Below are 144179 nucleotides of genomic sequence, written 5' to 3' on the forward strand. Positions count from 1 at the left end.
ATACATGAATGGATAAACGAATCTGGTATATCCATACAGTGGAATACTACTATCAATAAAAAGGAATGAACAGTTGATAGCCATAAGAACAAGAATGATTCCCAAAATAATTATGCTGAAAGAAGGCAGACCAAAAATGTACATACTATATAATTCTATTTATATAAATTCAAAAATGCAAACTATTCCATAGTTAAATAAACTATATTTGTGGTTGTCTGGGGATTGGTGGGGGATAGGGTAAGCAAAGAGGAATGGGTGGGAAGGATTCCAAAAGGGCACATGGACGCTTTGTGGGGCAAGGTTTAATTATCTCGCTTGTGGTGATGATTTCATGAGTGTATACATATGTCAAAATCTATCAAATTATACACTTTAAATATGTGCAGATTATTGTAGGTCAAGTGCATCTCATAAAGTTTTAAAAAGAAAATTGAAGGGAATTTCCTGGCGGTCCAGTGGTTAGGCCTCGGCACTTTCACTGCCGTGGTCGAGGTTCAATCCCTCTTTTGGGGATCTGCAAGCCACAGAAGAAAGAAAAAAAGAGAGAGGGAAGGAAGGAAGGAAGGAAAGGAAGGAAGGAAGGAAGGAAGGAAGGAAGGAAGGAAGGAAGGAAGGAAGGGGGAAAGGAAGAAGGAAAGAAAGAAAATAAAATTGGAAAGTAAGGAAATAAAAAGTGTAATTTATAATCTTACCACCCAAATATGATAACTATTAGCAACCTGGTCACTATCAAACTCTATAGACACATTTTCAGATACCCAAGTGGTATCTGAAAATTTTCACAAACTGTAATATTCCATTGTTAAAAATAGTTTGACATTTCTCCCATTGCTAGCGTCAGTTTATATTTGCCAAGGTAGTAGTTGCTATTATTGTTATAATTATACTGAAATGAATACTTTTATTATACAGTCATCCAGACAACAGATCTTGAAACCTTCCTAGGTATACCTCTCTTACCACCAAAATCAACTGATCACTAAATTCTGTCATTTCTACCTTCTCAATCTCTCTCATATGTCACCTCCTTTCCACTCTCATCTTTAATGTGTTAAGTTAGTATAATTGTGTTAGGCTTGCATCAGTTACAAACAACACAAAAATCATACAACAGAGACTCTACCGTAAGGGGATGTGTTCCCTCTGGCCTCGCAGAGAGTGATGGGGATGAGTAGCCGTATCAAGGCTCTGAGGACCAACGTCCCCAGGAGTGACCCTCATTATTCTTCTGAAAAAGTGAAATAATCTCTCTCATTCTTTTATCATAATGTTAAAGATATTAAACCAATAAATCTAGTAAAATGTGAAAAAATCAATTTTTCTTGGACATTTAAATGTTGATTACAAGCTGATCAATTAATTAAATAACTATATTTTATATATCTGAGTATTAATCACACACATATATATATTTGCATGGGCTCAACAACTCTTTCTCAGCCAAATACACCTCCCTTGAAAGGCTTTACCAAACTCTCCCTGCAATTTTTTACTCTAAGCTCTCTAGTGACTTAAGCTTGCACCACTTAAGACATGTCTATAAGTGTCTAATAGCCTATGAATCTTCAGAGGACAAAGACAGGTACTTAATACTAGCTGTTAAATTTTATGTGAATGAGTGTTTTCTCCTTTGTCCACATACTCACTGATTCCCCTCAAGGCAGCTAACTAGTCAGGGATGATTTTCTTTGTGCAAGTATCTAGTTGTATTGGCTTATATGTTTAGTGATCCTATGGATTTGCCTAGTACAGAACCAATCTTTTCAGAGTACCCTCAGGACTTCTTAAGGAAGGGAATTGTTTTATCAAGTGTATACCACAATGTCCATGTAAAAATGTTACCCAATAGTTCCATGGTTTTTCATTCTTGATTTTTTCCAGAATTTTGGGGAGAGTAAGATCCAGTGCTGGGGATTTATCAACGAAGTTTAATAGCATTTATTATCTATAACCCAAGTGGCTTGTAGCATATGGCAACTTGTACTGTCTTATTTAATTTTAAACTAACATAGTATTCATTAATCATAGCAGGTTGAACCCAGGTGTATACTACTGTTAACTCACAGTATGTCACATTCAAGTAATAAAAAATAATAATAATAAAAATAAACCCACTGAAACAGCACAAACAGGAGAGGAGTACACAGGGGCACAGTTTCTTACATAAACTTAGCACCACTCTTTCTGTCTTCGAGCACTCCCTGCACCTTGGCTGATGAGTGTATGGTACCATCAAGTTTGGAGCCTTTGCAAAGTTCTGTGGCATAAATTGGTTTGCTTACCGCTGAATTTCCGTCACTGTAGACCAACAATTTGGCCTTGTTTTGTTGTTTAAGTTGGCATTCAGGATTCTACCAACTTTCCAGCTTCCAAAAGAGTTCCAATTTCTCATGTTTCATCTCCTCTACTTTTCTCTTTGCCTTATGGGTTTATGCTCTTTGTTTCTTTTCCACCATTTTAGTTAGGTATGTTATAAACATGGGTTCAATTTGCTATGTTTCAATGAAAGTCTTCTTTCCATTGCTCTCAATGATTTTGTGTGTGTCTCCCCAACGGATAGTGAACTCCAAGGAAATCACTGTTGAAGTGTTATTTATACATCGTGGTACAGTACCTTCCAAATAGGAGTTATACTGTTTGTGTTTATTACTGATTACCTTGAATAGCATGTACAAGTGTCTTTGGGGGTACACAAAAGACTTTTCAAGGACATTGGCAATTTCCAGGTCCTCAACTTCCATCTGTAACCTCTCCTAAAATTCATCTGAGAATGTCTGCAACCCAGGTATTGTACTGGCTTTCCTTTCTCTCTTCCTCTCTCACACTGTCTTTCTCCCTCTTTCACACACACACACCACCACCACCACCACCACCACCACACGTACATCTTTTTATTTATTTATTTATGGCTGCCTTGGGTTTTCGCTGCTGCGCACAGGCTTTTCCCACTTGCGGAGAGTGGGGGCTACTCTTCGTTGCGGTGCGCGGGCTTCTCATTGAAGTGGCTTCTCTTGTTGCGGAGCACGGGCTCTAGATGCGTGGGCTTCAGTAGTTGTGGCAAGTGGGCTCAGTAGTTGTGGCTCGCGGGCTCTAGAGTGCGGGCTCAGAAGTTGTGGTGCACGGGCTTAGTTGCTCCATGGCATGTGGGAATCTTCCCAGACCAGGGATTAAACCAATGTCCCCTGCACTGGCATGCGGATTCTTAACCACTGCACCACCAGGAAAGTCCCCACACCTAAATCTTTTTATGGCACAATTTTCCCAGGATGTATAAACCCACAGGACAGTATATAAAAATACAATTTGAAATATTACTTTGGGCCAATTTCTTTCAATTAAGGCACCATAACCCAAGGTCTGAATATGGATATATATTTGGCCTATGTCTCAATTTAGATATACTGTAGAGTGGGGGATGGGAGGAAGTAATGACAAATTTTTTTTTTTTGACTGCACGGTGCAGAATGTGGGGTTTTAGTTCCCCGACCAGGGATCGAAACCTCGTCCTCCGTCCTCTGCATTGGAACCACAGAGTCCTAACCACTGGACCACCAGGGAAGTCTCTAATGGCAATTTTTAATTAAAGACTTTGTCTCTTCCACCTGTTGTCAAAGACCTTTGCTGCTGAGGAAGAGTCCTGTGAAAGTAAAAAAAGCTAAGCTGAGAAATGTTGAATTAACTAATTTCTTCCTGCTAATGGCAGGTCTCCATGTCTTAACTACCTACCTTAGAACACTATTATACAAAATGTATAAGAAACCTACAAAGACAGCACCCAGATCATGGATTCTAAACACCATTCTCCAATTAAAAACCAGGGCAGGCCCCTTGGAGAAGTGGTTGCTTCCAAAGATGGGGCAAGGAATCCACAAGATGAACCCGGAACATCTTGTGGTCCCACAAAGTAAGGAAGTCCTAACAAAAAGATGAGGATTTGTTGAAAGAATGAAGGAGCCTACATGAAGGAACTCTTCTAATAGCCAAAGGTGTAAGAATTTGAGCAACAAAGCAACACTATTATTGAATTTTAACCCACAGAACAAAATAAACATCCAGGAGTCCACAGTACCATTGATTAAATGAATGGGGGAGAAGAGGCAGCTCTTCCTTAAGAGTATAATTCCAATTAGTGTAGAAGTAAAGAGGGAAATGGAAAATCACCATTTGCAAAACATCACAGTAATAATTGTTCTAGACAAGATCCACTAAAAGTAGTGGCTGACCGTAAGGACAATTTGCAAAGTCTCAAAGTATCTCCTCCAAGATATCTATCAACTAAAAGGGGAAAGACAGTAACTTTGCAATGGAGAAACCTGATGAAACCACCTTCACCAAGTAATCAAGGTCAACATCACCAATAATAAATGACTTATTGACATTGGGAATTCTTCATTTCTGTGATATTCTTCCAAAAAGCATAACATCAGTTCAGTCATGAGAAAACACTAGGCAAACCCAAATTGAGGGACATTAGACAAAATAACTGATCAATACTCTTCAAAAGTGACAAGGGCATGAAAGACAAGGAAAGACTAAGGAACTCAGCCTCAGACTTATAAGTAACTAAATGTACTTTCTGGGTAATATACTGGAACAGAAATAGAACATTACTGGGAAAGCTGATGAAATATGAGTAAGGCTTTTGACTTAATTAACAGTAGTTTATCAAATATTAATTTCTTGGTTCTGATCATTGTACTATGGTTATATAAGATGCTAACAGTAGGGGAAGCTAGGTGAGGTATACACGGAAATTGTAATATTTTTACAAATTTTCTGTAAATCTACAGTCAGTTCAAAATAGCAAGTTAGAAAAGTAAATAGCGGGGCTTCCCTGGTGGCGCAGTGGTTGAGAATCTGCCTGCCGATACAGGGGACACGGGTTCGTGCTCCGATCTGGGAAGATCCCACATGCCGCGGAGCGGCTGGGCCCGTGAGCCATGGCCGCTGAGCCTGCGTGTCCGGATCCGTAACGGGAGAGGCCCCAACAGTGAGAGGCCTGCGTACCGCAAAAAAAAAAAAAAAAAAAAAGTAAATAAAACCATGACTATAAAGTACACCTTCTCTGTATTTTTTTCCATTTCCAGTGCTAACTTGGCCTAATGTCATCTTTTGATCCCAAGACAAATTTCCTATATTATATACTCATACTAACAAATGTTTGTGGAGTGAAACCTATGATCTAATTATGTCTCCTTTTGATATGTTTGTGGTTGTGGTTGAGAAATAATACATTTATTACATTTGCCAGGGATTCAACATCCAGAGTTCTGCTTTTAGGCAGGATGGGGAGAAACTCTTTGGAAGTTACTCTCCACTTTGCCATTGATTCTGCTTTTTTGAGTAAACTGTGTGACTAGAATAAAGTTCCTGTCCTCTGTACTTTCCCAGGTATACCTTTTGACATCTGTAATAGTAAAAATAATTAGAATTTAAATGCTCTTACCATGTAAATGGATAAGAGGTGGCATTAAGTAAAACAGCAAAGAGATAAAAGCAGCTTATTAAGCTCATCAGCACAAACTGAGCTTTATTTAACTGCAAGTGATGTAACCTATGTACACATTTGTTTCCCTTCCAAGTTTAACTGCTAAAATTGCCCTTACAGAGATTACATTGTAAATTGTATTTCGTTAGTAATTTATTAAATTTGCCTGTCAATACATGTATGCCTATCATACACTGTATGCCTGTCATACATTCTGTATGGAGCCTTAAAATGATGTTTTGAGAGTTTATTTACAATCATTGAAAGCAACGGTTCTGTAAAACAGGTAATTACAGCTCTTTAAGCTCACAACATACATATATTTAAACATTTAAATAGAAGTCCATTTTCTTCAAAAGTAATTTTCTACTGCTTTTTCATAAAAATATAAAAAGACAACATCTGTAGTTTTAAAAAACCTATATTTAACCCAAATCAAGATTTTTCTACAAATGATACCTCTTTCCAAAAAGTTTAAAAGACATCACAAAATAATGTGATGTTAAACCAAATAATTTCACCATGGCCTGGTACTTTACTTTTAAGAAATACTGTGCAGTATTTCTTTTTAAATTTTCATGCTAGATTTCAACTGTGTATATGCTATGTCAACACACCAGATTAATCCAAGTCATTCATATTTATGCAGTAGACTGTCATATACGACCAGTTACCATATGAACTGTCATACCACAATTGCAAAATGGTAAAAGGCAATCTTTATGAAAACTTAATATTTTAGTAAAAGGCAACCAACATCACTCTAATTTTCTGTAAAAATTACCTCTCTTCCTCCTACCATTTTTTTCCCCTTTGAATGGTACCTTTTATAGCATATCAACACACAAAGGTATTTATATCACTTTTACTTAAGTTAGCTTTTTTTTTTTTTTTTTCCCCAGTACGCGGGCCTCTCACTGTTGTGGCCTCTCCCATTGCGGAGCACAGGCTCCGGACGCGCAGGCTCAGCGGCCATGGCTCACGGGCCCAGCCGCTCCGCGGCATGTGGGATCTTCCCAGACCGGGGCACAAACCGCGTCCCCTGCATCCGCAGGTGGACTCTCAACCACTGTGCCACCAGGGAAGCCCTAAGTTAGTCATTTTAAATGACTGTTTTCTTTTCTGATACAATGAATTTATCAAAAGGCACCAAGATTAGAGTCCTATGTAGTTTCAGAATTTTGTTCCTTTTTAAGTTCCTCTAGAATAATTTTTGTCATAAAAGGGTAACTTTAAGAACCAGAAGAAAATGAATGATACAACACAGTAACTTAAAACTTGTACCATCCAAAAGGTATAAATTTATTAATAGATTCCTTGAACTCTTCACTTAGGAGAAGAAGTCAAAACAACTTTCTGAACATAAACATAAAAATAGAGCACATTTATTAACAGTAGGAAAACTCTAAGCTTATAGAGTTATTAAATCTTACATAGTAACATACAGCCAAAAGCATTAGAAATTCACTGTCAGATAGATATTCTGATGCATTATCCTGAAAACATGTCTGATACATAGCACTAACATGTAACAAAGTATGGCATTTATTTCACAGGGAGAAAAGATAGGTTTCATCACAAAAAGATTTACTAGATTTCAGCTTTGATTAATTTTAGAGATATATTTTAAAGATAAAAAAAAACAAGATTCACCCCTAAAATAAAAAAGTCTTTATATATATAATCCCTTATTAATACTCTTTATGCTCTTACAATGTAAAACATTTAGAAACTTTTGAACTCTAAAAATTTTGATCAGTTAACCTATTTGGTCTTAACACATTCTAAATTCCCTTCTGAGAATCACATTAATGTTTTTAGTCCATCAGTCCAACATGGATGGAACAATTCTATTTCTTTTTCTTCTTCTTTGGTGGTTCATCCTCAGAGCTACTATTTGTGCTGCTGCTGCTGCTACTGGAAGAGCTGGAATCTGAGTCTGAATCTGAGGACGAGGAAGAGCTTGTGGAGGAGGCTGAAGATGATGAACTGGAGGAGCTTTCATCAGAGTCACTGTCCTCTGAGGAGGATGAGGTAGAGGTCTCTTCACTCTCTGACGAAGAATCACTGGCTGAACTGTCACTGCTATTGCTACTGGAACTAGTTACACTCTTAGACCTATTAGACAATTATATGCATGAGAAGCTGACATTTAATAGAATGTTTAAAAGCAATTTCACTTGAGTATTATGTATATATATATACTGAAGCTTCGCTAGCATGTTATCTCTAGATTTGATGTTTTGAGGATTGCCTAACTGTAATACCCCTACCGTGCTCACCCTGTCCCCCCAACCACAAGGTCTTTTACTACAGCAATTTAACTCTCTTGGATGGAGTCTGAGATAAGTGTACCTACTATACTATGCTCCAGAGTGAATGATGTTAGAATAAAGTTGCGGTTTAACAACTGCATGAGGTTTACTTAAACCTCATGTAGAGTGGCAAATGCTTCATAACCTTAACTACTTTATACCAGATACAGCTGGTCAGTAATTTCTTACCACTCTAATAACATTTCCTAATCTAAGACAAGAGAAATTACTTACTATTTCCAGGTATAAGGACTCTAGAAAGTTGGAGAAAAAGGATAAATGAAGGAAGAAACTCCAGATAGGTAAACAGAGGAACATATCAGAAAACAGGATGATATTTAATCATGAATTGCAAACAAGAGACTTCAGATCCAAATCTTTTAACTATTATTTTAAAATCACACACCCCATCCCTCCAACTAGTATTATATATTATCTATATAATACTAAAGCCACACATACCTTTTTTTCTTGGTCTTTCTTTCTACATTAGTTTCTCCAATGCTGATAAATGTGAAGGGGGGAAAAAGCTCCTGTTAATACAGTGATTATAAACAGCTCAAACGCTTCTGCTATCCCCAAAACTTTTTTCATTGGAGAAACACTTTGTCTTTTATAACATGTACTGAGAGTCCAGTATTTATTGCTATAATCAAGAGGAAAGTTTCCTGTTGCAGGTATATATGGTACATACAGTCAACTTAACCAGCACTTAAGCAAGACAAATGTTATCAACTGTACTTTAGAAGCGAGGTTAAGTTAGTAGTTAAGATGACCAAACGCACCAATTTGATTGTTTTTTAGTTTTTTCCCAACTCATCTATTTTATTTATTCATTCTTGGCTGCACTGGGTCTCCGTTGCTGTGCACAGGCCCTCTCCAGTTGCAGCAAACAGGGGCCACTCTTCTTTGCAATGTGTGGGCCCCTCACCATGGTGGCCTCTCCTGCTGCGGAGCACGGGCTCTAGGTGCGTGGGCCCCAGCAGCCATAGCACACAGGCCCAGTAGTTGTGGCTCACAGGCTCCAGAGCGCAGGCTCAGCAGCTGTGGCGCACAGGCACAGCTGCTCCGCGGCATGTGGGATCCTCCCAGACCAGGGCTCGAACCCGTGCCCCCTGCATTGGCAGGCGGACTTCCAACCACTGTGGCACCAGGGAAGCCCCTCTTTTTTAGTTTTGAACTTAGATTGACATGGCTAAATCGACTATTTAGTGAACAACAGAACAAAGCAAGTAATAGCACAACAGCTGTAATTTATAATTTGGGTTTCTAGAATGGTATTATAAATGGTCATTTCATATAAAAAAAAAGCAACCTTTACTTTAAAAAAACATTTCTTAATTGATTCACTTTGCTGTACACCTGAAACGAACACAACATTGTAAATCAACTATACTCCAATAAAAATAAAAAGTAAAAATAATTAAAAAAAAATTAAAAACTGTTTCTTGTGACTTCCTTGGCAGTCTAGTAGTTAAGACTCTGTGCTCCACTGCAGGGAGCCCGGGTTTGATGCCTGGTCTGGGAACTAAGATCCTGCACGCCGCGAGGAATGGCCAAAAAACAAAAACAAACAAACAATTTCTTTTTCTGCATGTCCCCCAAACGTTCAGTTATTTACTGCTTAAGAACCAGAGACTTAATACTTCAAGACTGTGTTCCCTCACATTATTTATAAAGAACAAAGTCTGGAGATTTCTGAGTGAAATACACAAATGGCGTGCTGCTATATAGCTGCCAAACAACATGCATACTAAATTAGGCTTTCAAATTACAGATTTACTTCTATTACTATATACTGTCCTGTAAATTTAACATTTTTATATTCTGAACTTCTCTATGTTTCCTAGATAACATTATATCCTTATTTCCTGGGTCCCCAAATATAAATATGTATTTATGTAAAGCTGTTTTACATGATGGAATTACTTACTGGAGAATTGTAATTTTTGCAGTAAAATAAGTGGTAGAAGTACATTTGTTAAGTCACACCACAAGAATGCAAGATCACTGAAATTCACACACTTCCATAATTTTATCATTGAACCAAAAAATCAGCAGTCTTTACGTAACAGAGCCAAAACCAAAATTCATGTAGTTCTATGTATTTTTAAGACCAAGATAGTTGTGTAATACAACTAGAAAAACAAAAGTAAATGTTGATATGAAATTATTCATAACTCTTATATTTTATTCTTTAGGACAGAGGTCTTCAAACATTTTTTGCTTACATTCCTAATAAAAGAAGTTTGAAAAATTATGTTTTTCCCCTCAAAGGGTATAAAGTCTGGCATATTATATATTAAATATTGGTATTTTAAAAAGAAAATCGTTACATCATTTTGGTAACTGTAAATACCATAAAATTGGATATGTATCATAATTAATTTTAAAAAAATAAATGAACAAGCTTATCTTTAACAACTGGTACTTTTACACTGTCCCTTTTCCTCTTTGAACTTGAATTTTTATTCTCCTTTCCCCACAGAATGTATCTTAATATATTTTCATGCCTGAAAATTTTAGTGATCACTTACATTTCTCTGCAGTAAAAATATACACATAACTTAATATTGTATCTTTTAATTACTTGTGATCATAAGGTTTTAAAAGTGTTTAAAAATTCTGAGTTGAATTACCATTATCATTACTACTATAAAAATTGATTAAAACAATGTAAAATATATTATAAATTTTAGTAACTATTATACATAAAAAAATTTCACTGGAACTGTACCTCTTAATGAAATGGATTTTTTTTTCTAGCTTATGTATCCATGGATCTTATTGCTTGACTATGACAGGGTTCAGTATCAATTTAATTCCTATATTTAACTTTTACAGATTTAACCCTGAGAAAGCTTGTTAACCTGAACAGGTAGATGGGAACAGAAAGAGTTTTGCTGTAGCAATGTCACTCAGTTCTCTGAATTCCTCCCATGTTATATTCCACAAGTTACGTAACGATGTATCATTAAAATATACTTTTAAATTGACAACTCAATTAGATCCTCCTTCAATATTGCTGGGAAAAAAAATTACAAAAGAACTTGCTCCCAATACTTTAGGCCTTTTACTTTCTTACAAACACCAGTATTTTGAAAAGTCTCTAGGATTTTATACATGAGCACAATATACCAAGGTAAGATTAGAGATAGGCGAGAGGTATGCCTTTCTTTTGTGAAATTAGAGAAGGGTAGGCAAGGTCTCATACAGATTTATCTTTGGAAGAAACATATATGAATATTGATAATCTAGAAACTGATTACCTGTCTTCCTGTATAACCCTTGAAGAGTCTTCCTGTCCACAAACTGGAAGACTGTTGCCTGGAAAATCCAGATGTTTAAGACACTATTATATTGCTAACGGTCCTCATGAAGGTGCTACTTCTAATATGCAGCACTAAGTAGACCTGACACCTCCCTGTTTCAGTTTCTCTGAAACACATAAGCTTACTTACTTCATGGGAATTTGAAAAGCTTTATTCAAAGGGCGTAAAAGGATAAATAACAATTTTTCCCTCCTACCCAGTTCTCCTTCTAGAAAAGAACCACTATTATCAACCATTTATATTCCCCCCCCAAAAAAGCTCCATTATTCCTTTTTTCTTCCTTTTTAACATAAATGATAGTATATTATATATACTGTTCTCTACCTTGTTTATACACTTAGTATAAGTATCTTGGGTACTTACTTTGGATATCTTTCCATATCAGTTCATATAATCTACCTCATAGTATTCTGCTGTCATTTCATTGGCAGTTGAGGCAAGAAAAGCAAACTGATTAAGAGCATGGACTCTGGAGACTGGCTAGTTGGTTTAACACTTAACTTTTCCACTTACTTGCTGTGTGACACTGAGCAAGTTACTGAATCTCTCCACTCTGGAGACTGGTTAGTTGGTTTAACACTTAACTTTTCCACTTACTTGCTGTGTGACACTGAGCAAGTTACTGAATCTCTCCATGCCTCAGCTTCTTCATATGTAAAATGGGATTATAATAGTACTTACCTTAACGGTATAGATGTGATGGTGAAATAAGCTAATAATTGTAAAGACCTTAGTACGGTGCCTGGCACACAGTAACACTCATTAAACATTAGCTAATATTACAATATAATCTAAATCTGGATAACCACCATAAGATATTTAGTCCCTTAATAAATTTTATAAATACAAATAAATATTCCTTTGGATACCATATGTAACCTTACCTTTGCTGTAATAATAATCTGTTTTCTTTTTCTTTTAAAGCTTTCTTTAGTTCTGCTGTTCTTGAAGGCCTATGTAGGTACTTTCTTTTTCCTGTGCATTCATAAGTCCAATGCCCAAATTCCAAGCATTTCTGACATCTTACATGTTGTTTATTTGCTTCACTGCAGAGTAAAAAATAGAATACAGGCCTTAAATTTTTGACCTGACATTATGAGAAACATAAACAATATAAGCATAAAATGATGTTTATGTAAAGGTACAATCCAAAAATAAGCATCATTTTACACTTTAAATTATTTGTTAGATTTAATTACAAAGCAATATAGTAAGTGGTTAAAAGCATGGACCTGGGAGTTAGACAGAACTGAGTACAAATCTTCTTTCCTCGATTCCATTCCAGTAATGGCAGACTAGGTAACTCAGACCAACTCTTCAGCTCAGAACTAGAAAAGACAGTCAAAACATTTTTAACAATGTGCTCGAGGTATCAGAGAACTAACAAGAAATTAAAGAATAACCAAGCCGGGCTTCCCTGGTGGCGCAGTGGTTGAGAGTCCGCCTGCCGATGCAGGGGACACGGGTTCGTGCCCCGGTCCGGGAGGATCCCACGTGCCGCGGAGCGGCTATGCCCGTGAGCCATGGCCGCTGAGCCTGTGCGTCCGGAGCCTGTGCTCCGCAACGGGAGAGTCCACAGCAGTGAGAGACCCACGTACCGCAAAAAAAAAAAAAAAAAAAAAAAAAAAAAAAAGAATAACCAAGCCAAGATATGGCAGAAGCTGGAAATCCAGAGGGGTCAGTCCTACGTTTAAGTCAACACTTGTGCTGGGGTTTTTTCCCAACTCAGGAGGGTAAGCAAGCATCACTTATAAGGAGCAAGGGAGACAAATTATGCATTCAGAGTTGGGACTCTGAAGGGCTTTACTCTAAGAATAAAGCAACTGCTTATCAAGTGCAGCCCAGCTTCTAGTCACCTAGGAGACTAAGAAAAATCTCAGTCCCTGAAATTGAATTAAGGTGTAGCAAGTGAAGAAAAATAGATAAAGGAATTAGAAAGGAAGAAATAAAATTGTCATTCCTTACTGATGATGTATCATGTAAATGGCAAATCCAACAGACTCTACAGATAAAAAAACTTTTTTTTGGCCCTGCCATGCGGCATGTGGGATCTTACTTCCCCAACCAGGGATCAAACCCTTGCCCCCTGCATTAGGAGCGTGGAGTCCTAATCGCTGGATTGCCAGGGGAGTCTCAAAACATTTTTCAATAATTAGAATTCATAAGTGAGTTTAGGAAGGTTTTATATTGGGGTCAGTAAACTTTGTCCATAAAGTGTCAGAGAGTCAATATTTTAGGCTTTGCAGACCAAGAGGCAAAATTTAAGATATTACAAAGGTATTTATATCACAAGAGAGAAAACAAATTTCTACAAATATTTTATTAATGAAAATATTTCAAATAAAAGAGGTTTATTAATGAGAAGAATGGAATTCTTTTCTATAAGATAACATTTCACTCAACTGAGGTTCAAAATTAGTGTTCTCTATCATCAAATTGATCATATATATACAAACATATGTAAAAAGCATTCTTGGTTTGCAAGCCTACAACAGGCAGTAGGCAGGATTCAGTGGACTATAGTTTGCCAAACTTTCTATTAGATATTAGGTCAACACATAAAAATCAATTGAGTTTCTACTTAACAAAAACAGTTAAAAATAAAATTTTAAAAGGTGGTATTTATGGGCTTCCCTGGTGGCGCAGTGGTTGAGAGTCCGCCTGCCGATGCAGGGGACACGGGTTCGTGCCCCGGTCCGGGAAGACCCCACATGCCGCGGAGCGGCTAGGCCCGTGAGCCATGGCCGCTGAGCCTGCGCGTCCGGAGCCTGTGCTCCGCAGCGGGAGAGGCCACAACAGTGAGAGGCCCGCGTACCGCAAAAAAAAAAAAATGGTGGTATTTATAACATCCTGAAAAATAACAAGCACTTATAAATAAGTGAAAGAAAATATGCACAAGAATTCTATGCAGAAAACAAACATTACTGAGAGAAATTAAACATCTAAATAAGTAGCTAAGTAAAAGGATTACCATGTTCATAGACTGAAAGACTCAATATTGTAAAAACTGTCCATTCTCCCCAAACTGATCTATAGATTCAAAACAATGCCAATCAGAATCTCAACAGGTGTTTGTTTGGTATGGAACTTAAACTTATTCCCTAAAGTGTATATGGACATTCAAAAGGCCAAAAATAGCCAAAATACCCTTATAAAGGAACAAGTAGGGAAGACTTAGATTAAAAGAAATTGACTTGTGGTGATCATTTTGTAATGTACGGAAATACTGAATCTCTTTGTTGTATACCTGGAACTAACGTAGTGTTGTAGGTAAATGATATTTCAAAAACAAACAAAAAAATCATAAAAAAAGAGTTCAGATTTGTGGTTAACAGAGGTGGGGGATAGGGGGAGCAGCAACCAGATGAAGGTAGTCAAAGGTACAAACTTCTAGTTATAAGATAATAAGTACTAGGGATGTAATGTACAACATGATTAATGAAATTAACAGCTGCATGTTATACGTGAAAATTTTTAAGAGAGTAAATCTTAAGAGTTCTCATCACAAGAAAAAAACTTTTTTTCTTGTGTTTCTTTAATTTTGTATCTGTATGAGATGATGGATGTTCACTAAACTTATTGTTAACGGTGACTTCATGACGTATGTAAATCAAATCATTATGCTTAAACTTACACAGTGCTGTACGTCAACTATATCTCAATAAGACTGAAAGAAAAAAATAAAAGACAGTGACTTATGATACAGCTATAATAACTAAGAATGTGAGATTGGAGCAAATATATACAAATATGCCAGTGGAACAGAACAGAATGTCCAGAAATAGACTAATGTATACATGAACAATTTATGACAACCATGGCATTAAAGAGCAGTGGGGGGAAAGGTTAGATGATAAATGATGTAGGGACAACTGGTTATGCACATGGTAAGAATGGTAAAAACCATAAGCCAACAATGATTACAAACTTGGTCAAACAATAAGGTTTAAAAGATAGTATAAAAAAAGTGACGTATTTGAGTTAAGAATTCTTAAAAAACAAAAAAAAAGCACTAAGACTTCCCTGGTGGCACAGTGGTTAAGAATCCGCCTGCCAATGCAGGGGACACAGGTTCGAGCTCTGGTCCGGGAAGATCCCACATGCTGCGAAGCAACTAAGCCCGTGCGCCACAACTACTGAGCCTGCACTCTAGAGCCCGCAAGCCACAACTACTGAGCCCATGTGCCACAACTACTGAAGCCCGTGTGCCTAGAGCCCGTGCTCTGCAACAAGAGAAGCCACCGCAATGAGAAGCCTGCGTACCGCAATGGAGAGGAGCCCCCGCTCATCGCAACTAGAGAAAGCCTGAGTGCAGCAACGAAGACCCAACGCAGCCAAAAATAATAAATAAATACATTAATTTTTTAAAAAAGCACTAATCATAAAAGATGGATAAATTAGAATTACTAAAATTAAGAATTTTCAAAAATTAAGAATTTCTGTTCATCAAAATATACTATAAAGAGAGTGAAAAGAGAAGCCAAAGAGTGGGAGAAGATATTTGTAACACATTTTGCCAACAGCTTCATCTTAAGTAAACAAAGAACTCTTATGACCGATTCACTTTGTTATAAAGCAGAAACTAACACACCATTGTAAAGCAATTATACCCCAATAAAGATGTTAAAAAAAAAAAGAACTCTTATGAATCATTAAGGAAATTATGTACAATAGAAAAATAAGATAAAGTGGAAGATGGAAAGGCAGTACAAAAATGGAATTGGGAAACAAATTAATAAAAACATGAAAAGGTACTCATTACTAACCTAAGAAAAAGCAAAAACCACTATAGTTGAAGAAATGCATACTCTACAGTCCAGCAATTCCACTTGCAGGTACTTACACAATAGAAATCTACAAAAAACTATACCAGATAACATGTGTAAGAATATTGGAATATTGCTTCCCTTTATGTAGCTTTTAAAAGTTTTGAAATAGTCACAACCTTATAGAAAAGCTGTTAAGTACAGTTCAAAGAACTATTTTTCCTAAATCATTTGTGAACTGTTTTTGCTGAGCCATTTGTAAGTTGCCAACCTGATGCCTCATCAAACCAGAATACTTTACTGCATGTTTTCTATAAATTAGGACATTCTCATATACACAATGTAACCATCAAAATCAAGAAGTCAATGTTGATACCTTCAAGATCCCATTTAAGTTTAATCTTCAGACCCCATTTAAGTTTCATCAAATATCCCAAAAACATTAGCAAAATCCAGTTCTGCATCAATGTTGCACATGTTGTCATGTCTCTTTAGTCTCCTTCTTCTGGAAGAGTTCCTCAGTCCTGTGTCTTGCTTTACATGACCTTGACACTTTTTGATGATTACAGCCAGTTATTTTGTAGAATGTGCTTCAATTTGAGTTGGAGGATTTGCTTCCAAGTTCACTCATGTGGCTAACGGGAGCCTTCAGTTCCTCGCCTGCTGGCCTCTCCATAGGGCTGCTTACAACATGGATTTACCCAGGGAGAGTGACCAAGATAACTCAAGAAAGAAGTCAGTCTTTTATCACCCAATCTTGGAAATGACATACCATTACTTTTGCTATATTCTACTGGTCATACAGACCAACTCTGGTACTCTCTGCAAGAGAGTACACATGAAGCAGGGATCAACTGGAGATCATCTTGGAGGCTGGCTACAACATCTGATATCTCTATGATTAGATTCAAGCCATGTATTTTTGGCAGGAATATAACAGAAATGTGCCGTGTTCTTCTCACTGTATTCCTGTCAGGTGACACAAGACTTCAGTTTGTCTTGTTACTGATGATGTTCGTTTTGATCCCTTCATTATGGAGGGTCAACCAGATTTTGCAATATAAAGTTATTTTTTGTCCTTTTGTAATTGAGGTGGTTTTAAATTATGTCCACAAATTCTATGATATCCTTACTTCAAGGGTTGGAGCCTAACTACCCTCCCCTTAAGTGTGGCTAAGACTTAGTGACTTGCTTCTAACTAACAGAATAAAGCAGGGTGATGGAGCGTGACTTTAAAGACTAGCTCATGTAGCTGCCATGTCATGAAAACACTCAAGCAGCCTCTAGGGAGGCCCACGTGGTGAGGAACTGAGGCTTCCTGCCAACAGCCTTGTGAATAGCTATCTTGGAAGCAGATCCTCCAGTTGTGGTCGTCTTCAGATGACTGCAGCCCCTGGCAACATCCTGACCACAAACATGTGGGGAGAACCTAAGTCAGAACCACTCAGCTGGGACTTCCCTGGTGGTCCAGCGGTAAAGAATCCGCTTTACAATGCAGGGTACGCGGGTTTGATCCCTGATTGGGGAACTAAGATCCCACATGCTGCAGGGCAACTAAGCCCGCGCGCCACAACTACTGAGCTCCTGCGCCTCAACTAGAGTTCGCGAGCCGCAAACTACATAGCCCATGTGCTCTGGAACCCATGTGCCACACTACAGAGCCCATGTGCCCTGGAGCCTGTGTGCCACAACTAGAAAAGAGAAAACCCACATGCCACTAGAGAGAAGCTCACAGGCCACAACAAAAGATCACGCATGCCTCAATGAAGATCCCGCGTGCCACAACTAACACCTGAGGCAGCGCCCCCCCGCCAAAAAAAAAGAAGAAAGAAAAAAGAACTACGCAGCTAAGTCACTCCTGAATTCCTGACCACAGAACTGAGATGTTTATTGTTAGAGTCACTAAATTCTGGGGTAATTTGTTATACAACTATAATTAATATCTAATAAAGCAATTAATAAGTATTTTGTGGGTTGGTATTTGAAAGTACATAAATATCCTGCTCATTAAATTTTTAGTTCATTTATTCATCTATCAGTATGAAGTCTATTTTTCTATTTTATTGAATGAGTTACTATCCATTACCATGATTTATTTTGATGCTCAGATTGCCCTAGATTTGGTCAGTGGGAATCCCTCCATGTTGGATTCTGTGTTCTTTTGACATTGTTCCTTCATTCTTTGAGCACTTCCTTGCTTTCTGGTACAAAAAAAATTCCAGGCTCATCTTATACTTTCCCTGTCCTAAAATCAGACCTTTCCAGGCCTGAAATCAGCCTGATAGAACCCTGATGACATTCAGAGTCAAGATCAGGGCACACATGTGCTCACTGTAACTGGAATGTTGCTGCTCCCAGTTACCCTCAGTGGACAGAGCTAGGGAACAACACACACATTACTATCCATGTATCAAATACACACATTTACAGCTATATTTAACTATATATTTTGAAAACCATGAATTCATACCGATACCTTTAATTCCAATTCAACTTCACAGAATTTACTCTATTTTCTCCTTCCCCATACCTACTCCTCCTTCAGTGAGAAATCTGGCTCCCATTATCCTTAACAGATTTACTTATTTGGTCAATCTGTCTTATGAAACCAATTGCCCATTGTTGCCCCCTCCCCCTTACAGATGCCCTCTTTATTCCACGTGGGCTCTGGTACTCTGCCCTTTGCTGTCCTCCCACACTCCCCATGTGAACATGCTCCTCACCCTGCTTGGGCTCTGACTTCCACTGCCGGGCCAGTCCACCTCACATGAACTCATTTCTCTTTCTATTTAGACTGTGCCACCCCATATCAAATTATACCTCCCCTCCCCCATGGAGACATTCTCCCCACTAGGGTGACAACTTGTGTTAAATGGCCCTCCCTGTGTGGAAACCCCCCTCACTCTGCTTGGGATCTGGTGCACTGCATGGGACCTTCACTCAACTGGATGTCCTCTGCACCCTGCTGGCACTGCACGCCAGTTCACGTCCCTATGTGGATGCCCTAGTTACTCCCCTTCAGCTCTAATACTCCAGTGCCAAGTCAGTCCTCTGCATGGATCCATACCACCTCACGGCTTTAGGACTGACTTGTTCAAGTAGGGAAGAGGACGAGGAAGAACTATAATAATATTCTTAACAACAAGATTTGTAAAATCCTCAAAATTGGAAATAATATCAAAGAAGAATGGATGATCTGTGGTATAGAATACACTGGAATACTTCATAGTGATAAAAATGAACAAATTCCAGCTTAATATAACTCAGATGGAGCTTAGATATAAGAAGCTAAACTCAAAAGAATCTAAATTGTCTGATTCTGTGTAAAGGTTAAAGACAGGCAAAATTAAACTCTAGTGAATAGTTAGATGGTAAAAGCACAGAACAGAAGCAAGTAAGTAATTACCATAAATGTTGGGATAGTGGTTACTTTAGGAAGGAGGGAGGAGGTTGTGATTGGGAAAGCTTGGTGGCATCTAGTATACTGGCAATTTTTTATTAAATACTTGATCTGGGTAGTGGTTACATGGGTTAAGAATTATAAAAATTGAAAAAAAAAGAAAAAAAAAGATTATAAAAATTACCTATTAAGGACATATTTATGTTGTCTGAACTTTTTTGTAGATGTGTTATAGTTCACAACAACAAATTTTTAAAAAAATCTTGGCTCTTTCACTACACAGCTTTAGGCTCATTAGCAAGCTAGTTTTTGAACTTCAGTTTCTATTCTAAAAAATGGGATAATATCTACTTCACTAGGTTATTGTGAGAATTAGATAAGACCATAACCGTGGTTTATAACTACTGTGTGCCAGGAATTTAGCTAAGTACTATTTATACATAAATACATCTAATCCCCATGACAACCCAATGAGTTTGAGAACAATATCCCCATTCTACAGACTGGGATGTTTGTATAGAAAGCAGTAAGGAATCTGGCATAAAGTAATAGACAAATAAATGGGAGTTGTGAATATCAATGCACACATTAGGCTAATCAATTATCTGGACTAACGATACATGGCAATTTAAATTTTCTCAAAACATGGTTGCATGATGGGATGCTGGATTGTTAATTTCGACCTAGAGCAGTCACCTTTTTATCCCTGGAGAACACATAATTGGTGGTCAGTAAATGTTTCTAAAATGACTGACTGTTTAAATAGGCAAGGGTTTAAGAGGACATATATTGTTTACAGTATGCTTTTCATTAATGAATTCCCACATCATCAGCCAGCTTCTGTAATTTTGACAGTAATTTATTTTTAGCATTTGTTCAAAAATTAAGCCAATCCTAATGTGAAGAACTAATGTTTCAAGCAAGGAAATACTACTCAGTAGTAGTTTTTTTTAAAATAAATTTATTTATTTTTGACTGCATTGGGTCTTCGTTGCTGAGCAGGGACTACTCTTCGTTGTGGTGCGCAGGCTTCTCATTGAGGTGGCTTCTCTTGTTGCGAGCACGGGCTCTAGGTGCACAGGCTTCAATAGTTGTGGCACGTGAGCTCAAGTAGTTGTGGCTCGCTGGCTCTAGAGCGCAGCCTCAGTAGTTGTGGCGCACGGGCTTAGTTGCTCCGCGGCATGTGGGATCTTCCCGGACCAGGGCTCGAACCCACGTTCCCTGCATTGGCAGGCGGATTCTTAACCACTGCGCCACCAGGGAAGTCCTGAGTGGTAGTATTGAAAGATAATAAAGAAGAGTCAGCTTTTTACCTAGTAATAGTTCATAAATTTCAGTAAGCAACTGCCAGAACCATGACTATAACTTCAGAGCTTATCTGAATGTGTAATGTAGCAAATTGTTAAGGCTATCAATAATAAAACACTCTATGGACTTAATATTAAGTTGCCCACTTTTCAGGCAAAAAGAACCACTAACACACTTAATATATACACAATTGTGATACGCATTCCAGAAATAATAAATTCAAAAACATTAAAGGATAATTAGTAAAAGATGTAAAATCATGACTCTCACATAAATATAAAGTGAACACATGTCAAAGGTTTTATTTAATCATTAATTAATAAGGGAACCAGTAAGATGTTGCAATTGATTCAAAACAGAATCCAAACAACACACATATATGAGCAATCAGGAACGCAGGAAACGAATTTACAGATAGTTAAAAACTGGTCAAAAAAAAAAAAAACTGGTCAATAGACACAGGGCAAGAATCAGTTGTACTGTCTTTTCATGGGTAAGAATCTTTTCTACCAGCTTTCTACAATTTACATAGTCATTTTAAAATAGCTCAAAGAGGGCTTCCCTGGTGGCGCAGAGGTTAAGAATCCGCCTGCCAATGCAAGGAACACGGATTCGAGCCCTGGTCTGCGAAGATCCCGCATGCCGCGGAGCAACTAAGCCCGTGGGCCACAATTACTGAGCCTGTGCTCTAGAGCCCGTGAGCCTCAACTACTGAAGCCCACGTGCTTAGAGCCCATGCTCCACAACAAGAGAAGCCACCGCAATGAGAAGTCCGCACACCGCAACAAAGAGTAGCCCCTGCTCGCCGCAACTAGAGAAAGCCTGCGCACAGCAACAAAGACCCAACTCAGCCAAAAATAAATTAAAAAACAAAACAAAAACCAAAACATATATATCTCAAAGACAGTGAGGCACAGGCCCTCACAGAGTCACTAGCCAGGACAGGGAATTAGACAAATCAGCCAGTAATCTTCTTTATTTTTTAATCCATTTCAAAGCCTTTCACAATATTTCCTAACAATGAAAATATGGAGGAGTGTGGAAGCCTCTCAGAATCAAGGAAATAAAGTCTTATCCAACTCATAGTTTGTTTTCCCAATATTAAGAAACTTATAACCTGAGATCCCAGCCATTAAAAATATTATCTACCAGCACTGTGGAGTTTGCTTTGTTGTTATAAACAAAACATTCACCAATATCTAAAGCCCACCTATGATGTTCTAAACATTAACACCCCTAAAAATACTTAAATCTTCCAGATAGAATACTGAATGAGGCACACCTATAATTTCAAAATAAACACAAGATCAGCATTTATTTCTTTTCAAATGAATACCCTATTTTTTTTTGGTGGTACGCGGGCCTCTCACTGTTGTGGCCTCTCCCGTTGCGGAGCACAGGCTCCAGACGCACAGGCTCAGCGGCCATGGCTCACGGGCCCAGCCGCTCCGCGGCATGCGGGATCCTCCCGGACCAGGTCACGAACCCGTGTCCCCTGCATCGGCAGGCGGACTCTCAACCACTGCGCCACCAGGGAAGCCCTGAATACCCTATTTAATAATATTCCATTTCTATATTCTAAGCTAAGGCTTAAGGAAGTGTTTTAATGGTACAGCCTTTTTGGGTGAAACCACCTTCTTTGATACCATTTCTGTCAGATTGGCAAAGCTGTTTTTTAAGCCGATTGTTGGCAAAGATGGAGAATGCGCACCGTAAGATACACATTCTTAATTGCTGGTAAGAATGTAAGTTGCAGATACTTTCTGAAGGGCTATTTGGTAATATGCAACAAAAATCTTAAAAATGTACATACCAAATAAACAAAAAATATAATATAAATGATGATTATCTACCTAGAAAATCCCTAAGAATCCAAAATGGAGCTATTAGGACTACTAAATGAGTTTAATAAGGTCACAGGATACAAGGTCAATATACAAAAGTCAATATACTAGCAACAAACAGTTGGAAATGGAAACTTTAAAAAAATACTATTACAATACTTACTTTTACCCTTGTTAAATTTCTTCTTGTTAGACTCAACATAGAGTTCCAGTCTGTCAAGACCTTTCTGGGTTGGGATTTCGTCATCCATTGTATTAGTTATCCCTCTCAGCTTTGTGTTAACTGCAGGTTTGATAAACACGCACATGTGTCCTCATCCAAGTCATTTATAAAAATGTTGACAAGACCAAACTGAGGACCAAACTCTGCAGGACACCATGGGATACCTCTATATATTTACTTAAACCCATTAAACAATACTCTTTGTCCATGATGTTCAACTGATGTGCCTAATTGTTCTGTTTTCACAAGAATATTGTGAGACTTTTCAAGATGGCTTTTTGAAATCCAAATACCTAAAAGGCAAAAAGGGTATCAATCTGTAATGACTTGATACCTGATGATCTTGGCTTTTCTTTCTGCATGTATTTAATAAATCGAGCCAGAATTTTGGCTGGAATGGATATCAAGTTCACTGGTCTGGTTTGTGGAATCTACCCTTCTCACTTTGAAAATCAAAACAGCATTTGCCTACTTCCAGTCCTTAAGCACCACTCCTGTTTGCCAGGGGTTCTCAGATTACCAGCAGCAGTACTGCCATCTCACCTGGAAAATCTCTGTTATGCTGGGGAGCAATCACGTGGGTCAAGTGCCTTAAACACATTCAGAGTGGAATAGGGCTCTATAACTCACTCCTCAAGTATCTTCTCATGCTGCATATAATTATATGTGAGTGAAATCTAATTCAAAGTTAAGTCCCTGAAAGATCTGCTGAATGAAAAGTTCAAATTTCCCCCCTTTCCTCCTTTAGTCCAAAGACTTTTAAAAACAATGTCAATAGTACTTTCTCACTTCTCATAACTTGTAGTTTAAGACTTGTTCTTATGGAAGTGCTATATGCTCTTTATAAATAAAATTAAATCTTTTTGATGAATATAAAATGAAAAGTAAAGGCTCCTCATCTGCTTTCCCCCCCAAAATATTCCAAATTCTCCTGGACTCCCCTTGCCTCTAAAGGCCCTCCCTCTCCAACTCCCTGGGAATTGTCCCGACAGTCTGCAAACCATGACAGGTTTCATGATACACCATGTTTTCTTTCCAGTAAGACTAGAAGCTCCTAAAGCTAAGATTGTCTTTTACTTCTGTGTAGCTCATGTACCAAATACAAGCATACTGCAGAAATGGAACATTTGTTTAACTGTGTGATACTCCAAAACTTATGTTAAAAGCACCAGAAGTCTTACTTTCACTTCATATTTAAGTGGACATTGGTTGGTTTTGTCAATCTAGCAATCATTACCTCCCCTGACCTACCCACCCATTCGTTTATTTTTATTTTATTTTTTTTCCACCCATTGGTTTATAAGGATCCATTCAATTATCCTGGGAAGAGAATGAGGTCCAAGTCAATCAAAGCTTCATAATCCCATAGACATGGTTCAGGGTAGGGTATGTAACCCAACCTAAACAATGAGATGCTATCAACTTGAAGCTGAAAGGATATAAAGGACCCTAGATACTGCAGCCATCTTAGGACCAAAGGAGTGATCCAACCAAGTATGGAACCAACACCCAAAAGGGCAAACCTGAGAGAGATTAGACCCTGGTGACATCATTTACTGCCCATCTATTAAGTATTACTGTTACTCCATTCTTGATCTCAGAACCATATGACTTCAAAGCCTTCTTCCTCCACCAAGCATACTACTAATTCATTCTGATTCCTTAAGTCTTTATCCTTATGTTCAAGGAACCTCATCAGGCATGAGAGGTAGTCTGATGAAAGGGAGAAGAGAAGGATCAGGGCTCTTAGAATAAAAAATATAAATATAAAAAGAAATACAGGGCTTCCCTGGTGGCGCAGTGGTTGAGAATCTGCCTGCTAATGCAGGGGACACGGGTTCGAGCCCTGGTCTGGGAAGATCCCACATGCCGCGGAGCAACTAGGCCCGTGAGCCACAACTACTGAGCCTGCGCGTCTGGAGCCTGTGCTCCGCAACAAGAGAGGCCGCGATAGTGAGAGGCCCGCGCATCGCGATGAAGAGTGGCCCCCTCTTGCCACAACTAGAGAAAGCGCTCGCACAGAAACGAAGACCCAACACAGCCAAAAATAAATTAATTAATTAAAAAAAAAGAAATACAGGGGCTTCCCTGGTGGAGCAGTGGTTAAGAATCCGCCTGCCAATGCAGGGGAAACGGATTTGAGCCCTGGGTCCGGGAAGATCCCTCATACCATGGAGCAACTAAGCCCGTGTGCCAACAACTACTGAGCCTGCGCTCTAGAACCCGTGAGCCACAACTACTGGGCCCACATGCCACAACTACTGAAGCCCTCGCACCTATAGCCTGTGCTCTCCAACGAGACATGCCACCGCAATGAAAAGCCCGCGCACCAAAAGGAAGAGTAGCCCTCACTCGCCGCAACTAGAGAAAGCCCGCGTGCAGCAATGAAGACCCAATGCAGCCAAAAATAAATAAATTTATTTATTTAAAAAGAAATATAAATACACACATTATAGGAGACTGTGAGCAATATATTATTAACGGGCAAATGGTGATGCCGTGAAAAGCTGACAGAGTGAAAAAGTGTTGGACGTTGTTTGGGTATGCAGACTGGTAGGAGAAAAAAAAGGTTTCACAAGAAAGGGGCATCTGGCACAAACTCCTGCATTATCTGTTCACAGAAAACCTCTTGTGCTATTCTCTCTCGCTCATTATCCACAATGGCCAAATTTCGTTTCTTAAAAACTAAGTTCTTTGCTGTCTCAAAACAATTATGCTAGTCTGGGTGCTCTTTCCCCAAATCCTCTCATGACTGGTTCCTTTCTCACATTTCCGATCTCTGTTCAAATGCCACCTCTTCAGAGATGCCTTTCCAGTCCAACCAACCTAACCTGTACCTTTTTCTCTTTCCATCACCTCTTATTTCCTTCAAAGCTCTTATCATCAACTGTATTTACTTAAAATGCTTAGTTTATCGACTCTTTCCACCAATAGAATGAAAGCTTCCTGAAAGCAGGGATTCTGTCTTGAACACCTCTTTTTACTTACACCCAAATACCGGCATAGAGCGATAGGTAATGCATAAATTAATATTTGTTGGAGAATGAATGGCAGAAAGTGAGACGAGAGCTTGACAGAAAAGTCAGGCTGTTCCTAGGGAAGGCGATAGGAATGGGGCAGGAAAAGCCAGTGGGCTGGAGGTTGCACAGGAGGCTGAAGGTTTACGTCGGCGAGAGTAGGCGGTGTTGGACGAGGGCTACAGGCTTCGCCCGGTCACGCGTAGGGTGGGCGGCCGGGTTGACAAAGGGGCATAGAACTCTTAGCGACCAACTCCTGGGCGTTCCCTTCGCGAGAACCAAACACGAGACTCTCTTCAGGCACCCCTAGGTCCCGCCCAGCGGTCTTACGCAGCCGTCTTCCACGAAATCGCTAATCCACAGACATCAAACTTACCTCCCCGGCCCGAGCCCCTCGCGGGCAGGCGACGTGTGAGAAAAACGTCCAACCTCCGCAGGGCCACGCTGAGGATCCCACACCGACCCCGCATACCGGCGCCCGCTCACTAGCCGGCTGACGCGCTTCTCCCCGCCCCCAGCCCGCCCAGCGGCCCGACTCCGGCCCTAACTTACGCTTGTCTCCGGGCTATGAGGCGATGCATGGGAGTCGCCATCTTAGCGCGGCTGAGGCCTGCCGCGCTGGGTTTTGGGAAACTCCTCAGAGGGGGCGGGGACTTAGAACCCCGGAGGCCGTAGGCGTGGGCGGGACCAGTCGGGCCTGGAGAGTTAATGGGGCAGCTTTTGGGGCAAGTAGTGGTTAGGGCCTGGTCTGTTGTGTTTCCTGTGTGCGTCTGTAGTTTGAGGGAGAGGAATGAGGCAGGTTGATCGGTCAGAATGAGGGATTTTAAGGATGGGTCCACGTATATTGCGTGGAGAGGCAGAAAAGAACATTCTCGAATGAGGGATCCATCTATCCATCTTTATATACAAATGAATTTTTATATATATATAAATATAAATGAATAAAACTGCATTGTTCAGGACACTAGAAGTAGTTTGGATAGCAAAATAAAAAGGAATGAGTTCAACAAGATTGGGACCATCAATTGAAAAAGAATGACTTTAGGACTTACCTGGTGGCGCAGTGGTTGAGAGTCCACCTGCCGATGCAGGGGACACGGGTTCGTTCCCTGGTCCGGGAAGATCCCACATGCCGCCGAGCGGCTGGGCCTGTGAGCCATGGCCGCTGAGCCTGCGCGTCCGGAGCCTGTGCTCCGCAACGGGAGAGGCCCCAACAGTGAGAGGCCCGCGTACCGCAAAAAAAAAAGAAAGAAAAAGAATGACTTTAGCAAATTATAAAATGCAAATATATGTTGCTCATATTTTTCATAATGATGTTATAAGGCTATATAGGTAAAGCTGCTTTTTCAACTGGAAAAAGATTATACAAATATTCTTTAAGGATATTTTAGTATTTAGTGTCAGTTGTAGAAATTTATTCTCTTTGAAATATAGATAACTTTTTTTAAACATCTTTATTGGAGTATAATTGCTTTACAATGATGTGTCAGTTTCTGCTTTATAACAAAGTGAATCAGTTATACATATACATATATCCCCATATCTCTTCCCTCTTGCGTCTCCCTGCCTCCCACCCTCCCTATCCCACCCCTCTACGTGGTCACAAAGCACTGAGCTGATCTCCCTGTGCCATGCGGCTGCTTCCCACTAGCTATGGGTTTTACATTTGGTGGTGTATATATGGCCATGCCACTCTCTCACTTTGTCCCAGCTTTCCCTTCCCCCTCCCCGTGTCCTCAAGTCCATTCTCTAATAGGTCTGTGTATAGATAACTTTTTGAAATATATATATGTATGTATGTTTCTGTGTCTCCATTCATTTTTTTTTATGTTTTTCAGTTAAAATGTTTGAGGAACTGAAGGCAGAGCATTGAACAAATAAAGTCATTGTACACATGGGGCTTTCTACAGACAATAAACAAACGCAATGTCCAGCGTGCGTGAATAGTCTGAAGAAAAATAATTTAGCGTAAGGGGTAAAGAGTGATTCAGCAATGGGAGTTAGAGAAGGTGATGTCATGCAACCTTTGTGTACATCTTGTTCCTTAAAAAGTGGAATCTTACTCTCTGTTCTGTTCCTCAGCTTGCTTTGTTCATTCCTCACTGTGTTTATGGACATCTTTTCCCATATCAGCACATGCAGATCCAATTCATTCTTTTCATGTATTATGTTATATGGATTACATGGATATTCCACAATTTATCCAACCAGTATCCTGTTGTTGAACAATTACATCATTTAACACAAAGATGGAATGAACAGATTTTTAAGCACTCACCCATGTTTCTGTAACATGACTTCCTAGAGGTAAAAGTGCTGGGTCAAAGGATATGTGTATTTTAAATTTTGATAGATTATACATTTTGCTCTTTTAAAAAAATATTTATTTATTTAGGCTGCCCCAGTCTTAGTTGCTGCATGCAGGATATTTTAGATGCAGCATGTGGACGCTTAGTTGCAACACGCGGACTTCCTAGTTGCGGCATGCATGTGGGATCTAGTTCCCTGACCAGGGATCGAACTCAGGCCCCCTGCATTGGGAGCGCAGAGTCTTAGCCACTGGACCACCAGGGAAGTCCCTATGGCCATATATATATATATATATATATATATATATTTTTTTTTTTTTTTTTTTTTTTTGCGGTTCGCGGGCCTCTCACTGTTGTGGCCTCTCCCATTGTGGAGCACAGGCTCTGGACGCGCAGGCTCAGCGGCCATGGCTCACGGGCCCAGCCGCTCCGCGGCATGTGGGATCTTCCCGGACCAGGGCACAAACCTGTGTCCCCTGCATCGGCAGGCAGACTCTCTACCACTGCACCACCAGGGAAGCCCTATCACTTCTTTATTGACTTGAAATGCCACTCCCTCATAACTAAATATGTACAAATTTAATTTGTTTGGACATTCTGTTTTCTTCCAAAGATCTGTTTGTGCCAGGATTTGTACTGCTTTAATTTCCATAATTTTATAGAATATTTTGATATCTGGTAGGGCAAGTCCCTCCTAAAAATTCTTCTTTTCCTCAGTTTTCTTTATTGCTCCTAGGTATTTATTTTTCTAGATGAACTTTATTCACAAACTTTCAAGTTTTCCACAAAACTATATTAAGATGTATTTGTCAGATAACTTTAAAAAAAAAATTTTTTTTTTTTTGGTCACACTGTGCGGCTTGCAGGATCTTAGTTCCCTGACCTGGGATCAAACCCTGGCCCTTGGCATTGAAAGCGCAGAGTTCCTGGACCGCCAGGGAATTCCCATTTGTCAGCTAATTTTAAAAGAAATTGCACTGCAGGGACTTCCCTGGTGGTCCAGTGGTTAAGACTCCCCACTCCCAATGCAGGGGGCCCAGGTTCAACCCCAGGTCGGGGAACTAAGATCCCACATACCGCAACTAAGCACGCATGCCGCAACTACTGAGCTCTTGCACTCTAGAGCTCATGCGCCACAACTAGAGAAGCCTGTGGGCTGCAATGAAGAGCCCTCGTGCCACAGCGAAGACCCAGAGCAGCTAAAATTAATTAATTAATTAATTTTAAAAAAAGGAAACAAATGGCTCAGGAAGAGCTTTAAAAAAAAAAAAGAAAGAAATTGCACTACAGCAAATGTAAAATGGCAAGAGACAGAATAAGATATAACAAATAGAGAGGAGGAAGCAAATGACATTTTTTGTGATGATTTGGTTTGCACACCTGGAAAACCTACAAGAGTTAACTGAAAGCATCTAGATACAGGGGCCAGATACACACACACACACACACACACACACACACACAATACAATAATGTTTTGCTTTTTCAGGACTTCCCTGGTGGTCCAGTGGTTAAGAATCCGCCTTCCAATGCAGGGGACAAGGGTTCAATCCCTGGTCAGGGAACTAAGATCCCACATGCAGGGCAACTAATCCCGTGCGCCGCAACTAAGACCCGACACAGCCAAAAAAAAAAAATCTTTTTTTTCAACGGCAAGACCAAGCCAATGTAGCTCTTTCCCATTGAGGCTCATGGACTTGAGGGACTCACAACTTTGTCCAGAGGGCCCAGGCTAAAATTCAGACACTAAGTACTGTAAACCTTAATGGGTAGAAGCTGAAAAAAATTTAAAAACTCTTGTGAAAGCTGCAAGTAATTTCTAGCTGGCAAAAATGAACACTTTAGGAGGGAAGGGGGGAAGGGCAAGATAGAGGTAGGGGATTAAGAGGCACAAACTATTAGGTTTGCTACAAGGATATATTGTACGGGACTTCCCTAGTGGTCCAGTGGTTAAGAATCCACCTGCCAATGCAGGGGACATGGGTTCGATCCCTGGTCTGGAAAGATCCCACATGCCTCGGAGCAACTAAGCCCGTGCACCACAACTACTGAGGTTGCGTGCTGCAACTACTGAAGCCCGCGCCTACCCGTGCTCCACAACAACAGAAGCCACCACAATGAGAAGCCTGTGCACTGCAACGAAGAGTAGCCCCGACTCGCCACAACTAGAGAAAGCCCGCGTGCAGCAATGAAGACACAACGCAGCCCCCCTCCCCCAAAAAAGGATATATTGTACAACAGGAGGAATATAGAAAATACTTTATAATAAGTATAAATGGAATATAACCTTCAAAATTTGTGAATCACTATACTGTACACCTGTAACATATAATATTGTATATCAACTATACGTCAATTAAAAAAAAGGAAAAAAAATGAACACTACTAAGACTTAAGCAGACTATCCTTTTATCCTAGGAAAGCTTCCACCAAGTGTCTTATAGTTATGTAAGATGTGGGGGAAAGGGGGGTTGGGATGAATTGGGAGATTGCGATTGACACATATACACTAATATGTATAGAATAAATAACTAATAAGAACCTGCTGTATAGCACAGGGAACTCTACTTCACATCACTGAACAGTAGAAACTAACACAACATTGTAAAACAACTATACCCCAATAAAAAAAAATTAAAAAACAAAAAAAAGGAAACTGAAATTGAAAGACTGGTTTTGAGAATTAAACCTTACCTCAGCTAATGATTTTAATTGACACTATGCTGCTGTGAAACAAAGTTGGATTTATTTCATAACTCAATGTTAGAAAACAGTAGGAGACATAGACAAAAGGCACATTTTATTATGTGGTATTTATTTTCCATGATATATTCATTTTGGGACAATACACTTTTTTAAAGCTTTATTGAGGTTTGGTATACAATAACTTGCATATATTTATAGTGTATGAAGATGAGATTTGATATTTATAAAATATTTTATATATTATAAGCTTTTTATAAGGCTGAAATCATCACCACAATCATGATCATGAACATATCTATCACCACCAAAAGTTTCTTAATGCAACACTGTAATTCCTGATTACCACCCCTCTGTCACCATCCTTCAGAAACCACTGATCAGCTTTTTGTCACTGTAGATACTTTGCAATGGGTTAAAATTTATATGAATGGAATAATACGGTGTTCTTTTTAATAATGCTTTTTTCACTCAATCATATTGAGATCCACCCAAGTTATTACAATTATAGATAGTTTAATTCTTAATGCTAACTTGTACTCAACTTTATTGCTATTCGACAACTTGCTTATCCATTAACTTGTTGATGTGCCATAGAGCATGCCCAGTTGTTGGTTGTTATAAATAAAGCTATGAACTTTTGACTAAAAAAAAAAAAAAAGATGTGGGGGAAAGGTGGATGTAAAAGGATGGATGTGCTGGAGGGAGATTTGCATCTCTCTGAACTGGGTTGCTTTTGGTCAGGATGGTTGTTTCCTGCCCTGACCCTGATCGGTTCATGAGCATCTGTGGTTAAGAGAGCTGAGCACAGAACATAGCTTGCCACCTCATGAGCAGGGAAACGATACACTCCACAGGGACCTGTGCTTAGAAAAGTCCCACACTTGGCTTAATGCTTTGCTATTGCTGTCTTGAAATTCTTAATAACTTTTGAACAGGGAGTCTCACATTTTAATTTTGTACTTGGGCCCTATATATTATGTAGCTGATCCTGTTACCAAGTCCAAGCTCACTCTGCTCGCCGCATGGCATGCTAATAAATCGGGAGATGAGGTGTTGAGGCAAGGAACAGTGACTGTATTCGGAAAGCCGGCACACCAAGAAGACTGCAGACTAGGGTCTCCCAAAAACCATCTTATCGGGGTCTGGATGCCAGTTTCTTTTATAGAACAGAGAGGGGGAGGAGGTGAGGAAGTAAAGTAAAAAGGTCGTTAGTTTTATCTGGCTTGGCCATCATCAGGAAGGGGATGTGTTAATTTCTTCTTTTCTGCAGCCATTCACAGGTGGGCAGGGTCAGATTGTCTCCCTGTGACCTGAACAAAGGCACTTTAACATTCAGGCAGAGGAGCAGGGTTCCCTGTGGCAGGTCATTATGTATGATTATAATAACAAAAGCAAAAGAGAGCAAAGGTTACAGTCAAAGAAACAGATCCAACATGGAGTCCGATTTAGTTCTTCCCTGTTACAATCCTGCACCAGAAGTTGGTGAATGTGTTTTCATAAGAATGTGAGACTAACCACAATGGAAACTAGTTCCACCAGCATCAGGAAGAGGGGAGAGAACAGATCCACCAACTTTAAAGGTTTTTGCCCTTTCATTATGTTTTACAACTAGTTATTGCAACTATTCAGGAAAAAGTGCTGTAAAATTGAACCCTGGTGCAAAATCAAATGTGGGTTCTTCCTTCATATGCCTTTGCGTACCACAAAAAGAGCTCTTCTCCTTCCAGTAGGATAAGAGAATTTGACTAACTTGGTTAAGTAAGGGAGAGGTTCAGAGCAGGGAGACCATTTGTTTTGTAAAGGGGAGTGGCCATGCAAGGGGACTGGTGGAAAGCCATTTGGGCCTCTGTGGATATGAGGCTCTGGTTCTCCAAATGAAAAAAAGGATGGCCCTTCCATCTACCTCTGGGCTTGTGGGTGAGAGTGGTGCCTAAAGCTCCCTGGAGTGGGCTAAGAGCTGCCTTCCTCAATTATTTCCACTTTCCAAGGGGGCTTGAAAACTAAATACTCAAAAATTGTTTCGTATTCTCTCATCTTCATACACAGCTGCTTGGGTCCTTGGGCCTTGAAGACATGCTTTGCTGTGATATAAAGCTGTGTGCTTTTGAGTCCAGGATTTGCTGGTTTAGGAGAAACGGAAGTTGACATGCTGAGAGAAGTAGAGAAGAGAGACAGAAAGACCTACCTAGACTTGATTGCCTTTTCCTTTGATTCTTTGGGTTATCACAGCCTTCCTTCAGTAAATCTCTTTTGTGATGAAGATGGTTCAAGTCAAGTTTCTGTGCCTTGCCCCCAGAGGATCCCCATTTTACAAATTAAGGGACTGAGACTCAGACCTCTTTGTTAAGTGATTTATCCAAGGCCCACTGCCCTGAGCTTTTTCCATTATACAACTCTCCTTCCCCTCTAGCCAGTTTTGTTTATAGTCAGCCCTCCTTATCTGCAGGTTGGGTACCTATGGATTCAATCAACCAAAGAACGAAAATATTTGGGAAAAAAATTCCAGAAAGTTCCAAAAAGCAAAACTTGAATTTGCACCGGCAACTGTTTACATAGTATTTACATGTATTTACAATGCTATATTTATATAGCATTTACATTTATATAAATGTATAAATGCATAAATTTATACATTTATAATGTATAAATTTATATAAATGTATATATTTATATAGCATTTACATTGTATTAGGTATTACAAATAATCTAGAAATGATTTAAAGTACACAGGAGGATATGTGTAGGTTTTATGCAAATACTGCACTGGTTTGTATAAGGAACTTGAGCATCCACGGATTTTTCAGGAGCGTTGGGAAGTGTCCTGGAACCAAGCCCCTGAGGATACTGAGGAATGACTGTATTTTGAGATAATATAGAACGAATTCCCTTATATCTTTTAGGATTCAATTGCAAGAAACACAAAACAAAACTTTGGCTAAATAAACAAAGAATTTATTAGTAGTTTATTGGCTGGCTCATAATTTAGAAAGAGGAAGTACAGCCTTGAGAAGGCCTTGAACCAGAAAAGTCCAGATCTTAGTCATAGGAGCTTGTGTGCTACCTTTTTAGGCAATTGTCAGCAGATGACCAGGTCCAACCCCCTGTGGTACCTGTGTGCCTCATCTCAACAGTGAAGTTCCCTTGTAGGAGTCTGCTTGGCTTCTTAGTGAGATGTGCCCATCCCTCTGGTGGGGGGTGGGATCCCACAGTTAGCAAGCCACCAGAATGAAGAAGATCAGAGGAATACTTTAAGGAATGAATGCTGAGCAGAAAAAACAAAAGCTGTACATTATATCCTATAACAGGACCTCTTCATAAGATATTTCCATGTAAAATTTTTCACAAGTAGACAACAATGGGAGAGGTAACGTGTTTTACAAAGGCCTACAGGTGGCCAAACATTTAGAAATGTCATATAGGAACTTCCCTGGTGGTCCAGTGGGTAAGACTCCGTGCTCCCAATGCAGTGGGTAAGACTCCGTGCTCCCAGGCCCGGGTTCGACCCCTGGTTGGGGAACTAGATCCTGCATGCATGCCACAACTAAGAGCTCACATGTCACAATTAAAAGATCCTGTGTGGGGAGATCAGCTCGGTGCTTTGTGACCACCTAGAGGGGTGGGATAGGGAGGGTGGGAGGGAGGGAGATGCAAGAGGGAAGAGATATGGGAACATATGTATATGGATAACTGATTCACTTTGTTATAAAGCAGAGACTAACACACCATTGTAAAGCAATTATACTGTAATAAAGATGTTAAAAAAAAAAAAAGATCCTGTGTGCTACAACTAAGACCCAGCGCAGCAAAAATAAATAAATAAATATTTAAATATTTTTTAAAAATAGAAATGTCATATAGCAAAAACAAAGGAAACTAGCTGAAATGAAAATACCTTCAGCTCTCTTTCTCTCTCCCTTTTCTGGTGAGGATGATGAACTTCTGTGCTCTAAATCCAAACATTTTAATTGCAAGGTCAGATATATGATGGTTGATTTATTAAAGTTCATGTGAAATTCGGAATGATGATCTAATATTTCTTCCAGACATACCCTCATTCATCGAATGTCTCTGGCTGCCCACCCCCTCTAGTGTACCTTTTCTGCGATGTGGGTCCTGAAGCAAAAATGACTTTATCCCGGTTTGAGCTCGAGTCTTGAAACCACACCCCTCCTGCCTTTATTAAAACACAAATGATCCATTTTCATTACGGAAAAACTTAAAATAGAGATTGAGAAAACAATGCATGTTACTTTCCACTATCTACAGATAGAGATGTTTGAGGTTTTCTTTTTAAAAAAAAATAAATTTATTTATTTATTTTTGGCTGTGTTGGGTCTTTGTTGCTGTGCGCAGGCTTTCTCTAGTTGCAGCGAGAGGGGGCTACTCTTTGTTGCGGTGCGTGGGCCCGTGGGCTCCAGTAATTGCGGCTTGTGAGCTCTAGAGCACAGGCTCAGTAGTTGTGGTACACGGGCTTAGCCGCTCTGCGGCATGTGGGATCTTCCTGGACCAGGGCTCGAACCCGTGTCCCCTGCATTGGCAGGCAGATTCTTAACCACTGCACCACCAGGGAAGTCCCACAACTGAAACTTAACTAATTCTAACACATTTTAAAATATCATGGACAATGTTTCTGGAGAATTTTATTTATTTATTTATTTAGCTGTGTCGGGTCTTAGCTGCAGCATGTGGGATTTAGTTGATGTGGCACGCAAACTCTTAGTTGTGGCAGAATTATTTCTAGACACAATTATTTCTTAAGTTTTTGACTTTTAAAGAAAAGTTTTACTTCTGGTAAATGTAAAAAAATATGGAAAAACACAGAATTTACTTTTAGGTCCTTATGTGTATATAGATTAAACATTTGTAAAAATTTAGTATTGTCTATGAATGTATATCTTAAGGTTTAAAAAATACGAAGTGAGTAATATTTTACCATACCAAACACTCCTTTCTGTGATAGATAAAACAACTGATAAAAGCTTTTTAAATTTTTTTCCACGTTACTAGTGCTACTAGTGAAAAAACCCAAACTGGCCAAAATACTTAAAAATAAATACCTCTAAATCATTTTTCATTAGAATGCTAATCAGAAAAATACTAAATCAAGATTCAGTTTATTTGGTGTCTAAAGCAAAAAAGAAAATAGTAATTACACTTTTTTTTAATGAATAAGAGTGGCAAGATAGCCTCTTTCTAAAAAAAGCAGGTACATCCTAAGAGCACTTAAATTTTTTGTGAGAAGCACTTTGTACAGCACCAGTTCAAGTTCAAGACGGCTCTGGAGTTGTCAACAGATCCTTTTCTTGTACTTGCTATGGGTAAATTTGCTATAAAGATTTTTTTTTTGCACCATCTGGTTTTTAGCAATCTTTTGATAATTTGGAAAATTTGAATCAACTCCAGACATTGTTAAGAGTTGCTTCAAATTTCCAAGTATTACCAGCATTTGTAAATCTTCTCCATTTTAGGTATTATACACCTTTCCATTCATTACATGTTGAACCAGGATTATTTTTGTGACAAAACATTTATGCCCTGTCTCTGCATTTTAAAAATTCTAACTGTTGGGAGTTTCCTGTGGTCTAGTGGTTAGGATTCAGCGCATTCACTGCCATGGCCTGGGTTCAATCCCTGGCTGGGGAACTGAGATCCTGCAAGGTACATGTCATGGCCAAACAAACAAACAAACAAACAGAAAAACTAACTATTCTGTTTCTTTTCCATTTTCTTCAGTGAAGTTTCATGAATCCATTTAAAAATAGATGTCGTGAAGGGCTTTTTTGGGGAGGTATAATTGACACATATTACTTTCAGGTGTACAACATAATGATTTGTATTTTTATATAGTGCTAAATGATCACCCCAGTAAGTCTGTTTAGTATCCATATGAAGGGCTTTTTATCATTGATAAATCCTCAAAGTGAATTTTTTTTTCCTTTTTGGCTGTGCTGCGCAGCTTGCAGGATCTCAATTCCCCGACCAGGGATTGAACCCGGGCAACAGCAGTGAAAGCCTGAAATCCTAACCACTAGGCCTCCGGGGAACTCCCTCAAAGTGAATTTTAATCCCAATAATTTTTACATGAAGATATTTATTGCATTTAGAAAGTGGGGTTGTTTTTAACTTAATCTCTGATTTTATTCTTTTTTAAAAAAATTAATTATTTTATTTTTGGCTGCGTTGGGTCTTCATTGCTGCACGAGGGCTTTCTCTAGTCGCAGCGAGTGGGCGCTGCTCTTTGTTGCGGTGCACAGGCTTCTCATTGCGGTGGCTTCTCTTGTTGCGGAGCACGGGCTCTAGGCACACAGGCTTCAGTAGTTGTGGCTCACAGGCTTCAGTAATTGTGGCACTTGGGGTTAGTTGCTCCGTGGCATATGGGATCTTCCTGCACCAGGGATCAAACCCACGTCCCCTGCATTGGCAGGCAGATTCTTAACCACTGCGACACCAGGGAAGTCCCTTCATTCTGTTTTCGACAACTTTTTTCAAAGTACTTGCCACTTCTCCCATTCTCCCTCAAAGCCAAATTTGCCTTAATGTGGGCTAGAGGTCACAGAAATCCCTGCTCCCACCATCTAAGAGCTTTAAGGCTTGAAGGTATATGAATCAGTATGGTAAGAAAATAGCCCATTGTAATAAAGTTCCAGGGAAATTTGATTCCAAAGAAGCAAATATAGACTAGAAGTCTTAGAGTCTAAAGAACATCTAAGAGTTTTGAAATTCCTCACTGCTCCATTTCACCAGGCCAACTGCAGAAAAAGCACAGAAGCCCCATCCTGTGAAGGATCAGGATTCTAACTTGTATTGATAGTTAGCTAGATTTAATTTAATCACAGGTTATTTAATCAGGCTGCTATTGGTGAAATATTTTGTGGTTTCCTTCTTTTTCCCTGCCATTAAAATCGTAACCCAGTTGTCACCTAGAGGCTTCAGTGCACTTAGAGAATTGGGTAAACCTGGCTTTGATATCCAGGGTCTGGGGTAATTCAAAGACTACTCTACTCTTCTAGTGGTTTAATTCCTCTTAGGTTCCTGCCCCAGGTCACACCTGGTTATGAAGTTGCATTCCCCTTTCATGTGCCCACCAGAAATCCCGTCACACCAAGTGGCTCATGATTTTACTGAAGATTTATGGGCTGCTGTAAAGGGTGGTCACATTGTAGATGACATGACCACTCTCTCTCTCTGTGGCAATCAATGACTTCTCTCATTTCCTCTCAGATCCAGTTCTTTCTGCCCTTCCAAACTCCCACAGTCCCTACACATTACCTTGTGAAGCTCTCTGGAAAGTGAAGTATAGTAAATGCCCTCCCCTATATATATAATGTTTATTTCAAAGCCCACCCAGGACTATCTGGATTCCTCAGTGCTCTAGGATTCTGGGACAACATCTTCTTCCACTGCATCAACACTGTGAGACATGTTGTGGGGTGGGGTGCCTTTCCAGCTCATGATGACAGTCTTCTGAGACTGGGATTAGTGACCCTGTATTCTCAGGTACACCTGACTGAACCAGCTTGACTGATCCAAGCTGGACCATTACCTGGGAATTTTATAATAGAACTGAAGGTCTTCAGTTTTCATCTCTGCATAGGGCTGGACTTGAAACATGTACATTCGGAGCTGACAGGCAGCCAGTACATGAAGAGAGAGAAATTGGGTCTACAGAGAAAGAAGTATATTAAGATACCTTTAGCTTCAAATAATAGAAATCTGGAATCAAAAGGTTTTATACTTGCCTGAGTGTGTCTGTAAGGTTCTCTGTTGACTGTCCCTGTTTCTCTAGTCTATGCTGATGGGTCTCTGTGCTAATACCCACTATGTGGCACATGTCCAGGATAGATGTCCTTGGAGGACCCCTCTGGGCCTCCTACTCCATAGTTCCCCGATGAGGGGATCCCAGCTCCAGCTTGACCATTCCTTCTCAACTGCTGCCTCCTGTTGCAAGGGTCTCTCCCAGCCAGCAGCTTCTTGGGTAGGATCTGGTGAAACAGTCCAAGTTCAGCCACCTCTTCTAACGTGCAGTAGATCCAGGGGGAATACTTATTTCCTTGTCACACCATATTACTTTCCTCTCTTGGTCCCTTCATATAGCTTGCTGTCTTCAGTTTTCTTTTCTTTTGTTCATATTTGCCCCTCCTTTGTTCAAAGGGGGAAACTGGCTAGCATGCTGCCTCAGCAAATGGCCAACTAAGGCATGGAATGGAGGTCCCCCCTCCCTATGTACCTCTCTCCAGTCTTTACAAGAGCCTCCCTTCTCATTTGTTTTCCCTGGAGAGAGAGCACCTTCTGCCCCTCTCCTGCTGGGAAGAGAAAATCCCTTCTCATCATGAAGTAATTCTGCACTCCCCGCAAAGCAAATCACCAAGTGCCCTTCACTCCTCCTCACTTCTACAGAGACCTGGAAGGGTAGGGTGGTTGGAGTAGGGAGGAGGCTGGTAATGTCTAGCCTGTTTCTGCTTAGTCTCTTGGGGAGTTGCCTGGCTCCAATTACTGGCAATTTTCTTAAGGGTGTAGGTTAGTTTTCACTTCTTTGTTCTCACCTGTGGGCCCTAATCACTAATTCTGGGACAACTGGGAAAAATCTCACACAATATCCTATTAGAGCAACAACAGTAACGACCACCTCTAATATTTCTTGAGCATATGCTCTGTGTCAGGTAATGTACATTTTATAATAACTGTCTTATTTATGTGTCACATCAATCTTATGAGGTAGGTCCTATTATTTCCCCCATTTGGTAGGTGAGGAAACTGAGGCTTGTAGACTATAAGCCACTTGGAACTGGTATTCAAGCCCAGGCTGTAGGGTTAAGTAGTCTACTATACTCCCTCTCTTGTATACACAGGGGAAGCATGCTTGCCCATCATTTTGTAAGGATATATTCCTTGAAGTAGAACTCTTGTCACAGAGTATGCACACTTTTCCCAAAATGCTCTCTAGAACGACAGAACCAGATCATATTTTCCCTGATACCTTTGCCAGTAAGGTGTATTGCAGTTTGTTTTATATCATATAATATTGTTTTTCCAATATGCTATAAAGAATAGAATTTCACTGTTGTTTTAATTAACATTTTAAAAAATCCCAGGTGAAGTTGAACATTTTATGTTTATTTGTCATTTGTACTTATTCTTTCTTTTAACCATTTTATTTTTTTGGCTGCACCATGTGGCTTGTGGGACCTTACTTCTTATTATTTAGTGAACTTTGTTTTCTAATCTTTGGTCCATTTTTTATGATTGACTTACGACAAGTATGTATATATAAAGAATATTTGATGTCACATACCTTTTTTTTAAAAAAAATATTTATTTTGACTGCACTGAATCTTAGCTGTGGCACGTGGGATCTTTAATGTGGCATGCAGGATCTTTTAGTTGTGGCATGCAGGCTCATAGTTGCAGCATGCGGGATTCTTAGATGCAGCATGCATGTGGGATCTAGTTCCCCGACCAGGAATTGAACCTGGGCCCCCTGCATTGGGAGCGCAGAGTCTTACCCACTGGACCACCAGGGAAGTCCCTGATGTCACATATCTTAAGGATATTTCTTCCCAAGTTGTTGTTAAAGAATAAAATTTTTTATTGTGGGAAAGTATACAAAACATAAAATTCATCATTTTAACCATTTTTAGGTATACAATTGAATGGCATTAAGTATATTCACAATGTCAGGCAATCATTACCACTATCCATTTCCAGAACATTTTTTATCATCCCTAATAGAAACTGTGTACCTAGGAATTCCCTGGCAGTCCAATGGTTAGGACTCGGTGCTTTCACTGCCGAGGGCGCAGGTTCAATCCCTGATCAGGGAATTAAGATCCAGCAAGCCGGGACTTCCCTGGTGGCACAGTGCTTAAGAATCCACCTGCCAATGCAGGGGACACAGGTCCGAACCCTGGTCTGGGAAGATCCCACATGCTGTGGAGCAACTAAGCCTGTGCTCTAGAGTCTGTGCTCTAGAGCCCGTGAGCCACAACTGCTGAGCCCACATGCTACAACTACTGAAGCCCACGTGCCTAGAGCCCGTGCTTGCAACAAGAGAAGCCACCGCAATGAGAAGCCTGTGCACCACAAGGAAGAGTAGCCCCCGCTCACCACAACTAGAGAAAGCCCCCGCGCAGCAATGAAGACCCAACACAGCCAAAAATAAATAAATAATTTCATTAAAAAAAAAAAAAGATCAAGCAAGCCTCACCGGCGCGGCCGAAAACAAGCAAACAAAAACAACAGAGGGCTTCCCTGGTGGCACAGTAGTTGAGAGTCTGCCTGCCGATGTGGGGGACGCGGGTTCGGGCCCCGGTCCGGGAGGATCCCATATGCTGCAGAGCAACTGGGCCCGTGAGCCACAACTGCTGAGCCTGCGCGTCTGGAGCCTGTGCTCCACAACAAGGGAGTCCGTGATAGTGACAGGCCCGTGCACCGTGATGAGGAGTGGCCCCCACTTGCCACAGCTGGGGAGAGCCCTTGCGTAGAAACGAAGACCCAACACAGCGAAAATAAATAAATTAATTAAAAAACTCCTACCCCCAACATCTTCTAAAAAAAAACAACAGAAAAACGCTACCCCCCCAAAAAGAAACCCCAAACTGTGTACCCATTAAAAAATAACTCTGATTCACCCTTTCCCACAGCCTATGGTAACCTCCATTCTATGTTCTATGAATTTGCTTATTCTAGGTACCTCATATATGAGGAAGTCATACATTTGTCCTTTTGTGCCTGGCTTATTTCAATTAGGATAATGCTCTCAAGGTTTATTCATATTGTACCATATATCAGAATTTCATCCCTTTTTTTATAACTGAATAGTATTCCATTGCATGTGTATACCACATTTTGTTTATCCATTCATCTGTTGGTGCACACTTAGCTTGTTTCTACACTTCGGCTATTGTGAATAATGCTGCTGTAAACATTGGTGTATGTGTATCTGTTTGAGTCTTTGTTTACAATTCTTTTAGGTTTATACCTAGGAATGGAATTGCTGGATCATGTGGTAATTCTATGTTTAACTTTTTCAGGACAAAGTATATAACTTTTAAAAAGTTAAAAACATACAAATATATATAGTGAGGCTATGTCAGTGATTTACTTACCTCAGTGAGGAGACCAGCAGGAGAGTAAAGATATTCAATGGAGAACTCAAGATCCTGAAGTGAAAGAAAGAATGCTGAAATTAGATTGCTAAGTTAAATACAAAACCTGTTATTGTTCTACAGGGCAATGAAAGCATAATCTTTGGGAGTATCTTTTCTACCAGATAGAAGTCATTTGCATCTCTCCCAAACAAATACCATTTGTGATATCAATCTTCTACAATCTTTTACAAGTTAACTAAGTTAGCTAATTTTACAGAGTCTGGCGGTAATCTTTTTGAACTTTGTATTTATTGCTTTTCATTTTGTTTACGGTCTTTTCTGCATTCATTTTTCTATCTTTGCTTTTACTGTTTTTGTCTTTTGTTTTGTCCTTACAAAAGATCATTATGTGTGTGTGTGGTTGAATATATATAATGTATATATTCACCTTTATTTTCTGGTAATCATATGTTTTTATTTTTGAAACTTAATTTGTAAACCTTTAAGTATTTGACTTATCAGGAATATGTTCTTGCATACGGTTTGAGGTACGGATCTAAAATTTTTTTCCCAAATGGTTAGCTAATATCCCAATACCACCTCTCCCTCACTAGTGTGAAATGCCAAGTATCATATACTGGATTCTCATACTTGGATATGTTTCTGGAATTTTATTTCTGTTTGTCCTTGTCTTTTCTGGTACCAGTATCACAGCTGTAATTATTACTGCTTCATTACACTGTGTTGCCTCTTATAGAGGGAACAGAATGTCTCTGCTACCAGCAACCATGCCTTTAGTCAAAGGGAGCTACTTCTCACAGAGGCAGGGCAAGTGCCCAGCCTTGCTTCACAAGCACCAGCAACTCTCAAATATTTCAGTGCTTTAGGAAATTCCACTGAAAATTCTAGAGAAAGGCACCCACCTAAGGGATCTGAAAGTAAAGGCTGAGTGCTATGTGTGTGTGATTGAGAGGTGGGGGGCAGGGGGTGGAGTGAGGAGCTCATTCATGAACTTCCTCTCAACCACGTAGTTTTACTTTCTGTTTGTTTACATGGAGATGCCATATTGTCACTGTGTCCTCTCTGCTTTAGAAGGGGATTTTACTTTTAGAGAAGAAGCCCTAAGAAAGAACATAAGAGAGAAGCCCTAATGGAGGCATTTTCGTCACTCTACTGACACTCTAAATGACTGGAAGAGATCTTTTAGTGTGATGGGGCCTTCTTGGGGCCCTGGATCTCATCTCATCTAGGGGTAAGATGACATGCGAAAGACGAATATACTACGCTTTCCTGACTTCTCAAAACAAGTGCTAGTACTATTGGAATAAAAAAAGATATCCCAAGCTCTGTTCACTGGCACAAACTACTGAATCAAGTAAGGATATTCAGCTGGGATCTTTTCATTGCTCTTTTCAAAAATAACTCTTGCCTTCAGTGGAAATGGCACAAAATATGGCCATATTTAATAGACTAAATAGTATTCTTAAAGGGCCAGTCATCCATTTCTGAAGAATGACTTACTAACCTCATTTCTACTCTTTGCTGAGTGCCTTATTCTTTCAAAGCATTTCAAGAATACATAAAGCTCTTATCATGCTTTTTGTTTCACAGTATCTCCCTAGTGGAAGTTTCTTCCCGCTACCTTTTTCAGGCTTGTCTTTGTCTTGTCTGGAAGAGAAACTGATGCTTCCAGTGAGCTCAAGTCATCCCCTCTGTTGTTTCAGCCTGCTGTAGCTGTTGCTGCTGCCTTTGGCCATGGGGATGGATTCCTGTGCCACTGCCAGGAAAACATGTTAGTCACTCTCCTCTGAGTTAGAGCTTCCACTGCTGGCGTTCAAGTGTCAAACTGTAATCGTCTGTGATATATTTAGATTTTGAACTCACTTTGCATTTGAACGTTAACTACATGTCCACAAGAAAATAAATGGTCCTCCTGTGGTTGTGACGCCATGCCTGGGCAGAGTGCCACATGAAATTTTTCATAGTAACACTGTTCATAGTAACACTGATTCTTTATCAAATTACAGATATTCATACCCCAGATTCCTCTTTAATCAGGAAACCTGAAAAGTGAATTATTATCGGAGGCCACAGGGCCTTTTAAAATCATTGTCCTTGAGTCTTAGAGCAAGAAGCAAAGAGCATTCTGTCCTGAGACAAAGAAGCTGTATTTAGCTGAAGGGAAACCAGCACAGGATACACTGAGTCCTGATGAATTTGACACTTTAAACAAAAGATGGTAAAAGAGTTTTGTAATTTGCAGACATGAGATGGCAGGATAGCTCCCTGGGGGGGTCCCTCTGTACTCAGGAACAGGACAAGCCAGAGCAAAACCCAGCTGAGCAGGTGAGAGTCACGTTTCTGGTCTCAGCAGACCAGACCAAGAGGCTGGACTTTGGGGGTGGAGTTGGAATGTCAGCTGCTATAGAGGTGGAAGAAGGCTGAGTCTGGGGCTGGTTGAGGAGAGGGTGGAGCTTATGGGTAAGGAGGCTATGAATCAGGTCAGGAAAATTATCAGTGATCAAGAGACCTAGATGAAGGGGTTAAAATTTCCTGATGGTATCAGTCTGTGTGGCCTGGAGAAATCTTTGCAAAGTCCACCCAGCATTTTAAGATTATAAAGAGGGAAAGGTTTGGGACACTGATGATACTGCAGGACGTATGTATAAGTGTAATCAGCCCGAATAAAGGTAAAAGAGCGAGGCTTTGGGAAAGGACCTCAGAATGAGATCATAGTGCTGCCATGTAAGCGGATGGTATAATAGTGTGAGGAAGGACACTAGGGTTTCAGCGAATTTGGGGTTAGGAGTGAACTGTAATGGTAGTTTCTATATCAGAAGAGTGTTAAGATTAGAAAAATACTTGAGGGAAAAAACCAGGAGACTAAATTGTGCCCTACTACTCCTTATATTTATGCTTGTTATACTTGTGCTTATAATTAAACAACGTTTAAACAGGTTTTCTTTAGACTTCTCAGAGTCTTTAAAATGACATTATTAACCTATTCATATCTCATAGAACACAGTTTGGGAAAGGCTGGTTTAACCTAATAAAAAAGGCACAACCAAATTCAACCATCATATATGCATAACAAAAACACTGAAAGTAAGGAAAGTATTCCAAAAGGTCTACAATGAATGACTAGTTGAATTAATTTCTCTTATTCTTTTGTTTCCCATATTTACTCTATGGAGCCTTTACAAGGAACATGAGCTTAAAGAAAACAGTGGTGTAGTTGTAGGAGGCCACTTTGAAATCGGAGTTTTAAAGGTTATATAACCTTGGACAAGCTCTTTAACCTCATCAGGTCTGTTTTTTCATCTTCAAAATTGGAAAATAACACCCACCTAATGGGTATGCTGTGAGGATTAAATGGATTATGATATCCAAATCACTCAGCACAATGTCTGGCACATACTGTAGGAGCTAAAGATGAAGTAATTACCATTATTATTGAGTTGTTAGAGTTTTAGAGTTTAAGAAAGGAGCGCTGGTTCAGCTAAGGGCATTGGTCCACTCACTGTGATATCAGGGAAGCCAGAAAACACCATTATCTGAGCTTGTAGCTTACTTGTGAAGCAAATGATTCCAGAACCTGTTCCAGAATATAGAACAGGATTCCACTGGACACCTGGCAGGGAAGACTATGAATTCCCAACTGACTGAGAAGCTTTTGTCTCGTGGTAGGCAGGCTATGAACACTGTGTACTGAAAACAAACAGACAAAAACTTTGCTAATTGCTTAGAACTAAATTTGATCATTGTATCAGAGAAAGGCATTTAACAACTTCCTTCTAAAATACTCAAGAAGCTCTGCTAAATGAAAAGAACTTGTGCTACACCCATGGTGCCTTTAACATTAAGTATTCTGGCAACTTTACTGCTTCACAATCGATTCTTGGAAACTTGTTCCTTTAGATTCTTTGGAATTCTTAAATAACCTTTTCTGACTTCATTTATTTAAATATCCCAGAATAGCCTCTTGAGCTATAAGTTTGATGATCAAAGACACTAATTTTAGCAGGAAGAGTGCTCTCTGTAACTGATGTTATGCTTCATTTTGAGGACAAATTGTTCAAAAGATTGATAGAACCAATGGTATTTTAAACTGAAAGCAGTGCCAAGGCAAATAAGGCAGGTAGGTATGAAGTTGGAACACAAAAAGATAGGGATGTTTTTTGCCAGTTTAGCTAAAGGCTGGGGAGGCCTCCCACAAGATGGAAGGCAGAGACAGAGTCCACAACCCAGACATAGTGATCTTCTAGGTAGTTTAGGCACTTCAGCCTAGGTCAGGCTTGTTACCCAAAAACTGGGTTCCCCTCTTGGTGGGTGTTGAGCCAAAAGACACAACCAAGCCAAAGATAGGAAGAATGAAGGATTTATTACTTGAAGTTAGAAAGGAGAACACCGGGGATCTTTCCCAAAGCAGTGTCTCCCTGAACAGCAAAACTGGGGAAGTTTTAAGCCAAGAGTACGTGCATATCCATGAAAGGCCTTGTGTGGTATATGCATATTCATGAAGGGGCTTGAGCTGAGGAGATTTTTAACATTGAACTGGGACAAAGCTTTAGGTGATTAAAGCCACAAGTGTCAGAAAAGATCAACATCATTCCATCCTCCATCAGGGTGGGGGCCTTAGTTCCTGTAGAACTTGAATATGTGTATCTCATTATGTACATCCCTTGAGGAGGAACTAGGACTCTGTTTTATTGCTGAACTACTGTTTCTTGACTGCTTTTCCTTTGTTCCTGCATTCCCTCACTTCCCTTACGATCATTAATTATTGAGACCTGTTCAACAACAAGCATTGTGGCCAGGCTTAGATCAAAAAATGGATTCGGCCAAATGTGGCTTTTCTTACGTCAAGAAAGCCATGCCTGGTTCTCTTTCTCTGTGGACCCCCTACCCTATCTGTTTACAGACTGGCTTGTTTGCCCAGTGATTAATAACCCAGAGTAGACAGATGGAGACAGGACTCTGTCATAGGTAAAGCCAGTAACATCTTTGGTGTTATTGATATCCTGCTAGATGGGAGAAAAATAGGAGATAGAGGAAGGAAGGTCAAGTACAATTTTTCTTATTTTTCTTTACTTTTAAAATTGTGGTAAAATATACATAAGGAAACTTACCATTTTAACCATTTTAAAGTGTACAAATCAGTGGCATTATGTACATTCACATTGTTGTACAACCAGCACCACTATCCAACTCTAGAACTTTTTCATCATCCCAGACTGAAACTGTACCCATTAAACAGTAACTCTCCAATCCCTCCTACCAGCCAGCCCCTAGTGACCACTATTCTATTTTGTTTCTATGAATTTGCCTATTCTAGGCGCCTTGTGTAAATGTAATTAGTCAATATTTGTTTTTTTTGTGTCTAGCTTCTTTGACTTAGCATGATGTTTTCAAGGTTCATCCATGTTGCATCGTGTTAGAATTTTGTTCCTTTTTAGGCTGCATAATATCCCATCATAGGTATATACCACATCTTGAAAACACATTCATGCATCAGTGGACATTTGGGTTGTTTCCACCTTTTGGCTATTGTGAATAATGCTGTGAATACGGGTGTACAAGCATCTGTTTGTCCTTGTTCTCTTTTTCAAAGGCTTTTTCTTCCTGCTTCCACACCTCCTATTACAGCCTCAGGGAGCACTCAGTGCTTGTTTTTGAAGACAAAAACAGGTTTGATTTAGCCAGAATGTGAGAACCGTGTGGTGATTAGCAAGTTTAAAGGCACCCAACTTGGGCTTTGGGCATTGCTCCTGGAGACTGAGGTGCCTTCTTAGGCAGCAGGTGTGAAATAAAATTCATATTTTATGGCAAGACTAGAAAAATTTAAACAAAAAATCTTCTCTGCCCTTTCGCCTCCGCTCCCCCATTATGTGTGGACAAACTTGCCACCAGGTACTGGGACCCCATTTACCTGTCTAGCTACTCTTGTACTGTATTCAGGTTTTGTGGGGTTGAAGCTTATACAATGCTTAAGTATTTACAAAGTAAATACTTAGAATAAGACATCACATCAAATTACTGAAGACATGGAAATTCAGATTCCCTGTCTTCTGAGATATCTTAAAGCGATTTATCAGAAATGCTCATTACAAAGAGTTGCTTCCCGATTGACAGCTGGCTTCCGCTCCACAACTGGAAGCCACCGTAAGTCTCAGCAACTCCTTGCTCTCCCAGGTGCCCATGCAAGTGAGGGGTCCTGATGATTCGCTAGCTTCATTTCATCCTGCCACTTACCGGCTGGTCTGAACGTACCTAGGAGCATGTCATCTACCTCAGTGTCTCTTGCATCCAGCTCAAGACATGTGCTTAGAATGGGCTGGGGATTGAAAGGCTTAAGTGCCGTAGGTTCCTCAGTCTGACCTGAGGACAGGAGTGGTTTAGAAAACGGTACGACGAGGCTGAACGAAAAAAACAAGGCGGTGGACTTGAGGGTGGAGTCCTCCCCTCCGCCGCAGAGGGCGCTGTCTTTGACTTTGACAGCGTCTTAGCTAAGACTGCCGAAGGCCGCGTTCCAACGGCGGCCTTCTCTACCCACCAACCTACCTCAAGGAGAGCAGATGAGAGACGCCTCTGGACTTTTAAGATTAGTTTGTGCTCCCATTTCCGAACACTAGGTGTGGCGTAGGAAGTGCCACAACCAGAACTTCCTTTGAAATAAAGAAAAAAGCGGAAGTAGGACAAAAGCGCTTCCTCAGTATTTTGCCTCAAACCGACTGTCCTACTTTCTTCTGGAAGGGGAGGTGCTCCACTGCTCTTTGCCGCCGCACTTAGCGCGGCGGCGGGGTCCGTGTACATGCTCAATGGCCAACTCCGCCTCCCAACTGTCTTTCGCCGGCCCTTCCCAGGTTCTTGGGCCTGGGAGTGACGTACACTTGTACGTACCTGGGGGGCGGGGCCTCAGGAAGAAAAGCAGCTGAGCCGGAGTCTCGCGAGAACATTCCCTCTCAGTTCTCGCGCTGCTTCTTTACTCTCGTAGCGACGAGACCTTTCGAGAGCTTCTCCGCCCCCGCTACCGGCGCCCAGGCTGCGGCCGCTGAGCCGGAGCCGGCCTGAGTAGTGTCCTCAGCTGCGGCCCTCCTTCTAACAACCTAGGCTCTTGCGTGGCTCTCCGCACGTCTCCCACTAGCCCCAGTTCCCTGGCCCACGCGGCCCGTTTTACGCGCGCCAGCCCCGCCGGGGTCCGTGTCTTGTCTTGCCGGCTGGACCCGGGCTCGAGCCTGAGCTGTAGCCGGCGCCATGTCGGTGGTGGGCATAGATCTGGGGTTCCAGAGCTGCTACGTCGCTGTAGCCCGCGCCGGCGGCATCGAAACGATCGCTAATGAATACAGCGACCGCTGCACGCCGTGAGTGTGGGCCAGGGTAGCCGCGTGCACTGGGGGTTGGGGGGTGGTGGGGAGGTAGCGCTTGCTCGGGTCTGTGACCCTCGCGGCTTGGGGAACGCGGGCCGGGCAGTCACCTCCGTTACGAGCCGAGGCTCCGGTGGGTAGTGGACCCCCACTGCGTTTTAGGTCACTAGGGGCCGCGACCTCCCGTGTGGGTCTGCGCCAGGGGCGAGGCCCTTTTTCTGTGGCCCGCCGACCGAGCGAGGGCTCCGAGTGGGTACTTGGACCAGCGGAGGCTGTGGGTAGGAGCTGGGGGGAAGGCAGGCCCGGGATGTGGGGTGGACCGAGATTCTCTTTTAGAGGGCACATAATAGGCCCAGGGCGTACTGACGTCTCTAAAGCCCAGCACAGAGTTGGGAGCTTTGCACACAGCAGGAGCTTAATAAAAGTTTAATTGAACAGGTCTGGCGTCTGCCGGCAGGCGGTAAGACAGTGCAGAGACCGGAGTCCCACGTGAGTGGGGGGTGGGGTGGCGCCCGGAAGAGAGGGAGTCGGAGCACCAGAGATCTCCAGATAGGGTTGGCACGGAAAGATATCAGAAAAGGATTTAATAAAATCGATGCCTTTTGGATACCTTTTGCATTCGCTTTGGTTTTTCACGTCGCTTCAGTATATTGAACTGAATGTTGGGTCATTCTCTGCTGTCATTCTTTGCGCACCTATCCCTAACAGCGTTCCACTTTCACTGTAATACATTCCAACCAGGGTGTTGGCTGCAATTGTTAATGAATGACTCAGGGGCTCACTTTGACTTTTAGAACCTATGGTAAGTTATGGAGCCAGTATAGACACAGCGCTAAGAAATCATGACTCACCCCGGTCTTTCCTTGGCTAGGGTAAGAGTCTTTTGTACTTAGAGACACCTTTCAATCCATTGTCTTCCTCTTGGACAGAATCTTTTTAAGAAGTTTCTGTTATTTGCTAGGTTCTCATTGTGTCTCATTAAGGGCCTCTGTTTTAAGGCTCGTTTTTCACCCTACCTTTTGTTACACTTCTTCAGCAATTTCTGGCCAACTCGATTGCTCCCTATACCAGACTGATATTTGCTACCCAGAAGGCTGACAACATTTCCCTTAAACTTATCAAATTTCTATCCCTTATTTTAGACGTAACCCATGTGCTTTCCACAAAACCCATCCCAGATCCAAAACCACAGTTTGATGTTCCTTTCTCAATTTTATTTATAGTTTTTAACTAATGAGATATAATTCACATACCATGCAGTTAACCCTTTTAAAGTGTACAGTTTGTTTTTAGTGTAGACACAAAATTGTGCAACCATCAACACAATTTTAAAACATTTTCATCATCCCACAAGAGAAACTTTGTACTCATTAGCAGTCACAGCCCAATCCCCAACCCTCCCATCTTCATAGTTTTTAACAGTGGGTCTAATTTGTATTTCCAGGGAAGTGTATTGTACAATGAAGTTTTTAAGTATTTAAGCATTAATTTCCTATTTGTTATTTTCCTCTCTGGATCCTAGTTTGCTTCATCTGTAGAGATAGTTTTCCTCAAGAAATTAAGAGGGCTAGAGCACTGAGTTAGGCATGTAACTTTTTGGTCTTTTCCCAGCTAGAATTGAACATACTTTAGCTCCAAAGGGAAGAGAATTCCAAATATTGGAATGAAGTGTTCCTGTCCTTCCTTTTAGACTCTTATGACCCCTTTTCTCCTTTAGACAAATAGTAACTACAGCAGTTTTACCATGAATCTCATTATTTGGAACTGAAAGAGTTGTTTCAGAAAAGAATTTAATCATCCCAGATCACAGTTAAATTTGTCCCAAAGACTATTTGATGGGTGACCAGATACACCATGTAATTGTGATAAGAATATGTTTAAATACTTAAAAGTAATTTTCCTTACATGTTCCTATATTTCCAGGAACTTAGAGGGATGCCATACATTCAAGTATTTTTTTTTTTTTTGCGGTATGCGGGCCTCTCACTGTTGTGGCCTCTCCCGTTGCGGAGCACAGGCTCTGGAAGCGCAGGCTCATCGTCCATGGCTCACGGGCCCAGCCGCTCCGCGGCATGTGGGATCTTCCCGGACCAGGGAACGAACCCGTGTCTCCTGCATCGGCAGGCGGACTCTCAACCACTGCGCCACCAGGGAAGCCCTCAAGTAGTTTTTGAACTGTGATCTCGATTAGCTTAGATTTCTGTGTTGGAGTCTTTGGCTAAGTAGAACATGGTGGGCAGAAAGGTTGGTTTTTTTTTTTTTTTTTTTTTTTAAGTAGTGATTATGGAAGAATGGATTTATATCTCAGAGGTACACAGGAAATGTGAGATAGGTTTGTTTTAGTGTGAGAGTGGAATGAGATGCAGGTTCTGGAGGGCTGGGTATAGTGAAAGTAACTCATTTAAAATTGTGGGTGCAACAGGATTTGAATTCCATTTTTGAGGAGCCAGTTGAGTCTTACCTAGAAGAGACCCTTGCTTTCCCACCAAATTTAGGCTTCCTTTCATTTCAGCAGATAATGAGTAGCTTCTAATATGCCAGCTGTTGTGCTAAGCACTGAAGGTACTCTGATAAACAAGTAAGATCCTGCCATCATGGACATGGCTAGTGGAGAAAACCAGATGCTAAACAAATATGTAATTACTGACTGTGGTAAAGGTCCAGATGGGAAAGTGTGGAAAACAATGACGGGGACCTAATTTAAATTGGATATGGGGTGGTGATGGAAGGTGCTTCTTAAAGAAGTGTCATTTAAGATGAAACGCAGAGGATGAGTAGGGTTTTACCATGGAGGTTCGTGGTGGGAGCGAGGAAGAGTTGTTCCAGGCAGAAGGAATAGCAAGTGAGGAAGAACTGAGGCACACTTGACAGACTGAGAGGATTATAGCCACTTGAAAAAATGCTGTGAATTGAATCTGCAGAGAAGTTAGGCAAGACGGGTTAGATTATGGCAGGGCTTTGTAAATCATGTTAAAGATTTTTATCTAGGTGCTGTGGGAGGTGATCCAATTGATATTTTAAAGATGTGATTGGCTTTTTTATGGAGAACGGATTTATTTGAGAAGGGCAAGAGAAGAAGCCAGATGATGCTTAGGAGGATATTGCAATCATTTGGTCCACGTGGGAGTTTATGTTGCTCTCCACCAGTGTGGAAGCGTGGGAGAAAAGTGTGGGCGGCGTAGAGATAAACTTTGGAGTTTTAACTTATGAGTGTCGTGTTGATATTTCATGACCATAGGCTTTGGAATAAGATGGAAAGCCTATTTTTATATTTAGTTGGATTATTACAGTAGAAAGAGTACAACCTTAAAGCTTCTTTGGAATAAAAATGTTAATGGACTGCCAAACATTACAGGAGTTAATTGGGCCGTACTGTACAAAATTTACAGGGTAGATATGAGTTACCTAAGAAGATAATTCTGTGTATGAATAGTTATCATTTTCATGGACTTAGTTCCTCATAAAACAGTATATTAGGAATTTGAAGAGATGAAATTGTCTGTTAATAACTGCCCTTGAGAGCAAAAGCTGAAAGTAAGGTGGGTTCTGGCTAACTGGCAGATTAATATCTGATACCTTATTTGTGCAAGAAAAGTGTTCCTCTATGGAGTGAATATCTTTACACGTTGTAGATCTAAGTGCGTCAGGATGACTGGATCTTTTGGGTTCAGTGAATAGGAAAGTAGATTGGTTAACTAAAGCTTCACATTGCTAACACTTCTCATGTCTAATTGAGGTTATCAAAGTAGTTTCTTAGACTTATTTAAGAACTAAAATACAACTTTGTATATAGAATTGGTAGGTGTAATCTACAGGAACTTTATGTCATCAGGTTCTAAATTGGGTTTCCTAAATTAAAACTTTTTCTGACTTAATAAAATACTTGTTTGCTTTAACAACAACAACAAAAATAAAGTGCTAAGTAAAATTGCTTCCTCTCTAATTATTTGCTGTTTGCTGTCTATCCTTGCATAACTTTTTCTAGACTTCTACAAATATATGTGGGGACGTGTGTGCCCATATAAACAAATAGGATCATACTATATTTTGTAATTATTTTCTTTCACTTATATTTTAGACATCTTTCAGAGTCAGTAAATATGAATTTACCTCCTTAAGTACATAATAGTCCATACTATGGCTTTAACATGCTTTCCTCAGATGTTCAGGTTGTTTCTAAATTTTTGCAATTAGAAATCGTCTTCAACAAGTCTTTTATATTTATGTTTACATGTTAATACTTTTATTTTTGTTGGATAGATTTCAAGATGTGAAATTGGTGAAAGGATATATATGCTTAAAATTTCAGTACCTATTGCCAGAGTACTTTACAAAAATTTAAGGGATTAATTTACACCAGGAACGTAAGTGATTTCTCTGTTTCCCTGGGGTTTGTGAGGATTATGAGTTAAAATTATATAAAATATTTAGCATAATGACTGTTACATAGTAAATACTGCCCAATTATTTGCTCATATTGCTATCATTACCTTTTTGTATATTTTATTAATTCTGTTTATTAATGGACCATATATTGGGACAGTAAAATGACATCTATGGAAGTTTGCCTTTAGGGTTTATCAAATATGTAGCTTTTAATGTGTAAATCTTACTGACTCAGGAGTTTGTGGTTCTTAAGGAACTGCATATCTTGCTAGTATGAGTTGTTTGATCTGTTCCATATCAACTGTTTTGGGTATTTTCTAGCTCTGGGCTAAGGCAGTGACCGTGGGGTAGTCTGATTAACCTAATAACCATTTCCATGCCAGTCTTGCCTGCTTCTCTTATTTGATAGTCTAAATACTATTGTAGGTTCTCTGAAAAACTCATTTTCTTATATTGTTTAAGAAATTGAATTAGAGTAACAGCTGTCTGAATATCCTGAGAGCGGTCCTACACACACTTATAACATGAAACTGTACCTTTTAAGGATCTGTGCCGGTTGCAGCTGTTCATAACATCGTATCAGAATATCCATAAATGTTTGGTCAGTGGTATCTTTTACCCAGGAAAGAGAACAACGGCTATTCTCTGGTTTAAAAAGATGATTATTTCTAGGACTTAAAGATTAGAACAGAAAAGTCTTGAACTTGATTTAAATTAACTTTGTGTAATGTCAGCCTGTAATTTGGAATGGAGGAAAGGTAATATCAGTCAAGTAGCAAGTGTCTTGAGTACTGCCGTTTTTAGCAGCATTAACTTGGGCTTGTGTAAAGTATAGAGGAAGTGTAAGATAGAGTCCTGCTGTGGAGATGTAATCATTCTAGTTGGAAATATGAATGACGTAAAGCAACAGTAAATAGAATAAGAATAGAGAATACAATTATGGGCAAGGTTATTAAATATAGACCTTAATTGTACAAGTTCAGAGGACAAGTCATATCTGTGGGGGATGGAGTGATAAGGAAAGGCAGGAGTGGGACTTGAGCAAACAGGATTAGAATACATGAAGAAAGGATTGGGACAGTCTGGTGAAGGTATAGAAGTAGGAATAAATCTAGAGGGTTTGGTAGGCAGTACAAAAGTATTTATGGGGACTTCCCTGGTGGTCCAGTGGAAAAGAGTCTGCCTTCCAGTGTAGGGGTTGCGGGTTCGATCCCTGGTCATGGAACTAAGATCCCACGTGCAGTGGGACAACTAAGCCCACACGCCACAACTACTGAGCTTGGGCGCCTCAACGACAGAGCCTGCGTGCTGCAAACTACAGAACCCACGTGCTCTGGAGCCTGCGTGCTGCAACTAGAGAGAAGCCTGTGCGCTGCAATGAGGATGCAGCCCAAAAAAAAAAAAAAAAATAAGGTTAAAAAAAAAAAGTATGTCTGTGTGGGACTTGGAGTTTGGTAGTCCTGATTTTGAATCCTGAACTCTAGTACTAGTTATGTTTCTGGGCACATTAACTTGCCTTTATTCAGTTCTTCATTTACAAAATTGGGTCAGTAATAGTTCTTGTCTTAGAGTATTTGGGAGAATCAAGTGTAGAATGCTTAGCACACTGCCTGGCATATGAAGGCTCAAAAATGAAAGCCGTGGGACAAGGGAGCTTGACCCGCTTGGATGAAAGAGAGGCTTCCTACCATAGATAGGGATTGCATGCAGGCTATGTGAAATTTTGGAATTTCCTGGTGAGTGGGAAATAGTATCAATACATGTTTCCGTTAAATATCTTGTTCCCTGTCCAAATCCTGACAGAATCATTCAGCCACTGAAGATTTTTTAGAGTGTTTGTTGAGGAGAAACAAACTTAATGGGGGTATTTAGCTTCTCTTTTTAAAAGAATTGCTTCATTTATTAGGATTGAATAGCAGTATTTACCTAAATAGTAATGGCCATCTCTGGTAGGAGGGTGTTGGTTGTGGAGTTACTGATAATCCCTATGTTCTTCTTTACACTTTTCTAATTTTCTACGATGAGCTTGCACTAGAAAGCACGGAATAGGTTCTAGCGTTGGCCCTAAAATTTGACGTAATCTTTTTGGGCCTTTTTCACATTTAAATATTAGATTTCTTTATGTAAGCTTTTACTTTAAAAACCCTTTCAATTTGTGCTGTTTAACATATCTACCCTCATTCAGTCGTCGTTTTTTTTTTTTTTTTTTGTGGTATGCGAGCCTCTCACTGTTGTGGCCTCCCCCGTTGTGGAGCACAGCCTCCGGACGCGCAGGCTCAGCGGCCATGGCTCACGGGCCCAGCCGCTCCGCGGCATGTGGGATCTTCCCGGACCGGGGCATGAACCCGTGTCCCCTGCATTGGCAGGCGGACTCTCAACCACTGCGCCACCAGGGAAGCCCTCAGTTGTCCTTTTGAAAAGGAAATGGTAGGACTTTTTATTCCTCATGATTTTAAAGATGGCTGAGTGGGTTTTAGTGGATAGCTTGAGAAGGTGAAGCACAATTTACGTAGCAAACTAGTTGGTATATTTTTGGTTTGTTCTGTTTTTTTTTTTTTTCTTTTTTTGTCTGTGCCATGTGTCTTGTGGGATCTCAGTTCCCCAACCAGGGATTAGACCCAGGCTATGGCAGTGAAAGCCCAGAATCCTAACCACTAGGCCACCAGGGAGCTCCCTAGTTGGTGTGTGTATATATATATATATATATATATATTTTTTTTTTTTGCGGTACGTGGGCCTCTCACTGCCGTGGCCTCTCCCGTTGCGGAGTACAGGCTTCAGGCTTCAGGCTCAGTGGCCATGGCTCACGGGCCCAGCCACTCCGTGGCATGTGGGATCTTCCTGGACCGGGGCACGAACCTGCGTCCTCTGCATCGGCAGGTGGACTCTCAACCACTGCGCCACCAGGGAAGTCCCGGTATAGTTTTTTTGTATGAAACTCAGACCAAGGTTTCATTGGAGGTTTAGTAATATATAATGTTATTTATGATGTGCCAGTCTCTGATAAATGTCCTTTAAAAGTGGATCAACAAATTTAATCCTTATAGCAACCATATTAGGCAGGTGTGGTAATTTCCCCCATTTTAGAGATGAGCAAATTGAATTTCAGAGCAGTTAATTAACAGGTCACACAGCTAGAAAGGTAGAGAAGGGATTCAGACAGACCCATACTGTCTAATTCTAGAGCCTGAGCTCTTTTTACTGTACATGTGTTCAACTCAATCAAATTGACCATAAAGTGGAAAAGCTAAGGATTCCTTTCTTTAATGTACTAGTTGGCTTGTTATAGAACTTTTTTTAGAATGTAAGAATTATGTAATAATATATTAATGATTTTCTATAATATGATAAGAAAAGTGTGAATTCTGCCCATACTTTGCAAGAGTTATGCCTTGTTTGAGGTGTAATTGCTATATTATGTGGTAAAGATTGATGTTCCATTAGTGACATTTGATTGCTTTGTAAGAAGTTGGGAACTGTTTGTAGTGTGTGCATATATAGATGAATAAAAGGATGAATAATTTGAACTGAGACAAACTTTTATTTAGCTTTTCAAGATATACGAACCATTTCCTATCTATTACTTCTAAGGCAGATGTAGATTTTAAGAGTAAGTAAAAATGTTAACTGACTTCAAAGAGAATATTACCTAGAGCAGCTCTGTACAGTAGAACATTGTGTGATGATGGAAATGTTCTACATTCACATTGCCCAAAGTCCAGTAAGTTTTAAGCCAAGTCTAATAAGTTTTAAGAGGTAGTAACAATTTTTACTTGAGAGGGATTGGGAAGGCATCACAAGTGTGTGATATCTCTGGAGAATGAGTGAGATTTAGAAGGACCAGGGCATTTCAGGTGGCAAAAGTGGTAGAGCAAAGCAGGAGGATTGGAAGACTATTTGACTTGTGTTGGGGCACTGTGTGCTTGAGATTGCACCTGGAAAATGGGGGTGGGGTTGGGATTGTGAGAGGCCTTAGGTTCTACATTAAGGAATCTGGACCCTATTTGCTGGTAATGTTTTTGTTTGGAAGGTAATTAGAAGCAAGACAGATTCAGAGTTACCAAGGTAGAATAGGAAATTAACCCTTCAACGGACATACAATAAAGTTGGGAACATTAATTTTTTCATTCTTAGAGCTAGTATTGTTTTGAGGAGATGAAGGCTTGAAAACAGAGCTGCAGGAAACAATGGAAGATAAATAATGTTGGCTTTTAGTTATGTTGGGATTGAGTTATTGGTGGGATGCATCTTAGAAATTCAGATCTGGTGGCTTTTAGAAAGATGTAGGTTTGCATGCATAGGCTAGAAGGAGTGGACAGGGTGAATGGAGTAGGTAAGATTACGGTGGGCAATTTCCTAAAGGGCTGTATGCGCTGTAATAGGGGAGACATTTAAGTGGTACTCAGGGATTTTTTTTTTTTTTTAAGTGATAGGTGGTATATTTGCAGAAAGGCTGAGCTTGATACCTGTGCTCTAGAGAGGCTACCCCCCAGCATGTTCTAGGCCCATAGAGCTTAGGGCTCATAGGAAATCTGATGAAATTCCAGGCTGTGTCATATTGATTCAGGGCATAGCTGCTTGTAACTTTTCTGGGAGATTGGCTCACAGGGATTCTTGCACCATTGTTTGGAAAGGACCACTGAGGCACAGAGGCTGAGCATTCTGCCAGTTTGTACAGGGCTGGTAAGTTTAAGTAAAACAGTTCTACTTAATTAGTAGGTCATCTAGTGTGGTCAGATTTGGACCAAGGCAGTATGGCTGCAGAGCTCTTTTTCTTACTCGTTCCACTAAATTCGAAGAATTAGGGGTCCAGGGGGGATAGAGAGAGGGTCAAAGCTAGCTAGAGTGTGAAGTATGGAGAAACGATCTACAGTCCTGACTCCCATTGCTTTCAGATTGTATGACTCTGGACAAATTTACTTATTAATACCTTTTTGGACTCAGCTTCCTCTCCTATGAAGTGGGAATAAGATAGGGTGCTTATGAGGATTAAATGAGATGGTGCATATAGGCAATTTATGCAGTCATTATTATTAAGTAGGAGGAAGAGAAGGCTTTACTAACCTGAGGGAGAAATGGACTCTGGGAAGAGCTTTGTCTTGGATTTTTTGGGGGTGGCATGGGTGAATTTGATCTTATTTTAGCTTGAGAGAAATCAGCTACTGGAAAGGGAGGTGACAAATATATGCAAGGTTCCAGAGTGAAAAACAGGGGGAAGCATGGAGGCCATGATAGCAAAAACATCAACTCCAAAATAACTGACTTTTTAAGCTTAAACACAGTGTTTTAAAGTGTTTATACCTTTAAGCAAGTTTCAATTTTGCTTTCTAAAATAAGCAGCAGATACATCAAACCAGCAGGCAGTGTATGAATTGATTGGAAGAATGTGTTCAGAAGTGGGAATGAAGTTCCTTGTCAGAAATTGAGTCTTTAAACAAAAAAAAGAAATTGAGTCCTTGGAAACTAGTTCTAGAAAAATAACTTTTTATGTATTCAGTATTCACAATAGGACAAGCGTTGTTTTCAGGGTTTGTAGACTATTGTCTTGGTGAAGTTATGAGCTGTTCTAAACACAAAGAACATTTTATTGATGTATTGATATGAGGGTATACTATTTTATATTGGAATTTTGAACACCAGACTTGAAGAACTAGAGGACAGTGGAGACTGGTTAGTCCACCTCTCTCCAGTATTTCAGACAGATGGTCATACCAAACTTGTACTTCAACATCTAAGTGATGAACTCCCATTATTCTAAGAAGCAGCGCATTCCATGGACACTTTACTCAGTAGAAAGGTCAAAATCATAGACTTACTGTGTGCAGTTAACAAAAATAGGGCTTTGTCGGCTAAGCAGATATTTTTTGCTGTGCTGCGAGGCTTGTGGGATCTTAGTTCCGTAAACAGGGATCGAACCTTCCCCCCCACTGCAGTGGGAGCGCGGAGTCTTAACCACTGGACCACCAGAGAAGTGCTTGCCTGCTTTGGTTTTGGATGTAATAATTACAGTAAGGTTTGATGTTTAAATGTTTGTTTTGTCTTCTAGGGCTTGCATTTCTTTTGGTCCTAAGAATCGTTCAATTGGAGCAGCAGCTAAAAGCCAGGTAGAATTTTGTTTTTCCCTAAAGTGACTTTCTTCTGTGGTTTGTCCATCCTTCCCATTCAGCAAGTATTTCAGTGCCCATTATGTGCCCACCACTGTGAGCCCCTGGGTGTACAACTGAGAGATGAACCTGATCCTTCTTACGTACTTGAGTGAGAAGTAAATAGCTTTTTAAAATAGCATGAACATATATAATCTGTTTAATGCAAAGTGCTAGGATGTTTGATTGTTCCTGGGTATTTTATTTTTTAAATTTTTTCCTGGGTATTTTATTTTATTTTATTTATTTTATTTTATTTTATTTTTTTGCGGTACGTGGGCCTCTCACTGCTGTGGCCTCTCCCGTTGGGGAGCACAGGCTCCGGACGTGCAGGCTCAGCGGCCATGGCTCACGGGCCCAAGCCGCTCCGCGGCATGCGGGATCCTCCCAGACCGGCGCACGAACCCATGTCCCCTGCATTGGCAGGCGGACCCTCAACCACTGCGCCACCAGGGAAGCCCTTTCCTGGGTATTTTAAATGCTCGTTAAAGTGTCTTGTTCTGTCTTCATCTTACTCATATTTAAGGTCAGTGTTGATCAAGGTTCTCAAGGAAGGAAAACATACTTGTAGAAGCACACTTACCATTAGTTTACTTTTAAACCAGGAACCTGACATATTTGCTGGTTCCTCTGTAACCAGAGCAGCAGAACCTGAAGAGTTCTATTTCCCTGAGTGTCTGAGGTTGCTGTAAAATTAAGGAGTTGCATGTTAGATGTTTTAATAGTTCAATCTGGAGCAACGTATAGAATGAATAACTGTCTCTTTTTCTGGACCGGGCAGCGCCTAAGATTTATAAGCCCAAGAAAATGGTGCTTGGCCAATTTAATTAAATTGGGTGTTTTATAATCTCATTTTCAGAAAGTTCAACATGTTTTAGGAGACAGTAGATAGCAAGTACAGAGCTGTTTTGAAACGTCTTTCCTTCTAAGAGTCCAATGAATTCTTCCTGTTTTTAAACTTGCTTTCATTATTGAGAATAGTTATTGTACTAAATTGGCTGCCTAGTTCTAGGTTGACATAGTTATTGTGATACTGAGTTTCTACTTGGCAGCTTACTGAAACAGGGCCTGACTTTGGAGCCCTCATATTGTTTTACAAAAGAACTTCTGTTTGTGCCTTTTGACATTGCTGATGCTGAGGAGCTCTGCTGTTTTTCCTTGGGACTTGTTGCACTTACTTCTGCATTGGGAAGAGGTGCCTATAAGTCTTAAGCAGAAGTTCATTCTTAAATTTTTTGAATGTCCTTTGCCAGCATTTTTTCCCATAAATTATAATACTTTATTCTAGAGAAATTAGAAAATATAGATGTAAAAGTGTGAGGAATTTAGAAGTTAGCATACTACCATTATTCAAAAATCACTGTTAATATCTTAATGTGTAACCTTTTGTACTCTTTCTAAGCATATAAATGTTTTTCTCCCCACCCCAAGAAAGTGACATCATATCATATAGATACTTGTCTCCAGAATTCTAAAATAATATTAACCATTGTATGGATATGCCATAATTTATTTACCCATTCTCCTGTCATTTACCCTCTAGGCTCTTTGCAGTTTTCTGCTGTGATAAATAATGCTCTGTCAGTTTATTTGCATTATCTTTGTGGGCTTAGTGTCATCTTTTTTTCCTTTATGGTAAGTTTTCTTCACTAGAATAACTGAATTGAAACATACTGCCAGATTGGCCCCTGGAAAGTTTGAATAACAAACTACGGGTAATTTTTAAAAGATAAAAATTATTTTAGGTAAATGTTTGTTAGAAGTTTAAGAACAGAGAATACTTTTATAAGGGTAATGACCTGTCTTCATGAGGAAGTAAGGCAATCTGGGCTCCGGTCTTAGCCCTGCATGTGACCTGTACAGGTCCCTCACTCCTCACTTCACAAGCTAGCAGGCATCGTTCAGAAAGGTTTAGTGCTAAAGAAAACTAACTCAGAAGGAAAATGATTCTAATTTAATCCTGAGATTGTTGAATTTTTTTTTCATAATTTAATTGCTATTAGTCTTTCCACTCTTTGACTCTGATACACTTTTTCTTAGGTAATATCCAATGCAAAGAACACAGTCCAAGGATTTAAAAGATTCCATGGCCGAGCATTCTCTGATCCGTTTGTGGAGGCAGAAAAATCTAAACTTGCATATGATATTGTGCAGTTGCCCACTGGGTTAACAGGTATAAAGGTAAGATTTTCAAGATAATACCTTAATGATTGAAATACAGTATTTTATGTTATCAGGTCATTGTATATTATACCATTTTACTTTCAAGTTGTAATGAAAATGGTTACAAATGCTTTGGAAAGTCTTTTGCTAGTAAAGACCATTGGCATTTTTTGAATAATCTGGATTTTATTTGGGAGCCATAGGTGGCACTGTTAATAGGGGTTGGACAGATAGGTGGTAATGATGTGAAGTTAACTGCCATTGCTACTTGTCTTGTTGACTGATGCAGCAGTCTTGCTGGTATGATTTTAGTGAATGACTTCCGGAGGAGCAGGCAAAGAAATCAACACTTTAAAGTCACTGCCAGATATGTCGTCATACTCTTGACAGTAGGATTGGAAAGGTGTTGTTCTTTTGGGGAAAAGGGAGTTTAGTCTTTGCTATCTCTGCAACATCTAAGAGAGTCTCTTTGTGAAGTATGCAGTGAACTGATCATACAAAAAAGATTAGAGGCTGAGGGATGGGTACGGTGAACACATTTGTCTCTCTTGCGCTCAGGTGGTAAGAGGAATCCAGAAGGGTGTTTGAGCTTTTCAGGCAACTGAGTTTAGAGAGAGGAAATGTGGTGTTTGAGACACCCCATTTGGAGAAATAAGGATCATGGGAACAGGTTCAAAATCCAAGAGATGATGAGAATTGTGGGGAAAAGGTAGTTAATTGTGCCATTGTAGCTGAGAATTCAGTTGAATTTGGAAATGAAGAATTTTGATAACTGAAAAATGATCACGGGTTTACTTATGGTATTTTCAGCAATAATTTTAGTACAGTTTGAATGGGCCTACTAATGGATAAATATGGGGTGCAGAGGAGGAAAAAAGGAAAGGGAGCTGAGGAAATGGGGGATACTTATAGTCAAGAAAGAAATAGGATGCGTATTGGCAGATTTAGTCAGAAGCGTTACAAGTGCCAGAGGAGAAAGAGACTAGGGAGAAGACCTGGGAACAAGTGGATCCAAGTATGAGCTTGGAGGAATTGACAAAGGCTTAAATGAGGGAAGAAGAGGTAGCTTTGAAAGAGGCTCACTGGGAGGGTTATTTTCCGATCTTTATCATGCAATAAAGTGAGACACTGTTAAATTCTAAACCAGAATAAATTATGGTTGGACTGGGGAGTGAGAAGGTGGTGTTCAAGTTGAGTTGGAGCAGGAACTAAAAGAAGAAAGTCACATTTTCTGGTCTGGGTTGTACTTGGGGAGTATGGGCATGTGGAATAGGAACTTATCTTACTTAGGCAGTCTTTTCAACATTTAAAGTTTGTAACTGTTGTCAAAGTTGCATACCTTTATCCAGGTTTAGGATATCTTGAAGCTTTATTTGTCGTTTATTCTTTAATTCAACACGTATTTATTGTATCAAGTTGGTCCTCCGTGTTGGGGCTATGACAGTGAACAAATCTGACAAAAACCATTGCGTTAGATTGGATCCTAATTGGGACGATGATCATAAAGTCAACACAGTAAACAAGTAAAATACACACAGTACGTCAGATGGTAAAATAGTTTCCACCACCAGATCCCTTTATGGAGGGACAGTGTGGGTCATAGTGAGCTATACCAATTTGCTTCTGCCCAGGTAATTGTCTTCAAGTTTTGTTGGTGGTCACAACGTGCCATTTACATAGTGGTCCTCATCTCCAGGTATCATGCTTGACAAGCATGTTAAAAAGCTAAAAGTGACCTTCAAGTTATTTTCGCTTCTAAAACTAGCTTTCTTAATTCCTTCCTGAGTTAATGTCCCATTGATGATTTAGAGATTATTCATTTTAGGTTTTTAGGACATGAAGAAGTATTAAGTTTAGATCCTTTTGGTTTTTTATTGCAGGTGAAATACATGGAGGAAGAGCGAAATTTTACCACGGAGCAAGTGACTGCCATGCTTTTGTCCAAACTGAAGGAGACAGCGGAAAGTGTTCTTAAGAAGCCTGTCGTGGACTGTGTTGTTTCGGTGAGTTTGATCCCTACACATTATTGGGGTCTTGCATGAAGAAGCAGAAAGAAGAAAGCTATTAATTGAAAATAAAATTGCTTTTTGTCTTAGGTGGTAATGGTTATTTTAAGAATTCATCAAACTAGTTCTCATATTCTTGAATATTTTTTTCTGCCCCCTAGTTTTTGCTCATGATTCTGTTATTCTGTCTGTTTAAAGGCTTATCTCAGCCCACTTCTTCCTGGATTCCTTCTAGCACCTAGCATAGTGCCTGGCACATGGTAGCCACATGTTTGTTGAATTAGTTGAATACTCTCAATTAGAAATGCTGTTTTTTTCTTCATTTCTATCTCTGTATCTTTGCTGTTTTTGTATCCAGCGCTAAAGGCAAGGCAGCAGTAGACTTTATCTTGTCTTTTCCATTTCCCTATTTAGATGGAAGCCTGGCTGTTTGTAGCTTTGTGCTTGTAGCATGGTGAAGTCCATAGGGACTGTTGAAATTTGGGTGGTTGTACTGGCCTTTCCAATGAATCTCCTCATTCCGCCGTTGTTATCTGATATTTTAGCTCTTTGGCCTCCTTTGCCTTTTAAAATTTTTATTTATTTAAAAAAATTTTTTTGAAGTATAGTTGATTTACAGTGTTGTGTTAATTTCTTCTCTACAGCAAAGTGATTCAGTTACACATATGTATGTTCTTTGCCATTATGGTTTGTCACAGGATATTGGATATAGTTCCCTGTGCTGTACAGTAGGACCTTGTTGTTTACTGGCATCTTTTATCTTAATTTTGGTGCATTGGTTGTCAAAGCAAGGACTGTTAGGTGGCTTATTTCACCTCACAGTTTTTTGACTGATGGATTCCTTGGTTCTTGGCCATCTAGTAAAGTAGTACTGACATTTGTCAGGAAGAATTGGCTTATGGCTCATAACCCACATTTTGGGGATGCAAAGAATAAGAATGCTACTTCCCTTAAAGAGCTCAGATTCAATACAGGCACTGTATTTCTTAGATGGTTTCTGCCTTCCCCCAAATCTCTGTTGGACTTTGAGATTTGTCCCCATTTCCCCCCATCTACCGCCCTAACTTTGATTCTGAATTTTGCTCCATGTAGAAGTAAAAAATTAAAAAAATTTTTTTTTCCTCCCCGGAACGCGGGCCTCTCACTGCTGTGGCCTCTCCCGTTGCGGAGCACAGGCTCTGGACACACAGGCTTAGCGGCCATGGCTCACGGGCCTAGCCGCTCCGCGGCATGTGAGATCTTCCCAGACCGGGGCACTAACCAGTGTCCCCTGCATCGGCAGGCGGACTCTCAACCACTGTGCCACCGGGGAAGCCCTAGAAGTAAAATTTATGTAAAATGGCAAGACTGCCTGAGTGGCTTTTCCAGCTTTTGGGATCAAGTTAAAAGGTGATGAATTAAGTTATGTGTTGGGGGTCCTCAAGAGTTTTGGTGGTTTGATAGGGGAATTTACAGGACTCAGAATAAAGCCATATTCGTGGCTAAGATTTATTATAGTGAAAGGATGCAAAGCAAAATCAGTAAAGGGGAAACGTACATGGACAATGTCTGGAGGAAACCAGATACAAGCTTCCAAGAGTCACCTTCCATTGGAGTCAGACCAGAAGTGCTTAATTCCTCCAGCAGCAAGTTGTGACAGCACGTATGAAATGTCATACGCCAGGGAAGTTCTGCCTGAGCCTTGGAGTCCAGGATTTCTATTGGAGGTCATTCACATAGGCATGTTATGCCTTGCATGTACTGAAATTCCAGACTTCCAGAAGCAAATTAAATGTAAAGCATAAACTACATTGTACAGTTTAGGCACAGTGAACCACTCTTATAATTTAGGGAAATTTTTCTGTTGATTTAGGGAACTATTTATCATTCAAATTCCTAGATGCAGAAAAGGGCCAACCTTGCCATCGGGCCTAAGGATAGTGGTCTCTGGCCTCTGTGTGAACTGTTTTCTGCACAGTCTTCTCTGCACAGTCACTGCTCTAGATTTTGGTACTATGGTATATCTGATTGCTGTGTAAATAAGGCCTGGGTGGATTTTGCTTTATTTATAAACTGATTATTGTTAAAATATAAGCTTTATTTTTGGGGGAAGGTAATAGTAGCCCTCGTGTTCAAATCAAATCAAGTGTGTAAAAGGGTATATGGGAAGCTTTAGCACATCTGTTACCTAGTAAGTAGATTTTCCTTCCTAGAGGTTACCAGTTTTACCACCCTGTTACAGATCTTTCCAGAGGTTTTTATGTACCCAGGCAAATATGTATAGGTCCTTTTTTACTTTCATTTTTCTTTTAGTATATTTTGGACAATTTACCTTACATATGTTCCATAGCAGTAAAGAGGTGCTTCGTTCCTTTTAGTGGAGCAGAGTGTCACAGTTTATGTGTACCATAATCTGTTTAACTAGTCTCTTTTTGTTGGACATCCAGGTTGCTTCCAGATTTTTTAATTGCAAAGAATACTACAATGAGTAAACTTTAACAAGTATCATTTTGCTCTTATGTGATAAGTTTGTAGGTTATAGGCTAAATTCCTAGAAGTGCAATTGCTGGGACAAAGGATGTGTGTATTTTAAACTTTAACAGCTGTTGTTTAATTGCCCTTTAGAGAATTTGTGCTGATTTACACTTATATCAGCAATGCCTGAGAGGGCTTGTTTGACCACAGCCTCACCAGCACAGCTTATTGGTATATTAAATAATTCTGATAGATAAATAATCATAGCAAAGTGTGTGTGATTTTAATGCTGATAGTTTACTCTTTAGGTAAACTAGAACATTTTAAAATTTATGAACCGTTTTGTATTTTGCTTTTTGTGAAATGTTCCTATCCTTTCCTCATTTTATTTTGAGTGTATGGTCTTTATTTTGATTTGTAGTTCTTCGAATATTAGAGAGATTAACTCTTTGCTGTTTTATGATGTGAGTTGCAAATATTTTTCCCCATTTGGTCATTAGAATTTTTTAATGAGTCAAATGTATCAACCCCCCTCCCCGCCTTTTTCTTTTCTTTTCTTCCCCAGCAAAACATTCTCTTATTTTTATCTCAGCAGATGTTCTCATTTGGCACCTGACATCAAACCAAAGACCTTAGTTCGGTGGGCTGAGACCACTTGTAAACTTAGTGTTTGTAGGTCTCAGTGCCTATGAGCATCAGAGCACCTGCCCTCCCTCTGATCCCTTAGGGATGCCTAAATCTGTCTCAGGTGTGCTAACAGTGCTGGCCACAGGGTGGTGGAAAAGTCGTGGCACTGCCATCTTCTGGGATAGGAACCCAAGCTGCGCCTTGAAAGCAAGTTCTTTTCAGGTCTCCAGATAGAGTCCCAATTATGCTTATTCAACATACTCTTGTCTGCCTGGGCTGGAATGAAGAAAGGACCATTTTCCCCAGTGGCACAGGGGAGGATTCACAAGCTGGTTTACACTTTTTAGAGCTCAAGCATCTAAGGAAGTCTTGTCTTGGGGGCTGGAGCAGTGCGCTTCCAGGTCAGTGCTGCTACCCAAGGGAAACCCCAAGTCCAGCTTGGCAGCCTTTGCACAATGGGTACTTTCCCAGGATCCATGAAAATATTCAGAGCTCATCAGAACATTTTACTTATATGCAGTTTACAACTGTCAGAGGAGTTGAGGACTGTCTGGCCTGGGACTCTTATCAGGATCTCATTTTAGGATTAGTTATTCAAAGCATGAAATAAAGGGGAATACTTTTTTTTTTTTTTTTGCCATACCATGTGGCATGTGGAACTTCCCCGACCAGGGATCGAACCTGTGCCCCCTGCAGTGGAAGTGTGGAGTCTTAACCACTGGACCACCAGGGAAGTCCAAGAGGGAATACATTTTAAGGATCAAGGCTGCTCTTTGTAGCCCTGTTGAGGCAACTATTTCAGACATGATCAGTACAGAGAAAAGTGGGTACTCAGCAGGGCACAGCTGGCTTTCAGACCCAGACTTCTTCATTGGTGTGGTTGAAGAGGGACTTCAGCTTGGGCATTCTATTAATAGCTTATCCTCTGCAAGGCTGGTTGACCCAGCAGGTGCAGATCAAGAGCAGCTTCAGGAGAATGAAGACCAGAGACTTGATCAGGTCAAAGGAGAGCTCCCGAGTCTGCTCCACCAGCTTCTGGCATAACAACATCTTGAAAATGAACTTGAGGCTAAGAACTCTAAGGACCCAGAAAAGACTGAGCATGGCCAGCTGCTTCTCTCCATCCTGGAAGAGATGCACGGAGATGATAGTGGGGAAGTAGGTGCTGAGCCTGTTAGCGACGAAGAAGGGTACAGACACGTTTCACCAGGAGAGGCTTGGAGCCAGGCTGTCCACACGCAGGGTCAGTAGCACAGAGAACACCAACAGGGCCAGCCAGCTGCATGAAGATCTTGAAGGTAGTGAAACCCAGCCACTGTTGGCGAGAAAAGCATCACGCATGTTGAGCGAGCCAGGGACAGCTGTACATCCCACCCACCGGGCTGCGCCTCCAGTCCCCACGGGCCTCACTGATGTCTGCCGTTGTTGCTGCCAGGCGAGCGAGAGGCAGCGAGCAGCCCTGCCCGCTGCAGCCCTTGGCCCAGGTGTGCCACTGATCTCCCGGCCCCAGCTTGGGACCCAGCACTGGCCACCGGCGGACTCCCACCTTGACCTGCCGGTTCTTTTGGGTTTTGTGTTATATTTAGAAAATTCCATCTTTTCTTTGACGGTAAAGATTCCCTTTTATTATGGTACTCATGATTTTTAAAAAACATTAAAATTTTTGATTTGAAATATATTTTGGTATTAGGTGTATAGTAAGGATACACCTTTATTATTTTTTCTGTATGGCTGTCCATTTGTCCCAAGGCTACTGAATAGTCCAACTTTCTCCTACTGGTTTGAAATACTTCCTTGGTCATATACAGAATAAATTGCTGTAAGTATTTGAGGGCATTTCTGGATTTTACTGTTGTTTGACAGGTATATTTTAAATGAGGGATCTCCGTAATACAGTAAACTTTCAAATTTTTTTATAGGTTCCTTGTTTCTATACTGATGCAGAAAGACGGTCAGTGATGGATGCAACACAGATTGCTGGTCTCAATTGCCTTCGATTAATGAATGAAACTACTGCAGGTAAGAGATTATTAACTGAAATTCTTGACTTGCTCCATCTTGAAGGTTGTGAAATCTTAAAACCCTAGGGTTTCTTGTTCCCTGTTTTGCTTGGAGCACTTACCACCTGTATGTCATAGTATTTTTGGATACTCTGTCACATTCTGTGAAGAGTTCACCTGAGAAGTGCTTTTTCTGTATCCTCATAGCACTTACTTTGGTATTTAATTGCATGCTTGTTTGGGAAGGAATGCATTTATTGTGTGTTTGGAGTATTGCTTTGGTTTAAATATTGGGTTTTTCTCCAACTTGTGGATTGGTGGAGTTACAGGGGTGGGGTATAAAGCACCATCTCAGGGGGTAGAATATATGGGAATGTTGAGATGGCACAAGGATAGTAGAAACATGGGAAGAAATGTTTGGAGAAGTGGAGGGAGTGGTTTTGGGAAAAATTGTCAAAGTTGTTGGAATTGGAAATTGGAAACGTAAGGAAGCCTAAGTGAATGTCGGCATTTAACTCTTTGAAGTTAGTGTTCTTCATGAATAAATCATGCAGAGCTTATAAAGATTTTGAGTCTTTCATGGATCTGTATACAGAGTCTGTTTTTTCCTACTTAAATGAATTTTAAGTTTAGTACTTAAATGATAACATTATGTTGAATTTTTTTCTTATTGTGTAGTTGCTCTTGCATATGGAATCTATAAACAAGATCTTCCTGCCTTAGAAGAGAAACCAAGAAATGTAGTTTTTGTAGACATGGGGCATTCTTCTTATCAAGTTTCTGTATGTGCGTTTAATAGAGGAAAACTTAAAGTAAGTATATTTTTTCCAGAAGACTGTATTACAAGTGTATGTTAATTAGGAATTTATGAGAGACAACTTAAAATAATTGGTTAAAGAATTTTGTTTCACTAGTGGAAACTTGGTATGAGCCATCTGAACCTGAAATTAGGTAGGTAGGGATTGGGTGGAAGTTGTAAGCCCAAAATAATTTATCAAGAGTTGACATGGTATGAAGCAAAGAGCATAGACCTTGAGGAAGAAACTCTTAGAGTCCTGAGCCTATTTTTCTTACCTATAATGTGGGGAAAATAATGCTTGCCTTGCAAGCTTACTAGGAGGAATCTTTAACATGTAGTCCCTTCATATATCTTACACTGAGGATTGAGGAGATGATAAACGTATTCTCTTAAGGTTTTGAGTGGTCTGGGAACAGGATGGAGTGACTAGAACTTGGGTGGCTGAAAGAAACCAGACTAGGAGTGATATTCTAGATGTCTGGAGACGTTAGAGCTCTGGAGAAAGCAGTTTTGTACACAGAGAAGTCTAGCAGTGTTAATGGCAGAGAGGGACCAGAGGGTGATCATGGTCACAGTTGAAAAATTTTTAAAAAAATATGTATACACATTTCCTGTATTAGTCTCTTTATTAAGGTCAAATTTATATAGAGTAAAAGGTATAGATTTTAGGTGTTCAGTGAGGGTTTTTTTAAAATTTATTTTTTAAAATTGAAGTATAGTTGATTTACAGTGTGTTAGTTTCAGGTATGTAGCACAGTGATTCAGTTATACATATATATTCTTTTTCAGATTCTTTTCCCCTTATAGGTTTTTACAAAATATTGAGTATAGTTCCCTGTGCTATGCAGTAGGTCCTTGTTGGTTATCTATTTTATTTATAGTAGTGTTAATCCCATCCTCCTAATTTATCCCCCTGCCCTTCCCCTTTGGTAACCATAAGTTTGTTTTCTATGTCTGTGAGTCACAGTCAAATTTGATGGTATATGCTAGTTCCTCAGTGGGATATAAAATCAGTTCTCTGGCTTGGTGATTTTATCTAGAATTTGCTTAAGAGCCAAGGATATTTTGAGTATTTAATTATTTGGGTTCTGTATCAAGGTTCTTAGTGCCAGGTCTAAACTGGTTTTCTGCTTCCAATTTAGGAGTTGGTCGAGTGGACTACCTATCCCAGAATAAGTACTTGTTAGGTTTGGAGGGCATTTTGAGTTTCTCTTTGTTACAATCCTGCTTCTTTGAAAACTGGACTTGCCTCTGCTTTATATTCTGATTTGTTTCTATGGTTTATGTTTTTTTTTTTTTAATACAAACAAATCTTTGGGATGGTTGGGAAATAAGAGGTTCACGATTTTTACAGATATGAATGATGGACCAAGTGTTATTCTCACTGTTTAAGCTTTACTTTTATCCATAATAGGATTATTTCTAAATTCCATTTTGTGCTCTCATTTTTAAACTTTAATTTAATTTTATTTATTTATTTTTGGCTGCATTGGGTCTTCGTTGCTGTGCGCGGGCTTTTCTCTGGTTGTAGTGAGCGGGGGCTACTGTTCGTTGCAGTGCACGGGCTTCTCATTGTGGTGGGTTCTTTTGTTACGGAGCCAGGGCTCTAGGTGCGCGGGCTTCAGTAGTTGCGTGGCATGTGGGCTTAGTTGCTCCGCAGCGTGTGGGAGCAACATTGGCATTGTTGCTCCCCTGCATTGGCAGGTGGATTCTTAACCACTGCGCCACCAGGGAAACCCTCTCACCTTTTTCGACAGAAGATACTGGGCATAATTTAGCCTTGTCTTTGAGTCAAAGTGATGTGTATTAGTTTCTGCTTCATTATCAGCTGTTACTTGTCACTTTTCCAATTATAATTAAAAATTATCAAAATGCTTATTATAAAATCAAATTTTGGAACATTTATGTATAAAGAAAAGACATTCATGATCTTACTACAGTTTGGTATATTTCATTCTAGTCTATTATGAAAACAAAATTGGAATTACACAGAACTGTGTCTTGTCTTTTTTTTTTTTTCCTCTCCTATGAGTTCACTTATTAAGAAAAACTTCCTGAGGACATTTAACATTCTTTGAAGAGATTGTTTTAAGGGTGTGGGTCATCACTTATTTAGCCAGTCTTCTATTATTGGATCTGATTAGATCTAGTTTGCTTCTAATCTGCCAGAGATTTGGAAAAGGATAACCTAACCTAATTAGTCTTCTATGTTGAATAGAAACAGATAGCTGTGACTTTGGACTTTAGCATATTTTCTGGTAGTAAATTGCATAGAACTAAATAAGCCTTTGGTATTATTCACAGTTTTGTGGTAGCAATAAGACTAGAACTGTACATGACATGTTAGTGTGTTGGGCCTTGAATTATAATTGTTGCTTGGAGTCAGATTGGTGTAGTGGAGAAGGCATAGGTTTTGGAATTGAGGTTGGGTTTTGAATTCTATTTCTACCACTTAATAACTTTGTGACCTGCATATTATCTGATCTGTCTAGGTCTTTGTATCATCTGTAAATTGGGGATTACAATGTCTCTTTCCATAGTGGTTGTAACCATGATTAAATGACACATGCGCATTGCCTTGTTTCAACCTTAATGTCCCTTCTCGCCTTTTTATTACAGTTTACCAGTTAAATATATATCGTGATAAAATTTTAAATTGGTTAGTTTTTGAATTAATTATCATCTTTTTTTCAAAGGTTCTGGCCACTGCATTTGACACAACACTGGGAGGCAGAAAATTTGATGAGGTGCTAGTAAATCATTTCTGTGAGGAATTTGGGAAGAAATACAAGCTAGACATAAAGTCCAAAATCCGTGCATTATTACGACTGTCTCAAGAGTGTGAGAAACTCAAGAAATTGATGAGTGCAAATGCTTCAGACCTTCCTTTGAGCATCGAATGTTTTATGAATGACGTTGATGTATCTGGAACTATGAATAGGTAATCATATTAATATTTTGATGGTAAACTGAACTCTGATGTTTCTCTACTTATATTAGCCTTAATTAGCTAATTGTTGAAATTATATGGATGTTATATAACTTCAGTTCTATAGGTAAAAATCAGAGGCCATTCAGGATCTTGCCTTTATTTTATTTAAAAATTTTTTTATTTATTTATTTTTATGTTTGGCTGTGCCGCATGGCACATGGGATCTTAGTTCCCTGACTTGGGTTCGAACCCGCACCCCCTGCATTGGAAGCGCAGAGACTTAACCACTGGACCGCCAGGGACGTCCAGATATTGCCTTTGATGTGAAGGCTGGGTTTGGTTAGTCTAATAATGTAGACTATTTCCAGGAAATTGGCAGTTCCTTTACATGTGCATGTATTACACGTGAGTTACCAGTTTTCATAAATTCAGGGCAAAGTGCTTTAGTGCAGGATTAAACTGAATTTGCTTTAGTCATTGATTCAGAAATTGGTGTTTTTGAGTAGTTCAGTATCACTTGAGGACAACGGGTCTTTTTGTATAATACTACAAGAATTCTGGGTAACTGACATTTCAGGGCTATCCTCAGAAATACCCAGAATGCTTCTGTTATCTGGTTAGGTTGCTTGGATGTTCTTTAGTATGTGAACTCTACTGGTAGAATTCAGGCAAGACTGATGGCTTGTTTGGAGAAGGGTGGCCTGAGCCATCTTCAGAAAATTGTGATGGAGTCAGAATTGCTTTTAATCTGCCACAATTAGATTATTGTGCCTAGTAACCAGATTTGTAGTCACCTTTCTCTTCTACTTGAAAGTGATGGTTTTCATTTTTATTAAACAGCAACTTTTTGTGTATCTATGATGTGTTAGCGGGGATCATACAGTATGTGTCTGGCTTCTTTTGTGTCTGGCTTCTTTAACTTAATGTTTCCTAGATTCATGTATTAGTACCTCATTGCTTTTTATGGCAAATAATACTACATTTGTGTGGGTATATCACATTTTATTTTTCCATTCATCAGTTGATGGACATTTGGGTTTCCACCTTTTAGCTATTGTGATGAGTGTTTCTATGAACATTCATGAACAAGTTGTTTGAGTATCTTGTTTTCAGTTCTTTTGGGTATATAGCTAGGAGGGGAATTGCTGGGTCATGTGGTAATCATATGTTTAACTTTTTGAGGAATCACCAAGCTATTTTCAATGTGTCCAGTGCATCTCTAGTGGCAGTGCACACTTCTCTTCTAAAAGCTCAGAAGGGACTTCCCTGGTGATGCAGTGGTTAAGAATCCGCCTGCCAGTGCAGGGGACAAGGGTTCGAGCCCTGGTCCAGGAAAATCTCACATGCCGTGGAGCAACTAAGCCCATGCACCACAACTACTGAGCCTGCGCCCTAGAGCCTGTGAGCCACAACTGAGCCCTCATGCCACAGCTACTGAAGGCTGTGTGCCTAGAGCCCGTGCTCCACAGCAAGAGAAGCCACTGCAATGAGAAGCCCACGCACCGCAATGAAAGGGTAGCCCCCCGCTCCCTGCAACTAGAGAAAGCCTGTGTGCAACAACGAAGACCCAATGCAGCCAAAAATAAAAAATAAATAATAAATAAATTCATTAAAAAAATAAAAGCTCAAATACTTATTTCACATAAAAATGAGTAAAATATAGAGTTACCATATGATTCAGCAGTTCCACTCCATACTCAAGAGAAATGAAAGCACATTTACACAAAAATTTATATATAAATGTTCTTAGCAGCACTACTTATAATACCCCCAAAATGGAAACGACCCAAATGCCCATCAACTGATAAAATAAACAAAATGTGATATGTCCATACAATGGAATATTATTTGACAATTAAAAAAAATGTTGTACAGATGCGTACTGTAGCATGGATGAACCCTGAAAAGTTTATGCTAGATGAAAGAAATAAGTTAAACTGGATTACATTTTGTCTAATTCTGTTTATATGAAATGTCCAGAATGAGTGGTTGCCTAGGGCTGGAGGGTTGGTGGGGGGGTTGGGAGAATAATGTTAATGGTGATGAAAATACTCTTTTTTAGGGTGATGAAAAGGTTTTAAAATTGATAGTGGTGATGTTTGCACAATTCTGAATATACTAAAAGCCATTGAATTGTACACTTTAAATGTGTCAATTCTATGGTATGTGAATTAAATTTCAATAAAACTTTAAAAAAAGGAACAACCTCTACTGTTGCTGCTGCCATCTTTCTAGAATGCTCTCTGTACCTTTGCTTTTCATGTTTTTATTTTGGACATTTTCAAATATGCAGCAAAACTGAAAGAATTTTACCGTGAACGTCCTTATCCTGCCACTTAGGGTCTACTGATAATATTAACTGTACTTGTTTTTACCACATACCTATTGATCTGTTCATCTATCCATCCTTCCATCTACCCATCAATTTATTTATTTATTTAGACAAAGCTAAGAGTTTTAAAAAAATATTCATTCATTCATTCATTCATGCATTCTGCTCCAGGTCTTAGTTGCGGTATGTGGGATCTAGTTTCCCCACCAGGGATTGAACCCGGGCCCCGTGCATTGGGAGCGTGGAGTCTTAAACACTGGACCACCAAACCGTCATTTTAAACTGTTTCAGTTGCTACACATCCTCACCAAATATTGGTATTAGTGATCTTGAATTTTTGCCATTCTGGTGGGTGCATTCTATACCTCCACTATTTTGCTTTTTTTTTTTGAGATGTAATTCATAAAAGTCACGCATTTAAAGTATATAATTCACTGGGTTTTAATATATTCATGGAAGTGTGCAGCCATTACCACAACCCAATTTAAGAATATTTTCATCACCTCATAAAGAAACTCTAAATGAGCTATCATTCTGTAAGACGTGGAGGAACCTTAAATGTATATTTCTAAGCAAAAGAAGTCAACCTGAAGAGGCTGTATGATTCCAACTATATGACATTCTAGAACTATGTGACATTCTATATGACAACTATATGACCTTCTAGAAAAGGCAAAACTATGGAGACAGTAAAAAGATCAGTGGTTAGCCAGGGTTCAGTGGAAGGGAGGGATGAATAGGTAGAGTACAGAGGATTTTTTTTTTTTTTTTTTGCGGTACGCGGGCCTCTCACTGTTGTGGCCTCTACCGTTGTGGAGCACAGGCTCCGGACGCGCAGGCTCAGCGGCCATGGCTCACGGGCCCAGCCGCTCTGCGGCATGTGGGATCTTCCCGGACCGGGGCACGAACCCGTGTCCCCTGCATCGGCAGGCGGGCTCGCAACCACTGCGCCACCAGGGAAGCCCCGAGTACAGAGGATTTTTAGGGTAGTGAAACTATTCAGTATGATGCTGTTATGGTGAGTACTTACACCATTTGTCAAGTTATGTAGAACCCTAATTTACACTATCATGTATCAATATTGGCTCATCAGTTGTTAGAAATGTATCTTACTAATGCAAGATGTAACAGGGGAACTGGGTGTGGGGGTAAGAGGTGTATGGGAATTCTCTGTACATTTTGTTTATTTCTCTGTAAACCTAAAACCAGTCTTAAAAAATAAAGTGTATTAATTAAAGAGAAAAAAATACCTGTACCCATTAGCTGTCTTTCCCCATCTGTTCTTCCTCCCCCAAGCCCTAGGCAGTGGTTAATCTACTTTCTGTCTCTTTGGAGTTGGCAGTCCTGAACATTGCATATAAATGGGGTCAGTCATATATAACGTGTTCTTTGTGATCGGCTTATTTCACCTAGCATATTGTTTTCAAAGTTCATCCATGTTCCAGCATGTATCAGTCACTTTTATTGTTTTTGTTCCTTTTTGCTGAATACACTTGATGGATAATAGGGTTTCTCACACTATTTTGCCTGTGAATAATGCTGATGTGAACATTCATGTGCAAATTTTGTGTGGTCATGTGCTTTCAATTGTCTTGGATAGATACCTAGAGTGGAATTGCTGGGTCATATGGGAGCACTATGTATAACATGCTGAGCAATTGCCAAACTCTTGCACTATGTATAACATGCTGAGCAATTGCCAAACTCTTGCAAAGTGGCTACACCAATTTTACATTCCCACCAGGAATGTATGTGAGATCCAGTTTCTCTCCATCCTTGCCAGTACTTGTTATCTGTCTTTTTGATTATAGAGATTTATTTTACATAAAAGTGGAATGTGATTTAACCTATTATTGTTCTTTTCCTTAGAGGCAAATTTCTGGAGATGTGTGATGATCTCTTAGCTAGAGTGGAGCCACCACTCCGTAGTATTTTGGAACAGGCCAGTAAGTATTATTGTGACTGTTCATCTTGGGCTCTTTGGAAAATGTTAATTACTTTTTTTTTTCCCAGTTTTAACAAATTTTCATTGTATGAACTACTTCAGTGCGATATGAAACTTCTTTTTATCAATATCGTCCCCCTGGAGGACCTCCAATAGTGTCTAGGGAAATCTTATAGTTTTCCCAGGAAATGTAATTCAGATTCAAAGATGGATTTAAAGTCTCAGGTATTTCATGGTGGTAAAAATTGTCTTTAGCAGTGTTGCTGTGGTAGTCTTGTAGGTTTCTTTTGTCAGTGAATCTTTTGTTGAAAAATAAGTAAAGGGAGGATATGATAATCACATACTTAACAGGATGCTTTAATTTTATCTTGGGCTAAAAGGTGGAAGTTTGATTTAGGAATGCATTACTAATGTTCCGCAAACCTTTGACAAACCTTTTCCTAGAGTCCACTCTTGTGTTGGTTGCTATTTCATGGTGTTGAGATGTACTCTAATCTTGACACAGGCTCAGCTCTTAAATCAGAATGATTATCACAGATGGGCATGTTCTTTCCATACTGGGTCAGCCCATTTCTTTAAATAGCCCTTCTCAACAAATTGTCAGTGTTTGTTGCACAAAATGTGACCAGGAAATCAGGTGGGTTTTGTTTTTTAATTTTTATTTTTGGCTGCGTTGGGTCTTTGTTGCTGTGCGTGGGCTTTCTCTAGTTGCGGCTAGTGGGGGCTACTCTTTAGTTGCAGTGAGTGGGCTTCTCATTGTGGTGGCTTCTCTTATTGCAGAGTACGGGCTCTAGGCGCTCAGGCTTTAGCAGTTGTGGTGCACGGGCTTAGTTGCGGCATGTGGGATCTTCCCGGACCAGGGATTGAACCCGTGTCCCCTGCATTGGCAGGCGGATTCTTAACCACTGTGCCACCAGGGAGTTCCCACCCAGGTGGTATTAAGAGGTGTTTTATGAGTGACAGCAGAGCCTTGGTGTGTACCTTCTCTCCTTCTGATATGAGGAGATTGTACCTGTGTTATAATCTGGCCTATGCTTATACTCTGGCTGGAGTGCTGGAGTGACTAGATGTGCATCTGCATACTTTTTTTTTTTTTGCATGCCATGTCAGGGGTAGTCCAATATTTTGAGGCCCTTTTATTTTCCTTATGGCCAGCTTAATTATTGATGTTTTAACGTTTATTTCTGTGAGGCTGTTTCCAAGATTGTAGGACTTGCGTACTGTAGGACATTAGGTATTCCTGACTCTCACCTCTTAAGTCCCAATATTGTCATGCCACTCTGCCCTCATTATTTTGAGCGCGCACCTGTGTGTGTGTGCACGCTCACGTGTTATTGTGGAGGGGATTAGGAGTGGTGGGGCTTTGTTATACATTTGTGAATTATTTTGTTGTGATAAGATGTTATATTGCTCTTTTTATTTCACTGTAAAATACTAATTAAAAGATTCTTTTAATATAAATGTCTATTCTAATTGTTTTTAAATAGAGTTAAAGAAAGAAGATATTTATGCAGTGGAGATAGTTGGTGGTGCAACACGAATCCCTGCAGTGAAAGAGAAAATCAGCAAATTTTTTGGTAAAGAACTTAGTACAACACTAAATGCCGATGAAGCTGTTACTAGAGGCTGTGCATTGCAGGTGAGCTTGCTTTCTTTCACAGGTAGCCATTTATACGTCATTGTAAATACAGCACTGGTTTTATGTATCCAGCTAGTCTGAGATCAGCTCAGTGATCTTAAGGTCTAAGATTCTAAAACTTCTGTTTTAAAATTGGTATCAGAAGTCGTGTTCATAAATGGAATTGTTTGTACTATATAACATGTAATAAGATGAAATAAGTTACTAGAAACATACGTAAGCCTGAAATACCACTAGAATTTGGCGTATTTGTTGCATGAAGTAGTGTTATACATCAGTTAAATAAAGGTTGAGGTTAATGGAAAAGTAATGAGGAATAGCTAGATTATATGGGTGGTTTGACAAATGATAGACATTTATAAAACCACTTATTTAGGTACTATTAGGTTATTAATGTAAGTAGATGTCTTCTGAAGTCATTCTTTATAGGTATGGTAATAATTAGTTCGTATGTCTACTTGCCAAATGGAATTTTTAAAAATTATTATTCTAGTGTGCAATCTTATCGCCTGCTTTCAAAGTCAGAGAATTTTCTATCACTGATGTAGTACCATATCCAGTATCTCTGAGATGGAATTCTCCAGCTGAAGAAGGGTCAAGGTAATAATGTTTTTTAATCATTTTTTACTTAAGTGTTAAGTCTTAGAAAATACTCTCCATTTCAAGTTATACACATCTGTAATATTTTGCCGTAGTGCATGAAGCAAAGTGATTATTTAGTCACTCATCAGAATAAGTTTGTGTCCTTACTAGCTTCTTTTATTTGATCCTGCTGAAATAATTGGTGCCTTTTATGTGCTGATTGAAGTATATATATATGTTTAAAACTGACACTAGACACACACACACACACACATTTTTTTTTTCTTAGGAACTCTTATAATCTGCAAACAGTGCCAGTTGAGAAGAGTAACTAGAGCTATACAGTAATTACAAATCTAGAATACATGGGTAAAAAGTGTTAGCAATGTCCTAAATTTGTGTTTTTGTCTTTTTCCTCTCTCTGTTCAGTGACTGTGAAGTCTTTTCAAAAAATCATGCTGCTCCTTTCTCTAAAGTACTCACATTTTATAGAAAGGAACCTTTCACTCTTGAGGCCTATTATAGCGCTCCTCAGGATTTGCCCTATCCAGATCCTGCTATAGGTAAGTAAAGAATTGGGAATTAAAAAAAAAAGAAAAAAAAATTATGTGTGCTTGGGAGAACTGGAATAGCAAAGCAAGTAGAGTATGCTGAAATTTAGGTATTTTAGATCACACGCACAAAAAAACCACTTTCAGTCGTATTACCAGGTTTAGAACCAGCAGGATGGTCATTATTTAATTGGATTTCCTATTGTGGGCTGTAGTTCTTGTTTTCTTTTTTTTTTAATTAAAATTTTTTTAGTTTAGTTTTTATTTTTATTGATTGATTGATTGATTGATTGATGCTCTGTGCAGCTTGCAGGAAGTTAGTTCCCCGACCAGGGATCAAACCCACGCCCTCGGCAGTGAAAGCACAGAGTCCTAACCACTGGACTGCCAGGGAATTCCCTGGGCTGTAGTTCTTGGTTAATGCACATGATTGTTATACCTTGTGCATAATGTGGTGCTAGTTACTGAAAGGAGTTGAGGAGATTCAATTCTGACCCTAACATAGAGTTAGGTGTACACAGAAAATCATTAGAAAATTGTGATAATCAGTATCACAGGTTATGGAACCATGTTGGCTTGAGTCTTCATTGACTCTGAGAAACTTAGAATCTGGATATAATACCAGTCGAGGAGAGAGAAACTAGAGTTAATATGATAATTACGGAACTAGAATACATGGGTAAAGTATTAGGAATATCTTGAATGGCACTTAGAAGCTTGGAAAGTTAACCTACTCTGTTTTCCTCATTTGTAAAACAGGACTAGGTGTGATAATTCATACTTTACAGAGTTTTATGAATTAAAAAACATAAGCAAAACCCTGGTATAGTAACTGAATCTAGAAATGGCAGTTTCTTGATAAGTCACAAGCAGTATGGAATCACTGGGGTTTTCAGTAGAGGAAAGTGGGACAAATCTATTCTAGGAATTCATCTGGCAGTAGCCTATAAAGATGAATTGGAGTAAGGCACTGGAGGGAAGGACATGTTTGAAGAGTTAGGAGGTACTTGAGTCCTTAATTGAGACAAGATAAATAAGAGTTTGACTATTTGTGAGAGAGGAAGGAGAAATCTGATGATTTAGCAAGATTCTAAGAGTGCCCACTTTGCTTATTTGAAGTATCATGTTACTGACCTTTCACTGAGAAATGGACATAACCTGGCAGTATGGGCATGTATTTGTGTTTGAATTCATCCTCTTAGGTTATGTGTTCTCTTTTGTCTTTCTTATGTCCTTAGCTCAGTTTTCAGTTCAGAAAGTCACCCCTCAGTCTGATGGCTCCAGTTCAAAAGTGAAAGTCAAGGTTCGAGTAAATGTCCATGGCATCTTCAGTGTGTCCAGTGCATCTCTAGTGGAAGTGCACAAGTTTGAAGAAAATGAGGAACCGATGGAAACAGATCAGAATGCAAAGGAGGAAGAGGTAATCTAGACAATCTTATACCATTTTAGGCCATTCATAATGGCTCAGAGGTGACACTTGTCTAGAAATTCTAGCAAATAGACTGGGTGACAGAGCTGCTGAGAGTAGGTTTGCATGCGTACCCCATCATATGTGAGCTAGCACAAAGTCTTTATACAGAATTTGTATAGAAGTGGAACATAGTTGGCTTCCTCCTTCAGACCATGCACCTCTCAATTTGACTTATTCTTGGTTCTTTCTGATTACTGGGGAATGCTGAGTCTCAGTTGATTATTTCCACAGGTAGCATAGAATTCACACTCATTTGTTGGAATTATGCACTGGGTCTTGTACTTACTGTGTATAAAAATCAAGGCTTTATAAAACTATAAATGTTTGGGGTCTCATCCCCACAGATTTTGTTTGACTTGGTCTGGGCTAGAGCCCAGGTGTCAGTTTTAAAAGCCTCCAAGGTCATTATAATGTGCTGCAGGCATTGAAAGCCAGTGTGATTCAAGGTCTCTACAAACTTCTCCCTTCTTTGTCATTTCTGTCAGCCTTTGTTCTTTTAACACCTTTAACAGAATTTTCAAGGTGTCCACCTCCCCTAATGTACACAGTGGTTGTACTTTTGAGGATGGAAAGGCTGATTTGAAAACTGCTAGAAAAAGTTAAGACTTTTGAGAGAAATGTATTCATGAGGAAGCTAGGAGAAACTCATGCTTTCTTTGGATTTTATTGTGTTAAATATTGCCACGCTGTGTGCTTATAAGTACTGCTATAGTTTTACAATGTAGTTCTATAGCCGCTCCTATTTATATAAGGACAAGGCAAGAGTTATTTCCATTGTACAGATGTAGTAACCGAGATCCAGAGAGGAAAACTTCCATGTTCTAAGTGTAACATATGTGTTATAGCTGGAATTTGAGTCTGGGTTGTCTGATTGTTGGTAATTCGTAGGAATTCCACATCATGTGATTTTGCCAATGTGTCATGAAGGTTGCTTAGTCTTTCACTAGTATTTCCTAGTTTCAGGATTTGATGTGACCTGTTTTTCAGAAGATGCAAGTGGATCAGGAGGAACCACATGTTGAAGAGCAACAGCAGCAGACACCAGCAGAAAATAAGGCAGAGTCTGAAGAAATGGAGGTATGAATTGTGTTTTAGAGTATGATTTGCCGTCTTTTTACATAATGGTTTTGGCTGACATATTATGTCTTGGAAGGGAATTATATTAGAAATCTTCATTTATCTGAACAGTCTTTAAAGCAAGATTTTGTAGTATGGTTGGAAAGTATCTTTGGCAAAATGGTCTTTGAACTTCAATCTGGATGGTTTGTGGGAAGGAAGCACTCAAAAGCCCTAGTTTTACTAGGCTAGTGATTGGTTCATGCTGGTTTCTGAATGGCTGTTACTAATAAGTCATCCTACCCATAATTTATTCTTTACTAATAAACAATGAAAGGTGTTTCTTTCAAATTTTGTCAACTCTCTGAAACTTGTCTTTTTGTTGAAATACAGTTTTCAATAATAATGTTTTGAAATATATTTTGTAAATAATGTTAATATTTATCCCAAGTATTTAAATGAATATGTAGCATTTTTGGATCCTTTACAACCTGTTCTTTAACTTTTGAGTTTTCATGTTTAAATTTTGTCATCAGCATTGAAAACAGCTTTTCTTTCAAATTATTTGACATTGCAGTGTATAATTTCACCTTCTAATGTATTTCTGATTGTGGCATTTAAAAAAGTTTGGCAGAGCCTTTAGGAGGCTTAAGTCTGGTACCCATTTTCATGTCAGTTAACAAATTTTATTCCTTTAGCTGTGCAAATAATTGTAACAAAAAAAATGCAGAGGAAATCATCCTCATAGATGCTTTAGTGTACTGTAGGCCTTTTCCAAGGTGGAAGACCTGTTACTGCCTGGGTTGGGGGCAGCAGTGGGCAAGAGAAGTACGTATTTTTCTGTGTTTGGAAAGGTCGGGGAGGAGAAAGGAGAGAGGTGGACCCGCCTGCATTCTCACCCCCCCCACCTACCCCCCCCCCCGCCAATTTGTGGATCAGCAAGAGCTTTCAAAGCGTAAAAGCAATGAAAGTAATCACAAAGGAAAAGGTGAATAGATTCAACAATAAAAGCTTGCATAGACAAATAATAGAAGATTAGAAAAAAGCTAGAAGAGTCAATCACTTGGGGGGAAGGATCACAAAGATCCCAAGAGAACGCTGGATGAAATATGACTAGGCTATTTGAAGAAATAAGTATGCCTTATAACTTTGTGAAAAAAGGTTATTGACCCAACGAAAATAATAGATCATGGTAAATGAATTCCTTTTTTTGGCCGGGGTACAGTGGAATGGATTCTGTTACTCCTTGTGAGAATGTAAATAGGCGCAGATACTCTGGAAGTCATATTAGTACTGGATTTCTGATCCTTAAAAATTTCATACCCTCTCCCCACTAATTTCCTATGCATGTTCATATGTTTAGATAAGAGTGGAAGAAAATTAGAGAATATTTAATAGTGATTATATGTTGATAGTGGAATTATGGCAGGTTGTTTTTGTGTGTATGTATGTAAATAAGTGTATGTGTGGTACAGATCAGTAGTGTTAAGTATAATCACATTGTGCTACAGTCTTTTTCATTTCGCCAAAAACTAAAACTACCTGTTAAGCAACGATTTCCCATTCCTCTATCCCTCCTCCCCCCGTCCCCTGGCAACCACCATTACTTTCTATCTCTATGGATTTGACTATTTATAGTCAAAAATATTTATATTTTTAACTTTCCAGATATTGTAAGAACACAAACTAAGTTAATAAAAGAGCAAAACCAGCTTTTGAAACATGACTCATTTGGAAGTTTAAGAGTCTGTATAAGTGTTCTTAATGATTTCTGTTATTTTAGACCTCTCAAGCTGGGTCAAAAGACAAAAAGATGGACCAGCCCCCTCAAGCCAAGAAGGCAAAAGTGAAGACCAGTACTGTGGACCTGCCAATTGAGAATCAGCTGTTATGGCAGATAGACAGAGAGATGCTCAACTTGTACATTGAAAATGAGGTGGTTATTTTAAGTCTTTTAGAACAATAAGCTAAAAAGTTAACTTGACTGTTACGTTCAAACTCTGTGTCTAGTGACCTTCATGTATTTTAGGTTGTATGGGGTTTGAGAACAGTTTTAGGTTTTGGGGTAGTGGAGGACAAGTTTAATAGATCCCAAGACATAACATCAAAATTCTTTTATGGTGATATTATGTCTTTATTGCTAAAAACTCTGTTTTGAGATCTTTGACATTTAGGGGAGGTATCATTCATGTTTGGGTGTGTGAGTTTGATTGTTCACTAGCGATCGGGATGTTTGAGGCCAGGGTCAGGGAAGTTGATCAGCAGGAGAAATCACATTAGCCTTAATATTTTGTTTATTAGTTCCTTTCCCTGTTGCCAGTCAATATGTAACTCTAGTTATGGTGAGCGATGCAAGGTTTGGGACCCTGGAGCACAGTTATTCAATTATTGTCTGTGAGATTTCTCATCATATATACATTGGATCTTAGAAGAGTTTTGTTTCATAGACCCTTTAGCATCTATACTATATGAATAATTTGATTTTCCTGGGTATGTAATACAAGCAGAGTATACTCACCTTGTGACATTGAGCTAATAGTTTCTTAAAGTTCTCTTGTCTTAAATTCTTTTCCTTATTTTTGCTTTTGAGTTCAACATCTTGATATTTCTTCTATTGCTCTTTTTTTCTAAGTACACCCACAGAACTCTCACTTGATCTTCATAATTTACTAAGGGCTGATGCTTCTAGCTCTCTTTCCGTGAATGATTCGCCGAACTAAAAGGATTTGAGGAAGAAGGCTTTTCTACTTTTATATTACTTAATAGTTAAGGGGAAATTGTCTCAGTTTTCTGAATGTCTAACTGTACTGTTCACAGGGTAAGATGATCATGCAGGATAAACTAGAGAAGGAGAGGAATGATGCTAAGAATGCAGTAGAAGAATACGTGTACGAAATGAGAGACAAGCTTAGTGGTGAATATGAGAAGTTTGTGAGTGAAGATGTAAGTATGTGCCGCAGTGTGTCTACTTAGTGTGCGTCTTCCGGCAGGATCCTTAAATGTAGTTAACAAGGGAAGTTTGTATCTGTAGGTATACAGAAAAATGATTAAAAATGCACTTTTTTGGGGAAAAGTTTTATATCGTTTTATTTTCTATTGATGGAGTGTTTCCCAAAGGTTAGATGTTGTGCATCACTCTTTTTTTGGTGTGTCACTTTTTGATACATTTTTGCATGCTATTATTTACCTAGTATTTTTCTTTAAATCAGCTCACTTTTCCCTGATGTTTATTTTAACTCACTTCTTAAAAAAAATTCAGTATAATTGACATATAACTTTATATTAGTTTCAGGTGTACAGCATAATGATTCGATGTTCGTATACATTGTTAAATGATTACCACAATAAGTCTAGTTAAACATTCGTCACTACACGTACTTAAAAAATTTTTTTCTTGTGATGAGAACTTTTAAGACTTATTCTCTTAGTAACTTTCATATATGCACTATAGTATTATTAACTATGTAACTCAGTTTTAAATGTAGTTTTTAATTCTGAAATTTTCAAACATATCCATCTGTCCCCTACAGCGGAGAAAATAGTGTAATAAACCCCTTTGTACCTATAAAGCAAAATAACATTTTGTCAGTCTTGTTTTCCATATCCCCATCTCTCCACTCCCCCGTATTTTAAAGAAAATCCATAAATATCATAGTTTGTGCCTGTTTCTTCATTTGTGAATCTACTGATTTTTGACTGACTAAATTGCAATGTTTCCTTCATCTTTAGGACCGTAACAATTTTACCTTAAAACTAGAAGATACTGAAAATTGGTTGTATGAGGATGGAGAAGACCAGCCAAAGCAAGTTTATGTTGATAAATTGGCTGAATTAAAAGTGAGTGACTCTTGAAAGCAGAAATGCTGTAGTTTCCATGGAGAGTATCTCAAAATTGAGAGTAATTCTCATGTTAAGTAATTGAAGGCAGATTGAAAGTGACTGAAGAGCTATACTTTTTATCACTTAGGTTCACTTTCTTTCAGAACTTTGTAATAGCAAAAGAATTTTTCTGAAAATTGAGTTTAGACCTAAACTGTTTCACTGAATTGGAGCTTGACTGTGTTCTTGGTGTCAAGAGATTGAAAGACTAGCAAGATGCATCCCTGTCCTAAAGGTACTTGCAGTGCAGTTGGAGCAGGGCTGCGTGTATACAGCTTTGATTCTCAGTAGAGCAGAAGCGTCTGGTTTTGTATTTAAAGAAGCTGATAGTTACACCTTAGAGTTAAAAGTACAAAGAATTATTTAAAGTTGAGGCCTTTTTTTTTTTTTTTTTTTGTGGTACGCGGGCCTCTCACTGTTGCGGCCTCTCCCACTGCGGAGCACAGGCTCCGGACGCGCAGGCCCAGCGGCCATGGCCTACGGGCCCAGCCGCTCCGCGGCCCGCGGGATCCTCCCGGACTGGGGCACGAACCTGCGCCCCCTGCATCGGCAGGCGGACCCCCAACCACTGCACCACCAGGGAAGCCCGAGGCCTTTTGTTTGGAAAAAGATGCAAATACACAAGAAGAACTTTTTGCATTTCTCTGGATTACTTAGTTTCTTGTCAGACTGGGCCATTGTGACTAACCTCTGGAATGGAATTGCTGAAGGACAGTGCCTGCAGTTTCCTGTCATTCTGGCAAGAATATAAAGAGTCTCCAGTGAGATCCTTGCCATTGAGGTTTTTGATTTACTTTTTATTATGGGAGATGTCCAACACGTGAAAGTAGACAGAATAATAGCTTCAACTGTTGTCAACTTATGTCTGGTTTTGTTTCATTTCTGCTCGTTTCCACTCCCAGTTATTTTAAGCAAGTCTCTCAGGTTATATTTAATCCAAAAATATTTCAGTGTGTATTTAAAAGAAAATGTAGCCTTAAGCTGTACCATTATCACATGCATAAAAATTTCTTAATGTCACCATTAATATCACCATATATTCAGTCTGTTTTCAGGTTCCAGTTGCTTCATAAATTATTTCTTAGTTTGTTTGACTCAGGATCCAAACAGCGTCCATACATTCTGTTGACATGTCTCTTAAATCTGTGTCTGTACTTCTCCTTCCATCATTTCTCCTCCCTTACTTAGTTGATGAAAAAACTTGATCACTCGTGCTCGAGGATTTATTCCTGGTCTGGATTTTGCTCCTTTTCAACTCTGGTGTTTAATCTTATCTGGTAAATTGATGGTTACAGCTGGAGGCTTTGTCAGATACAGGTTTAAAAGAAAATTTATTTTTTCAAGTGTACTTCATATATGGTGAAGTACACCATATCACTGTCTGGAGGCACCTAATTTTTGGTTGTCTCCCTAATGTATTTTGAGAACTAGGGTTCAAGTGACAAGTTGAAGTGGCTCCACTTGGAACAGTATTGAGGTATATTCTCATGTAGACTGAGGATATATTTCAATTGGCTGGGGAAAAATATTCAACTTCTTATATATAGAACATGGAGATTAAACGTATTTTAATTCATAATCAGTCTTAGTAGAAAGATACTACTCTTAAAGTTTAAACTCCCCTGTGAAGAATTTGTATATTCTCTCTTCTGTTAAGAATCTAGGTCAGCCTATTAAGATACGATTCCAGGAATCTGAAGAAAGACCAAAATTATTTGACGAACTAGGGAAACAAATCCAACAGTATATGAAAGTAATCAGCTCTTTCAAAAACAAGGTATCTTTTTTTTTTTCTTTTTTTTTTCTTCTCCTCTTCCCTACTATTGTTTCGGTAGAGTTAAGTATTAAGACAGTTACGTAGCAGTTTTTTGTCTTCTTTTTAACTGTTGTTTAATGATAGTATTTTCTTTTTGGATATTAATGTAATGTATAATATTTTATCTAATCTTACTAAGAACCCTGGGAGTTGCTGCTTCTCTTTAATAAGGGGACTATGGAATTGAGCAATATTATTCAGCTTCCTTTTCTTGTTTTGAAATGTTTGATCATTGACTTAACTTGCTCTATTTTGGTGTTAGAACACATTAGGCAAATAATTTGGTTTGTTATGCAGATGTAGGACTGCATATAAATAAACTAAATACATATAAATAAAATATAAATAAACAATAAACTACTTTCATTATTTTTGAGCACTATATGATATATACTCCATAAATATATTATCTGATTAAATTTGCACAGTACCCTTATGAAGTAGGTGGTAGCATCAACATTTATAGATAATTTCTAACATCTTTAATCCTCACTCAAGGTTACTATTGGGGGAGCTGGGATTTGGCCTGAGGTCTGATTCCAAAGTTTGGATGGCTCCCAAACTTTGGTAAATAGTTTGGTTAAGTCCACTATTATACTCAAGGTTCTTGATGTATTGTCAGTGTAAGAAACTTTAAGACAGATAAATTGAGCTTTCTAAAAAAATTACTTTTAATTAAAAAATTGTGCTTCTTTCGAAAGACCTCTTTTTTTTTTTTTTGCGGTACGTGGGCCTCTCACTGCTATGACCTCTCCCATTGTGGAGCACAGGCTCTGGACGAGCAGGCTCAGCGGCCATGGCTCACGGGCCCAGCCGCTCTGCGGCATGCAGGATCCTCCCGGACCAGGGCACGAACCCGTGTCCCCTGCATTGGCAGGCGGACTCTCAACCACCGTGCCACCAGGGAAGCCCTGAAAGGCCTCTTTTAAAAAACTGTACTCATTATTATTTTGGCTCCTAACAAGGATGCCTAAATCTCAGGTCTCATACCTAATGACATGTCATTTTTTTTTTTTTGCATTGTATAAGATTTTGTGTAAAGCATGTGCTATGTATACTGCTTAAGCATTTTAATTACCACCTTGTGTAATTTTGGCCTTTAAATGTATTTCCTCTGTGTTTTAAAAATTGGGGTTACTTTTCTGAATTCTTAGGGAATTGAATGTCTATGTAGTTTGTGAGGCTAGGTGGGCTTCATTTTGGGAAAGATTGTAACTTTTTGAAAGATGGTGAAGAACTAGGCAATGTTTGAGTAGGGACAGTATCATCCTTTGACACTTGTCTGGTTGGCTACTGGTTGCAGGAGGACCAGTATGACCATTTGGATGCTGCTGACATGGTGAAGGTAGAAAAAAGCACAAATGAGGCCATGGAGTGGATGAATAACAAGCTGAATCTGCAGAACAAGCAGAGTCTGACCATGGATCCAGTTGTCAAGGCAAAAGAGATTGAAGCTAAAATTAAAGTAATGTATAATTTTAAAGATTTAATAGTCTTTTCTAGTCAGTCTCATTATTTATTATTAATAGGAGAGAATTTCATTATTGCGTCTTTGCTTCTGGCTTGGGGATAGGGTAGGAGAGGGTGGACTTGGATTTTAGTATGCCATGTAAAATTTGTTACAAGAAACCACAGTTTTCTCTCCAATTGTTCTAGGAGCTGATGAGTATCTGTAGCCCTATAATTTCAAAGCCGAAACCCAAAGTGGAACCTCCAAAAGAGGAGCAAAAAAATGCAGAGCAGAATGGACCAGTGGACGGACAAGGAGACAGCCCAGGCCCTCAGGCTGCTGAGCAGGGTACAGACACAGCTCTGCCTTCGGATTCAGACAAGAAGCTTCCTGAAATGGACATTGATTGATTCCAACAATTGTTTATATTAAAACAGACTATTATAAAGCTTTAAGTTGTCAACTTTGTTCTAAATATCAACTAGAGCAATTAAATACTGGAGATTTCTTAGTTTTTAGGGGATTTGGGTGGCGGGAGATATAGGTAATGTATGGAGCATTTTGACTTCGAAATAGTTAGATACAGAAATGAAGTGCATTGTATCTTTTTCATAATGGTACTATTTAGAAGCCCAGTTAGTCTTACTGAGCTTATGCTTCACTCCTTTTATGTTTAATCATGCTTATACAAAGAGAAGTTTGTTTTAGAAAGTTGAGCTATAGCACAAGCTATACCTAGCTATCAAGCAGACTTTTTGTTATGACATATATGGCAGGAACTCTAATTGTGCTTCACAGATCTGCTGTGGAGATTGCCACAAAGGCCCCCCCCTTGGTGTGGGGATGGAGGAGGGGTCTCCCTCTGTTTCTGAGGACTAGAGAGCATGGCATGGATTAACAGAACAACTAAAAGGTATGCTCTGAGCTTCATCACGTGTCAGTCAGCTCCCCTGGGACTCCCACCCCGTCTTCCTAGCTTCCCATCTTCCCCCAGTTAAAGGAGCTCCTATTACAAATGCCGTGTGTTGCTCCTGGGAAAATAGATCCTTTCACCTGGAGCAAGTTGTTAACTGAGGATTTTAGACCTGCAGGCTCTTCCTAAGAATGTATGTTCCTGAAAGTATGTCCACTAATATCCCAGGTATCAAAGTCTAAATAATTTTCTCTTCAGAAGGTTAGAATTGGGTAGATGTACTGTTGGATATAGGCCTGGTAAATTTAACTGAGGGACTGATTCTTGTTAATTATGGTGTGAAGATTTGTATCCTGGCCTGCTTATTCAGGTGAGATGTTCTGTGTAAATTTGAGGTATAGCTTGAAGTCTTACGACAAGAGTTAAAAGTTCTTTTTTGCTCATTCACAATCACTTATGTGTTGTGTTAATATCTGTCATGAATCTGCCAATTTGTATGTGTTAAACAGCGGACAGATCATACAGAAAACTAAGATGCACTGGATTGTACTGGATGAGTCTGAAATAAGTGTTAAAGAAGTGTGGTGCTGACTTTAGCAACACCTCATTCTTACTGTGCAGCCAGTGTCAGGAGCACCAAAGCATTCCCTGTGACTGCCCTTTGGGCAGTGTTGATAAGAGTGAGGCATTTTGGAAACTGAGGGAAACCTGTAGTATTAGAGGCCAGAGCTGGTACCTGCCCTAGAAACCGTTACAATCTTTGTTGGTTACTTTTTGGACCTTTGTAATTGTTAATCTATAACAGAGAGCTGCTCTGTTAATTTTGGCCTATGTTGTTAGAAATAAGATTATACCTTGCATATCTAGAATATGTTTCTGTCCATCTCATGCACTAAAATATTTAGAGTGTTACAAGCTCTAAAGTGCTATAGAGAAACAACACTTAGAGGAGGAAGGTGGAAGTGTATTTATGTTGGAGTGTAAGCATGTGTGGAAGCCTCGCAGCACCAGGACTTTGGCCCTGTTCTTAGAGCCTCCTCTGTCCATTCTCTACCTGTCCTGCTTCAAGAGTTCCAGCTGGCCTGCTGTGAGGCTAAGAGCTACTTAGGAGTGCTGGCTGCAGGATTAAGCCAATTCTTAGGCAACTGACTCAGTTCCTAATGGCCATTTCTTCTAAAAATTTTCTTTTGTGTGTGGGGGAGGGTGTGGGTCTTGGGATGGGGGTGAGGTTAAGGTTTAAAGTTTAAACTAGAAATAAGATGATGTGGTCTGCTTGCTCTCTGTTTAGATAGGCTTTAAGACCAATTGGATTTACATGGAGGCCAGGCCAGAGAATCGTAATCAATGACTTGTGTGCAGACAAGCATTTATCCAGGTTGCATTGTCCCAATTGGTTTGTTAAAGCTCCAGGTTATGTTCTTACACAAAGAAAAACATTCAGTAAACATGAGACAAGTTTTAGGAAAACTTAATAAAAAGAAACCTGTCTTACACTCAAAGGAATGGTTTTCTTAATTTCATAATGAAGGGTGTGTATGTGTGTGTTTGTATGTTTTTGTGTTTTAAGTAAAAACTCTTCTCTAGAGGTAAGAGTCCTCTGAGCTAAATTCCAAGTAGTTAACATTTGTCAGAGACCTCCATTCTGAAGAACATTTGAGACTTAGCACACTGGGTGGTAAGAAGTAGCTCTTTCCATACTTATTCTCCCATGCTGAGTCTTGGCCCAGTTCTCTGACTTAGAAATCCTTACCTTGCTCCTGTGACTGGGCCTTTGACGGTTTTGATATTAGCAGGAGGTGAGTTACGGCCCTATAAAGGCCAGTGCCAGGACTGATGAGTGCCCCTTCAAAGAACAGGACATGGCCCAGAATGTGCTAGTAACAGTTGTTACCAGTGACAGTTCCAACAGTGTGTGCATGTATGTGTGTCTTGGTGTGTATGTGGGGTGGTGTTGAGTGTTGAAAGGGGGTGAAGCCACCAGAAGAGACACTAACTATACAAAGCATAGGGCCTAGATGGGGAGGGGTCTGGGGCCTTCCTCGCTGTAGTCCTGCTACTTAATAGTCCCGGTGCCAGGCCTACCAACAGGGCCTGTGCCCGCCACCTTCAAGAAGTGTCTGGAGTAAAGTCTTTTTTTTTTTTTCTGGGCCTCTGTCTTAGGGAGAAGAGTGGACACCTGGTAATATAAGTGGGAAGCCAGCTAGCTAGTGATCATCCAGAGTGTAGCCATTTTATAGGGCTGTTGGAATCACCTGGAAAGAGTAGCATACCTGTTTACCCAGGAGAGATACCAGCATCCCCGGTGTCACTTGGGAAGAGGGTGTTGGAGGCAAGCCAGGGCTGTTGGGACGGTTTTGCAGTGGGGCAGCTTCAGCTTAACGTGAAGAACTTCTGTGGCTCCCATCGGGTTGATGAGAATTCACACAGAGGCGTTAGACCAGTGGCCTTTGAGATGCCTATCAAACATCTTGAGGGGTTTTTGTTGGGGCGCTGTCAGAGGTGGTAGGGCTGAGAGACTGGAGTCCTGGTGTGGAGCACTGGGGCTTTTAGCCTGACCTGAGAGTGACAATGTTTTAGGGATGCTCATGTGATATGTGCAGGGTGAGTGGGGCCTGGGGGAAGTTGGAGGTAGTGGAACTTTTAAAATAATCCACATTTTAGGGGGATGAGCCAAATGAAGGGGGAAGTGGTAGGTCTTGGTACAGGAGGAAGGGGGAAGATGGAAAAGTGACTTTAAAACAGCCATGCTGTTAGAAGTAGAGGAAGTAGTTAACCTTTATGGGGTAATGACAAGGCAACTCAGGCTAGGCTTCAGGGGCCTACTGACATTTTATATTGAGCTGGCTTTTGGTAGTACACTTTGTATACTTGATTGATTTGAATCATTCTTCTTTAAGTAGCTTAACAGATCATTTTGTATGTAAAATTATAATACAGGTTATAAAACAATACGCACAGCTTCCCATGTTTGGAAAGAACATGGAAGGTGTTTGCATAAATATCAAAACTGGGTAGGTGCTTCAAAATGAAATGGTTTTCTCCCAGTTGTGGGATTGTGAGTGATTTCTGTTTGTAAGTTTTTGCTTGTTTGTATTTTCTAAGATTTCTGTAATAAGCATTTTGGAATTTTATAATGTTAAATTAAAAATATATTTCAAAAAGAATGGCTCCAAGGTTTCAAACCTGGAATAAAAGACATAATAGACATGTGGAGCTTCCTGCACTGCAGGAGTCAGTGCAGATGTTTGTGAGAGTCTGGATAAGATTAGGAAATTGTACAGGCATGGAATCGAGAGATCCTGAAGCTACAGTTGGATGTGGAAGGAAGCTTTGGGCGTCAGGGTGTGTTCTTCCTGCTTTAGAGAGTAAAGGATGGTGTTTGGCTGTGTCAGGAAGAGGAAGGGGAAGCTTTGAAGGAAACAAGCAGCTGCCAGAGGGGAATGATCATCCATGAGGCATGTTAGGGAGGAGGGAGATTTGAGAAGTGAGAGGTGGCAGTGGCCAGTGGGGTTAGATGCTGAGAGGATGCTTTAGAAGGGGGGTAGCTGGGCTTTGTGGGCATGCAGTGAGGCCTCAGGTGGAGGAGAGTATCTGGTCAGGAAGCTTGGCCTAGTTGAAATGAGGGATCTACTTGGGGAGGAAGGAGGTGGGCAGCATCCTAGGCCTGCTGTCTTGTGTGCAAAAGGGGATAGTTTCCTCCAGTTACCCGGAGACCATGGCATTCCTTTCCTGGGTGGTGCTCCCTTGCCTCTGGCTGGAGCAGCCCTGGGATATGACTCTCAATGCCCTGGTCCTCTGAGCTGGATTACTGCAATTTGGAGCAGGTGTTGTAACTGTAGAAATCAAGGAGGTGACCTCTTAAGCAGCAGGGTAGGAGGCAAAATGGAAAAACAGCCATGTTGTTGGGATAGGAGCAACATTTCCAGGATGGTAACGGAGGGAATACATTTCTGGGGGATCAGGGAAGGGAAGATCTCAGAGGATGTGAAAATACAGACTGGTTTCTAGATCCGTCCAATAACCATGAGCAAGTGCCATGCTAATCCTGACCTTGTCACTCCAGTTTTGACACATGCTGTAAGGGCAGGGAGGGAGAAAAGGGGAAATACTTCTAACCTGGGATTTGCCAGGTTCAAGGACAACAAGCAGAAAAAAAAAATGGAGCTATGTTTGGGGCCATTTCCATTAGTTGTGTCCGTGTGTACATCCTTCAAAGTCCAGGTAGGCTGGTAAGATTTGGAGTCCTGGATCAATGGAGGGAGAGAGAGCACTTAAAATTCTTATCACAAGTAAGCAGGCCCTTACCCACCGTATACATTGTTTTTTCTACCTGCACATTATTTATTTTAATTAATTAATTTAGTTTTGGCTGTGTTGGGTCTTCATTGCTGTGCGCGGGCTTTCTCTAGTTGAGATGAGCGGGGGCTACTCTTCGTTGTGGCGCACGGGCTTCTCGTTGCAGTGGCTTCTCTTGTTGTGGCGCACGGGCGCCTGGGCTCTAGGCGCACGGGCTTCAGTAGCTGTGGCTTGAGGGCTCTAAGCGCAGGCTCAGTAGTTGTGGCTCACGGGTTTAGTCGCTCCACGGCATGTGGGATCTTCCTGGCCCAGGGATCGAACCTGTGTTCCCTGCATTAGCAGACGGATTCTTAACCACTGCACCACCAGGGAATCTCCCTCTACATGCACTTTAAAATTTAAAATAGACTGGTCTACTATTTGGTCAAGACTTGGCTAAATGCTCGGGGGAGAGAAAGCTAGAAACACTTGGAAAACCGCCTCAATGCCTCAGCTTCCAAGATGTAAATCCCAGCAGAGCATTTCTGAGGATGAGCAGGATCAGTAGATGTTCCAGAAAAGGATGACCCAAATGATAGGGTACCTTTCAGCAATGCCGGTAGGCAGTCTTCTAGAACTCATGTGAGACTGCCATGAAGACCAGGAGGGTTGTGTGTAATAGAACTCAGAAAATTGAGAGGGCCCATGCAGTCATAAACAAAGCCCCAGGCTGGGTGAGGGGCCTTTCCTCTGTGACGGGTCCTGTCTGTGTTTATTCTATATCCTTCAACTGAAGGATGGACTCTGCCTAGTTCACAACTGCCCCCTGCAGCCAGCATGAAGCACGGGATACTTGAATACACACGTGCAGTATTTTCAGTGAATAAAAAACTCAGAACATGAGAACTATTCTTGAAAACATATTCAACTCTCTGCTTTGTGGATGAGGAAAAAGCCAAAGCAGGCGAAGCTGACAGAGCAGGTGGATGGCAGAGCCAGGAATCCCTATTCCAGCTATTTTGAAAAACGTTTATCTTCTGGAAAGGTGTGTGCCTAGAATATGGGGCTTTTGCCCCCCAAAACAATTGCTCTGCATATTACATCATCTGGCTCCCTGAAAATCCGATGGCCTTCCTCCAGTCAGTTCTGATTTGGTGTTGTGTGAGCTGCAGTGTTGAAGCTGCCACTTGAGGGCGGCATCGCTCTTCGTTTGCCTGGGGTGACACCAGTAAAGGCTTTATTCCTTGAGGAGTCCCAGAGTTCAAAGAATGCAGACCTCCATCTCCTCTCCAGGGTAGCTAAGAGCAAAACAAGTGTGGTTTAACAGAGCCCCCAGGCGAGAAAGCAGAGAACTTTTATGGACTTTTGCTAGTAAAAGGTCCTTATCACTCAAAGTGTGGCATCACTTGTTGTAAAAGAATATTGGGGACTTCCCTGGTGGCCCAGTGTTTAAGAGTCCGCCTGCCAATGCAGGGGACACGGGTTCGAGCCCTGGTCCAGGAAGATCCCACATGCCGCGGAGCAACTAAGCCCGTGTGCCACAACTACTGAGCCTGCACTCTAGAGCCCGCAAGCCACAATTAGTGAGCACACATGCCACAACTACCTAAGCCACAACTACCTAAGCCTGTGTACCCTAGAGCCCGCAAGCCACAACTACTAAGCCCACCTGCCACAACTACTGAAGCCTGCAGGCCCTAGAGCCCATGCTCCGCAACAAGAAAAGCCACTGCAATGAGAAACCCGCACACTGCAACGAAGAGTAGCCCCGGCTCGCTGCAACTAGAGAAAGCCTGCACACAGCAACGAAGACCCAACACAGCCTAAGTAAGTAAATAAATAAATTTATATATTAAAAAAAAAGAATATTGGACTGGCCCCAGATCTTGAGTAAGTACCCAGCCCAGTGCTTCTCAAATTCAGGTGGGGCTCTTGCTAAAAGGCAGATCCTGATTCGGTAGGGGCTTGGGAGACTACAGTTCTAACAAGCTCCCAGGTGATGCTGATCATGGACCATATTTTAACTTGGAAAAAGACCTCTAGGAGCCTTAGTTTCTTCATCTGTGTAATTGTGATCACACCAGTTCTGCCCATCACATGAAATGATGGATGTGGAAGACATTCTAGACAGACAAGAGGGATAAAGGTATTGTGAGCACCAGGCATGTAATTTTCCTTTTTATGCCCTATTAGCAGTGCAAGGAGCAGCTGACCCAGGTATAAGCAGTCCCAGGGCTGTGGAGGAAACTTCTTTCTTGCCCTTGTCCTGCCAGTAGCCCAGATTCCTAAGGAACGTTGTCGATGGGCAGCCTAGGGAGCTGAGAGGCACTGACCTCCTTCTGGGGGGCATGGTCACTAGCCCCTGGGTTGGAGAGGGAGTGTTGCTTCCTGCCCCTGAGCTGCACGTGAATCCATCCTACCTAGTGCCAGAGGACACTACTTGTGACTTGAGCCTATCCTGTTGACTCGGTGTGATCCCACTGGTAGCCCCAGAAGGGGGCTGCTCCTGACCTCTGTAGAGGTTAGGGTCTCCAGGTGTGCATAGAGCTTCCCAGGAATCAGCTGTATGACTCTCTGAATCCTGGGCTCTGCTGCAGAGGATTAAGACCAGCTTCAGAAGAACTGGGGTAAATTTGAGCCTCCAGACACCTAGTTTAGTGTCCCCTCCTTGCCTCGTGGTAGGTATCCCCGTTTAAGTGATATGAAAGACACAAGGTTCCCTGGTGTATGAGGGTCCCCAGGCCTTCTCCTCCACCCCCAACCATTTAAAGAGGATTATCTCCTGCCATTGCCCACCCTCTGTGAGTTCTGTCTTGGCTACTTGTTTTCCAGATTTCTTTAATGCCAAATCAGGAGAACAGGTACAAGAGATTGAACTGAAGCAGCAGGGCAGAGTGGTGGGGAAGATCCTCCCCGTGGATCAGCTCCTGGGCTCTCCTCTGAGGTAAAGCAGTGGCTCAGCTGTGCCTCTGAAAGCCTTGGGGAGCCTGTTAAAACCCAGGTTACTGGGCCCTACACTCAGAGTTTTTGAGTCAGAAGGACTGCTGTGGGGTCCGAAGATCTGCATTTCTAACAAGTTCCAGGTGATGCTGATTCTTTTGTTCTGGGAATAGAGAACCTGGGTAATGGGTGAAGGGGAAGTGAATGAGGCTGTTGATTGACAGAATCTGCAGCTGAGGGCGAAGGTGGTTGTGGGCTGGAGGTGGAAAGGGAGAGACTGGAGGAGAGTCGTGGGAAGCAGGAGGCGAGGAAGGTGCAGCGTTCCTCTGGAAATGCCAAGTCAAGTTTGGAATTTCTTTGAGACTACTTGCGATGGCAGGGTGATGCGTCTCTTTGGACACAACATCTAGTTTACACTTGTCCTGGTGTGACTGGGGCACTAGTGTGTGGGGCTTCTCTTCTCCAGGACCAGTGGCCTTCGGCCTATCTCCACGGTGTATCTTACTTCCCTGGCCCTCACAGGGTAGGTAAGTCTTGTGATTTCTTACTCTGTGTGTATCTTTCTCCTGGCTGTGCTAAGAGCTTCTCCAGGGTGGAGAAGCATTTGCTGGGTTGAGTTCCTTTCTCGAATTGGGCCCACAGGCTCCAGAGCCTAGCTTCATGTATGCACACCCCTGTCCACCCCCTCCTCAAACTGGAGGAGATATCTGTAGCTTGGAGGGGTCGTCACAGTTCAAGGGAAAAGCCTCGGCATTTCGATATTCTCAGCTGAGACATAATATCACGCGATTTCCATTAAATCAGACTCAGCTCTTCAGCCTGCTCCACACAGCTTTTAAGGACACTTTAAAAATAAGCCCTGAATTGGAATGAACTCATCAAGCAGCACTATCTGTTAATGAAATTGCTTCCTGTTAATTTGAGTTTACAAAATAAATGGTTCCCGACAATCTGGCATTGCTGTGATGGCGCCCACCTCTCAGACTAGGCTGCCGTCAGTGGCCACCAGAGGACAGCACCTGGGAGCCATGGCAACCGCCGCAGGAAACCTGGAGGTTGCAACAAATGGGGAGCCTGGACTTCATTTGTTGGCTCACTGGTCCTTTCCACAAACATTCTCTGAGTAGCCCTGGGGCTCTGCCCTGTCCCAGGGATGTAAATACAACAGGGCCCAGAGCTGTCTTGCTGTAGCCCTTGCTTTGCTGGGGCCTACAAATAGATAATTGACCATCAATCCCAGGGTGGGATTGGAGCTGAGAGGTAAAGGGTGAGTGGGCGGCAGCTACATAAGCAAGTAAAAAGAAAGCGGTTGGTGCAGGAGCCCTAGACAGAGGAGAAAGAGTGACCAGAGGTGTGCAGGGATCGACAAACAGCTCTGGGTGGAAAGTGTGGACAGGGCAGGGAGTGGTCAAAGATGAGGGGTGGGGGGCCACTGGGTGGAATCACCTAAAACACCCCTCTCCACAAACGCTTTTTGCAGCCATTATTTTATATGGGGATTCGGGACCTTTTGAAATTGAAGATGATATACACCACCAAAGATGGGGGTGGTGGTGAGCAAGGTCAGATTCTAGGAAAGGCCACAGGGACCCATGAGAGGGTCTATAAAGCAACCAGGAATCCGGCCTGGTGATAGAGGAGGGAGGAGAAGCACATCCTCACCCTGCCCGCTGCAGCTTGAGGACACCTAGGTGTGTGCGTGGAGACAGCTGGCCCCCAAGCCTGCAGTGCCTCAGCCCCAGGCACCTTTGCCTGAGTGTGGCTCTCTTGAACAGGAAGGACAAATGGGTAGGTGGTTTAGTAGGTGTCTCACGTCTGGGGACTGTCTGTGGCTCAAGCACAGCCTCTGGGCCTGTGCTGATGCCTGGCACCCCTTGTAGGACGTGGCAGGTAAGTCACCCATGCAAGTAGAGTCCTGGGAAGTCCTAAGTACTTGGGGAGGGAATTCCTGGGGCTTGGATCCTTGTATATTTCATAAGAGACAAAAACGGCCTTGATTTTCTCCTGAGGGTGTTGATGAGCCCTGGTAAGTTTCTAAGCAAGGACATAGTTCCTGGGATTTGCATTGTAGAGAGGTCTGGCTGTTTGGGGGTGGGGGGAGGAGCGGACGGACTGGCAGCAGGGAGGCTGGTGAGGAGCTGTGTGAGGCCGAGTGGTTGGCTGTGGGGTCATGGCAGAGGGCCTGTATCTCTGGGAGATAGTGATCCTACGGCTGGGTGGTTCACTGTGGTGGAGGGTGGCCAGAGATCTGGCCAGGTTTCTGTGATTAGGCGGGGGCTCACGTTTGCTACGAGCAGAATCAGAGGGAATCAATCTGCTTTTTAGGAAACACACAGTTTCCATACGTTAAGAAAGGCACGGCACGTGTTCAGAGTGGGGATCCCGTGAGCACAAGCAGGACAATCCGTTTGGGATGTGTCTTCTCTCCAGCCACCACTTCCTCCAGCTCCTGGCTCTTCGGCAGGGGGAGTTGAGGGTGAAGGATGAAGGCTGGGGGGCTCTGCAGGAGGAGAGGCCTTGGTGAGGATGCAGGTGGCTTGGTGAAGATGGGCAGGCCCCAGGGGTCTCTGGAAGTGCTCGCTCAAGGACACACTGGCCGTTTGCTGTCCTTGTTCAACCCGGCTCCTGAATTTCCAACGTTTAAAATGGACTTGGCTAAGGTTTCTCCCCCCACTCATAATTGCAGTGATCAAGGTCATTTCTCAGCTCCCTGACAGCTGGGTGACCTCATCTTTTCTTGCAAGGGAGGGGGAAAGAGGAACACCTGCCCTGGATCTCAGAGAAAATGGCCCAGCGTGTGGGTGTCGGGCATCACAATTGCCATTCCCAGTTGGAGGACACGTGTAAGTCATCTTTCGGGACAGTCATTTGTGTCTTGTCTTTTTTTTTGCGGTACGCGGGCCTTGCACTGTTGCGGCCTCTCCCGTTGTGGAGCACAGGCTCTGGACGCGCAGGCTCAGCGGCCGTGGCTCACGGGCCCAGCTGCTCCGCGGCATGTGGGATCTTCCCGGACTGGGGCACGAACCTGTGTCCCCTGCATCAGCAGGTGGACTCTCAACCACTGCGCCACCAGGGAAGCCCCCATTTGTGTCTTTTCTGTTTGGCCCTCTCTCTCTCACGTAGTGACCTATGTGACTATCAGTGGCAGTTTTTGTCTCCTGGAGAAAAGGTAGATGGATGTTCCTGCCTTCTTTTCATACTGGGCTCTTGGGGAACAAGCTGGGCAGTATTTGAGGGAGCTTCCGTGGAGGTTCTGGTGATGCCCCCTTCATGCCATTTTTGAGCCTTTTTCTTCTTATTTCATAGGCCCACTGGTGTTGATGAAAATTCCTTTCTTTTCAGCCCTATTTGTGTTAAAATGGCCCAGTTAACAACTTCACCAAATACATGGGACCACGTGAACACCTTAGTAGGGCCTTTCACGGGGCCTGGAGGAGGCTCATGTTAGGGGGGGCCCGCCTCTGCCCTGTCAGCATCCCAGTGACAGTGGGGCGTTTGTTTGCTGGGGCTGCTGTAACCAAGCACCTCACGCCAGGGACTTACACAACTGAATGATTCTCTCACAGTTCTGAGGGCCAGAAGCCTGAAATCAAGGTGTGGGCAGGGTTGATTCCTTCTGAGGCTGTGATGGAGAATCTGCCCATGACTCTCTCCTGGCTTCTGATGGCTTCAGGCATTCCTTACCCATGGATGACATTCTTCCTGTGTCTTCTCATCGTCTTCCTTCTGTGTGGGTCTGTCTCTGTGTCCATATTTCTCCTTTTCGTAAGGACACCAGTCACATTGAGTTAGGGTTTACCCTAATGAGCTCATTTCACCTTGATTAACACTGTGAAGACCCTATTTCCAAATAAGGTCCCATTCTGAGGTACCGGGGTTTAAGACTTCACCCTATCTTATTGTGGGGGAAACAGTCAACCCATAACTGGCCCCTTTATGTGTGGGTTTCTCAGAGACTTCAGGGCACACGTGCTCAGAGACGAGGGTGGGTCGGCTGAGTTGCTGGGATTGCCCTGTGAGCAGGTCCAGGGGCTGGTCTGTCAGGAAGGGCCTCCGGGTTTGAGCAAAATGTCAAGAAACTTTGCTATTGAGAATTCTGTGCAGGGAGTTCCACTTTCGCAGACTCCTTTTTCTGTGTCCATCCTGCATCCACTCCTCCCACTTCCTCTGTGGGCAGTTGTGTGAGGAGGCACGTGATGTAAGCAGTGCTGGTTGCAGCGCTGGCTTCCTGGAGTCCCTGCTGTGGGTGGCCTAGGGAAGTCCCAGAGGACCAGGTATAACCTTAAATGCTAATCACATGCAAATGTGCAAGAACTCACCTTCCTATTTGGCCCGTATAAATGTGCTGAGAATCAGGCTGATTTGGGTTCTGGAAGGGTGGTCTGCTGGACCAGGTTTGGGTCACCTAAAGTATAAACTCCAGAGGGCAGGGGCTGGTGACCCCTTTGACCTGTACTCTGGGGTCATCAGAGGTGAGCCCTGGGGGCCTGTCCTCTGCTGCACTTCGTGCCAGTTTGTTTATGTCGTTCCTGGGGTTTCAGAGTAATTACCAGGACACCAACTCCAAATGTAGCCTTGGCTTCAGAAACATGGGACAAAATGGCAACAACTGAATTTCAGATGTAGATCTTGCCGCATTTAACATTTATGTGTGGCAATAAAAGGGAAGGTTGGAATTGTATCTGCAGTTCTCAACCACAAGCCATAATTTTACACACTCCAACATCTGTTTTAAGATCATAGCAGAGAGTGTCGGGTAATTGGCTCCCTTTTGCCCTGGACCCATCAGTCAAGCCCCATCAACTTCGTTATACATTCTCAGGGATTTATTAGTAAACAACATTTAGGGAGTCTGATGCTGCCACACTGCAGCCAGGGAGTTTGAAGCATCTGAGCATGGGCCTGCCAGTCAGTGCTTTCCTGGGTAGCCCAAGAGCTTCTAACCTGGGGAACCCCAGGACAGGAGGTGGGGAGAGAAGTTAGAAGGTACAGCTCCCTGGGAAAGAGGCCGTGCAAGCACGGGCAGGGGTGGTGGTGGTTCCCACCACCTGATGCACTCTGGGGTCTGGTGCATTGGAGATTTGGGTGCAGAGAGACCTGATAGGGCTGGAGGCTGAGGGAAAAGGTGGAAGGCTTTGGAATTGGACAGGCCTGGCTTCAGTCCCAGCTCTACCATGCACCAGCTGGGTGACCCTGGCAAGGCATTTAAGTTTCCTCATCTATAAAATGGAGATGATGCTATAGTCCCGCCTGCGAGGATGATGAGGAGGAGTAACAAGACTGCGTGTGAGGGCTCAGCACCATTCTGGGCACACAGAGAGATCCCACAGAGTGGGATATTAGTACTGGGCAGTGAAGGGAGAGGGCTAAACCAAAGAGCTGGGAGGGGTGGGCAGCTGGCTGTCCACAGGAACAGTTGAGGGCACTGGGTTTGGTGGGTTCTGTATGGCTGCCTTCCTTATGGCAGGTGTGGGCCTGTTCAGGAGAGGGAGGAGGTGCTGACTGCATACTACCGCCTGGGCTGGGAGAGTGGGCAGTGTCTCTGTATTGCAAGGTCTTTCCTGGCTCATCTGGGCCTCCATCCTAGCTGTCATGTTGTTCTCCTAGTCTTTTGGCCAGACCCTTCATCTACCTATGGGTCCACCCACCCTGCCTCAGCTCCTATGGGAGCAGAGGTGCCGAGCAAGGCCCAGTAGGAGTTGTGGTTGGGTGTAGGGGACCTGAGGTGGGGTGGTCCTCAATGTCCTTTGTCTGGGGGGTGGGTTCTGGCTTAACTTCCTCTCTGTGTCCATGTGGTGGGGCATTCCCAGGACACAGGGATGATGGGGACCTAACAGGTCTGCAGACCTGCACTCCAGGGTTTGAGGTGCCGTAGGGCAGAGGGACTGGCTGGCTTGGGGCTTCTCTTTTGACCCAATGGCCTTGACACAGCTCATCTGGCTGACCTGCCTGGAAGAGCTGGAGCTGGGCAATTTCTCTGGGGAGGACATAGCCCAGGATAGCTGCTCCCAGCCCGGCCGCAGACAGGCTTCCCTTCCCTGCAAACCCCAGTCTGGCCTCCTTCGCGGCGGGCCGGGGGGTGGCAGTGATGGTGAGAAATCCCTGACTCAGCCTGCTCCAGAGCACTCCAGGGTGATGGGTTCCCAGCAACGAACCCATGACTGGTCATGTAGCTCACACAGCCCTGAGCCCGAAGCCATGCCCCTGCCACCCAGCCCTGGAGCCTGCAGTTAGCTTCCTGACTTGTGAAATGGGGTAAGGACAGAATCTGTCTGCGGGGATTAAACAAGATACTGTGTGTCAGTGCTTAGCGCTGCACCTGGCACCTAGTAAGTCCTAAATAAACGCTAACTCATCTTATTCCTCAGGGTACACGAATCATATAGGCATTCAGTGTGAGATAAGCCCACTTGGATCTCGGTTGTGAAAGTAATCCTCTTGATGAGGCATAAACAATACAGACTCTGGAGTCGGGCAGGGCCCAGTTCAAATCCTGTCTCTGACACCTGTGTGACCTTGGGAACATTACTATCCTCTCTGAGGCTCCACTTCCTCATCTACAAAATGGGCATAAGAACATTGCCTACCTCATTGACTTGTTGTGAGGATTAGATGAAACATGCTCATTAAGTGTCTGGCTCAGTGAATGTTGGTTTCATTGTTATGAACATGTTTATTCACATTAAGGGAACAGTTTTTTTTCTGAGCCGTGCTCTTCCTCCTCACGTCACCCTGGTTCAGGGCTCTGATGTACATGGAGGTGGTGACAGAGGGGAGAAACCCTGTCAGCATGTGGCACAGACGGTGAGGATGGGCTGGGGCCCCAAAATTCACCCCGCTTCTCTCCATGTTCAGCATGCATCCGTATTTTTCTCACCCGAACTCTAAACTATCAAAGAAAACCTTGGATCTCATGGCACACGACTGTGGTTGTAATTAGTTTTCAGGTACTTGCAGATCTGGGAGGGAATAAAAAGACTGTTTTTGCCCCAGATAGGAAATGAGTGGCAGGAGAGGCCAGCTTGGCAGGGAACTCATGCCACATTGTCTGCCAGCTGGATTCTGAGGTGCCCTCATGGGCAGCTGGGGCTCTGGCCTCACCCAGGAAAGGATCCTGCCCTTCCCATCCCTCACCCTGGGGCGGCTCCATGCTACCCTCTGGAAGTTTGGCTCCCCAGGGGAGTGCATGAGATCTCTGCTTTCTATCAACAATAAGACTTTATCTTATGTGATCTCCCCAAAGGCCCCAGAACGTGCAGGGCCCCCTGGCAGATGAGGAAATGGAACTCAGTGCCAGGGCCCTGCCCCGCGCCCCCGCCATCCAGTGGGGATCAGAGCCCTCACTCCACTGGTTCAGCGTGTGCTCGCCATGGACTGGCTTTTCGTGTGCTTTGAATCAAAGCCTCCCTCTTTCTCAAGGAGATCTGGGTCAGGTCTCCTCTGTAGCCCCATCGGCACCCACTGCCCTCCTCCTGCTCTGCATCCAGCCTCAGCAGCCCTCCTTTCATTCCCTGATCGCGCCCACACTTGGTTTTGCATCTGGAGTTTGTGGTACAGTTTCTGCTGCTTGGCAGGCTGCTCCCCAGGTGCCCCCACCGTTCCTTGCTTCCTCAGGTCTCCATCCCTCTTCAGAGCGGCCGTCCTGGGTTCCTGTAAGTAAAAATGTCTCCCCCGAGTTGCTCTTTCCCGTTACCCTGTTTGTCTCCTTTATGGTCTTATCACAAGAGACGCAGAGTGAGGGGGTTGAGAGAGAGGGCTTAGAACCAGACACATCTATGTTTGTGGTTCGTGACCCTCCATTTCTGGGCCTGTGTGACCTTGGATGAGTTATTTAATCCCTTTGTGCCTCCTGTGTAGAATGGAGATAATAATAGAACTTTCCTCATAGGATTAGATGAGTTAATACATGTAAAATACTGAAAATAGTGCCTGCCAGTAGAGTCAGGCTTAGGGAGTGTAAGCTTTTATGATTATGATTACAGTCTGTACTTGTCCTGTTTGCTGGTATCACAGCCACTAGACTGTAAGCTCAGTGGAGGAACCACTGAGCCATAGTCTTCAGACGAAGGCAGGAACCACGTCTCACCTGTTCATTGCTGTGTTCCAGTGCCTATGACACACCCAGGATGTCATGGGTGATCCATAAATGCTCGTTGAATAAACCAGCAGTACCAAGGCCGTCTCAGTGGATGGCAGAGTTCAGGCCCTGGAACGGGCCTCAGGTGAGAGAGGGCCTGAACTTTGTTCCCTTTGTTTACCCTACACTGACATTCCTAGGTAAAAACATTCTAAATTATTTAAACTCAACTCTTTTGGTTCAGTTTTATGCCTTCCCTCAGGAAAGTAATTTGTAAAGGAAAATAAAAGGGTGTCCTTCATTGCCGGCTGGAACTGTGCTGTAGCAGGAGAGTGGCTCGGTCACAGTGGTGTGGGTGAGATGAGAGCAGGGGGCAGGCTTGTCATTCCCTTCCCTCCCCTCCCCTCCCCTCCCCTCCCCTCCCCTCCCCTCCCCTCCCCTCCCCTCCCCTCCCCTCCCCTCCCCTCCCCTCCCCTCCCCTTCATCACAACGGTCATCTGTCCCAACAAAAGACCCACAGCGATGCTGGGGTGGGAGCGTGGGGTGTTGTCTGCCTTGTCCTCACCTCTCTGGTGCTAGGATTCCCATGGGGGTCTGTAAAAGGCCTGGCCTTTTTCTGGTGTCCACTCCAGCCCAGCCTGGCGCTTGAGTCTGGGAAGAGCAGTGGGGAAGGGGAAGAACAGTGGGGAGAAGGTGCTTGGGCAAGGATGGAGCGGACTTTGGGGAGTGGTCCCATGTCCAGTTGCCCTCAGGGTGTGCTTGGTCCACGTAGAGGGACATTAGGGGAGATGTTGGCATCTGCCACCTAGGCAGGAGGAGAGACAGGCGGCTGAGCTGACCCAGCTGCCTCATCTTGGATTATTCACGTAACTTCTGGGAGCCTCAGTGTGTAAAGTGGATATAGGAATTCTGTCTTCTTCTTCCCCTCCCCTAGGCCACACTTCTAGGGCTGTAGTGCCACCAGGACTTGTGATTCCACAGTTCAGGAAACATCTAGGGGGATGAGCTGGAATCTCCCTCCTGGAGGAGGAGGGAGAATCTCCCTCCTCTCCCGAAGTTTCCACACAGACTTGGGGGCCGAGCATCCTCTCTGCTCCTCCTCTGGGAGGGGACCCTCCACAGTTTCTGGGCAGGAGGGGTGACAGGGTGTATAAGGGCCTACTTGGCCATGTCTTAGTAAGTGGGCAGAGCTGTTCTCTTTGAAATGTGTGGGGCTTTCTTCTTGGTGTCCTGAGCTTTGTGGCTCAATCCAAACTCCAACCTGGGAAAATCCCATCGACAGAATGTTCTCCTCTTCCCCAGGAGATCGGCCTGCTCCAGGAACAACTCTTTCCGGGGCTTGATCCTCCCTCTCTCCGGGCCTGGCTGGGCGCCTTCATCATAGTTGGCAGCTATGAGAACTGCCTATTGCATCAGACCTTACTCTTTACTCAGCACCCACTAGGAACCAGATTGTTTCTGCCTCCCGAGCCTGAAATCCAAGGGCAAAGGATTGAGGCGGGTCTGGTTGGGGTGAGGGGAGTGAAGCTCAGGCCTTGACCCTTCCCTGTCCCCCACCTGCTCTGAACCAGGGTCCCTGAGATTTAGGTGCTGCTGGCCCATGTCCATGTCTCATTACAGATGGGGCTGCAGGCTTATTTGTCTGATTTATGTCTAATAGTCTCCTGGTTCTTATCAGTTTAATAATGATCCATAAACCTGTCTCCCTGGACTTAGATTTGGAAGGTCTGAGTCTCTGGGGACCATTTTGATTTTATACATTTTGTAAAGTAACTGGGGGATTTAAACTCTCTCCTGGCTGGCCCACCTTCACACACATTTCTTTGACTCTCAGCTCATCGGGAACCGTTTCCCATCATGGTCTCCCCATGTATTTTGTGATTGCCCTTTATGTCCTTGAACAGGTTGAGTCCGGGTTCATGGTGGTGTGTCTGGGTTGTGTTCTCCTTATTTGCTCCAGGTCCATCAGCTGGTCTCTGGTAGGTCACTTGGGCCCTCCTGACTCTGGCTAGGTCCTCCTGGTTCTGAAGGTGCTGCTGTCACTCCCTGGAGCCTGTTTCTTGGGTATTTCAGGTTCGTGCATATAGCCCTGAGCTTATGCAGAAGTGAAGAGAAGGTACATCTTTCTCTTTCATGTTTCTTCAGCTGGAGGGAGTGTAGTGCAGCCAGACTGCTGATGTTCTGCAGCACTGCAGTGTTTGTAGGAGAGGGGCTGTTGGTTTTAATTTATATCCCTCTTCTCTCTTACACCCAGGTTGAATCATCAGGGACAGAGCTGGTCACATCATCAGGCTTGGTCTCTGGGTTAAGTTCGTCAGACTTCGTCATTTTTCTCTCAGGACAAGTCCTCTCCTGGGAGATGCTTCAATGTCTTAGCAGATGGACACCCAGGAAGCTCATTTTACTCTGTTGTCAAGCTTGCTGGTCATGAGCCCAGCCCGGCTTAGCCTGAAGTGTCTCCCCATACTCATGGTTTTTCCTGGGGATTGTTTAGGGATGATGTTTTTCTCTGAAGGATGTTGAGAGGCCTACAAGATGAGGGCTGCATGTGGAGTGGGGACAGACAAGGGCAGGTGGAACTGCCCATGAGGGAGTAGGTGGTTCCAGTTTAGTGGACCCCAAATTTCTGAGAGAGAAGCCTATTGCTGCTTCTTTTTAAATTTAAATTAATTAATTAATTTTGGGAAGGGCTGATGGTTTTTATTTTATTTTATTTATTTTTTACTTTATTTTTTTTATTGAGGTATAGTTGATTTACAGTGTTGTGTTAATCACTGCTGTACAGTAAAGTGATTCGGTTATACATATATATATACACAACTATGTGTGTGTGTGTATGTATATATATATATATGTATATACACACACATTCCTTTCTAAAAATATTCTTTTCCATATGGATAATCACAGGATATTGAATATAGTAGGAACTTGTTGTTATCCATTCTATATATAAAAGCTTATATCTGCTAACCCCAACCTCCCACTCCATCCTTCCCCCACCCCCCACCTTGGTAACCACCAGTCTGTTCTCTATGTCTGTGATTCTGTTTCATAGATAGGTACATTTGTGTCATATTTTAGATTCCACATGTAAGTGATATCATATGGTATTTGTTTTTCTCTTTTTGACTTACTTCACTTAGTATGACAATCTCTAGTTGCATCCGTGTTGCTGCAAATGCCACTATTTTGTTCTTTTTTATGGCTAAGTAGTATTCCATTGGATATATGTACCACATCTTTATCTGTCCATTGATGGACATTTAGGTTGTTCCCATGTCTTGGTTATTGTGAATAGTGCTGCTATGAACATAGGGGTGCATGTATCTTTTTGAGTTATAGTTTTTTCCAGATATATGCCCAGGAGTGGTGTTGCTAGATCACATGGTGTTCTGACTGGTGTGAGGTGGTAACTCATCATAGTTTTGATTTGCATTTATCTGATAATTTGCGATGCTGAGCATCTTTCATGTGCCTGTGGCCATCTTGTGTGTCTTCTTTGGAGAAATGTCTATTTTGGTCTTCTACCCATTTTTGGATAAGGTTGTTTGTTTTTTGTTGTTGTTGAGTTGTATGAGCTTAATATTTTGTAAATTAAGCCCCTGTCTGTTGCATCATTTGCAAATATTTTCTTCCATTCTTTTTTTTTAATACATCTTTATTGGACTATAATTGCTTCACAATACCATGTTAGTTTCTGTTGCACAACAAAGTGAATAAGCCATATGCATACACACGTCCCCATATACCCTCCCCCTTGAGCCTCCCTCCCACCCTCCCTATCCCACCCCTCTAGGTCATTGCAAAACACCGAGCCGATCTCCCTGTGCTACGCTGCTGCTTCCCACCAGCCAACTATTTTACATTCGGTAGTGTATATACATCAATGCTACTCTCACTTTGCCCCAGCTTCACCCTCCCATCCCATGTCATCAAGTGCATTCTCTATGTCTACCTCTTTATTCTTGCCCTGAAACTAGGTTCATCAGTACCATTTTTTTTTTTTTTTTAGATTCCATATATATGCGTTAGCATACGGTATTTGTTTTTCTCTTTCTGACTTCACTCTGTATGACAGGTGCATCCACCTCACTACAAATAACTCAGTTTTGTTTCTTTTTATGGCTGAGTAATATTCCATTGTATATATGTGCCACATCTTCTTTATCCATTCATCTGTCGATGGGCATTTAGGTTGCTTCCATGACCTGGCTATTGTAACTAGTGCTGCAATGAACATTGGGGTGCATGACTCTTTTTGAATTATGGTTTTCTCAGGGTATATGCCCAGTAGTGGGATTGCTGGGTCATATGGTAATTCTATTTTTAGTTTTTTAAGGAACCTCCATACTGTTTTCCATAATGGTTATATCAATTTACATTCCCACCAACACTGTAGGAGGGTTCCCTTTTCATGACACCCTTTCCAGCATTTATTGTTTCTAGCTTTTTTGATAATGGCCATTCTGACTGGCGTGAGGTGATACCTCATTGTAGTTTTGATTTGCATTTCTCTAATGATTAGTGATGTTGAGCATCTTTTCATGTGCCTCTTGGCCATCTGTATGTCTTCCTTGGTGAAATGTCTATTTAGGTCTTCTGCCCATTTTTTAACTGGATTGTTTTTTTTTTTTTGATATTGGGCTGCATGAGCTGCTTGTAAATTTTGGAGATTAATCCTTTGTCAGTTGCTTCGTTTGCAAACCTTTTCTCCCATTCTGAGGGTTGTCTTTTCATCTGGTTTATGGTTTCCTTTCCTGTGCAAAAGCTTTGAAGTTTCATTAGGTACCATTTGTTTATTTTTGTTTTTATTTCCATTTCTCTAGGAGGTGGGTCAAAAAGGATCTTGCTGTGATTTATGTCATAGAGTGTTCTGCCTATGTTTTCCTCTAAAAGTTTGATAGTGTCTGGCCTTACATTTAGGTCTTTAATCAATTTTGAGTCTATTTTTGTGTATGGTGTTAGGGAGTGTTCTAATTTCATTCTTTTCCATGTAGCTGTCCAGTTTACCCAGCACCACTTATTGAAGAGGCTGTATTTTCTTCACTGCATGTTCTTGCGTTCTTTGTCGTAAATTAGGTGCCCATATGTGTGTGGGTTTATCTCCCATTCTTTAGGTTGTCTTTTTGTTTTATTTATGGTTTCCTTTGCTGTGCAAAAGCTTGTAAGTTTGATTAGGTCTCATTTGTTTATTTTTGCTTTTATTTCTATTGCCTTGGGAGACTGACCTAAGAACACATTGGTACAATTTATGTCAGGGAATGTTTTGCCTATGTTCTCTTCTAGGTGTTTTATGGTGTCATGTCTTATGTTTGAGTCTTTAAGCCATTTTGAGTTTATTTTTGTGTATGGTGAGAGGGTGTGTTCTAGCTTCACTGATTCACATGTGGTTTCCAAATTTCTCAACACCACCTGCTGAAGAGACCTTTTCCCATTGTATATTCTTGCCTCCTTTGTAGAAGATGAATTGACTGTAGGTGTGTGGGTTTATTTCTGGGCTGTCTATTCTGTTCCATTATACATATGTCTGTTTTTGTGCCAATACCACAGTGTTTTGATTACTGTAGCTTTGTAGTATTGTCGGAAATATGGGAGGGTTATGCCTCCTGCTTTGTTTTTTTTCTTCAGGATTGCTTTGGCAATTCTGGGTCTTTTATGTCTCCAAATGAATTTTAGGATTATTTGTTTTAGTTCTGTAAAAAATGTCATGGTAATTTGATAGGGATAGCATTGAATCTGTAGACTGCGTGGTTAGTATGGCCATTTTAACAATATTAATTCTTCCAATCCAAGAGTATGGGATATCTTTCCATTTCTTTGAATCATTTTCAGTTTCCTTTATTAATGTTTTATAGTTCTCAGCATATAATTCTTTCATCTCCTTGGTCAGGTTTATTCCTAAGTATTTTATTTTTTATTTGGTATGATTTTAAAAGGTATTGTTTTTTACATTCTCTTTCTGATATTTCATTGTTGGTATAAAGAAATGTGACTGATTTCTGTATGTTAATCTTGTATCCTTCTACCTTGCTGAATTTTTTAATCAGTTCTAGTAGTTTTAGTGTGGAGTCTTTAGGGTTTTCTATATATAGTATCATATTACCTGCATATAATGACAATTTTACCTCTTCCCTGCCAATTTGGACACATTTTACTTCTTTTTCTTGTCTGATTGCTGTGACTAGGATTTCCAGTACTGTGTTGAATAGAAGAGGTGACAGTGAGCATCCCTAACTTGCTCCAGATTTTAGCAGGAAGGCTTTCAGCTTTTCACCATTGAGTATTATACTGGCTGTGGGTTCGTCATAAATAGCTTTTATGATGTTGAGATATGTTCCCTCTATACCAACTTTAGTAAATGTTTTGTCTTGAATGTGTGCCACCAGGGAAGCCCTTGAATGGATGTTGAATTTTTTCAAATGCTTTTTCTGCATCTGTTGAGATGATCATGTGGTTTTTGTCTTTTGTTTATGTGGTGTATCACATTGATTGATTTGTGTATGTTGAAGCATCCTTATGAACTTGGTCTTGGTGTATGATCTTTTTTATGTATTGTTGGGTTCGGTTTGCTAATATTTTGTTGAGAATTTTCACATCTATATTCATCAAGGATATTGGCCTATAATTTTCTTTTTTTTTTAAACATCTTTATTGGGGTGTAATTGCTTTACAATGGTGTGTTAGTTTCTGCTTTATAACAAAGTGAATCAGTTATACATATACATATGTTCCCATATCTCTTCCCTCTTGCGTCTCCCTCCCTCTCACCCCACTATCCCACCCTTCCAGGCGGTCACAAAGCACCGAGCTGATCTCCCTGTGCAATGCGGCTGCTTCCCACTAGCTATCTACCTTACGTTTGGTAGTGTATATATGTCCATGCCTCTCTCTCGCTTTGTCACAGCTTACTCTTCCCCGTCCCCATACCTCAAGTCCATTCTCTAGTAGGTCTGTGTCTTTATTCTTGTCTTACCCCTAGGTTCTTCATGACATTTTTTTCCCCTTAAATTCCGTATATATGTGTTAGCATATGGTATTTGTCTTTCTCTTTCTGACTTACTTCACTCTGTATGACAGACTCTAGGTCTATTCACCTGATTACAAATAGCTCAATTTCATTTCTTTTTATGGCTGAGTAATATTCCATTGTATATATGTGCCACATCTTCTTTATCCATTCATCCGATGATGGGCACTTAGGTTGTTTCCATCTCCTGGCTATTGTAAATAGTGCTGCAATGAACATTTTGGTACATGACTCTTTTTGGATTATGGTTTTCTCAGGGTATATGCCCAGTAGTGGGATTGCTGGGTCATATGGTAGTTCTATTTGTAGTTTTATAAGGAACCTCCATACTGTTCTCCATAGTGGCTGTACCAATTCACATTCCCACCAGCAGTGCAAGAGTGTTCCCTTTACTCCACACCCTCTCCACCATTTATTGTTTCTAGATTTTTTGATGATGGCCATTCTGACCAGTGTGAGATGATATCTCATTGTAGTTTTGATTTGCTTTTCTCTAATGATTAATGATGTTGAGCATTCTTTCATGTGTTTGTTGGCAGTCTGTATATCTTCTTTGGAGAAATGTCTGTTTAGGTCTTCTGCCCATTTCTGGATTGAGTGGTTTGTTTTTTTGTTGTTGAGCTGCATGAGCTGCTTGTAAATTTTGGAAATTAATCCTTTGTCAGTTGCTTCATTTGCAAATATTTTCTCCCATTCTGAGGGTTGTCTTTTGGTCTTGTTTATGGTTTCCTTTGCTGTGCAAAAGCTTTGAAGTTTCATTAGGTCCCATTTATTTTTGTTTTTATTTCCATTTCTCTAGGAGGTGGGTCAAAAAGGATCTTGCTGTGATTTATGTCATAGAGTGTTCTGCCTATGTTTTCCTCTAAAAGTTTGATAGTCTCTGGCCTTACATTTAGATCTTTAATCCATTTTGAGTTTATTTTTGTGTATGGTGTTAAGGAGTGTTCTAATTTCATTCTTTTACATGTGGCTGTCCAGTTTTCCCAGCACCACTTATTGAAGAGGCTGTCCTTTTTCCACTGTACATTCCTGCCTCCTTTATCAAAGATAAGGTGACCATATGTGCATGGGTTTATCTCTGGGCTTTCTATCCTCTTCCATTGATCTATCTTTCTGTTTTTGTGCCAGTACCATACTGTCTTGATTACTGTAGCTTTGTAGTATAGTCTGAAGTCAGGGAGCCTGATTCCTCCAGCTCCGTTTTTTGTTCTCAAGATTGCTTTGGCTATTCAGGGTCTTTTGTGTTTCCATACAAACTGTGAAATTTTTTGTTCCAGTTCTGTGAAAAATGCCAGTGGTAGTTTGATAGGGATTGCATTGAATCTGTAGATTGCTTTGGGTAGTAGAGTCATTTTCACAATGTTGATTCTTCCAATCCAAGAACATGGTATATCTCTCCTTCTATTTTCTATTTGTATCATCTTTAACTTCTTTCATCAGTGTCTTATAATTTTCTGCATACAGGTCTTTTGTCTCCTTAGGTGGGTTTATTCCTAGATATTTTATTCTTTTTGTTGTAATGGTAAATGGGAGTGTTTTTTTAATTTCACTTTCAGATTTTTCATCATTAGTGTATAGGAATGCCAGAGATTTCTGTGCATTAATTTTGTATCCTGCTACTTTACCAAATTCATTGATTAGCTCTAGTAGTTTTCTGGTAGCATCTTTTGGATTCTCTATGTATAGTATCATGTCATCTGCAAACAGTGACAGCTTTACTTCTTCTTTTCCGTTTTGGATTCCTTTTATTTCCTTTTCTTCTCTGATTGCTGTGGCTAAAACTTCCAAAACTATGTTGAATAAGAGTGGTGAGAGTGGGCAACCTTGTCTTGTTCCTGATCTTAGTGGCAATGCTTTCAGCTTTTCACCATTGAGGACGATGTTGGCTGTGGGTTTGTCATATATGGCCTTTATTATGTTGAAGAAATTTCCCTCTATGACTACCTTCTGCAGGGTTTTTATGATAAATGGGTGCTGAATTTTGTCGAAAGCTTTCTCTGCATCTATTGAGATGATCATGGTTTTTCTCCTTCAATTTGTTAATATGGTGTATCACGTTGATTGATTTGGGTATATTGAAGAATCCTTGCCTTCCTGGAATAAACCCCACTTGATCATGGTGTATGATCCTTTTAATGTGCTGTTGTATTCTGTTTGCTAGTATTTTGTTGAGGATTTTTGCATCTATGTTCATCAGTGATATTGGCCTGTAGTTTTCTTTCTTTGTGACATCTTTGTCTGGTTTTGGTATCAGGGTGATGGTGGCCTCGTAGAATGAGTTTGGGAGTGTTCCTCCCTCTGCTATATTTTGGAAGAGTTTGAGAAGGATAGGTGTTAACGCTTCTCTAAATGTTTGATAGAATTGGCCTGTGAAGCCATCTGGTCCTGGGCTTTTGTTTGTTGGAAGATTTTTTATTTTTGTGGTACACGGGCCTCTCACTACTGCGGCCTCTCCCGTTGCGGAGCACAGGCTCTGGACGTGCAGGTCAGTGGCCATGGTCCACAGGCCCAGCTGCTCCACGGCATGTGGGATCTTCCCGGATCGGGACACGAACGCGTGTCCCCTGCATCAGCAGGTGGACTCTCAACTACTGCGCCACCAGGGAAGCCCTGCTGGAAGATTTTTAATCATAGTTTCAATTTCAGTGCTTGTGATTGGTCTGTTCATATTTTGTATTTCTTCCTGATTCAGTCTTGGCAGGTTGTGCATTTCTAAAAATTTGTCCATTTCTTCCAGGTTGTCATTTTATTGGCATAGAGTTGCTTGTAGTAATCTCTCATGATCTTTTGTATTTCTGCAGTGTCAGTTGTTACTTCTCCGTTTTCATTTCTAATTCTATTGATTTGAGTCTTCTCCGTTTTTTTCTTGATGAGTCTGGCTAATGGTTTATCCATTTTGTTTATCTTCTCAAGGAACCAGCTTTTAGTTTTATTGATCTTTGCTATCGTTTCCTTCATTTCTTTTTCATATTTCTGATCTGATCTTCATGATTTCTTTCCTTCTGCTAACTTTGGGGTTTTTCTGTTCTTCTTTCTCTAATCACTTCAGGTGCAAGGTTAGGTTGTTTATTCGAGATGTTCCCTGTTTCTTAAGGTAGGATTGTATTGTTATAAACTTCCCTCTTAGAACTGCTTTTGCTGCATCCCATAGATTTTGGGTCATCGTGTCTCCATTGTCATTTGTTTCTAGGTATTTTTTGATTTCCTCTTTGATTTCTTCAGTGATCACTTCGTTATTAAGTAGTGTATTGTTTAGCCTCCATGTGTTTGTATGTTTTACAGATCTTTTCCTGTAATTGATATCTAGTCTCATAGAGTTGTGGTCAGAAAAGATACTTGATACAATTTCAATTTTCTTAAATTTAGCAAGGCTTGATTTGTGACCCAAGATTTGATCTACCCTGGACAATGTTCCATGAGCACTTGAGAAAAATGTATATTCTGTTGTTTTTGGATGGAATGTCCTATAAATATCAATTAAGTCCATCTTGTTTAATGTATCCTTTAAAGCTTGTGTTTCCTTATTTATTATCATTTTGGATGATCTGTCCATTGGTGAAAGTGGGGTGTTAAAGTCCCCTACTATGAATGTGTTACTGTTGATTTCCCCTTTTATGGCTGTTAGTATTTGCCTTATGTATTGAGGTGCTCCTATGTTGGGTGCATAAATATTTACAATTGCTATATCTTCTTCTTGGATTGATCCCTTGATCATTATGTAGCGTCCTTCTTTGTCCCTTGTAATAGTATTTATTTTAAAGTCTATTTTGTCTGATATGAGAATTGCTACTCCAGCTTTCTTTTGGTTTCCATTTGCATGGAATATCTTTTTCCATCCCCTCACTTTCAGTCTGTATGTGTCCCTAGGTCTGAAGTGGGTCTCTTGTAGACAGCATATATATGGGTCTTGTTTTTGTTTCCATTTAGCCAGTCTGTGTCTTTTGGTTGGAGCATTTAATCCATTTACATTTAAGGTAATTATCGATATGTACGTTCGTATTCCCATTTTCTTAATTGTTTTGGGTTCATTATTGTAGGTCTTTTCCTTCTCTTGTGTTTCTTGCGTAGAAAAGTCCCTTTAGCATTCGTTGTAAAGCTGGTTTCGTGGTGCTGAACTCTCTCAGCTTTTGCTTGTCTGTAAAGGTTTTCATTTCTCCATGAAATCTGAATGAGATCCTTGCTGGGTAGAGTAATCTTGGTTGTAGGTTTTTCTCCTTCATCACTTTAAATATGTCCTGCCAGTCCCTTCTGGCTTGCAGAGTTTCTGCTGAAAGATCACCTGTTAACCTTATGTGGATTCCCTTGTATGTTATTTGTTGCTTTTCCCTTGCTGCTTTTAATATATTTTCTTTATATTTAATTTTTGAATAGTTTGATTAATATGTGTCTTGGCATGTTTCTCCTTGGATTTATCCTGTATGAAACTCTCTGTGCTTCCTGGACTTGATTAACTATTTCTTTTCCCATATTAGGGAAGTTTTCAACTATAATCTCTTCAAATATTTTCTCAGTCCCTTTTTTTTTCTCTTCTTCTTCTGGGACCCCTATAATTCGAATGTTGGTGTGTTTAATGTTGTCCCAGAGGTCTCTGAGACTGTCCTCAGTTGTTTTCATTCTTTTTTCTTTATTCTGCTCTGCAGTAGTTATTTCCACTATTGTATCTTCCAGGTCACTTATCCATTCTTCTGCCTCAGTTATTCTGCTACTGATCCCTTCTAGAGTATTTTTAATTTCGTTTATTGTTTTGTTCATTGTTGCTTGTTTCATCTTTAGTTCTTCTAGGTCCTTGTTAAATGTTTCTTGCATTTTCTCTATTCTATTTCCAAGATTTTGGATCATCTTTACTATTGTTATTCTGAATTCTTTTTCACATAGACTGCCTATTTCCTCTTCATTTGTTAGGTCTGGTGGGTTTTTATCTTGCTCCTTCATCTGCTGTGTGTTTTTCTATCTTCTCATTTTGCTTATCTTACTGTGTTTGGGGTCTCCTTTTTGCAGGCTGCAGGTTCATAGTTCCTGTTGTTTTTGGTGTCTGTCCCCAGTGTCTAAGGTTGGTTCAGTGGGTTGTGTAGGCTTCCTGGTGGAGGGGACTAGTGCCTGTGTTCTGGTGGATGAGGCTGGATCTTGTCTTTCTGGTGGGCAGGTCCACGTCTGGTGGTGTGTTTTTGGGTGTCTGTGGCCTTATTATGATTTTAGGCAGCCTTTCTGCTAATGGGTGGGGTTGTGTTCCTGTCTTGCTAGTTGTTTGGCATAGGGTGTCCAGCACTGTAGCTTGCTGGTCGTTGAGTGAAGCTGGGTGCTGGTGTTGAGACGGAGATCTCTGGGAGATTTTTGCCGTTTGATATTACGTGGAGCTGGGAGGTCTCTTGTTGACCAGTGTCCTGAAGTTGGCTCTCTCACCTCAGAGGCACAGCACTGACTCCTGGCTGCAGCACCAAAAGCAAAAAGAGGAAAAGGGGAAAAAATAATAAATCTTGCTCTCAAAGTCCACCTCCTCAGTTGGGATGATTCGTTGTCTATTCATGTATTCCACAGATGCGGGGTACATCAAATTGTGGAGATTTAATCCGCTGCTCCTGAGGCTGCTAGGAGAGATTTCCCTTTTCTCTTCTTTGTTCGCACAGCTCCCGGGGTTCAGCTTTGGATTTGGCTCCGCCTCTGCGTGTAGGTCGCCGGAGGGCTTCTGTTCTTCGCTCAGACAGGACGGGGTTAAAGGAGCAGGTGACTCGGGGCCTCTGGCTCACTCAGGCCTGGGGGGAGGGAGGGGCACGGAGTGCGGGGCGAGCCTGCGGAGGCAGAGGCCAGCGTGATGTTGCATCAGCCTGAGGCGCGCCCTGCGTTCTCCCGGGGAAGTTGTCCCTGGATCACGGGACCCTGGCATTGGCGGTCTGCACAGGCTCCCCGGAAGGGGGGTGTGGATAGTGACCTGTGCTCGCACACAGGCTTCTTGGTGGCGGCAGTAGTAGCCTTAGCGTCTCATGCACGTCTCTGGGGTCCGTGCTGATAGCCGCGGCTCGCGCCCGTCTCTGGAGCTCCTTTAAGCAGCGCTCTGGTTTTTTTTTTTGTTTGTTTTTTTTTTGCGGTACGGTACACGGGCGTCTCACTGCTGCGGCCTCTCCCGTTTCGGAGCACAGGCTCCGGACGCACAGGCTCAGCGGCCATGGCTCACGGGCCTAGCCGCTCCGTGCCATGTGGGATCCTCCGAGACTGGGGCACGAGCCCGTGTCCCCTGCATCAGCAGGCGGACTCTCAACCACTGCACCACCAGGGAAGCCCTTAAGCGGTGCTCTTCATCCCCTCTCCTCGCGCACCAGGAAGCAAAGAGGGAAGAAAAAGTCTCTTGCCTCTTCGGCAGCTCCAGACTTTTTCCCGGACCCTCTCCCGGCTAGCCGTGGCGCACTAACCCCTTCAGGCTGTGTTCACACTGCCAACCCCAGTCCTCTCCCTGCGACTGAAGCCGGAGCCTCAGCTCCCAGCCCCGCCCGCCCTAGCGGGTGAGCTGACAGGCCTCTGGGGCTGGTGAGTGCCGGTCGGCATCGATCCTCTGTGTGGGAATCTCTCCGCTTTGCCCTCCGCACCCCTGTTGCTGCGCTCTCCTCCGTGGCCCCGAAGCTCCCCCCTCCGCCACCCGCAGTCTCCGCCCGTGAAGAGACTTGTAGTGTGTGGAAACTTTTCCTCCTTCACAGCTCCCTCCCTCTGGTGCAGGTCCCGTCCCTATTCTTTTGTCTGTTTTTTTCTTTTGCCCTACCCAGGAACGTGGGGAGTTTCTTGCCTTTTGGGAGGTCTGAGGTTTTCTGCCAGCGTTCAGTGGGTGTTCTGTAGGAGCAGTTCCACGTGTAGATGTATTTCTGATGTATCTGTGGGGAGGAAGGTGATCTCCGTGTCTAACTCTTCTGCCATCTTCCCCCTCTCCCAGGCTTTTTTTTGTGGCAGGCGGATTCTTAACCACTGCACCACCAGGGAAGTCCCTAGTCCATTGACATTGAAGGTAATTATTTTTTATTTATTTATTTTGGCTGCGCTGCACGGCATGTGGGATCTTAGTTCCCTGACCAGGGATTGAACCCGTGTCCCCTGCATTGAAAGGCAGATTCTTTACCACTGGACCACCAGGGAAGTCCCAAAGATAATTATTGATAAATGTGTATTTATTACCATTTTCAACCTTGTTTTCCCATTGATTTTTTATTTCTTCTTTGTACCTTTTTCTTTTTCCTTTTGTCATTTGATGATTTTCTTCTCTTTTTCTTTTTTTTTTTTTTGCGGTACGCGGGCCTCTCACTATTGTGGCCTCTCCCATTGCGGAGCACAGGCTCCAGACGCGCAGGTTCAGCGGCCATGGCTCATGGGCCCAGCCACTCCGCAGCATGTGGGATCTTCCTGGACCGGGGCACGAACCTGTGTCCCCTGCATCAGCAGGCGGACTCTCAACCACTGTGCCACCAGGGAAGCCCTGATTTTCTTTTGTATTATACTTATGTTCTCTTCTTTTTGGTTTTTGTGAATCTGTTGTGTGTTTTTGTTTTGTGGTTACTCTGTTTTTCAAGTATGCTCACTCCTTCCTATCTCTACTTGCCTTAGACTGGGAGTCATATAGGCTCAAATGGATTCTAGGGAAAAAAACACTACATTTTCTTACTCTCCTCCCCCACATTTTATGATTTTGATGTCCTCTTTTACATCTTCATGTTCATCCTTTAGCTGTTCATTATCATCACTTCCACAGAATTTTGTTGATTTATTTTTTTAATCTGCGTACTGGCTTATTGAATGATTTACTTTCTGATTGTGATTTTCTCTTTCCTATAGATTCTTCTTTTCTATTTAGAGAAGAACTTTCAATATTTCTTTTACGATAGGTTTAATATTGTATTCTTTTAGTTTTTGCTTGTCTGAGAAGTTCTTTATTTCTCCTTCTAAATGATAATCTTTCTGGGTATCCTGGGTTGCAGATTTTCCCCTTTCAGGACTTTGAATATATTTTGCCACTCCCTTCTGGCCTGCAATGTTTCTGTAGAGAAATCAGCTGATAGCCTTATGGAGGTTCCCGTATAATTAACTCTTTGTTTTTCTCTTGCTGCCTTTAGAATCCTCTCTTTATCTTTAACTTTTGCCATTTTTATTATAACATGTCTTAGTGTAGGTCTGTTTGGGTTTATCTTGTTTGGGACCTTCTGTGCTTCCTGTACCTGGATATCTGTTTCCTTCTTTAGATTTGAGAAGTTTTTAGCTATAATTTCTTCAAATACATTTTTGATCCCCGTTTGTCTTTCTTCCCCTTCTGGAATCCCTATTATATATAGATTGGCACACTTTATATTATCCCATAGGTTCCTTATATTGCTTTCTTTTTTTTTTTTTTTTTTTTGGTTTGGCTTTCTGTATTCTGTCCTGTTTGGGTGATTTCCATTATTCTGTCTTCCAGGTCACTTGTCTGTTCTTCTGCATTATTCATTCTGCTATTCATTTTCTTTAGCTCAGCTTTTGTCTCTGCAAATGAGTTTTATAGTTTTTCTTTGTTCCTTTTTATAGTTTCTAGTTCCTTCTTATAGTACTCTGCCTTTCTGTTGATAGCCTTTCTTAATTCCTTCAGTATTTTCATTACCTCCTTTTTGAAATTGTTGTCTAATAGGCTGAAGAGCTCTGTTTCATTGTTTGTTCTTTCAGGGGAATTCTCTTGGTCTTTTAACTGGGAGTGGTTCCTCTGCTTCTTCATTTTACTTATATTTCTCTTACTCCGTGAGTTTAGGAGAAACAATTATCTACTCTGGTCCTGGAGGGCTATTTATATGTATAGGTGTCCCTGTGTAGCTTGTGTGGCTTTAATATATTTGGTGCGAGGGCTGTTTTTAGTATGGATGCCTGTCGTCTCTTTCCTCAGCATGTGCTCGTCATTATCCCCTTGATAGGGGGTGTGCAGATCTGGTGGCTGGTTCCCAGTCCTAGGGTTCTTGGCAGTGTTGGCAGCTCAGGTGTGCCCCTGGAGCACATGATGGGAGCAGAGGTACTCCTGACCCCTCCTAGAGTCTGCGAGGACAGTGGTGGTGGTTGGCGACCACTCCCAGGGTCTGGGATGGAGGCAGTGGGGGCTTGCAACCGCTCCTGGTGTCCGGGAGGGAGACATCGGGGGCCTGCGACCACTCCTGGCCTCTGGCTGGGCGGTGGTGGAGGCTTGCGACCACACTTGGAACCCGTATAGGTAGTGTCCTGCTCTCTGCAAGTGTGCACACAGGGAACAAGGCTACAACCTGCGTTCCTCCTCTCACCTCATGCACCCCCCAAACAATGGCGACTGGCCTCTAAGCTAGCCCAGACTTTCTCTGCTTACACCCTCAGTTGTGGTCACACTGGATTCCAGCCTCCTTAGGCTGTTTCCACACAGCCAACCCCAGTCCTCTCTCTGGTTCTGATAGCTGAAGCCTGAGTTCTAGCACCCAGCCCTCAGCCACACTGGGGGTCATGTGTCTAAGGCTGGAGAGTGCAGGGTGGCGGCACTGACTGTCTGGGTAGTTCTCCCTCTGCTCTGGCTGCCACAAACCAGCTGCTGTGTTCTCCTCCGAGGCTCTGAAGTCCTCTCTGTCCCTGCAAATCTCCCCACTGATGAGGGGGCTTCCCAGGGTGCAGGAACCTTTCCTCTTTCACAGCTCCCTCCCAGGAGTGCAGGTCCCATCCTGATTCCTTGCTCACTTTCTTTTTTCCTACCTGGTTACTTGGAGATTTTCTTGCCCTTTCAGCAGTCTGAAGTCTTCTGCCAGAGTTCAGTAGATATTCTGTGGGAATTGTTCCACATGTAGTTTTTTTCTTTTTTTTAACATCTTTATTGGAGTATAATTGCTTTACAATGGTGTGTTAGTTTCTGCTTTATAACAAAGTGAATCAGCTATACATATACATATGTCCCCATATCCCTTCCCTCTTGCATCTCCCTCCCTCCCACCCTCCCTATCCCACCTCTCTAGGTGGTCACAAAGCACCGAGCTGACCTCCCTGTGCTATGCGGCTGCTTCCCACTAGCTATTGGTTTTACATTTGGTAGTGTATATATGTCCATGCCACTCTCTCACTTTGTCCCAGCTTACCCTTCCCCCTCCCCGTGTCCTCAAGTCCATTCTCTAGTAGGTCTGTGTCTTTATTCCCGTCTTACCCCTAGGTTCTTCATGACATTTTTTTCCTTAAATTCCATTATTACGTTATTTGTTTTTCTCTTTCTGACTTACTTCACTCTGTATGACAGACTCTAGGTGTAGATGTATTTTTGATGCATTTGTGGGAGAAGGTGAGCTTCACGTCCTACTACTCTGCCATCTTGATCACTCTCTACCTATTGCTCCTTTTCCCATTGTGTCACTGGTGCCTACAGGGTGTGCCTGGGAGAGCACTGGGGTGTATGTCTTCAAGTATGTGGACAAGTGGCCCTGAGCCATCCACAGACTCTCAAGGGAGGAATAAATGAGGGGCTGGCTCCAGAGTCAGTTTGCTATTGGGGCCAAGGGTCAATCTAGGGCCACTGGGGGCTGACATTTTGGCTGAGTCATGTGGAGAGTATATTCTTCCTTTGAGAAAAGGCACTTGGGCCATGACAGAACCCTGATTTTGTCCTTATTCATTATTCATCTACATAATAATTACTCACTGGAGGCGTGGTAATAAGCAAAATCTATGGTCCCTGCCCTCATGGAGCTTATATTCTAGCGGTGCCAGGTATTTAATAATCATATGTATGAAAGCATTATCGTAAACTGTGATGAGTGCTGTAAGGAAAATGTGTACATGGTAAGGAAGACTTCCTACCATGGGAAGGCATGTTTAAGCTGAGACCTGAAGGATAACCTGAGATAATTAAGCAAGAAAGGTGGGGTATGAATGGAGGGTAAGGGCCCTGTGATAGGATGGTCGAGGTGAGTTCAAGAGACCAAATGATAGCTGGAGTGCAGAGAGCAAGTGTCTGTAGTGGGAGGTGGAATGGGAGAGACAGGCTGGAGCCAGACCACACAGAGCCATGAAGGCTGGAGAGGAAATGTGGTCTTTATATACAAGCAGTGGGATAGTACTGAAGGTTTTAAGCAGAGGGTAAGTGACCCTGGCTCCTGATTGAGAATGGATTGTCCAGGAGCCAGAATGCAAGTAAGGAAGCCCGTTAGGGGATGAGTGCAGGTGTCCAGGTGAGAGACAGTGGTGGCTTGGACCAGGTGGTGGAGGTGGAGATGCAGAAAGGTACACTTATTCAAGAGGCAATAAAGAAGTGGAATCACTGGGACTTGGGAGGGACGGGCATGTGGTGTGAGCAGAGGGGAGGTGCTGAGGGTGGCTTCCAGGTGTCTGGCTTGCCCTGTGGGATGGCTGGCTGGAAGAAGGTGCCAATCCCTTAAGTAGGGCAAGTCAGGTTTGGTGGAGAAAATCACTAGCCCAAATTTGGATGGTTGAGTTTTAAATGTCCATGACTTTGTAATGATGTTGAAATGTCTGAGAGGAAATGTCAAGATGGCAGTTGGCTATTTTAGTCCAGCACGTGGAGTAGAGAGATGGCCGGAGATAGATATCTGAGGGTCACATGGGAATAGAGTCCACAGGGGTGAAGGGGATGGCCTAAGGGGAGTGTCTAAGTGAGGAAGGGTCACCCAGCTGAGCAGGGTGCCCAGTACCCCGCTTCCTTCTTGTCTCTCCATCCCAGGCTTCGTGGAGCTGTTCTCTTTGAGATTCGGGAACCCAAAAGTGCAGGAGGTAAGTTCCTTCAATGCGGGGCTGTGGCTGAAGAAGGCCAGTGGTCCTGCCTCCCTCTCTCAGTGACCGTCGCCAGCCTCTGTGTGGGTTGATGTCTAGATACTCCCAGAGTCCATCTGTACCTGGGAGCTGGGTCCCCACCCCCTCCAGGAGCCCTTACCATAAATACCCCTGGACTTGAAGGACAAAGATGCTGACCCCCAGAGTCCAAGGCTCTCTGGGAGTCTGCACGAGGAACACTGCCATGCTGACTCATGTGGGCTGCTCCAGTGAGGGCCGTCCAGCCTTCAGTCCCAGCAAGAGGACTTGGTGGCTTTCTCAGGGGAGGAGGGAGGATGAAGCTGTTTGCACACACAGTGTGACCCTCGTCATTCCTACTCATCATTTTAGGTGGGCTGTGGCTGCTCTGGAAATGACACCCAGTGCTTTTGCCTGGAGAAAATGGGGAAGATTTTTAGTGTTCAGAAAAATAAATTTCTTGGCTGGGTTGAAGATATTCTTTTTCCTATTCTTTATTCATTGTTATGAATTGCAATCAAAGACAGTTTAATGGTGAAATTGCTATAAAACGGTGGAGAAAATATTTCTTTTGGTATTAGTTTTGTTTCAGTAAATTACAAAGTAGTGATTTAACTTGCCACTTTCAGGATTATTTCTGCCTCTCAGTGGGGTAATATAATCAGCGAGATCTACTATGGCCTTCATTTTCTAGAGAACACAGATAAATAATCTCCTGATATGCTCTTGAGCAAACTAAATTGCCTGTGACTTTTGATATCTCCCATCTAGATCCAAGAGGATGTCGCTTTCAGTGGGTGGGTAGGGAAGAGGAGAGGCTACAGATCCCTGGGAATTTTGCCGCCAAGGGGACAGACAGTTAAAGATGGAAGCTGGGACCCCAGGAGAGTCACTCCAGGAGGGGCTCTGCATGTGAACATGTGTGCAGGTTTTTCCCAATGGCCCTGCTGCACCGAGGCTGGGGTGTCCACAGGCACATGGGCTTCTGGAGAAATGGGAGGAGGTTGAGATTAAGAGTGGGGACCCAGAATAAATCAGGAGGTTGGGATGAACATACACATACTACTGTATGTAGGATAGATAACCAACAAGGACCTACTGTGTAGCACAGGGAACTCTATTCAATATTCTGTGATAACCTACGTGAGAAAAGAATCTAAAAAAGAAAGAATATATGTGTATGTATAACTGAATCACTTTGCTGTACACCTGAAACTAACACAGCATTGTAAATCAACTGTACTCCAATAAAATTAAAATAAAAAAAGAATGGGGACCCAGACAGCCCATTGGTGACACAGGTTATTAATGCACCATAAGCTTCCCACCTGATTATTTATAAACGTTTTCTGAGTCCTTACTGTGTGCCAGTCCCTGCTTGTTGGGCACTGTTTTGGTTACAGGATCCATATCCGCTCTTTGTGCGGGTCAGAGTATGGAGGGACACCTGAATCAGCAAATGTATTGTTCACAGGGAAAAATGCAGGTGGAATAGTCATTCTTCTTGGGGCTGTCACGGAAGGCTTAACTGAGCTGAGCTCTGGTCAAGCCTCGAAGGCTGTAAGGACTTTTTTGAGCAGGAAAGGGAAAGGAGAACATTACAGGCAGAAGGAGCAGCATGGGTGGAGGCATGGAGGTGTGAAGTCCCTGAGTTTGTTGAAGGCACCTGCAGGTCACGCTCTCCAAGGCGTGCTGTCTCTGGGAGACAGGATGGGAGGAAGGTGGGACTGGTTGGTGAGGGCTCCTCTTCATGGGCCTGCCTTGGCGGTGGAATGGCTCTGCGACCTTGGAGGAGACCCTCTGAGAGCCCTCTCCTCTGCCTGTTCTCTTTATCTAGGGGGGCTGCCTGTGGGGAAGGGTGGGAGGGAAGAGGGCAGCGACGTAGACAGTGGGCACCTGTGGTCCAATCTGCTGCATCACTTTTATTGATACCCTATGTAACTCTGGGTAAGGCACTCAGCCTCTCTGAGCCTCAGTTTCTTCATCTCTAGAATGAGACAGGCTTCTGTACCCCATAAGCTGCTGGGGTGTCTCAGAGAAACTATAAGATCTCCAAGTATATAAGAACTGGGCAGTCTCTGTCCTGGGGACCAATATTTGTATATTTCTCCAGCCTCATCGGCTGGTCCTGGAGAAGAGAGAATTCACTTGAACAGAGAAAATGGAATCTGAGCAGGGATAAAGCTGGTTGAGAGGTGGGCTGGCTGAATAACATCCTGGAACCCCATCTCTCAGGGGAGCTAAGAGAAACCTGAACGTGGACAGAGCTGTGATGACAGGTCTCACTGCCTATGGTTGGGAAGAATTCCCTTAGGGTCTTCTAAGAAGTGGGGACAGTCTTCTGGGGAGCACGGTTAAGTAACTCAAGGTGGTTAGACTGTGTTTGGAGGAGGCCAGTCTGGTGACTGCAGAGCCTGAGTTTTGCAGAGAGGGTTTGCCGGTCTGCGGCTGGACCTTAATTGCTCAGGACAGTGGAGGAGGGGCTGTGAGTATCATCTGCTGTGCCCTTTGTTTTCCTGTCCTTCCTGTCACATTGCTTAGCTGGTCCTCTGGTTAACTGCTTAGCAAACACGTAGCAAATACCAATTTGAAAAGGCCCCACAGTATTAGGGTGGCCTCATGTTTGGGTCTGGCCTTAAAATATGGTAGCTGCGAGCTGCGTGTGGCTGTTGAGCACTTGAAATGTGGCTCGACCGAATTGAGATGTGCCGTAAGTATGAAATACACACTGGATTTTGAAGACTTAGTACCAAAATACGTGAACTATCTCAATAATTTTTATACTGAATACATGTGGAACTGATAATATTTTAGATATATTGTGTTAAGTAAAATATATTAAAATTAATTTCACCTTTTTAAAGACATTTTAAAATGTGGCCCCTAGAAAATTTAATATTCAATATGTGACTTGCATTTTATTTATTTATTTATTAACATCTTTATTGGAGTATAATTGCTTTACAATGGTGTGTTAGTTTCTGCTTTATAACAAAGTGAATCAGTTATACATATGCCCCCATATCTCCTTCCTCTTGCGTTTCCCTCCCACCCTCCCTATCCCACCCCTCTAGGTAGTCACAAAGCATGGAGCTGATCTCCCTGTGCTATGAGACTGCTTCCCACTAGCTATCTATTTTACATTTGGTAATGTATATATGTCCATGCCACTCTCTCACTTCGTCCCAGCTTCCCCTTCCCCTTTCCCAGACTTGCATTATATTTTTACTGGACAGCACTGATCTAGAGGCTGAAGGGAGGAAGTGGTGTAGATGAGGGGTCCTTTGTACCTTGAAAAGAGATCCCCCCCACCCGGTCAGGGACTTGAGCAGCACTGCTCTGGGTGGCTGGGAGCTCACTTCTTGGCAACTCCACGTGGAATGTTGCTCCCCTCTTTTGCCTTCTGGGTCTGCTAGGAAAACGTCCCTGGGCCAGGCTGTGATGGAGCTGATGGGGTGGGAAACCAGAATGTGCTGCTTGAGGATCCCAGACAGAGAACACATTCAGGTCTCCAGAGGAGCTAACTGCATGGGCTTTATTCATAAAGGACCGTCTTCACTGGACTGAGAGGTCTTTATGGGTGGGGAGCAGCTGGTACTCATTTCTGTAGCCATAGACCCTGGCATAGATCCTGCATGCAGTAGGCTGGTTGGATAGATGGGTGAGTGGATGTGTGGCAGGATGGTTTTTTGAGGACATAAGTGAACCTAGAGATTGAAAACATTGCAGTTGGATGAATGGTTGGCTGGATGGAGCTCAGAGAGATGGACAGATGGGTGGTTGGGTGGAAAGATAGATGAATAAAAGGGTGGATGAAAAAGAGGGTGGTGAATCTGTGGATGGATAGCTGAAAGGAGGATGGGTGGATGGGTGGATGGATGGATGCATGGATGCATGCTTAAATAGATGGAGTGGATAAAAGGAAGATGGGTGATTAGGTGGATGGATAACTGGGTGGTGGTTGATGGAGGATGGAGAGGATGAATGAGGGGCTCATTCCAACACAAGCATTGGTCAGGGCCTGTTTAGGATATCACATCTTATGGTCAGCACATTTCTTGGCACATTTCTCTCCCCTGTTTTGCACAGACATGTCTCGAGATCCTCCAGGCTTTTGTTGTGTTCTCCAGAGAGTTCTCATTGCTATGGCTATGCTAGTGAAGTCTCTCTGCCTAATTAGAACTGTCAGCTCCCTGGGTGGGCCATGCTCTCCGTTGTCGGGGTCAGGCTGGGACATGATGTGCATGGGGTGCAGGGGATGATGTGTTTGCTAGATTGTGTGGGGAATTCTTTATGACAGGTCAATCATCTTTCTATACAAACCTCATAGGTCTTTCCAAATAATCAAGGAATCAAGAGTGTGACAGGAGAAGAAGGAGGAGAAAGGATTCTGAGTTAATGGGATGGGGGAGAAAAGATAGAAATAAATTTCTTTTCAGGACATTATTCCTGACCCATGTGGGACTGTCCTCACATATGCAGACATGGACCTTCCAGAAAGTGCTTTCTCTGGTACCCCAATCTCCTTTCTCATCAGTCCCAGGAGGCCACAGGGAAAGCCTGTCTCCTTTGAGGAAAACGAGCATCAGAGAGAAGAAAGGATTGCCTCCTATCTCTGGATTTGACTTGTTTCTCTGGAGGTGGCAGGAATGGGTGCTGGAATGGGAAGCTCTTTGTCTCCCTAGTGATAGGGGCCCTGCGGGTGTGGAGGGGAGACCAGACTTCTCCATCCTGGTTGGACTGCATCACTGCCCGGGGAAATCGGGGGAGACATGCCAGCTCTGGTCCTTTCAAAGTTCCGGATTTTCTGCATCAGCAAAGGCTTTGGTCATCCTGATCAGCAGCCAACTCATCACCATTAATTGAATTACGTTTCAAGCAGGGTTCCTGGAGAGGTTCTGTTGCAAATGGTGCAGAAGGACAATGGGGCTTTTCTGCACACCACAGCTCATCCTGCACTCTGGCAAGTTGGGGGAATGTGCGTTTGCCGGCGGCGCTCTCCTCAGAAAATGCACAAACCTTCCTGTGCTCCCTTTCCTCTTATATTTAGGATCACAACCACCAAATCTCATCCTCTGTACTCCATCCAAGTAGTGCATGGATTGTTTTTTTCCCCCCTGTGAAATCAGAAAAAAAAAAACTGGACCTCTTTTCATTAAGACAGTCTCAATACAGTTAAGCATCTAGAAGAAATGCACAAGTCTCTCAAAGCCTCGATGGGGATAATGAACAGATTTACTGAGGTTTTCTTAATGGGATCACCAAGGAGGATTTATTAGCAAACTTCCTAAATGTTCTCTTTTGTCCCTTTGTGTCCTTGAAGACTGGATCTTCTAGCAACTGCTCAGATCTCTGCTTTCTTTTCAAAATGCCCAGTCTCCAGACTGTCTTTCTTCCTTCACTATTCCTTCTGGCTCTGGCCAAGACTTTTTAAGCAACTCCCATCTCCAACATTTTTATTTTCCTTCCAGTAAAGACAAGTCCATTTTTTTCTTTTTTTTTTTAGATGTTGGTGGTAGGAGTTTATTAATTAATTAATTAATTTTTGCTGTGTTGGGTCGTTGTTTCTGTGCGAGGGCTTTCTCTAGTTGTGGTAAGCGGGGGCCACTGTTCATCGCGGTGCGCGGGCCTCTCACTGTCGTGGCCTCTCTTGTTGCGGAGCACAGGCTCCAGACGCGCAGGCTCAGTAGTTGTGGCTCACGGGCCTAGTTGCTCCGCGGCATATGGGATCCTCCCAGACCAGGGCTAGAACCCGTGTCCCCTGGATTAGCAGGCAGATTCTCAACCACTGCACCACCGGGGAAGCCCCAAGTCTATTTTTTTAAAATTAAATTTTTATTGGACTATAGTTGCTTTACAAGTTGTATTAGTTTCTGTTGTACAGTAAAATGAATCAGCTATACGTTTACATATATCCCCTCTTTTTTGGATTACCTTCCCATTTAGGTCACCACAGATCACTGAGAAGTGTTCCCTGTGCTGTACAGTAGGGTCTCATTAGTTATCTAATAGTAGTGTCTATAGGTCCATCCCAATATCCCAATTCATCCCACCCCCCCTTCCCCCCATGGTATCCATATGTCCTTTCTCTACTTCTGTGTCTCTGTGTCTGCTTTGCAAATAAGTTCATCTGTATCATTTTTCTAGATTCCACATATAAGTGATATTATACGATATATATTTTTTTCTTTCTAACTTACTTCACTCTGTATGACAGTCTCTAGATCCATCCTTGTCTCTGCAGATTGCACAGTTTTGTTTCTTTTATGGCTGAGTAGTATTCCATAAGACAAATCCATTCTTATATAGTTACCTTCTGGCTCTCCTCATTCTCATCCTTCTCTGGTTCCCCACTCTGACCAGTCCAATGAAGGGAGCTCGGTGTCCAAGCTGGTTTGGCCAAATTTGCCTGGAGTGACTTTGGCCGGGCTGCACAGGCCGAGGTACAAGGTGCAGCCTCTGGGAAGGTGAAGGTGGACAGAAAAGAAGTCAGGGATGCTGAGGGTGAGGTGCCCTCAGATTGTGTACGGCATCCTAAGGTTTCACCGTTAGAAGTGTGCTAGTAAAACCATCTTTGGTTCTGAGGAACAGAAGCCCATTCAAACTAGTTAGTGTCAAAAACTTATTACAAGGACATAGGAATTTCTTTCACAACCCAAAGAGACGGAGGAAGCTGGGACTCAGGAATGGGCTGAGACTAGAATCTAGAAAGTGGCCCACTCTCTCCCTGTCCCTCTCTCCCCTCCCTCAGTCTCCCCCTCATCCCCCTTCTCCCCATCTCTCTCACTTGGCACTCAGTTCCAGTCACATGAAGAAATTAACATTAACATTTTGAGTTCAGATACCTGGAGAAGATTCTCACTGACTCAGCTTGGCTCAAGTGGTCTCCCCAGGTCTGGTCAACTGCGGTCAGGGAGCAGGGATCATGAGGCACAAACATGGCTGCCAGGACCCACACTTGTGGTGTGGGAAGGCAAATTCTCAGGGAAATGGGCTGACTCATGGGCTGTGCAGATACCCCTAAGGTGTTTACCATAGGAGGTACTTGTTGGATAAATAAAAGTGGGAGAAATGCTTATGAGACTCATTGCTATTAACATGGCTGTGATCAAACTATATATGATTTTGTTCTATTGCATTCTTGTTTTAGTAGTTTTCCATATTATTATATATATTTTATAGACTTCAACTGGATTAATTATAAATTACTTAATAATTTTCTCATTGTGGGACATTTAACTTGTTTAAAAATTTTTCAACCATTATAAATAATAGAGCAATAGTCATGTCTATGTGTAAGGTGCTTTCTAGGTTTTGTATTATTTTCTTTGGAATAGATTGCTAGAGGTATAATTAAAGTTTCAGGCTGTTGTTTGTAAATGAGAGAATCTACTGGGGATATTTAAGCAGAAAGGAATCTTTACACAAGATAATAGGTATCTCTGGGGGGTTGGGGTGGTGATGCAGAGAACTAGGCTTGGATATAACCAGGAACAGTGCAGCTGGAATCTGCTCCATCCCATTGTGGGACTTTCTAGTGAAACACTCTTGCTGCCGTTTCCTGATGCTTTGCTCTAATGACTCCTGGGTTTTGTGCTCCAGAAACTCTGCCACATATTCTCTAGGAGGACCAGTTCCCTCCAACAGCACACTACTAGAAAACTGAGCTCTTTGCACATGGCTGTCATTTCACCTCTCCCTTCTGAATCCAGGTCTCATGCGGGTGAGTCATACTGGCAGAACTTGGGACCCATGTCCTCAGTCTAGTAATAAGGAAGTCTGATAAGTGGATCTTTGGATTCCTAGTACAGGGAGGTAAGACTCATGTGAAACTGCCAAAATATCATGGGGTTATTAAAAAGATGTCAGACAGCCATGAATGATGGATGCCTAGTATGTGTTCAGATACAAATTTAGAGGAAAGACTATACAGGCTGGAGGAGTGGCTCAGTGATATCATCAAGAGCACAGGTGCTTTCTGTTTTTCAGTGTATTGATAATGTATGCCCTCATGGTCTAAAATAGCTGCCATAGCTCCAAGCATCACATCATTATTTGATAGAATCCCAAGGAGGAAGGAAGAAGGTAGGAGCAAAAGGGATTTCTTCTTAAGAGCTTTCTATTTGCAGAGATTAATGTCTTGAGCAGACTTTCCTTTATGTGGTCTAAGTCAAATGTGTACTCCTACACCCATCACTGGCAAAAGGTAACAGGACTACCATACCATGATTGCCTTAGATCTGGGCTGAGTACATTGCTCCCCAAAGTTTAGATTCTTTTTTTTTTTTTTTTTTTTTGCGGTACGCGGGCCTCTCACTGTTGTGGCCTCTCCCGTTGCGGAGCACAGGCTCCGGACGCACAGGCTCAGCAGCCATTGCTCACGGGCCCAGCCGCTCTGAGGCATGTGGGATCTTCCCGGTGTCTCCTGCATCAGCAGGCAGACTCTCAACCACTGCGCCACCAGGGAAGCCCCTAGATTCTGTTAGTAGGAAAGAAGCAGGAATAGATTTTGGGAAAGCAAGAGTATCTGTCATAAGGGGAATTTAACATTTATTTATTTATTTAATTTTTTGATTTATTTTAAAAATTTATTTATTTGGTTGTGCTGGGTCTTAGTTGCAGCAAGCAGGCTCCTTAGTTGTGGCATGTGAACTCTTAGTTGAGGCATGCATGTGGGATCTAGTTTCCTGACCAGGGATCGAAACTGGGCCCCCTGCATTGGGAGCAAGGAGTCTTAACCACTGTGCCACCAGGGAAGTCCTGTCATTTATTTATTTTTATATGAATATTCTAAGATTCCTAATACCTATTGCCAAATTGTTTCCAAAAGGGTTGTACCAACTTAAAAATTCTTATGAACAACGTATGAGCATGTCAGTTTTACCACACCCTTGCCCACTCAGGAGTTTTGCATATTTATTAGTAACATGGTACTGAGCTCTCTTATTATTTCTGATACATTTTTAGATTAAATTGTCTTGAATTTTACAAAAATACAATCTTGTCATGAATGAATGAATGAAAATGATAGTATAGTCTCATTTTTACTAGTTATAGATTTAAATGCTGTTTCTTATTGTACTGATCAGGCCTTTCTGAACAGTCTTAGTTAATAATGGTGATAACAAGCCTCCCTGTCTTGTTCCTGATTTTAACATCAAAACTTGAGTGTTACGTTGGTAGGTGTGAAGTGAATTGTTCATTTGAGATATGTCTGATTTCCTCAGATTTAAGCTATTTGTTCTGAGATGCACCAAATTAATGATAACTTGATGGGAAGGGGAGGGGAAGGAATTACTTAATATTAACATTACACATTGATCGAAAGGTATTATTTCAACAATGTGAAAGAAATAGAATAAACAAGGAGAGTATTTATATATTTTCTTCCCATTGATAGTGTCATATAATTAAATACACAATTATTTGAATATAACCAGGATCCTCATGGAAGATAAATTCTTTGTATAATATATACTTTATTATGTTTAGCAAGTATCATTCTATTCCCAGATTTTAGAATTTTCATGAGGTAAACATGTTGAATTTAACAAGAGTCTAAGCATAAGGCTGTCACTAAAAAATTGATGCCCTGATCTGGGAGATTATATGACTAATTTCCTAACACTAAATCATTTATGCAATCCTGGGATGGATCCTACTTTATTGTTAAGCATTATTCTTTTAATATTCTATTGAATTCTATTTTCTGGTATTTTATTTAGGATTATTACACTTTTTAAAAAATTTATTTTATTGAAGTACAGTTGATTTACAATGTTGTGTTAATTTCTGCTATACAGCAAAGTGATTCAGTTATACGTATTTATACATTCTTCTTCATGTTCTTTTCCATTATGGTTTATCACAGGATATTGAATATAGTTCTCTGTGCTATACAGTAGGACCTTGTTGTTTATCCATTCTATATGTAATAGTTTATATATGCTAATCCCTACACTTATTTCTTTTCTTTTTTAAAAATTTTATTTATTTTTGGATGTGTTGGGTCTTCGTTGCTGTGCGCAGGCTTTCTCTAGTTGTGGCAAGCAGGGGCTGCTCTTCTTTGCGGTGCGCGGGCTTCTCATCACAGTGGCTTCTCTTGTTGCAGAGCATGGGCTCTAGGTGCGCGGGCTTCAGTAGTTGCAGCACATGGGCTCAGTAGTTGTGGCTCATGGGCTCTAGAGCGCAAACTCAATAGTTGTGGCGCACAGGCTTAGCTGCTCCTTGGCATGTGGGATCTTCCCAGACCAGGGATCAAACCCTTGTCCCCTGCATTGGCAGGCGGATTCTTATCCACTGCACCACCAGGGAAGTCCCTCTACACTTATTCTTTAAGTGAGGAGAATCCATGTTGTTTACTATTTCTCTCAGATTTTAGTGTCAGAGTTAGGATAGATTCATAAAATAAATTAGATTGCTGTTCAACTTTTTTTCAGGTAGTAAAATTGTTCACATGACAAGAATTAGCGGTTTCTTAAAAGTTAAATTTGACATGTGGACATGTAGCCTTTTATGGAAGTAAATATTTGGTAACTTTTTCCTTGATTATTAATCTTAAAGAATTCTTAAAGGATTGATTTTTATAATTTCTATTTTCTCCAAACAATCATCCATATTGTTGAGATCTTCAAATTCATTAGTAAAAAATACTAATAGTTAAGTGCCTTGCAGTTTTTTTTGAGGGGGAGGGTGAAAGTTTGTTTTAAAAATTAAAAAAATTTTATTGAAGTATAGTTGATTTAGAATGTTGCTTTCTGCTGTACAGCAAAGTGACTCAGTTATATATATAACTTTCATATTCTTTTCCATTATGGTTTATCACAGGATATTTGATACAGTTCCCTGTGCTATAAAGTAGGACCTTGTTGTTTATCCATTCTATATATAATAGAATAGTTTGCCTCTGCTAATCCCAAACTCCCAGTCCTTCCCTCTCTTCCCCACTGCCCTTGGCAACCACAAGTCTGTTCTCTATATCTCTGAGTCAGTTTTTGTTTTGTAGATGTGTTGCTTTGTGTTGTATTTTAGATTCCACATATAAGTGATATCATATGGTGTTTGTCTTTCTTTGTTTTCTTTTTAAAGATCTATTTATTTATTTATTTTTGGCTGCATTGGGTCTTTGTTGCTGCATGCGGGCTTTCTCTAGTTTTGGTGAGCAGGGGCTACTCTCCATTGTGGTGTGCAGGCTTCTCATTGTGGTGGCTTCTTCAGTTGCGGAGCACGGTCTCTAGGCATGCGGGCTTCAGTAGTTGTGGAACGTGGGCTCAGTAGTTGTGGCTTGCGGGCTCTAGAGTGCAGGCACGGCAGTTGTGGCGCACGGGCTTAGTTGCTCTGTGGCATGTGGGATCTTCCTGGATCAGGGATCGAACCTGTGTCCCCTGCACTGGCAGGCGGATTCTTAACCACTGCACCACCAGGGAAGTCCCCAGTCTTTCTCTTTCAGACTTACTTTGCTTAGTATGATAATCTCTAGGTCTACCCATGTTGCTGCAAATGGCATTATTTCATTCTATTTGGTGGCTGAGTAATATTCCATTGTATACATATACACCACATCTTTTTTATCCACTCATCTGTCAATGCACATTTAGGTTGTTTCCATGTCTTGGCTATTGTGAATAGTGCTGCTATGAACATTGGGGTGTATGTATTTTTTTGAATTATAGTTTTGTCTGGGTATATGCCCAGGAATGGGATTGCTGGATCTTATGGCAACTCTACTTTTAGTTTTTTGAGGAACCTCCATACTTGTGGAAACATGCATACATGTTTCCACAGTGGCTGCACCAATTTACATTCCTACCAACAGTGTAGGAGGTTTCCCTTTTCTCCACACCCTCACCAGCATTTGTTATTTGTAGACTTTTTGATGATGGCCATTCTGAGTGGTGTGAGGTGGTACCTCATTGTAGGTTTGATTTGCATTTCTCTATTAGTTAGCGATGTTGAGCAGCTTTTCTTGTGCCTCTTGCCCATCTGTATGTCTTCTTTGGAGATGTCTATTTAGATCTCCTGCCCATTTTTTGATTGGGTTGTTTTTTTGTTGTTGAATTGTATGAGCTGTTGGTATATTTTGGAAATTAAACCCTTGTCACTTGCATCATTTGCAAATATTTTCTCCTAGTCTGTAGGTTGCCTTTTCATTTTGTTTATGGTTTCCTTTGCTGTGCAAAAGCTTGTAAGTTTGATTAGGTCCCATTTGTTTATTTTTGTTTTTATTTCTATTGCCTTGGGAGACTGACCTAAGAAAACATTGGTATGATTTATGTCAGAGAATGTTTTGCCTATGTTCTCTTCTAGGACTTTTACAGTGTCCTTATATTTAGATCTTTAAGCCACTTTGAGTTTATTTTTGTGTATGGTGTGGTGTGAGGGTGTGTTCTAACTTTATTGATTTACATGTGGCTGTCCAGCTTTCCCAACACTACTTGCTGAAGAGACTGTCTTTTTCCTTTTGTATGTTCTTGCCTCCTTTGTCGAAGATTAATTGTCCATAGGTATTATGAGTGCCTTACACTTTTTAATTTTTCCCCTATATCTGCTTCATTTTTTATCATTTTATCTTTTTTGTTATTTGCCAGAGATTTGACTGTTTTAACTCTGGTTTTCCCCAAAGAAGAGTCTTAAATGTATTTATTAATGTTAGTGTTTTATTAGGTTTGAGTTTTCTGTTTTTCTTTAAATAATCTAATGTTTTCAGTCCAAGTCAGTATTACCTGTTTTTCACACAGCTGATGAAAGTTTGACTTCCAGTTTGATCCATGACTGTTTTGTTGCTGAGTTTTGGCATTTCTGGATTGCTGTGTGAATCAGAGCTACAAGGCAGGGATCTCTGTTCTTTTTCTCTGTGATGTAAGCATCTAGAACATCTAGAACAAGCATCTAGAACAGTTCCTGGCCCATAGTCGGGTGCAATATGTATTTATTGGCCAAATGAAAAAATGAATCTAGGGAACTGGTTGGAAGCTGCCGGAAGCCTCCTCTCCTGGGAAGACCTCTTGGGGGACGGGGAGGAGGGGGAGACAGGTCACAGGCCTGATTGCACAGTGAGCTTTTGCCCCTGCTTCTCCTCCCTCCCCCACCCACAGCCGGCTCCCCACACATTACAAAGGAAACTCTTGGAACCTGTGGTAGCCAGTGTTAGGGGCCAGGCCCTTTTGAGCTCCATCCTCCTAGGCCTTTGGCTTCTGGTGGTGAAAGTCTCTTGTGGCCACAGCTAGAGACGCTGGCAAGAGTGTGAAGGTGTGGAGAAGGCTGTCTCCTGGAAGGTGAAGGTGAACTCTAGGTAAGAGATGAGTCAGCTGGATGGAGGAGCTGGACAGGGGCAGGGGCTGAGGCAAGAGCACACAGTTATTTTGATGAAAAAGACCTCCAGGTAAGGTTTCATTTGTGGCCCTTCAGAGTTTTGAGCCTGAGCCCAGGATACCTGATGTGTTGAGGATAGGAATGACCATGCAGCAGCTTGTGCCTTAGGAACAAGAGAGACCGCCTGGGCTGGCTGGGGAGGTGCCCATCCGGTGGACACCTGCATCCATCTCATCTCCATCCAGAGACTCAGGATAAAATGCAGGATGCCTAGTTAAATTAGAATTTCAGATGAATGACAATTATTTTTAAAACACAAGCCCTACAGATTTGAGGCCTCTTGATTTACCCAGATCTGAGGCATGAGGCTTCCTAGAACGTGGAAGGGACTACTCATTGGGAGGGCAGTAAGGCACGCATCCCCTTCAACCCAAACACACCCTAAGATAGTCCCAGCAAAAAGTGAAGCCTTTGTTAGAAGTCTTTATTAGACTCATCCCACTCAGTCTTGCTCCTCAAATGCAAGTGTGAACTAAGCAAGCTCTCTACACCTTCTTCCTCTTGGTGATGGCCTTTTGGGAGATGCAAGTTCTGTCTCACGGGCTCTGCTGGATACAGGGATGAGTGAGGTGAGCGCTTGCCTTCTAGCAGATCCCAGTAAGTCAGAGGAGGTGGGGCAAGGGGCCAGGAAATAGTATTTTGGGCGGACTGGGGGTTATATAAACTGAGTGCTGGGGCTTGGCCAGAAGGACAGACTGGAGGGGTGAGGTGGGCAAGGGGGCCATGCAGGAGATGACCAGAGGCTGAGGGGGAGCAGCCTGATGGCTACAGAGGGGAGATGTGAATCCTGTAAGATCACGGGGACCCTCCCTCCCAGGCACTTCCTCAGTGCCATTTGCTTCCAGGGGCTCTGAAAAAGCTGAAGGACGACCTCTAAGTTTCTGGGCTACAAAACAAACTTTGGGAAGTATGGTAGGTATTGTCACAAAGTGTGTGTTACCCTTTGACCAACCTCATTTATTTTAAGCAGAAGGTTAAAAACTATACAAATAATTTTAATGGACATAATTATGTTCTCATCACAAAGTAATGTGACACAATTTCATAATTACTCAAAAATGATCATTGTCTGAATAGCTATTAATTGGTGAATAGCTTTGGAAAAAAATTTCAATAGATTTGGGAAGCATTGTTAATAACCCATTACGTTATGTCTGGGGGGTCAAATCACCATATCATGTCAAAGCATAGATTTATGGCTCTATTTTTAATCATTTCAAAATAATTAGGAATGTGCTGTGCATCTGACTGAGACACGAAAACCATATATCTGCATTAGGAAAGGAACGGATAATTTCCAGCCACAATGGAGATCAAAGCTCTTTCGACATCCATTTGTCAAGAACAATGCACATTTTATAGCTTCTCAGAAAGTATTAGTGATTTTAGATAAATAGCATTCAGCTTTTCTTTTCCTCTCCCCATGGCCTTCTCTCAAGCCAAGAGAGGAAAATCACACATTGTCAGGAACTTCTGACCTTGACTTGGAACTCTGGGGAGTCCAGCCACACGTTGTTGCTAGTAGAGTGGGGGTATTTCTACATTACTCTTTGCCTTTCTCTAGAGAGGGTCAGCGGGAAGCAGCCTTGCCCTTCTCTCTGAGGGAGACGCTCATGCTTTTGGGGGATGGGTGCTGGAATCCCTTTTAGGCCAGCACCCTTCCTGTCTCACTGGAGCCTGCAATATTAGGGTGTTTTGAGCCTTTGGGAGCAGCCCCACCTCCTGGACTTTCCTGGAATCCTTGTTGGGTAGGGGAGGGGAGTTGATGCTTACCGAGAGTCTCTGTGTGCCAGGTGCTGTACTGGACACTTTTTTATTTTTTAAATTAATTAATTTATTTTTGGTTGTGTTGGGTCTTCGTTGCTGTGTGTGGGCTTTCTCTAGTTGTGGCGAGCGGGGGCTACTTTTCATTGGGGTGTGTGGGCTTCTCATTACGGTGGCTTCTCTTGTTGCGGAGCATGGGCTCTAGGCGTGCGGGCTTCAGTAGCTGTGGCTCGCAGGCTCTAGAGCGCAGGCTCAGTAGTTGTGGTACATGGACTTAGTTGCTCCACGGCACGGGATCTTCCCAGGCCAGGGCTCGAATCCGTGTCCCCTGCATTGGCAGGCACAGTAACCACTGTGCTACCAGGGAAGTCCTGGACATTTTATGTACATTATCTCAAGCCTCCACTGGAGCAGGTACTGTCATCCCTGTCTTACCAGTGAGGGAACTGATGCTCAGAGAAGTGAGGGGATCCTACAAGATTGTTTATCTTGAGAAGGACGCCTAAGGCTTGCAGAGAATCTTTAGGTCCAGTATGCTATCTGATGTTTGACTCCTTTGGTGACTTACCCATGTCACCAGAGGGCTGACCATTTGGTCCTCCAGTCCAGGGCCACCACCTCTTGCGGAGGGGTGCTTACTACCAAATGGCCTGTCCCATTCAGCATGAGCGATGAGTGTATATATATACTCATTGTTTAAACCAAAAATGCATATGAAGTAGAAGATGATAGCTCTCCCATGTCCCTTCTAAATCTATTCATCAGAGGAAATCACTGTTAGCACTTGAGTGTCATTCCAAATAGCTTCCTATGCATGTATAAATATGTCGTTTTTTTAGTGTAAGTAGGATCATATGTACGGCTCTAATATGCTTCTCACTCAACCATAGACTGGGGATGTGCCTTCAGATACATATACGCACCTACACAATCTCTCTAACCATCTATCTTTATCTGTCTAGTTGGTTCTACCTTCAAAATACAATCTTCAAGGTAGATCTGACCATTTCTTACTTCTATCTTCCTGTATCTTAATTGGATTTTGATCATAGCCTCCTACCTGGAACCCCTGCTTCCACTCTAGCTCTGCCCTAGAGGCAATTCTGAACCCAGAAGTCAGTGCGTGCCTTTCAAAATGCAACTTGGGGCACATCACTTCTCTGCTCAAAACCCTCCCATCAAAGTAAAAGCCATAGCCTTGGCTTATAAAATCCGTGGCCTTGGAGTCTCTCCGTGGTCTGCCTCCTGCTGCCATCCTGATCCATTTCTTTGATTACCCCGCCCACCACTCTCCCCCTTGTTTACTCTGCTCCTGCTGTGCTGGCATCCTTGTTCTTTATTTTATTTTATTTTTTAACATCTTTATTGGGGTATAATTGCTTTACAATGGTGTGTTAGTTTCTGCTTTATAACAAAGTGAATCAGTTATACATATACATATGTTCCCATATCTCTTCCCTCTTGCGTCTCCCTCCCTCCCACCCTCCCTATCCCACCCCTCCAGGTGGTCACAAAGCACCAAGCTGATCTCCCTGTGCTATGCGGCTGCTTCCCACTAACTATCTACCTTACGTTTGGTAGTGTATATATGTCCATGCCTCTCTCTCGCTTTGTCACAGCTCACCCTTCCCCCTCCCCATATCCTCAAGTCCGTTCTCTAGTAGGTCTGTGTCTTTGCCTAGCATGCTACTGCCTCCAGGCTTTTGGATTTACTGTTTGTGCTGCTTGGAATGTTCTTCCCAGAAAACCTTGTGGTTCCTTCTCTTCCTTCCTTTCAGATTTGTGCTCAAATGTAGCAAAGACCTTTCCTGACCACCCCTCTATAGATGGATATAATTTCTTAGGGTGATTTAAAAAAATCACGTGCACATACACCCCAAGTCTAAGCCACCATTATAATTACTGATGAAATATAAAGGCGTTCAAATTTACACGAGGAAAAAGACAAACCTGTTGAATTGGTCTCTCTATTCATGCGCCTGCACTGCACTGCTGGATTGGGCAGACAAAGAAGGGGTGGCAAACTGGAGGTCCTGGACTGGTCACAGAATGTCCAGAGAAGTAGTAGGCTAACAAACAACTTGGGAAGAGGAAGGTGTGGTCAGAGTGTGATGTCTGAATTAATGATGGTAACAGGGGAGTACTGTTGGTAGATGACAAGGTCCAAGGTGTGACTCTTGGTGGCTGAGAGGGAGTGGAGGAGGAGGGCACCGGAACGAGGTGGTCTAGGAAGTGGAGGTCAGGGTGCAGGATGGGTTATCCATGTGGATGTTGGTAACCCAGGAGGAGGGAAGGAGTGGGGGTGAAGGGGATGATAGGTGCCAGGCGCACAAGTCTTAGATGAATGAGTTGCCAATCAATGGGTGACACGATAAGGAGGCTATTGAAGGTGGGGAAGTATTGATGTAACAGCAGAGAGGGAAAGGACTCCACTTCCCATCCCCGAGGGCCTGGGGAAGCGGCATCTTCCCTGGAAAGTCAGGTTGCAGAGAAGGCAGGCTTTTGAATAGAGGCTGATGATATGGGAGAATTTTTTTTTTTTTAGATTTGAGAGAATGCTTTATTAACTGTAAAACACTATCCAAGTTGCAGTCACAGTTATTTCCTGTCCTTTTCGATATGGGAGAATTTTAAAATTATGGAGCTGTAGTTCTAGAAGCCCTAGTGGAAGGCTGAGGTATTAGAGGAGCTCTGTCCTAGAGAATTACAGATATTAAAATTCCTAATTGAAAATTTTAGACAGTCTTAATAATGTAGTATGTTTCTAGCATTTTATACTTATTTCCCTTCACAGTTTACCAATTTACGTATAATTAACATTTGGTTGAGGCCAAAGAAATGGCTGCTTTCTTTCTGTGCACTTAATGATTCCTCACGTTTCTCAACTGATGTGTCACCTCCCAAGTCGGAATGAAAAACACCTTTGGCTGTAATTGTCTCTGCTCTTTCCATAGCCTCTTACCTGAGGTCTGTGAGCCCAGTGGGACACTTTCTGGCTGGATTCCCCCTGCCCCACCATCCCCTGAACAGCAGACAGAGCCTTGACACAAACATCAATAACGCCACAGAGACTCTAAGGCAGGGTGAGGCCACCTTGCATGGTTTCTTGGCTGTGGACATCAATGAGACTCCTGGAGGGGGCTGTCTGAGTGCATGAGATCCAGTCTTTACTCCAGGTTCTGGGCAGATTCAGCTTACTCTAGGATTACATGAGAAAGAGCCTAGAAAAATGTCCAGCAGGTTTCTTGGTGCACAGTAGGTTGTTTTTTTGTTAGTCAAAAGGTATGTTGGTGGCAGCAGGGTGTCCAAGCGGTTTGTTCAGGCTCTGCGTTGCAGTAATGCTTCTGGCTGTAGTCCCATCCATCAGGACCGTGGCTGTCGTGGAGGAAGTTGCTGATGCACAGCCATGAATCACAGTGTGCGAACTGCTCATAATTGCCTAATGTGTGTTTTCACTTCTCAAATTTAATACCGTTTACTGCTGGGAGCAGATGTTAAATTCAGGACACTTGTCAATTGTTGGTGCTATACACAAAAAAAGATGCTTAAAATTAGAAGCCTGATTGAATTGTAAGTACAGTGATCACAGTGGTTGGAACTAAAATAATTGAAATGGTAAACAGCTTATTGTGGGAGATGGGAGGAAGCAATGGAAGGAGAAACCGAACTTAAATTTGAAAACCCATGATACAGAGTTATAATGGGAATTCTACAATGGTTGTTAAGTTAATTAATACTTAATTGTAATAGAAACTCTCTAGCAGGGCTTAAAGAACATTCATTCTTAACTTACATGATTGCAAGAGAAGCCATATGGCTTCAGTAATAATAGTGAGAATGATAGCCATCATGTATTAGGCCTCTGCTATGTGTCAGATATGGGATGCACAGCCGGACAGGCTGGCTTGAGGCAAGTCTGCACCCCCTGGGTGTGCTCAGAGGAGGCTGGGTCTTGGCTGCTGAGCTCTGGTGGACCTGCTCCTCATCCTTTTGGTGCTCGGGGTGAGCGCATGCTGTACGTCAGCTGCAGCAGCAGCAGCGGCAGCTTTTAGTTCTTTGGCCATATTGGTCCTTCTTTTAGGGACACCTTCCCCCCGCTACACCCCCTCCCCACCGCCTTCTCTGCTTTGCCAAGGTGACTTCTAATCCTTCAAGCCTCAGCTTAGAGGTTTCTCCAGGAAGCTTTCCCTGATTCTGCCATGACTCTCACCCTCTGCCGGGTCTAGTGACCGCCTGTCCTCCCAGCGTACCCTGCACATCCTGTGTCACAGTTCTGATCACACTGGGCTGTCAGCGGCTGTTCACTGGCCCAGCTGCCCCACTAGCTCATTGGTTGTGTGAGGGCAGGTCCAGCTCTCGCTGGGCTGCAGCCTCAACGTCAGCACTATGCCCAGTGTGTAGTAGGTATTGGGCAAGTGTGGGATGAAGCCCCTTCACAGCTTCCAGTCCTTGGGAAGAAGCACAGTGTGTAGCACCTTTGCTGTCTGCTTTCACTGGCATCCACCCTGTGTTTCCGCGGGTTCCTGTGCTCCACGGGCTGGCCGAGTGCACAGACTACTGGGAAGTGGCATGTGTGGAGGGAGGGTGGAGAAGCACCAGAAAGGTGATATCCTAGCCTGGCCTCAGCTGCTGAAGCACCCCACCCAGGAAACCGCCCTGACCCCTTGAGAGGGGGAT

At 41.8% G+C, this 144179-nt stretch overlaps 2 protein-coding genes across 7 annotated transcripts; one reads left to right on the plus strand and one right to left on the minus strand.

Annotated features, from left to right (window-relative positions):
- Positions 1 to 459: 459 nt before the first annotated feature.
- ZCCHC10 (zinc finger CCHC-type containing 10) lies at positions 460 to 48916 on the minus strand. Of its 5 annotated transcripts, XM_089909318.1 has the most exons (8): positions 48360 to 48916; positions 41817 to 41870; positions 26749 to 27911; positions 26249 to 26466; positions 12371 to 12466; positions 12023 to 12184; positions 8269 to 8310; positions 460 to 5002 (listed from the first exon to the last, which is right to left on the minus strand). In XM_089909318.1, the coding sequence occupies exons 3-8, from the start codon at positions 26854 to 26856 to the stop codon at positions 4720 to 4722; spliced, it is 909 nt and encodes a 302-aa protein (XP_089765444.1). In that variant the 5' UTR covers positions 26857 to 27911; positions 41817 to 41870; positions 48360 to 48916; the 3' UTR covers positions 460 to 4719. The 5 variants fall into 5 exon arrangements, with proteins under 5 accessions (XP_089765444.1, XP_089765443.1, XP_089765445.1 ...); XM_089909320.1 differs by lacking the exons at positions 460 to 5002; positions 41817 to 41870; positions 48360 to 48916 and adding exons at positions 7480 to 7609; positions 8041 to 8060 and having other exon boundaries at positions 26749 to 28275; XM_089909317.1 differs by lacking the exons at positions 41817 to 41870; positions 48360 to 48916 and having other exon boundaries at positions 26749 to 28277.
- Positions 48780 to 91799, plus strand: HSPA4 (heat shock protein family A (Hsp70) member 4). Of its 2 annotated transcripts, none has more exons than XM_022588795.3 (19): positions 48780 to 49159; positions 59595 to 59652; positions 61732 to 61872; positions 63735 to 63857; positions 68861 to 68960; positions 69620 to 69753; positions 72437 to 72681; positions 76874 to 76950; positions 78437 to 78588; positions 79082 to 79188; positions 79600 to 79733; positions 80960 to 81141; positions 82180 to 82269; positions 84032 to 84184; positions 85066 to 85191; positions 85978 to 86085; positions 87785 to 87904; positions 89247 to 89408; positions 89600 to 91799. In XM_022588795.3, the coding sequence occupies exons 1-19, from the start codon at positions 49053 to 49055 to the stop codon at positions 89801 to 89803; spliced, it is 2523 nt and encodes an 840-aa protein (XP_022444503.1). In that variant the 5' UTR covers positions 48780 to 49052; the 3' UTR covers positions 89804 to 91799. The 2 variants fall into 2 exon arrangements, with proteins under 2 accessions (XP_022444503.1, XP_089765442.1); XM_089909316.1 differs by lacking the exon at positions 48780 to 49159 and adding an exon at positions 61235 to 61326 and having other exon boundaries at positions 59623 to 59652.
- The last annotated feature ends 52380 nt before the right edge of the window (positions 91800 to 144179 follow it).

Source organism: Delphinapterus leucas, chromosome 3 (genome assembly GCF_059928025.1).
Source record: "Delphinapterus leucas isolate spDelLeu-1000000601 "Yukka" chromosome 3, BTC_Dleu_Yukka2, whole genome shotgun sequence".
Taxonomy (NCBI): domain Eukaryota; kingdom Metazoa; phylum Chordata; class Mammalia; order Artiodactyla; family Monodontidae; genus Delphinapterus; species Delphinapterus leucas.

Coding starts and splice junctions, on each gene's coding strand:
- ZCCHC10 (XM_089909318.1), bottom strand. CDS start 26,856: ATGGCTCACAGGCCCAGCCGCTCGGCGGCATGTGGGATCTTCCCGGAC. Junction 12,467..26,248: donor CTCATAGCCCGGAGACAAGC/GTAAGTTAGGGC, acceptor TGTCTTTTCTAG/TTCTGAGCTGAAGAGTTGGT. Junction 5,003..8,268: donor AGAAAGACCAAGAAAAAAAG/GTATGTGTGGCT, acceptor TGCGGTACGCAG/GCCTCTCACTGTTGGGGCCT.
- HSPA4 (XM_022588795.3), top strand. CDS start 49,053: ATGTCGGTGGTGGGCATAGATCTGGGGTTCCAGAGCTGCTACGTCGCT. Junction 72,682..76,873: donor GTATCTGGAACTATGAATAG/GTAATCATATTA, acceptor TCTTTTCCTTAG/AGGCAAATTTCTGGAGATGT. Junction 79,189..79,599: donor CCAGCTGAAGAAGGGTCAAG/GTAATAATGTTT, acceptor CTCTCTGTTCAG/TGACTGTGAAGTCTTTTCAA.